This window comes from Podarcis liolepis (assembly GCF_965112155.1).
Source record: "Podarcis liolepis genome assembly, chromosome: 7".
Classification (NCBI taxonomy): Eukaryota; Metazoa; Chordata; class Lepidosauria; order Squamata; family Lacertidae; genus Podarcis; species Podarcis liolepis.
The window spans coordinates 59786939-59927157 of NC_139561.1; the positions used below are offsets into that span (position 1 = coordinate 59786939).

General features: G+C 46.5%; 7 protein-coding genes and 2 long non-coding RNA genes across 20 annotated transcripts in view; 5 read left to right on the forward strand and 4 right to left on the reverse strand.

The window, feature by feature from the left end:
- The first annotated feature begins 8447 nt into the window (after positions 1-8447).
- Positions 8448-36954, forward strand: HPCA (hippocalcin). The gene is made up of 5 exons (XM_083511317.1): positions 8448-8961; positions 13388-13423; positions 24674-25072; positions 32101-32206; positions 33071-36954. Exons 3-5 carry the CDS (start codon positions 24695-24697, stop codon positions 33166-33168), a joined length of 582 nt encoding a protein of 193 aa, XP_083367443.1. The 5' UTR covers positions 8448-8961; positions 13388-13423; positions 24674-24694; the 3' UTR covers positions 33169-36954.
- On the reverse strand, positions 34615-48495 carry TMEM54 (transmembrane protein 54). 2 transcript variants are annotated; one of them, XM_083511315.1, is made up of 6 exons: positions 48191-48495; positions 41641-41834; positions 41018-41077; positions 40003-40191; positions 39440-39574; positions 34615-37384 (listed from the first exon to the last, which is right to left on the reverse strand). In XM_083511315.1, the coding sequence occupies exons 1-6, from the start codon at positions 48201-48203 to the stop codon at positions 37292-37294; spliced, it is 684 nt and encodes a 227-aa protein (XP_083367441.1). In that variant the 5' UTR covers positions 48204-48495; the 3' UTR covers positions 34615-37291. The 2 variants fall into 2 exon arrangements, with proteins under 2 accessions (XP_083367441.1, XP_083367442.1); XM_083511316.1 differs by having other exon boundaries at positions 37214-37384; positions 39406-39574; positions 48191-48354.
- Positions 48496-52860: 4365 nt separating this feature from the next.
- RNF19B (ring finger protein 19B) lies at positions 52861-75840 on the reverse strand. 2 transcript variants are annotated; one of them, XM_083512532.1, is made up of 9 exons: positions 74762-75840; positions 61808-62013; positions 60531-60675; positions 59018-59180; positions 58233-58347; positions 56165-56305; positions 55600-55807; positions 54867-54998; positions 52861-53641 (listed from the first exon to the last, which is right to left on the reverse strand). In XM_083512532.1, the coding sequence occupies exons 1-9, from the start codon at positions 75580-75582 to the stop codon at positions 53185-53187; spliced, it is 2388 nt and encodes a 795-aa protein (XP_083368658.1). In that variant the 5' UTR covers positions 75583-75840; the 3' UTR covers positions 52861-53184. The 2 variants fall into 2 exon arrangements, with proteins under 2 accessions (XP_083368658.1, XP_083368659.1); XM_083512533.1 differs by having other exon boundaries at positions 60531-60672; positions 74762-75710.
- A 629-nt stretch (positions 75841-76469) lies between these two features.
- LOC310711076 lies at positions 76470-86105 on the forward strand. Of its 2 annotated transcripts, none has more exons than XR_014528365.1 (3): positions 76470-76590; positions 78487-78640; positions 85384-86105. It is a non-coding gene; the product is annotated as an uncharacterized lncRNA (long non-coding RNA). The 2 variants fall into 2 exon arrangements; XR_014528366.1 differs by lacking the exon at positions 85384-86105 and adding an exon at positions 80828-80960.
- AK2 (adenylate kinase 2) lies at positions 78633-90651 on the reverse strand. 2 transcript variants are annotated; one of them, XM_083512537.1, is made up of 7 exons: positions 90473-90651; positions 88075-88200; positions 86112-86222; positions 84673-84767; positions 83479-83551; positions 82330-82525; positions 78633-79409 (listed from the first exon to the last, which is right to left on the reverse strand). In XM_083512537.1, exons 1-7 carry the CDS (start codon positions 90578-90580, stop codon positions 79402-79404), a joined length of 717 nt encoding a protein of 238 aa, XP_083368663.1. In that variant the 5' UTR covers positions 90581-90651; the 3' UTR covers positions 78633-79401. The 2 variants fall into 2 exon arrangements, with proteins under 2 accessions (XP_083368663.1, XP_083368662.1); XM_083512536.1 differs by lacking the exon at positions 78633-79409 and having other exon boundaries at positions 80797-82525.
- Positions 90652-95167: 4516 nt separating this feature from the next.
- Positions 95168-106634, forward strand: AZIN2 (antizyme inhibitor 2). 2 transcript variants are annotated; one of them, XM_083512535.1, is made up of 12 exons: positions 95195-95350; positions 95549-95667; positions 97572-97652; positions 97881-98053; positions 98941-99114; positions 99966-100138; positions 101234-101368; positions 102416-102581; positions 103508-103670; positions 104615-104727; positions 105381-105595; positions 106293-106634. In XM_083512535.1, exons 4-12 carry the CDS (start codon positions 97955-97957, stop codon positions 106435-106437), a joined length of 1383 nt encoding a protein of 460 aa, XP_083368661.1. In that variant the 5' UTR covers positions 95195-95350; positions 95549-95667; positions 97572-97652; positions 97881-97954; the 3' UTR covers positions 106438-106634. The 2 variants fall into 2 exon arrangements, with proteins under 2 accessions (XP_083368660.1, XP_083368661.1); XM_083512534.1 differs by lacking the exon at positions 97572-97652 and having other exon boundaries at positions 95168-95350.
- On the reverse strand, positions 102590-112370 carry LOC310711073. 6 transcript variants are annotated; one of them, XR_014528357.1, is made up of 6 exons: positions 112250-112370; positions 111819-111913; positions 109309-109434; positions 107382-107489; positions 103612-103698; positions 102590-102736 (listed from the first exon to the last, which is right to left on the reverse strand). It is a non-coding gene; the product is annotated as an uncharacterized lncRNA (long non-coding RNA). The 6 variants fall into 6 exon arrangements; XR_014528356.1 differs by lacking the exon at positions 109309-109434; XR_014528359.1 differs by lacking the exon at positions 109309-109434 and having other exon boundaries at positions 112237-112323.
- Positions 112371-112434: 64 nt separating this feature from the next.
- On the forward strand, positions 112435-117443 carry NDUFS5 (NADH:ubiquinone oxidoreductase subunit S5). 2 transcript variants are annotated; one of them, XM_083512539.1, is made up of 3 exons: positions 112435-112571; positions 115382-115599; positions 117107-117443. In XM_083512539.1, exons 2-3 carry the CDS (start codon positions 115384-115386, stop codon positions 117209-117211), a joined length of 321 nt encoding a protein of 106 aa, XP_083368665.1. In that variant the 5' UTR covers positions 112435-112571; positions 115382-115383; the 3' UTR covers positions 117212-117443. The 2 variants fall into 2 exon arrangements, with proteins under 2 accessions (XP_083368665.1, XP_083368666.1); XM_083512540.1 differs by having other exon boundaries at positions 112438-112575.
- Positions 117444-131912: 14469 nt separating this feature from the next.
- Positions 131913-140219, forward strand: part of MACF1 (microtubule actin crosslinking factor 1) — a 298900-nt gene continuing 290593 nt past the window's right edge. Inside the window, exons 1-2 of the mRNA XM_083512609.1 lie at positions 131913-132026; positions 137762-138038. Coding sequence (XP_083368735.1) covers positions 137819-138038 — 220 coding nt within the window. The 5' untranslated portion in view covers positions 131913-132026; positions 137762-137818. The remainder of the gene's footprint in view (positions 132027-137761; positions 138039-140219) is intronic.

A 140219-nucleotide genomic window follows, 5' to 3' on the forward strand; every position in this document is an offset into this window, starting at 1 on the left:
TCTCAGTGGTACTTTGTGTGCCTCACCCGCTTGGATAGCCTTTGTAGGCTGCTAACTCTGCCAGGTCATTATGCTGCAAGCTTGCCAGTTCTGTGCTACTTTTGTAATCATTTATCAGATCTGAATACATCTGCACACTGGCAAAATCTCGGTTGAGCCAGTACGGTGAATAGACTAGTTATTCTCCCCCACCTAACCCTTGCAGGGTTGTTGTGAAGATAAAATGACGTGGAGAGCTGTGTACACAGCCTGGAACTCCTTGGAGAAAAGGCAGGGTAAGAATGAAATAAATAAATGTCAAAATATGGAAGCAAGCGTGAGATAACAATTTCATAAACGGCCGTGACAGTTAGGGCATTGCCGTGAGAACACTCAATCACCAAAATAGCCTGTGAATAAGCCGCCATGGTCCCTGAATTCTCCATGCCACCAATTAAAATTGGCTGCACTGATTAATCAATTAAGGCTGCTTCCAGATGGACTGCTGCTAGTGCTAATCAATCATTGCTCTTCCTCTGGAAGCTACAAGCAAAATTGCAGTTGGCTTCAGACACTGTTGGGGTTGTTTCACCCCTTCCCTCTATACTTATCCCTCTGTGCTTTGCCCACACCACTGGAGGTGACACTGCTGCTGTGGGGAGGGGGTGGCAGCTAATTTCACCCGAGCAGTCATTGTGGGTGTGTACAATACGAGCAATCCTTTGAAATAACAGTGTGTATTGAGTGCTGTGTGTGCTTCTTCACTTAACAGTGATTGCCGATCAATGCCCATTAAATCACTGTGAACTGTAGAGCTGAAAGGGACCCCCAAGTTCATCTGTTCCAACCCATGGCTTAAGGCAGGGGGCCCATTGTTACATCCCAGTCTCTGCTTAAAATCCTTAAAAAACTACTGCCTTCTCACGCAAATCTGTTCCAAGGTCAAACAGCACATACTGTTGGGACATTCTTCCTAATGTTTAATCTAAATGTGTTTTCTTGTCCAGGTCCTACCCTCTGGAGCAATGGCTGATGGGAGATGTAGTCCAGAGGGCACCAGGGTGGCGGAGGCTGCTCTAGAGCAATACAGATGGAGCATTTGCTCCACCATCTGCCCTTCAAGATATCTGAAGGTGGCTTCCATACAACCTGTTAAATGTCACTTTTATCACCTCCTTCAACCTTTTCCCCAGACCCCCATCATCATTGCAAGGGAGGCACTTCTTGCATTCTCAGTTGTGCAGGATATTGTACACCAGTAGTAATGCCTTGGATTGGTCCCATTGGTTAACTAGCAGCCAGCGCAGTGTTCTCAAGATCTTTGCAATCTGATCTCTCTTCCCTGCCCAGGCAACATCCTGCTACAGCCTTCAGGCAGCCCCATACCCAGTGCATTGCAGCAGTCCAGATTGGAGAAGGGTCATTAGAGTTTGGGTTACTGATGCCAGGCTATGTAGGAATAGCAGTTCTCCAGCTTGCTGGGGCTACGAAAGCTGCTTACTTTCACTCAGGTTCTTCCTGTATTTATTTCTGCTAAAGCAAATGTTTCCCAATTGCCCTGTGCTCTTTCCATCAAAAAATAAGGCAAATGGAGAACTTGCTAGGCTCTTCTGTCTAAGAAGGGGTTTTCCAGCAGCAAACACTGCTCAAGGTTGGCACTCTTGGAAATTCTCCTTGCCGTGCAAAATCTGTGACTCGCGTGCAAAATCTGTGGCAAGGTCGGCACTCTTGAGTCGGAGAAATTCTTCTCCAGCTGCCATGGCAACTTGAGGGAATACCTGCAGATTTCCCTCCAGAAAGGGGGGGAGAGAGGGAGGGAGGGAGGGAGGGAGGAAAGGCTGCCACAGCATCTGCCAGCAGGGTCCTGGGAGGGTTCTTGTCTGCCACTGGGAATCTTTGAGCACAAGAAACCGGGAGGAGACTCTTATTCCCTTGAGAGGCAGACAGGAAGAAAACTGCAGAGCAGGCAGAATTCTGGCAGCAACTGCACAGAAGGACAAATGGGGACTGGGGAGGACCCACGAACCCCACAGATCAAAGCACAGCTAGAAAGGCCCGTTAATAAGTTGGCAACCATACCGAGTCAGGCCATTGGTCCATCTAGTTCAGTATTGACTACAATGAGTGGCAGAGGGTCTCCAGGGTTTCAGGCTGGGGTCTTTCTTTCCCAGCTCCACTTGGAGATGCAGTCAGGGATTGGACATGGGACTTTCTGTTGTGTGGAAAGGAGATGCTCTGTCACTGAGACTGTGGCTTAGTGTGGGGAGCTAGGAGGGGAAGGCCCATAGCTCTGTGGCAGGGCATCGGCCTTGCAAGCAGAAGGTTCCTGGTTTGGTCCCCAGCATCTCCACATAGGGTTGGGAGGGACTTTGACCTGTATCCCTGGAGACCCGCTGCCAGTCAGCATTGGCAATGCTGGATGGACTAATGATCTGACTCCATATGTTATGAGTTTGGGGAGGAGGAAGTAGGCTGCATGTGAGATCCTTCTAACCCCCTGGATCCAGCAAGTGCTAAAATATAAGCCAGGCTAGCTTCCTGTGTTGAGGCGATCACCTGGGTGATGGGTCATTCAGGTAAACAAGGGAAAGGGGCTCTGTGTGAGACGGCAAATGGGTGGGAGCTTCCAGTTACCGTATTTTTTGCTCTATAAGACTCACTTTTTCCCTCCTAAAAAGTAAGGGGAAATGTGTGTGCGTCTTATGGAGAGAATGCAGGCTGTGCAGCTATCCTAGAAGCCAGAACAGCAAGAGGGATTCCTGCTTTCACTGTGCAGCGACCCCTTTTGCTGTTCTGGCTTCTGGGATTCAAAATATTTTTTTTCTTGTTTTCCTCCTCCAAAAACTAGGTGTGTCTTATGGTCTGGTGCGTCTTATAGAGCAAAAAATACGGTAGTTAGAAGGACAAAGCCAGAGTTTAGAGCTGATTTGCAGTCAGGTGGGCCAGAATCAAAGCAGCAAGCAGGGAAGCAATAGAAACAAGGCAATAGTTGATTTCTGTTTGAATCAAAGGCTGTACTTACGGGAGAAACAAGACTTGTTTGAGCTGTTAATGCTGTGAGCTCCTCCATCGTAGGCTCAGGCTATATGTGTGTGTAAAAACAAACCATATACAGTGGTACCTTGGGTTACATATGCTTCAGGTTACATACGCTTCAGGTTACAGACTCTGCTAACCCAGAAATAGTACCTCGGGTTAAGAACTTTGCTTCAGGATGAGAACAGAAATCGTGCTCCGGCGGCGCGGCGGCAGCAGGAGGCCCCATTTGCTAAAGTGGTGCTTCAAGGTTAAGAAAAGTTTCAGGTTAAGAACGGACCTCTGGAATGAATTAAGTATTTAACCCGAGGTACTACTGTATCATAAAGACACCACAGTCTCTGCTGTGCCTCATTTCCAAAAGGAACCACAAAGTGTTTGGACCCCTGGAATCTCATACCACTTGGAGATTGGGGTGGCATGCAACAAATCCAAGGCAACTTCCCGTGTTCCTGTGTTCCTTCCAGTTGCAAAGAGTAGGTGCTCCTGTGCTTTTTATCACTGTACAGAAGAGGAGTTTTTGTCCAGTGCAACTAATTGGGCAAGATTGAGAAAAGTGAATGTGGTTCTAACCTCTTTTAATTAAACTAACCCCTTTTTTAAAATGACAGGTTAGTGGTCATTGCAACATCCTGTAACAAGGAGTCCCATGTATTAATTGGTGTGCTGCATGAAGAGGCCCTTCCTTGCTTTTGAGCATCCTAAACTTGTTGGCCACCCATTTGTTTGGATGAGTTCTGGAGCTGAGAGAGAGAGCGAGAGCAGGCATTTCTGCTTTTGTTTGAATGACTAAAATAGACTAGACATCAGAATTCTGATCACCGATCTGCATTCACTGTCTCCAGCATCTCATCTTAGTCTGCTCCTAAAATCCACTGCCTTCATGAATGTAATTGGCCACTATGGTGCACCCATCCACATTCATCATCCTTTTCCTAAATGAAAAGGTTTTTCTTCGTAAGGAAGATGCTACAAATGTGCTTTCTGGATCATTAATCTAACAATGTTTGTCAGACAAGATTAACATCCAGTCCAGTTTGCCCAAGCCTTCTACTTACAACAGACAGTTGCTCATGAGCAAAGCAAGAAGCTGGTGGCTGGTGCCCATTGGGACTGGAAGGGTGGGAAGCAGGGATCCCAACAGTAGGTGGTGCTTAGACCCAATGAAAGGCAGAGCCAACTCATTTTGGCTTGGTCCCCATCCTCCTCCCTGCTGAGTTCTGCAAGAAGCAGCCCTGAGACAAAGGAAGAGGAAGGTATTTGCTTGCACCCCATGGACTGGTTGTAAGTAACAAGGTGGCGGGGGGAGGCTGCCGAAGGGCAAACCATGCTTGGTACATTCACCCTAATGGGAAAGCCTCCACTGAAGCTGATGGCCTTCCATCCAACATCTTGAAGGTATTTTTGTACCTTCTCTAAGGCTGCAATCCTGGGCACACTTACTAGGGCAGGTATGGTGAACATGTCCTCCCTGCCACAACATTCTAAGACTATAGCTCCCATCATTGCTGGCTATTGACCATGCTGGCTATGGCTGATGGATGCTGGACTCCAACCACACCTGAAGTGTCACAGGTTTCCTATCACTGTGCAATTGAAATCTATGGGATTTGTTTCTGATTAAGCACACAGAGGATCTGGCCACACCTTCTCCTTTTCTGCTATATTGCCCTCCTTGGACAAGGTTCTGTCTCCATGGGTTTTAGTGCCTAGACTGCCTTCCAAAACCAAATGGGTTCACATAATTGCTTTCCAGGGATAATGAAGTGTGATGCCTTTCTCTTCTTCTCCAGGGCTATGTGGTCTGCACCATGTGCCCTGTTTTCTAAACTGCTGGCAGCAGGCCCCATCTCCCTCCTGAAATCCATGCCAACCCAAGGGATTAGCATGGTTTTAGGGAACGGTTTTTCGAATCGGAAATGGGATGCTTTCAAATCGCTCTGCGTCAATCATTTTGCTGTCACTCATGCAGCAGAGGATTAAAATAGCTATGAAGATGATTATCGGGGGGGGGAGGGTGATCACCTGCTTTGGAAGTAGGGGAGCCACACAGACCCCCACAAACCAGGGAATCTTTTTCTTTGATCTGCATAGAAGCAGTCTATCAAAACAATAAGGCACCTTCAATATCATAAATGTTACTCCATTTTGTTCATGTTCAGGTGATTCACCATGAAGATAATGTTAATCTTTTTTCTGTCCCTAACGGTTCCTTAATAGAACTGTTTTGAACCTTTTTGCAAAAAAAATAAAATAAAATGCGTCCTTCTTAGAATGCACATTATTTTGTGTGTGGTTTTTTCCCCATTTGCCACCATTGTGTCTATTTGTATTTGCAGGTCCTTAATGCAGGGGATCAGAGGTTGCACTGAGGATTTGCTGGTTGGTCAGGCTTGTTGGAAAAGACAACCACTGTGGTTAGAAAATAGTATCCACCAGCAGGACCAGCAGCAGTTTATTAGGGCACAGACTAGGATGAACAAGACACCCCATCTCTTGGAAGCAATTGTGTATCTATGCAACTGCAGTGTATGTATTGTTGTGGATTAATTCCCGAAGCAGGTGACACCTATTGATGAGAGCAATTTAGGTTGATTAAGCAGGTTGATGTCATCAAACCTTTCTGAACCTCTTGTGTTCACAAGCTAGGAATTTAAATAGAAGCCAGGGTTTCAAAACACAGCAGTCCTTGATCATGGTCTGGCTGGCTTAGATGCTTGACAGAAGCAAGGTGGTTCTCTGCTTGGAGCCTGTTGCATCCTGGGTCCCTGATATTAACATGGGGATTTACTCTGCCCTTGCTGCTTGAGCTCAAGGCTGGCCTGAGTCATTTTATTTCTGCCCCACATTCCAAATACAAATACCAACTTCAGGGGGGAGACTTTTCTCATGATCACAGCAGGGGAAGGAAGGAGTAAAATGTCCTGCTCCTGCCAGCTGCAATTCCAATACTGAATAACATCACCCCCATCCAGGTGATGCAATTTCCTTTTTTAAAAAATCTGCATATTAGTTTGGCCCAGACTAGGAAGTCCTTGCTTCAAGTCCTTCTTCCAGCATTAATTCACCAAGCTACTAACTCTCAGACTCTGTTCCTCCATTATGAATATGGGGGTAATAACCTACCTTGGCTCACCTTAAGGGTTGTTGTTCTAAGGATTGCTGAAAAAACACAGGAAATGTGCTTTGAGCTCTTTAAGGCTATGTACACACTATATCTTTAAAGCACATTAGAAACACATTTCCCCCCTCAAATAGTTCTGGTCCCTGTGATCCCTAAGGGTTGCTGGGAATCATAACTCTGCAAGGGGTAAAGGATGCACCCAAGCTAAAGCTTTCTCTGCTTTGCTAAGCAGCGGCATTGCTGTCACGCAAATTCCAGAGGGGCTGCCCTTTGAGTCTGTAGCACCTTAAAGACTAACATTTATTGTGGATTAAGCTTTCATGGATTAGAGTCCACTTAATCAGATGCAAATGCAGCCTAGTCCCCCACTGCTCCTGGCCAGGATGCCCGTGTGACAAAACACACCATGTACGACAAACAGTGTGTTGTTTTTTCTTTGTTGCTTAGTGTTCTCTGGGAATCTTGTTAGAGAGATGACTCCCCAGCCCTGCCCAGCAACATCTTCCTAAAGGTTTTATGGTTCCACCCAGAACTGGAAATGGGGCTGTAATTTTAATCACTCTATCAATGTTTATTTGTGTAATTTAGAGCAAGGATGCCTCTTCCTCCCATCTGTCCAGGCCATCTGCTCCTTTCGTCACTCCCAAACAGCCCTGCCTGGCCTTTGATTGAGATGGTGCAGGAGTTTAGGGAAACGGGGGGGGGGGGTGATTTACCTGATTCAGAAAGTGCCTGGCACACACAGTGGCTCCAAGTGAGCAAACCCCTGCTGGGACCCCCAAATGCTACATGATGAGAGAGTGGGCAGAATAGGTGGATGCAACCTGGCCAAAAGTCTGCAAATGCCACTGGTCCACACCATGTTTTGCTTGCCTGCCACTATGAAGCATTTGTGGCACGTTGGTAGCCTGAAAGTTGGAGGTGGGGAAAAGAAAGCTCAGGGAACTTGCCATAGGCACCCATTAGCTCGTATCATCAAAAGTGCAATACTCTTCAGCTTCATCTCAGACAGCTTCTTTTTTGTGTCCCCCCATTAGATGCTCCCCATTTGGGGGGGGGGTGTTCAAAGGCTGCTAGATGCAAGTGGTTTTGGTGAGCCTTGGAACTAACAAATCCATAGATTATCAAAACCACTTCTTCAGGAATTAATGCATTAAAGTTTCTCTGTTTTTTTAAATATGCACATAGAAATGAAAGTGGTCACCTGACATGAGTGGCCCTTTGCTGGTCTCAGGGTCCCAACCAATGCTCAGCCCTGCTACTCTCTGGAGGTGGTCCTGGAAAAGGGGTAATGCAGAGGGTTGTACAAGCGTCATTGGAGCTTTAGGAACACAGGAAGCTGCCTTATTCAGGATGAGACCACTGGTCCAGTATTGTCAACACTGACTGGCAGCAGTTTCCCAGGGTTTCAGACAAGGTCTCTCCCAGACCTACATGGAGACACTGGGGGTTGAACCTGGGACTTTTTGCATACAAAACAGAAGCTTGGTGTGTCTGATGAGTGTCCCCTTTTTGCTCAGTAGCAGCTGTGGCTGGCAGGGCCCAAAAGTCTAGGATCCAACACAAGTCCATTCAATGCCCTTCAACCTCCCACTGCCCCCCCCCCACCACTTCCTTTGATGGATATTTATGGTGCCTTTGTTTGGTTTTCTATCCACATGTGCAGAGCAAGGAGTTACATCAGCTAAAGTGAAGCAGCAGCCAACACAGGAAATTTGAAGCAGAGAAGTGATAGCCAGTGCAGGCACTTTGAAGCCCCCCAACAGGTCTAGTGCAGACCCCTGATTTCAACAAGCTGCAGAGCACAGGAGACTGCTTCTCACTCACGTTTTTAAGCTCCTGCTCTCCAACACACAGAGGGCTATTTTCTCTAGGGCTGCCCTAACACTACCCTTGCCTCATGGTCTGCAAGAAGGCAGGGAAGCTGCGTCTCCCAAGCCTCCCCTGTTGCCCTCTGGCCAGGTCGCTGCTCTTCAAGGAAGTCACAGAGGCTCCCAAAGGCACTTGCCCCATCATGGCGTGGCGTGGGTGGGGACATTTGGACTTTCTGTCCAGACTTCAGCATATCTCTTCGGTGGGGCCAGCTACTTCCAAGGAAGGGTCCCTGGGGTGGCGATCTGAAACCGATCTAAAACAGATGTGCGTTTGCTGCCAGGGATGTTGCAATGGATGCTCTCTCCCCCCCCCCCATCTCTCCCTCTTCGTTCCCCCATTTTCTCTCCTTTGCAAATGAGGAAATCGAAACATGCAAATCGCTCCCCACGTCAATCAACCCCCCATATGAATCAAAGCTCCCCTCTCCGCTGCGGGGGGTGGGGTGGTGGTAATTCTCTGCAGAGTCCTGTAGGCTGGGCGCCTCTTGCGCCCAGTCGGACTGTACCACCCTGGCCCCGAGAAAGGGGAGGGAGGAGGGTTGCTCCGGGGGTGGGCGCCGCGGGGGCCGGCTGCATTTGAAGCCGGGCGGGGGGTGGGCGAGAGGAGGGGGCCAAGCAGCGCGTGGCTCGGCAGGCAGAGCTCTGCGGGTGTGGGGCCCGGGGGGAGCCCGACGGGTGGAGCCTGAGGGGCCTCCCCTTTCTCTTTTCCCACGTTTGCATTTGCTAGAGCCCCGAGGACCCCCCCCCCGCCCCGCTAAGCCCCGGCAGCGGGCGGGCAGCGCCTCCTCGTCGCCAGCGCCGCGGCTGCTCTGGATGGAGCAGCTGGGAGGAGGAGGAGGAGGAGGAAGCCTGGCGCTGCTGCTGCTGCTGTTACCGCCGCTCGCTTAGGAGCCGCCTCAGCCGGAGCCAGCCAGCCAGGGAGCCGCCAGTGCCCGCTTCGTCGCCCAGGTAGGTCGCTCGGGGAGGCGGGCGAAGTTGCAGCCAAACGAGCCCGGGAAGGAAGTTGCCATTCCGCCCCCGCCGGGGGCAGAGAGCGGCCGTCTAGGAGAGACTGCACCGGGCGGCGGATTGCATTGCGTTGCGTTGCACGTGGGGGCGAAAGGAGCCGGGCGCGTCGGGTCCCCTCCCTCCGATGCAGGCTCCTTGCAGCGAACGAGGGAAGCCCTTTGGCGGGGAGATTCTCCCCGTCTAGGATCGTAACGCTCTTCGTGGGAGAAGGGAGAAGGAGCTCTGTCCTGACACGCCTTTCTTCCCAACACGGATCAGCGGTCTTCGTAGCAGTTGCTTGCAACTGCGGCCGGGGGCGGGGCGGGGGGCTGCTTCCTGCACAGGAGGGGAACTGCGCTGGGAGAAGGGCGTCCCCCATCCCGTAGGAAGCGCAAGAGGGGGGCCCCCACTCCCCCGAGCGGAGAAGAGCTAGGCTCTCCCACGGTGGAACTCATATGTTGCTCCTCAGTGGCAATTCATGGGAGGTGGGTTTTTCATTATTTTATTTTTTTGCGAGGGGGTGTTGAAGAGGAGAAGGGCTGGGTAGAATGCATATGGAAAACGGGGAGGAATTCATTGTTCCCTCCCCAGGTTGATTAGAGGCACGCGTTGAGTATTTCCCCATGCAAATATGGGGCGGGGGAGCAGGAATGGGGCAGAGTGAAGGCATCCCATTTGGAGTGCCCCACAGCCCCCTGGGAAGGGGGAGGGCATGGATTTCTCCATCCAGATGTGTTACGCAGCAGGCACCCAGCACCAGACGTTGCTCTTCCAGCCTCTCCATCCAGTGGGCTATACATACCTTTATCTCTCATCTCCCTTTATTTCTTCATTGAATTGTAGATTTGGAAGGGACCCCTAGGGTCATCTAGTCCAGCCCCCAGGAGCACCAACTCTCCTTTCCTGAATCCAAGTGCGACCTTGATATATTGCAGTGTAGCAATGTCTTGAGCATCGCCCAAACTGGAAGGAGTTAGTTCAGTTTCTAACCTAAGCCCCCTTGCTTACAGTGTTCAGTTTCTAACCTAAGCCTTACCAATTGCTTACAGTGTATGATTAACTGATAGCTTTCACTGGCACAAGATGATGTGTTGACGGCTTCTAACTCCGATGGCCTTTTAAAACAAACTCCCCCAAGCCTTTCTATCCCACCTTTCTTCCACAATGGACCTCAAAATGGCATGTGCAAGATTTCCAAGGGGTCCCTCCAGGCACTAAACAGACCCACACCTGTTTGGCTTCAGCAGCTTCCTGTATCACATGCCTCCAGACCCATGTTGCTCACTCTTAGCCACAGATTGAAATGCGCCCCCCCCCCCACATCCAGAGGCAGTCTACCTGTGATGATCTGGTGCCAGGAACAAAGAGTAGGGAAACAATCAATCACTTTTATGCCCTAGAGCCAGGTGTTGACTGTGAAAAAGGCAAATTCCATGCTACATGTGATTAGGGAAGAGATCGAAAAATAAAAGTACAATATCATAAGGAGCTTTTGCAAATCTATGGTGCAGCCACAGTTACAATACTGTGAGCAGTTTTGGTTATCAAATCTCAAAGGGGATATTGGAGAGCCGGAAAGGGACCGCGATCAAGGCAAGAACTACTTCCCAGCAAGGAAAGGTTACAACGTTTGGGGATTTTCAGTTAGGAAAAAAGTGAATGAGGGTGTGTGTGATAGAGCCACCTTCCTGAATTTGCTGCCCAGGATAGCAGTTGTAGTCCAGAGCATCTGGAGGGTATCAGGTTGGAGAGAGCTGTTGTAGAGGAATATAAGATGGTGCATAATGTGGAGAAAACGGGGGCAAGGAGGAGGATTTCTTCGCCTTTATCGCAATTCTAGAACTCAGGATCATTCGGTGAAACTGAGTGGAGAGGAAATGAAGTACAGTACTCCTTTGTTCAGGAAATAGTTGAACTACGGAACTCACTGCCACAGGATGTCATGATGTCTACCAACTTAGATGGCTTTAAAAGGAAATCAGATAAGGAGGAGGATAATGCTATTGGTGGCTACTAGTCCCAATGGCTGTTCCCTGGAATCACAAGTAGAGAGAGTTCCTATTGTGCTCAGGCCCTGCTCGTGGGCTTCCCAGAAGAGGCATCTGGTTGGCTACTGGTAGAACAGAATGCTGTACTGGGTGAGATATTGATCTGATGTAGCAAAGCAGTTGTTGATGTGCTCGTGTTTTATAAGCTGCTGGTGCAAATTCTCTCTAAAACTGAAGCAACATCAAAGCTCCCCTCACAAGTGTTTAGGATTCTGTGCAGAATGGTGGTGGATGGGGAAAGGCTCCCAGAAGTCTCTCTCTCTCTCATCCCAATATCTATGGGTATATGTTTTATGAGGGAGAAGTAGTCGTGTGTGTTCCATTTTTCTAGATGTTTTGGTTTTTCGCAGTAGCTGGCTGCGGGTGGGGGACATTTTTCTGGATGGATGTAGAGATGGAGATGCTTAAGGATTGAAAGGCCCCTCTCCACCTATGCATGGATACTGTTAGCTGCTCTTCTTGGTAATCTGCAGCCCTCTCTTGGGAAATGCTCTTTTTGTGGAATTTTTCATTGTAGATGGCAGTGATTGTTTGGTGCAGGGATCTAGCTGGGGTTTTTTTGTACTTAAGCTTAAGGGTGCTTATGCTAGCAATGCACAATTGCAGTTTTTATTAAATCAAGGAGAAAGTAAGGTGACTGTAATGACTTTAAATGCCCTGGATGAAGGCTGAAAGAATCGCAGGTGCTCAATTAGCCTGGCACCTAAAAAACTGGCGCTAACACTTAGGCATCAGAAGAAGGAGATCCGCCACCCCCCCGCCCACCTGCTCTGGATGGTTTGAGCAAAGCAGAAACCACTGAAAATACCTGCCCATGTTGATAACTGCAACTTGATTTACACATCAAGCAGAGGGAAGTGGTTCATTTCAGTGCTAGAATTCTGAAATGTGCTACCAGGCTGCTTGGGAGATGACCCTTTTTTAATAAAAAAAGTGTGTTTTTAAATGCTCCATGCTAAAAAACTAAACTAAAACACCTCCCTGCCTGGAGAAAAGCAGCACATCAAAGAGATGGGTATGCTAACCCTTTCTGCTTGATGAGCTTGCTTTCTACACCAATAGCTTACCAAAATTCTGTCACCTCATTCTGTGTAATGTGTTGAACAACTCTGGATTGTGGACCCAAAGGGCTGGTGTCAAAATAACATTTGGTAGCGAAGGGAAGAATTTGAAGAATATCCATGCAGTTGGTGGGAGGAGTGGGTCTCCAGAAGTGAAGTCATCTGTGTGCGTGCGTGTGCGTGTGTACAGTATATGCGCAGTGCTTTTTTCTAAAAAAAATGTTTAGGGGTACTCTCATTTTGAGTCAAGAAAATCACCATTTTATAGTTCAAGTTGGGAAAAATAAATACAGTAAATGGACAAAAGTACAAAGATTCACAAAATGTTTAGGGGTATGCGTACCCCTGCGTCCCCCCAGAAAAAAAGCTTTCTCTCTCTCTCTCTCTTTCTATATATATATATACACATATGTACACACACACACACACATGAGGTGATGAGATGGGTTATTTATGCAATTTCCCCCATAATTTTCCTGGAATCCTACTGGATCCTGCTTGTCGGTTTAACCATTGGAGGAAAGTTAAGAGGATGTGAATAAGCAATTTGGATGACATTTTCCTTTGTGGATGTGCTCAAGGGATTGCGTCAGGAACTCCTCCTGCGAACGCCAAATGTTGCATTGAAACAGACCCAGGACAGTTTTGGGCTTTGGGGAGAGTGTTTCCCTAGATCCTGCAGGAGAGGGCTGTAGCCTCCATGCTCTGATCTGGGTGCATAGACATCTGTCTGATCTTGCAACAAAACACTAGATTAGCTAGACCGTGGCTCCGCTCCAACCAGTCTTTCCTTATGTGTTGGGGTTTTTTGAGGTGTGTGTGTCCATTTTGAGCAAAGGGAATGGGAGTGGTGGTGAACCACATTGCACATTTCCTCTGCTCACCTCTCTTGCTCATTTCTTTTCTCCACTTCCCCTCGCAACCCTTCTACAGGGTCCTCAAATGGGTTGTGGGGATTGTGGGACTATGACTGCTCGCAGTAAAGATGACCAAATGATCAAGGACTGCCAGTTCATTGACTCTCCTCTAGCGAGCAGCCAAGCACACACCCCGTATAGACCTGAACGAGTATCCCAAAAGGAATTGTCTAGAATCTTTTCTTTTTCCTACCGGCTCCTCTCTGGGGCCTGTACTGGGCATATTCACATGACCAGTGGAAAGTGTTTAGTATCTGAGATGATGGGGAATGTATGGCTCACGATCTGGAGTCTTGGACTGAGTGGGCAGTTTGCTGCCAATTGCTGTTAAACTCTCTTGATTGAATTATTTCTTTTTCAGTGCCTCAACCTCCTTCCTGTATCTCATCTTCTTTGGGTGAGTATTGGATTGTCATTAAATGTGGTGTGTACTGTAGAGCTGAGGGAAGCAGATCCTTGACAGTTACCAAATGGAACATCACCCAAAATTCTTAATGGGGTGTTATCAAGGATAAAGGTGGAGAAATGTAATGTAATGTGTTGGGTTCCCGGGGTCTCAGAAATATGACCAGTCATTCAACTTGTATTTATTAACGCTGCCTATTGCAACTTTCGCTGTGTGACCAAGAGATCTAGAAACTTTTAACAAAAATGAAAGCTGAGATTCTCAGGATTTGTTGTGCCTCATTCAAATATGGAAGTGTGAGGGAAGTTGTAGAAAGAAGACCTTGCAGAGAGGAAGGAAGGAAATTCCTTCCTCTCCGAGAGCCAGTGTGGTGTAGTGGTTAAGAGTGATAGACTCGTAATCTGGGGAACTGGGTTTGCATCCCCGCTCCTCCACATGCAGCTGCTGGGTGACCTTGGGCCAGTCACACTTCTTTGAAGTCTCTCAGCCCCACTCACTTCACAGAGTGTTTGTTGTGGGGGAGGAAGGGAGAAGAGAATGTTAGCCACTTTGAGACTCCTTCGGGTAGTGATAAAGCGGGATATCAAATCCAAACTCCTCTTCTTCTTCCTGTTCAATACCAATCCCAACTGACAGGTTTCCAGCACAGCTTACTGAGAGAAGATTACAAATCACAATTGTACAATAAAGCTTGGGGGTGGTTTGCCTATGGAACAAGGCAGCTGAGGAGCAGATAAAATTGCAGCACTTAGAGAGGTAAAAAACTGATCAACCTAAGCTGAATAAACTAAAGGTTTATGAAATAAAGGTGTCTTTCCCCGGGGAGAACATTCCAGAGTCAGGAGACCACACCTGAAAAGGCCCTACTGGTAAGATAGGTTTTCTTCATCTAGCACCAATCAACTGGCTGGGGATGATGGGATTTGTAGTCCTAAACGTCTAGAAGGTGTCAGATTGAGGAAGAGTAATTTAAAATAATGGCAGCTCAGTTTCATTATGATCCCCAGAAAGTCTTAGAATAGTGCGGTGATGGCTTCTGGAACCTGGTAGCCTCCTGATAAGTGCAATTTACATAATGCCTGAGTTGTCAGCACATAGAAAATGGAACGAGTGTTGTCCATCATTAGGCGGGCATTTCCATGAAAGTGGATTCAATTCTTTATGAAGCAGCAGAGGTGTTGTGTTCTGAGTTGTCTGCCCACTAGGTGGTGCCATGCATCCAGCACTGGGTTCTAGAGCAGAAAGGCCAAAATTCCTTAAGATTAGCCGGAAAGAGCTGAGAGTGGCATCATTACAGACAGAAAACAACAACAACAACAACAGTAGTGGTGGTGATGGTGGTGGTTGTTGTAATAGTAGCAGTAGTAGTAGTAGTAGTTTGGATTCTTGCTACGTTAGGAATTCATTGCTCCATCCATTCAGAATCACGAACGTCTTCCTTGATTATCCTTTTTAAAGTCCAGATTATTGAGACTATAATTCCAGGGATAGTCTGCTGGAAGGGGTTAGTAAAATATGAATGAACCATCTCTCTCTCCCCTTCTGTCTCTCCATGATATTCTCTTTTGCTTTGCTGAAAATAAATTTCTGCTCAAAAGGGAGCTGACCCACTTCTGCTAAAGCTTCCAACACAAACATTGCTCAAGCCGCGTTCTTCCAGGGTGGGGCTCCGGGTGTGGGGGAGCCTTGTCTAAAGGATGGCCCCCTCCACATGTGATGAAAGAAACCCTCCTCCCCTGGCAAAACCCTGAGGGAGGCCAGGTATAAAGGAGGAGCAGGCTTCGCTGCTCCTTCCAACAGTTACAAGGAGAAGGCGGGATCTTGGCAGGTCCTGTCTTCCACACCCTAATCCTGAAAGGCTGCCCCTGCAAATAATAATAATAATAATAAAAATTCCCTAGCCCCACACACCCCTGTGAAAGATCCAGGAGTCCTTCACTGATCATGTTCTCCAGAAAGACTTTGGCTTCATAAATCAGATCCCTGTTTTATGCAAGCAAAGCCCCACACATCCCTGCTCCTGGATATGCTCAGCATTTCCAAGTCTGTATTTCTGCTTTGAATATATATTTTTAAGCTTGGGGTGTGAATGGGAGAGAGGATGTGAGCTTTCTCCTGCAGGCAAAGCATGCACACACCCAAAGACAAACTTCTGGATATTGTTTTGCATGTAAATGACCCCTCCAGTGCACAGAGTACCTCATTGTTTTGGAGCGTGAGCAACCAGGAATGAAAAATGCAGGCCAACCCGTGTGCAAGGCCAGGGAAAGGAAAAGCATTTCAGGTTGTTGAGTCTTGTAAGAACAACGGAAAAACCCTGCTGGATCAGACCAAGGCCCACCTAGCCCAAGCTCCTATCTCCATCAGTGGCCAGTTGAATGTCTCCAGGAGCACACTAACAGAGTGTGAAGGCGGCAGCCACCCACTCTTGCCTCTCCCATCATTTCACATTCAGAAATAGAGCACCTCTGAACACAGAAGTTCCATTTAGCTGTCAAGGCTCATAGTTGCTGCTCTGTGGACCCATTCCATGTATGCATTTGTCCAAGGAGAGCCACGCCTTTGCTCAGTGGGTTCGCGTCCCCGCTCCTCCACATGCAGCTGCTGGGTGACCTTGGGCCAGTCACACTTCTTTGAAGTCTCTCAGCCCCACTCACCTCACAGAGTGTTTGTTGTGGGGGAGGAAGGGAAAGGAGAATGTTAGCCGCTTTGAGACTCCTTAGGGTAGTGATAAAGCGGGATATCAAATCCATACTCTTCTTCTTCTGCTGCTGCTCATGCACGAGTAGCGAAACCCGGAAGTAACCCTTTCCGTTACTTCTGGGTTGCCATGGGATGCAACCTGAAAATACGTAACATGAAGCAAACGTAACATGAGGTATGACTGTAATGGAGCATCAGGCTGCCTATGGCTACTAGTTGTGATGGTTGTGTACCACATCCAGGATCAGAGACAGTGTGCCTCTGAAGACTAGTTGCTGGGAGGATGTTGCAGTTGCGCTCACGCCTTGCTTATGGTAGGCTTCCCAGAGGCATCTAGCTGGCCACTAGGATGCTGCACTGAATGGGCCTTTAATCTGATCCAGCAGGGGCTCTCTTCAACAGAACAGAGGGGAAGAATGTGCCTCTATATCCACTGCATGCATTTAGTTATAACGGTTGGTTGGTTAGTTAGTTATCCTTCCCTTTTTCCAAGTGTGCTGAGGGCAGGGTGCACAGATCCCTCCCGCCCCAAAATGTTTGTTCTTGCACAAGAACCCTGGGAGCTTGGTCAGGCTAAGTCACATGGTGGGGATTTGAACATGGACCCTCCCCAGTGTTTGTCTGACACCAGCCAGTTCACCACACTGGTCGCTTGGCAATGGAAGGAAGCAAAGGCAGCCCCTTCTTCCTCCGACTCCATTCACTTGTGATGACAGTTGGGGAGACCGACAAAGAAGGAACAGAGGCAGCAGGGTAGAGCCAGTGTGGTCTAGTGGTTAGAGTGTCGGACTAGGACCTGGGAGACTAGGGTTCAAATCCCTGCTCAGCCAGAAAGCTCGCTGGGTGACCTTGGGCCAGTCACTGCCTCTTAGCCTACCTCACAGAGTTGTTGTGGGGATTGTAGCAGGAACCCCCCCACCCCAATCATTCTGTTTGTACAAACTTCACACACACTCACACTCACACTACATACGCCACATTTCTGTTATAAATTCATAGAAAAATCAACCATACATCGGATTTGCACTGTTCCATTTTTATTTTACTCCATATGACAAGGACTATCAAAGGGAGGGTGGCTTGGTTCTGGTCAGCCATAATCCCTTCACCTTCCCAGCACATCCACAGGAGCCCTGCCCAGTTGCTATGTCAACCCTGATGATCCCAGACAGAAGACAATCAAGATCACAAAGAACTTGCATATGGGAGTGGATTCAGCATGGACTGAAACAAAGGACAATGATCAGATCTTCCCTCTGGGGGCAGGAAACTGCAAACTCCCCTTTGTCTCCTGGAAGTGACTCATGGGGAGGGGGAAAGGGGGAAGCAGCCAGGTGACAGGACACTCAGGTTACCACCACAACTCCTCCCTCAACCCCTCCTTTCTGTAATGTATGCATGATGTCAACCCCTTCTGTAATGTATGCATGATGTTTCTGGGGGTGGGCTTGAGCTAGAGGATGGGAATTTCAAAAGTTTTTATAAGGTCTGGCACACCATCTTTCTGGGTCTTTCCTCTCTCCTGCAAGTGAGGGGAACACCCTGTTGCAACAGTTCAATAAAGGCCAAGCCTACAGGCTGCTGTTTTGCTCCAAGTTATCCTGGTTGGTGTCTTTGTTTTTGTCCAAGGGAGCCCTCGGATTTTTCCGGTAACAGGATTAAATGGGGAGGCGGGGAACCATATACACCACCTGGAGCTCCTTGGAGGAAAATAAATGCAGTAAAATAAGTAAGGTATGAACAGGGTCCCTTCCAAGCAAAGCCAACTGTCTGCCTTGTTATGAGTGCCTCTTCTGTTCTGGCCCCTCTGCTTGAGAATCAAGTGGATTCCACTCCCGGTTAGATAAGGGATTCTGGTTTCTCACCCTGCCCACAAACAAACACAGCTTTCCACTTCAAGGTCCCCTTAAGTGAAACCTTTCCATCTGAAGGGAAGTGTCACTGCCATTAAGAGCAGTTTAAAAATGCATCAAGTCAGCCACAGCCATATGACAAGAAAATTAAAAGAGGGGGGGAAAAACCACAAGGAAATGTCCACCCACACACAGAAGCCAGGGTGGGGCATGCTATAATTTTTTCCTGCCTATGGAAACCAGTGGAAGAAAAAGGAGAAGCCCAAAGTGGTGGTCGGCTTAAAAATGAAGAGAGAAAAAATGTAACTCCTGCATCTAAGCTCAGTCATACATTCTATCTCATCCATTCCAATGGGATTTGAATGTTTCTAAGGCCTTTCAGAGCTTCTGGTGTATTCTTAGGAATGTTAGAAGGTTGAAACTGTCAGACTGAGAAGAAATAAAGACTCTGTGCGAAATCCTCCCTTTTTCTCCCCTGCCCACCATGTGAATACAAAGGAGTGTCAAAGGCGTAGGGTCCTGTGTTTACAAAAGGTTCGCTCTTAGCATGGATGAGGAGGAGCAGCCTTTGGCCAGAAATTTCATGGTGGTGGTGCAGAATCGCTGGGAACTATAGACAGATAGCCTGATTCATTGACATGAAATTTTATAAAGAATTTGGAAGGAGTGCCCTCTGCTTTGCGCTCGTTGACTAGAATACTGGAAAATGGATTTCTTAACCATAGAACTGTGCGGATTAGAACATGGCCTCTGCTGTTTCCTTATATTCCCGCAAGTAAATGGGCTAGAGACTTGACTTTTGTTTTTTAAGTATTCAGGGAATTGATTTATCTATTAAAAAGAATAATATACCGCCTTATCTCATATATATATATATATATATATATATATATATATATATATATATACATATATATATATATATATATGTAGCAGCGGTTTACAGCAATATAAAAATATGGAACCATACAGTTCCAAGAACAAACGGAGTTAAAAGAAGTTAAAACCAAAAGAATTTAAAGCAAACATCAGTAGAAGAGGCCTAGAAATATTTCTGTGAGGCAGGCCACTGAGGCAAGTCCCTCTTGGGGTGTCCCCTCTGCTACGGAGGGGAGTTTGAAGTTGCTTCTGGTAGGCAGTAGCAGCACGAGGCAGCTGGGTCCAAGCGCCCTTTATATTTCCCATAATGCCCTAGGGCAACATTCTAGGGCCATCTTGGGACATCTAATGGGGCCTAGGTTGTTTGGAGTTCTGGGCTGGAAAAATTATCTGAAGGTGGGAGAGAACAAGGGCAGGCATACAGAGCAAGCCAAGGTGGCTGCTGGCTCTGGGTTTTCCAGTAACCATAGGGAGCCCAATGATGAAGGCAGCTCTAGCAGTTGCTCGAGGGCATCCTTCACCAACCTGGTGCCCTGCAGATGTTTTGAACTATGGCAGCCTTGCTGAGTGGGGCTAACAGGAGTTGTAGTCCAACACAGATGGAGCGTGTGGGGTTGGCGAACACTCTTCTGGCATAACCTCCCTCATAGGATAGTTGTGAGGACAAATTGGGCAGGGGGAGTTATTTGGAGAAAGTTAATTTAGCTGGGTTTTCAGCCTTGCCCTAACAAATAAATGAATCAACCCCATTCTCCACGGTGAGTTTGCAGGCTCCCTGCAGCTGTTGTAACATCCCATCCATTATCAAAATGGGGCTTTCTCCATCCTGGAGTGCTTCTTAGTTTGGAAACCGTTTGGAAACTGTCCTGGAGGTGTCCCCTCCTCTCTGGTCTAAATATATTTTTGCTTTTAGAAGGAAGCTGCTGGGCAATGTGCTGGGCCCTGACCATCCAAATGTCGCCCTTTTCCTTCTGGGCCGGAACACAGACCCAGCCTAATTGCATCTGTGCTGTCATTCTCCTTGTGCAGCTGAGCTTGTATGAAAAATTGTGCAGCTGCGGCTGCTGTAAGAAATAGATGGAGGGGAAATGAATCCAGTCTTGAGAGCTTTCTTTTTCCCTTCCCCAAAAGGCAGGCTCATCTGATAGCTTCAAATCAGAGATCCGGTTTGAGCAGGGGTGGAAATAAAATGTGCTCTTGTATAGCTTTTTCTTTCTTTCTTATCACCCTCGGCTGATAAGCCAGTAGGTGAGAGAACAGGCTATGTTTTTGCAGAGAGCCAGTTGCTGCTTATTTGTACTGAGTTGCAGCCCCTTTTGTTCCAAGCAGTGTACAAATGTAATGAAAGAGCAAGGTTTAATTTCTGCAAAGAAAGACACCAGGGGATCAGTGCTGTGTGGAAGCTTCTTGCAAAGCTGACCTCTAAGCCGTGTGTGTGTGTTGCATCTTTTAGATTAAGCTGTGTATGCACTTTGCACATGATCAGAGATGTGGTCTTCATTATTTCTTCTTCACATTTATTCTAAGGTTGAGCTGTGGCTCAAATTAAGCTCAGTGACACAGACTGCAAGCTTTTGGGGTGGAAAGACAAAATTAAAGGCAAGGTGAGGGGGGAGGCTGGGAGAAGGAACAGCATTGAAATGGGAGGTCCAGAGACATGGATCAGGAATGTGGAGGCCTTTTAATTCGGGATTGCTGCTTTGGTAATGGGATTCATGGTGCCCTCTTTGAATAGCGTCCAGATATGTAGCAAGCCAGAATCTATTAATTTGTGAGTAATTACTAGATCAGTCTTCGTCAACCTGGTGCCTTCTAGATATTGCGGACTACAGGCTGGGGCTGATGGGAGTTGTAGTCTGGGATATCTGGAGGGCACCTGGTTGAGGAAGACTGGGATATCTTGATGAAGACTGTTCTAGAGGCACAGTTGGAAAACCCTTTCCCCTTCACACACTTCCCTGCCCCCTCTTCCTGCTAGTAATATGCAGACCTTTCATGAGGTCTCTATGGGCCTTTCCACACAATGGCTGTGTTCAAAAACCTTGGTGGACCACAGTTTGTGGAAACCAAGCCTTATGAGGAACGGTGGATGGAGCTGGGTATATTTAGCCTGGAAAAGAGGAGACTGAGAGGAGCAATGATAGCCATTATATAGCTACCAAATATCTAAAGGGCTGTCACATGGAAGACGGAGCAGGTCTGTTTTCTCCTGCTCCAGAGGGTAGGACGCGAACCAATGGATTCAAGTTACAAGAAAGGAGATTCTGACTAAACATTAGGAGGAACTTTCCGACAGTAAGAGCCATTTGACAGTGGAACAGACTCCCACAGAAGGTTATGCACTCTCCTTCATTGGAGTTTTTAAAGCAGAGGTTGTACGGCCATCTGTCATGGATGCTTTAGTTGAGATACCTGCTTTGCAGGGGGTTGGACTAGATGACCTCGGGGTACCTTCGAAATCTACAATTCTATGATTCCCATGAACACAGAGGTTGCTCCTGTGTCACTCCTGGCATGAGCAGCAAACCACAGATCCCTCTCGTAATGTTGCATCCAAACAGCAAATTAGCTCAAACAAACCACCTCTGGGAACAAGCCTTGTGGGTTTGTGTCATGGCTTGTTAGGAGCAAAACAAACTGCAGTCCCCCATTTCAGACAGAATGGTGGAAAGTGTGGGATGGTGACTTGTTGCTCTCACTGGCTGGTGGGGAAGGGCATAACCGGAGCAGTGTTTGTGTGCGCAGGAAACCATTAACTTTAGCAATCAACTGTGAAACACCACAGGGATACTGTATACAAGAATAAAAACAAGATGAGTAAAACCAGATAAACTTCCATGGACCATGAGTTTCATCCGGCAGGTAGGTACCTGGTCTGAGCCACTGTGCAATAGACCTCTGGCACATGTGGCACCACAAAGGGGTTCTCCCTGGATGATTACTGGGAATGGGCAAGTAGGGAGGAAGCAAGGTGGTCCTGCAGAGAGCCTGGTCCCAAGTTGTTTAGGAATTTATAACCTTAAATTTGACCCAGGAGCGTTCCTGCAACACTGGTGTTAGATGTGGTATCCCTTCATGTGGGAATGCAACCAGCGAGGCAAAATGTGATCTAGCAACCATTTTGTGGCTGTTGCAAGATCCTTGTTGATGACATCTGTGGAGTACTTTGTGTACACGTCGGGGTCAGAAGGAGGTTTTAGTATTTGCAAGACGATGATTTATGTATGTATTGAATTTATACCCCACCTTTCCTCCAAGAAGCTCAAGGTGGCATAATACATGGTCCCCCCCCCTCCCAATTTCATCCTCACTACAACCCCATGAGGTAGGTGAGGCTGAAAAGACTGCAAATGAGCCACAAAGACTGGATTAGAAGGCATAAACTTTACTGAGCCACGTGTTGCTTCCCAACAGTACACAAAATGGAAACTAGTCAAATCTTAACTTCCTTTCCCTGCTGGTGCCACCCAGAACTGATTCCCCCCATACCGACATTTTTAAATCACTTCAGTTCCTGTTCACGTTACAGAGGTAGCCTTGTAGTGTGTGTCTGTGAATGGAGGAGGGAGCAGGCACAGTGCTATTTGTCCCAGAGCAGATTCCCAAAACGGTGAGCCACTCACCTTTGCTGCTGCTTATAACTTAGGAGGGGGCATGTATCTTGATAGGCAAGGCCTCCCTTGACAGTAGCACCTGGCATTGCTACATCCACAGCTTGGAACTTAGTTGACTGGTGTCTGTTGTTGTTTAGTCATTTAGTCGTGTCCGACTCTTTCTGACCCCATGGACCAGAGCACGCCAGGCACTCCTGTCGTGCTTCGAGAACACTATCCAACCATCTCGTCCTCTGTCGTCCCCTTCTCCTTGTGCCCTCAATCTTTCCCAACATCAGGGTCTTTTCCAGGGAGTCCTCTTCTCATGAGGTGTCCGAAGTATTGGAGCCTCAGCTTCATGATCTGTCCTTCCAGTGAGCACTCAGGGCTAATTTCCTTCAGAATGGATAGGTTTGATCTTCTTGCAGTCCATGGGACTCTCAAGAGTCTCCTCCAGCACCATAAAAGCATCAATTCTTCTACGATCAGCCGTCTTTATGGTCCAGCTCTCACTTCCATATACCACTACTGGGAAAACCATAGCTTTAACTATACGGACCTTTGTTGGCAAGGTGATGTCTCTGATTTTTAAGATGCTGTCTAGGTTCGTCATTGCTTTTCTCCCAAGAAGCAGGCGTCTTTTAATTTTGTGGCTGCTGTCACCATCTGCAGTGATCACTGCCTTGCCGTGGTGAAGGGGCTTGAGTAACTCAGAGAAGCTATGAACTATGCCGAGCAGGGCACCCAAGACTGGTGTCTAAGTGGCAGCAAAGCCCCTTTCCCCAAATTTGGTTGGTGCAGCTGCCTCGCCCCTCTATGGAGAAGCATGACACACCAGTTATCCCTGCTTTGGTCACCTCTAGATTGTAGTTCTGTAATCTGTCATAGGTGGGGCTGCTTTTTAAAAATAAGAAGAAGAAGAAAAAGAAAGCTCTGCTGACCTAGAATATTTATTCATTTATTTTGTAGCATTGTTAGGTCACCCACCCCTCAAGTCCTCTGGGCAGGTTATTGACTTCAACAGATGCAGAGAAAGTCAAAAACAATATCAATGCATTATTAATACCATGTTTAATAATACGCCTCTTGGCAATTAATTCTTTCAGCTTTCAGAGTTGCTTGTGTTCTGTGTAAGCTGGATTTATCAGAAAATCTGATAAATGAGCACAGAATGTGGATTCCTGAATATCTGAGCTTTCATTTAAAAAAATAAAAAATAAAATAATCAGATGTTAGTTTGTGTATGGAAGTCCAAATAAAAATTAAAACTATTGTGTACTTTCCTGAGGAATTGACAAAAGGTAGAAATGGGAGAGAAAGTTGATTCAGTTCACAATTAAAATAGAATGCACCTAATTTGCTCTTTCTAAAACATGTGAACTGAGACAGCTTTCCTTCAAAATTCACAGGTCTGTCTCTGAATTTTGCAGTGCAGATCTCAAACCATCCAAACCTGCATTCCTGTACCCGTGAAAATCTACGAAAGCAAATATATATATATAGTGTGCATAAACTGCACATATAAAATGCATTGTGTTAAGGAGAATTGCTTAGCAAAAAATTTGTAGGTTCGGCAAAATGGCATACAAATATGTGTATATATTACGAGAAATTTGTGCTAAAATGCTGGTTAATTTTGATGGGACTTTAAAGAATAAAAAAAAAGTCACAAGTTGATGTGGAAATGAAAAACTGAAAGAAACTAAAATTGATGCATTTGCCCAGCCCTAGGTGCAAACTGTCTGCTCATGCAGGGCTCTTTTTTGAGCAAGCCCTAAAAGGTAAAGGGTAAAGGGTCCCCTGACCATTAGGTCCAGTCGTGATTGACTCTGGGGTTGCGGCACTCATCTCGCTTTATTGGCTGAGGGAGCCGGCGTACAGCTTCCGGGTCATGTGGCCAGCATGAATAAGCCGCTTCTGGTGAACCAGAGCAGCGCACGGAAACGCCGTTTACCTTCCTGCCAGAGCGGTACCTATTTATCTACTTGCACTTTGACGTGCTTTCGAACTGCTAGGTTGACAGGAGCAGGGACCGAGCGACGGGAGCTCACTCTGTCGCGGGGATTCTAACCGCCGACCTTCTGATCGGCAAGTCCCAGGCTCTGTGGTTTAACCCACAGCGCCACCCGCGTCCCTGGCAGGGTATAAATGAATGTTGGTATACCATGGGCAGTCGTTCCATTCCAAACTCCCTCTTGCTTCCTGCATTTCAGTTTTAAACCTCCAGTCCAACCATGGGGAAGCAGAACAGCAAGCTGCGCCCAGAGATGCTCCAAGACCTCCGGGAAAACACGGAGTTCTCTGACCTGGAGCTCCAGGAGTGGTACAAAGGCTTCCTCAAGGACTGTCCCACCGGCATCCTCAATGTGGAGGAGTTCAAGAAGATCTATGCTAACTTCTTCCCTTACGGTGATGCCTCCAAGTTCGCTGAGCACGTCTTCCGCACCTTCGACACCAACGGTGATGGCACCATTGACTTCCGAGAGTTCATCATCGCCCTGAGTGTCACTTCGCGGGGGAAACTGGAGCAGAAGCTGATGTGGGCTTTTAGCATGTACGACCTGGATGGGAATGGCTACATCAGCCGGGAGGAGATGCTGGAGATTGTGCAGGTAACCTTTGGCCCTCCTCCTCCTCCTCCTCCTTCTCCTCCTCCTCCTCCTCCTCCTTCTCCACACAGGCTCTCCAGCTCCCCCAAAACTTTCCCAGCCATGTCCATGAAAAATACCCTGATCTCCCTCCATTGTTTCCTGCTTCCTTCAGTTCTGGGCAAGGTTTTTGTATTTCTGTCTTGAAGGTTATCGCTTAAGAAAAACCTATCCGATATCAACATTGATCTCTTTACCTCTGACAGCTTTTGAAGTTGTTATTTATGCAGCTTACTGCAGTATTTGTAGAACTTACGGTGCTTGGTAATGTTGTCCTAGGAGCATTGTCACGCTTTGCTGGTTTTTAATCTATAAAAAAGGACATGAAGGTCGAAAGATTGAGGAAATGTTGCCTAATAGAAAGTGGATTAGTTGGGTGTCATTCTAGAGTGAATATTTTGAATAATTTCTTTTATGTGACTGACAGGCGGAAAACCGGAAGTTGTTTTTATTTCTATTCTATTCTATTTTTTCCCCTCTAGTGTTTTCTTTTCTCTTTCTCTCTTTGTTTTTATTTAGATTAGATTAGATTATTTAAAAAAATCTTATTGAAATTGGAAGTTGAGAAAGAAATTGTAACACGAACAGATTCATGTTGTACTTAGACACCCCACAGAACTTTGGGGGAAAGTGAAAAGTGCTTATGAGCTCATTGCAGACCAAGCTTATCACTGAGGGCAAGTGCTCCAGCTCATCCACCTCTAAAGCCATCCCTGGGTGTATCAGAGCATCTGACAACACTTTTGGACCACAGTTTCCTGCTGTCTGGGGCTGCAGGGAGTTCCTAGAATCATAGAATCTTAGAGTTGGAAGGGACCCTGAGGTCATCTAGTCAGAGCAGAAACCCAGTCAGAGCAGGCTGTCCATGGGTGGTCCATGCAGAGGTGTCAAAGGCAATTCTGGTGTCTCGACACCAGGAATGAGTGAATGATCCAGATGCACCCAGTGCAGACCCTCAGTCTTAAATCAGGCTTCTGGGAAGGAGGTGAGACCAAAGCAGCAAATCATGCAGAGAAATGACAGGGAGACTCCTCCATGGTGGGAACTCTGGCTCATGGGAGCTCTTTCAGTGATGAATTTTGTCTGGGAATTGTTGTCTCAGGGTCTCAGATAGGCAATGGAAGTCCTAATTGCTTATAGTATACTAGAGGCAGAAATAAGGGCTTGAAGATGCATGTCATGAGGTGGAGGAAAGAAAAAAAACTTTCCCCTGCACTACATTGGGAGGTGTCAAGTGAGAAGAAAGGAAAACAGATGCATTCTCCCCACTCTCCAGAAACATTATCTCCCCCAATATATAGCAACGAAATGCTCATTTTTAGGGTTGGCTGGAGGATTGAACAGGAGCTGAGAATTCACTGCAGCATTTGATGTAGTTCTCATTTTGGTTGGGTTTATTTCAAGCCGCCTTTCTCTTCCCACCTACCACTCACTGCTTGAAGGGAAGTGTTGACATTGCCTTTTTCAACCCCTAAGATATGTAACGCAGGAGGACCAAAATAGTTCTGGATAACTGGACCCTAAAACTCAGCAGTTTCAGAATTTCCCCCTGATTAAAACTGGCCCTCACTACTTGATCAACCAAAGCCATAGTTGGTTAATGTGCTGATTAAGTTGATCAAAGCTTGCAGTCCTAATTGAAGGAATGGGCAAATCCAGTCTTAAGGGGTAATTAATCTTGAGTGTGTGCCGTTAGTAGTGATGATTTAATCTATGCTTCAGTTGATTAACACACAAAGCTTTAAGATATGTACTTAGGCTGTGTTTATCAACAGTATTTGCAGTGGCCCAGAGTAATTCCTTGGAGGTGTGGGTGGGTGGATGACCTGTCAGTGAAGCCCAGGGGTTTTCTCCGGTTTTGTAGACAGGCCTTTCCTTCATGTCTGTCTGCTTCCCTTCTTCTGTTCCACACTCTCTCTCTGTGCCTTATTCTCTTTCTCTCCCCCTCTCTCTGTCACTCTCTAAGCGCTGCTGCAGATTTAAAGGAGGATACGCCCGACAGAGGAGATGGGAGAGCTGCTTTTCATGGAAATTTAATCGGCAAAGGGAGCAGATTAGCTGGGTGAAGGGTGCGACTGGCTTGCCCCTCATGGATCCCTCTGTGCCAGGGCACTCTGGCAACTCCTCACCCCACCCTTCACTGCCCACTAGACGGGAGGAGGGCAGGAGGGGTGGAACAGCTGTTCCATTTCTGTGCCACAACAAGATGAAATGAGACATGGAGGCTTTAATCCCGACCAGTGTCAGCAAGTCAAAGGAAGCCGCCCCCCCCCCCCCATCAGTGATTTGGATGGGAAATTAGGTCCATATTGCAAGATGCAAAGCTACAGACCTCTCAAAGGAGCCCCAGGGCACAGCTGTAGAAAAGTCCATCCCTAATAATTTTGGTAGCACTCTTTAAGCAATTTTTCAGAGGGCTTTGCGGGATTTGTCTTACAGGTCTTCACAGCTCCTCCCCAAGAGATGTCAGAGCATCACCTTCATCATCACTATTCCTATTATTCCTCTTCCCATTTTTCAGGAGATGGAGCTGAGACTGAGGAAACTAGGACTTGCCAGTGGGCACAGGCGTGAGGCTTGGATCCTGTCCCGCTTTTGCCCCATTCCCCTCGGTGCCTTTTGGCTTTATCTTGGCTTTTACCTCATCATAGATAAGAACTAGATGTTATTCGGTAAACGGGATGCGTTTGCAGAGAAGGAGCAGAGAGGGATCAGAAGTGCTGAAGCATCACATTTCTCCATCCCTTGGTGGTTAAAATTTGGAGGCCTCTTGGGACCCTATGAAGCTACCTCTGACATCTCAGGAATACCCTAAATGGAACTCAGCTGGAAAGGTCTTCAGTAGGAAAGAGGCTGAATTTCACAACACCTTCACCAAGGCTGTTGCAGTGGAGGCTTTTTGTGTGTTTAGGACAGCTACATTCTGGGAGCAGAGACACCCCGAACCCCTGACAGATGAGGCAGGTTGGAGCAGGGAAATAGTGGAACAGAAAAGTGCCGTTCACCCCCCACATTTCTCCACTTTGTCTCCTCCCTTTTCTCTTCTTCTTCTTCTTCCTTTTTTAAAGTAAACTGCATCAGGGACATTAGTATACACATGTGATACATTAGTGCAAACCAAGGGCTATGTACACACGACCATTTACTCTGGCTCCAGTGCGCTCCCACCACAGGGGTTAGAAGCAGAGCATGTGTGACGTTAGCCACAATCCTGTAGTCTTTTGAGAAATATCCCTGTTCGATATGTTTTTCCTCAAGCCAGCTTTCATCTGATTTGAAAACACAAACCATGGTTTATGGTGAGGTGTGCATTGTTCAGACAGTTGTTGTGCATGTGCAGACAGCAGCTTTGTCAGAAAGGAGTTCAGGTGGGATTGCAGGTTTGGGGAAACAAATTGGGTCATGTGCATCAAGCAAATATGCTCCTGTCCCTTCTCTGGTGTGTACAGCAATGTGCAAATGCGGCTTGTATGCATTGGGGGGGAAGCAACCTCACTCCATTTTAAGCCATGAATGTGTTCATAGCCTAGATCTCTCTCCATAGAGCAGCCCTGGTCTTCAGCAGCTTCCTGGGCTGTGCCCTGGTAAAAACAGGCGGTGGAGCCTGCAGGTTTGGTGGGTCCAACTCTAGTGTGCTTCACAAACTGATGCCTCCCAGATGTTTTGGGCTGCAACTCACTGGCTGATGGGAGCTGTGGTTCAAAACATCTGGGCACCACGTTGAGGAATGCTGTCTTACACCCAGAAGAGAACCAGGTTTGATTTCAGCCTGCTGCAGCTGTTGTTCTGGTTCTGTGTCTTTTCAAACCACAATTGACTCTGAACATTCCTCTGCGCAGCCAGAGTGGGGGAGGGAGCAGAAACCCTTTGTAAATGAACTTGCCTTTGGGGATCCCTTTTTATGCCACGCTGACATGCATTATGGTTGTTTTTGATCCCATCCGGGTTAAAGCACCTGCTTTTTGGGAGAGAACAGGTGGGTTCCCCACAGAAAGCAAGAACTAGTCCAGATTGCTTGGAGGCAGCCGTGAATCTTTTAACTGGGTCTTGGATATTTATAAATTGGAGCTCTAAAGTGTCCTTGGCAGAGAGAAATTGGAGCACCTGGGAGGGTGGCCTCTTTTTTGCGCAGGTGAATTAAAGCTGGGTGTGTTCCAAGATCAGTCGAGGGTCCCATCTACCCATTCCTCTTGAGAGGTAGAAAGAATAACAACATCCCCTTTCAGGTTGAAAATCCAGATCTGTGAAGGATCCAACCGTCCGGGGCTGGTAGGAGTTGCAGTCCAGAGCAGTTGGGGAGGCTGACCTTGTAGCAAATGGCAGCCATGAACTCAGAGGCATCAGTGAGGGAGTTGGTTCAGCCAGGTGTTGGAATCCTGGATTTCAAACCTTTATCCAAGATGTGAGAATTCACTGGAAGCAGCGGCGTAGCGTGAGTTGTCAGCACCCGGGGCAACGCAAGTAATTTGCGCCCCCCCAACCCCTAACCTGCGAGTTGCCGCTGGCGCTGCCGCCCAAACGACGCCGCTTGCCTGGAGGAGGAGGGGGGCAGAGAGGCGAGGAAAATGCAACGGCCCAGCAGCTGCAGCAGCGGAGGCGGGGCTGTGAGGAGGGGCTGCCTGGTGCGTCCTCCGCGGCGAGCGCTGAGAGCCGCTGCCTACCGGGCGCCTTCAGCCCGGACGCGCGCACAGCTCGTCGGTTCCGCGAAACATGCGGCTCCGCTACAGCCTGCACCCGAGGCTCTTCAGCGACTCCGGAGGCAGCGAGCGCGCCCCCCCCCAGATGTTGCGCCCGGTGCGGCCGGCACCCCTGGCACCCCCCACGCTACGCCACTGACTGGAAGGGTCATCCTATGTTCCCTATCTGTAAAATGGGAATGACAAGGGCTTGCAATGATGATGATGATGAGTGCCACAAAATAATCAGTGATCAGAAATCCACACTTATTTTGGTTTGGTTTGAAGTATCATGGCCATTTCATGGTTGGCCCTGGACCCTGATCTGTCTATCCGGAGGGGCTTTTGTGGAATTTGCTAGGTACTCACACAGGGCAATGAAACATGGTGAGGAGGAGGGCTTGTGCCCTACTTTTCCTGAGGTTGCTTCCTTAGACAAAAGAACTCAGCGGGGGCTTCCCAGGAAGCATCTTACGAGGTTATGGAAATGCAACACAGACCAGTCACCTTGATTTCAGTGGCAGCTGGCCTGGGGAGTCTGCCTCCCTCCAGATGTTTCTGCACTCCAGCTCCCAACATCCCTGGGCGTTGACCTCGCTGTCTGGGGCTGATGGGAACTGGAAATCCCACACAACACCCAGAGGGTGCCAGGATGGGAACATTTCCTCCCCACCTCCTCATACTAGAATTCAGGGTCACTGAGCTCCAAAAGCAAGTCACTTGACTTCACACAACACACAGCCAGCTTATGGAACTCACAGCCACAAGGTAGTGGTGTTTGGTCAGTCGCTTAGACTGACTAAGGGTTTGGCAAATTCACAGAGGATAGCCTTTCTGTTAACCGCTGTCTGCAGAGGTAGTATAGGAGACAGCAGGGGAAAGTGGACGTTGCCTCCAGGTTCTCCTTGGAAGCTCCAGGACGCATCTGTCTCCAGCTGCTGCAGGATGCTGGTGCAATGCCTGTGTTCTTACTGAATTTCCTGCCTAGCTTTATATTGCCCTCTCCTGGTAGCAGGAGAGTATTGCATGTCTGCATTAAGGGTTGCTGCTGCTGCTGTTAGCCTGGGTTTGCCCTCCTGGACTCTGATCTTGCCCCATGCAGGGCAACCATGCAGAAGCGGTGGGGTGGGAAGACTGACAGAGAGACAGAGACACTTCCCCATCTGTCCTTACAGTTTGTTTTGCTCCCCACTGAATCCTGTCCTCAATGTTTAGAATATTAATTACCAGTTTCTCCAACCACGCAATGCACACAGCCTCCTGGGAAACAGCAGGCCTGGGTAGAAAAGAAAAGAAAAGAAAAGAAAACATTATTTTGTAAATGCTGCTTTTTTATTTAATCATGTCTGCTCTCCTTTCTTCCTTTTGGCCTCCGAGCGCTTGGAGAGTGCACAAACATAGTGGCATTTCTCGTTGACTCTTACCCAGGGAGCCTCCACCACTCCTTAGAGAAGCCTGCCCTGCCCTTGGTCTGGCTGGGGCTGATGGGAGTTGTTAAGCATCTGGCGGGCACAAGGTTGGGGAAAGCTGGCTTAGGGCAAGAGATACTAGGGTGGGGAGAGGATTAGACATGCATTAGATGTGGGAAGCTCCGGAGCAAAACCAGGAAACCCAGAGCTGAGCAGATGGTGCTGGCAGCTCTTGAGTTACCAGCATCACCCAGCTTGCCCAGACAATGCTGGGGAGGTCACGGGCTGCTCTGGAGGGCCCCTCCCCATCAACCCCTGCCATCTGCGCTGTGCTGCTAGCCTGGCACGCAAGGAGGCTGCTGCATTTCACACGCTTTCTTCTGACCCGTGGCAGGAATCTTTACACAACCTGAAGATCTGAGATGGGCCTGCCTGTGTGTGTTAGTGTTGCATTGGGAAGGTTGGGAATGTTTTTGTAGAGTTTCTGGCAGACCTTATCATAGGGGCAGCCAATGTGACGCCCTGCAGAAATTTTGGACTACAGCTCTTGTCATCCCCAGCTAGCAAGTCCAATGGTCGGAGATGATGGGCGTTGGAGAGAACAAAGTTGGCCTGCCCTGTCTTAAAATATGAATTCAGAGGTGTTGGGAATGCTCAGCAGTCTTTTCCCCTGGAAATATCTCTCCCCACCCCCGGCAACAATTTCAGAGGCTTGGGGGCTGGTTGTGACTATGCACTTTTAAGAGGAGCCGCTTTCTCCATTCTGCATGGCATCCTCCTCTTTATTGATCTGCCTGAAAGGCAAAATAGAGCTCAAGAGGAAGAACTCCTTGCTTAAGCTGACCGTCCCCGCAGGGCTGCAGCTCGGAATTTGTATCTCAACTGGTTCCCCGCTCCTTCTCCACAGGCCATCTACAAAATGGTCTCGTCTGTGATGAAGATGCCTGAAGATGAGTCAACTCCTGAGAAGCGGACGGAGAAAATCTTCCGACAGATGGATACCAATAATGATGGTAAATGAAAGGAGAGAAAGATTAAGAGGCAACCATCATCCTTAAATCCAGAGCTCTTAGATGGAAAGGCAGGCATGCTGATTAAATATATCAGTTGGGGCGGGGAGAGTGACAGGAGGATGACCCACACAGTGATTTGGCAAAGCTGGAGGTCAAAGGTGGTGGGAGGCAGGGAAGGAAAGCCAAGACGCCTTCCTGCTGCAAGGACAGGTTTTAGCATCTGCTTTGCATGCAGAAGGTCCTAGGTTCAATCCCCAAACGCATCTCTGGGTAGGACTGGGGAATGCCCCCTGGCCTGAAGCCCTGGAGAAGGAAGATCTCTTCCTGTTAACTCACCTGCAAGGTGGTTGCCACTTGGGAACAACCAATCTAGATGGTTTGGACAACAACTCCCATCAACCGATGCGAGTGCAGCTGTGAGATGGATGGATGGATGGATAGCTCTGGACCCTACATATACATATAATGCAGCAGCCTAAGGGAAGCTAAGCAGGTGCTCAGGTGTGGTCACTGGCTGACCTGGAGTCTTGCCATGGGGAAGAGGTAGGGTAATAAACAGTAAAACAAGGGGAGAGGTGACAGGAAACCTCCACGTGCTCCTTGTGATGCTGAAAGATGAAAGGGCAGCCTGAAGAGAAAGGTTGTTAACTACGCACTGGGTTGGACAAATTGGACATGGCAAATCTCTGGTCTCAGGGAATCCCATAAAAGGTGGGGCTTCTGGGAGTCCCATGCCACGCACAGGTGTGTGTCAGGTATGGGCCCTGATCCCTGGTCTGCCGCAACCAGTCCTGAGCCTGTGACGTTCTAGGCTCCCTTCTGGACAGCGTGTTCATTTTGCTCTCCCCTGTCGTTCCTCCCCAGGCAAACTGTCCCTGGAAGAGTTCATCAAGGGCGCGAAGAGTGATCCTTCCATTGTGAGGCTGCTGCAGTGTGACCCCAGCAGCGCCTCCCAGTTCTGAGCGCTCCCCGCCCTGTCTTCCCTGTGCAGCGGTGGCGGCGGCGGTAGGACAAGGCGGCTTTTGGAAGCGGAGGCGGCACCACCACCACCACCTCACTTGGCTCACGGTCTCTCCCCTCCCCCAAGGAGGTGACCAGCTTCCCAGTTCTCCCCTTGGGGTAACGGACATGTCCCCAAGGAGGCAAACGGCACTGCCGACATATTTCTGTCTTCTGACTCACAGGTTTCCTCTCTCCCCCTCCCCTGAACACTGTAGTTGTGTGTGAATGTGACACTGATGTGGGGGTGGGGGCTCCTGCGTGGTCAGGACAGTGGCAGCAAGGAGGTGGAGCACACAGGCCAGCTCATTTCCTGAGGTGTTGGCATTTGGGTTTTGCAAACTGTTTTCCACACCTGACTGCTGCTTGTGATGCACTATAACTGTGACTGCATGTGTGTGTGTGTGTTTGTACGTCTTTAATTACAGGAGCAGAATATGCTGCCTGGGGTCCAGTTCAGCCTCCTGAGAACCTTGCACTGTCTCTTTCTGTAAAGCAAGCCCTCTAGGATTTGGGGCTGCCAAGGGAGACTCTTGGGAAACTGAATGAAATCTCAGAAGGAAGGAGGAGATGGCGGAGGGGGGGGAATGTTAAAAGATACGATTGGACAATGAGCAGGACTAGCAGTGGTCATTTGCTCAGTACTCTGTGTAGCTGTCGGCTTCTCGACCCTGGCTAGGAGAATATATTACATATAGAACAGCCGTTGCCCACCTGGTTCCCACCAGATGTATTGGACTACAATTCCCATCAGCCCCAGCCAGCACCTGTTGGCTGGAGCTGTTGGGCGTTGTCACCCAATACATCCGGCAGGCACCAGGTTGGCACAGGCCAATGTAATATAAGCACAAATATACACGTTCGCATCATTTAGGAGCATCTCTTTCCAGTATAGAGCTAGTATTTTTCGCCTACACTACATGCAAACCCTGGTTGTTGTCTGATTCACATGGAGCAGTCTCACACTTTTCAAGGGTGCTTGAACGCAAACAATCCTGTCTCACTGAAAGGTGCTGGGCCTCGATGGCCTTCAGGGGCCCGCAGATCAACATAGAAAGAACCTGAGAAGGAATCACACATTGTCAGCATGTAGGGCAATTTATTTAGGTGGTTCATTCGTAACTCACTCCTTCCTTGCGTGTTTGTTTCAGGAAGGACAGAGCGTCATCCTTGACCTCTGTTTCAAGCACCACTGAAAGGAATAGCCCAAGCCCCCTTCCTTAAGCCTTCCCGCATTTGTTGTCTCAGGGGGCACACCTTAGAGCACCTGGTGCAGTCGGGGAGAGCCCCTCCATCGGACCCTGAAAATCTGCAAGGGACTCCTCGGGTCTCAAGGCTGTCCATAGAGGAACAGCTACAGAAGCCAACCCCTCAACAGCCAAGGTTAAGCATTCACATCCCTTCAGCACTTTCACATGTCTGTAGTTTATTTATCAGTTTTATTTATATCCCATCTCCCTCTCTGAAAGATGTCCAAGGCAGTCAGTTATCAACATAAAAACACAACAATATCCAGTGTACAAAAATAATAATAATAAACCCCAGTCATACAGCTCCAGTGCCTACCCCCATCCAATGGCCTGGGCAGATAAAAACGTCTTCAATTTCCTCTTGAGCACAACCAGTTAATCCTTCACCACCACCCTTGTAAGGGAGGACAATCTGTATTACAGATTGAAGGCTGTGAGAGAGCAATGACTCAGCTAAGACCAACGAATGGGTGTGAGATTTGACCCAGGGTATCCATATGCTCAGTTGGTTAAGAGCCTGGTCTGATAATGCCAAGGTTGCAGGTTCAATCCCTGTTTGGGACAGCTGCATATTCCTGCGTTGCAGGGGGTTGGACTAGATGGACCTCAAGATTCCCTTCCAACTATACAATTTGATACACATGGATGGCTCAGATTCAGCTAGCACTAATAAGAGAGTACTGAGGCTTCAATAAACAGACACGTTGTCCATGTTGCATGTTTCACCATGTGGGGACGCCAGGCCCCACCCTGAGCTTCAGCCAGGCAGTCCCTGTTGCTGCATTGTGGGTGAGAGATCAGAAGCAGGCAGCTGGGCTACTACCTGTGCAGGCTGGCCAGATCTGGCTGCCTCCCTTCCCGGCCAAGAACCACATAGGGCTTAGCCACACAACCCATGGGTGTGTGCTTTGCAAATAAATAAATGGGAAACCTGGAACCAGGCAATCAAAATCTGTTCCTTTGCATACATGTGCCTAGTGAACACCCACCCACATTTCTGCTTCTATGGAGTTGGGCTTTTATTTCTGCTCTTGGGGAGGGCAAGCAGGGAGCAACAATTACCAAGAGCTGAAAGTCCACTTTAAATGAAGGCTGGGGTTCTCAGGGTGTGGCTGCAGGAGACACCATGGGGAGAGGCAGCAGGTATGGTTTGCCCAGATGAATCCCAGCCCACCCAGGAGAACTGTTGCACTAATGAATCAGTCTGTTCCACCCAGACCACTCAACCCAATGGTCTTCCGGCTCTGGAATGCCTCTTTGTTAACCCACCCATCTCTAGAAGCATAGAGCATGCCCAGACAACAGCTTTAGACTCCACCCGCCACATGTGCACTGAAGTCCATTCTTCCCTGCCCTGCTATTTCAGTGAGTATTTGCAATTGGTGGGGAGGGGGCTCGGTGGACATGGGCTTAGAACTTTAGCAGTAAGTTGGAGAGTCTGTGCTCCTGCATGCGTGGCAAGCAGGATTAACTGGGTGAGGAAATGTGAAGGCACCCCAGTCAAATACAGTGAATGGTACAGCCCACACAACTGTTTCTGAAATGGAGGGCATCATCACAAGCTTGCTGTCCCGCTCTACTATCCAAGATGTGATGGAATGTTTTATGCTGTTCTGCGTGGATGAATAGTAGGAAGCTAAAATTGGGGGTTGGCATTCAGAGGGGCCCTGAGAGATGGTGCCCTTTTCAATTGACCCCCAAGGCTGGAGAAGAAGCAGAAGGCGCTGTGAGGCAAGAGGAAATGGCCAGTGGGGCAGAAGGTGGTGAGGTTTGGCACCGTTTGCCATGGCCTCTGCCAACCTGGCGCACTCCAGATGTTTTGGACTACAACTCCCATCAGCCCCAGCCTCATGCAACCATATGATGCTGAGGCTGATGGAAGTTACAATCCAAAACATAGAGGGCACAAGGTTGGCAGAGACCGATGTACAACTTGTTTAGCCGATTAATTAGCTGCCTCTTAACCCGTCAATGGTTAAATTAATGCATTAAATTTAAATTTCCCAAATCTTCAATGCAGGTGGCCCTTCTAACATACTGAAGGCAGTGTCAGTTTAATTTACAATTTCACAAACAAATGCTACCACGCCTTCTTAGAAGGAAAAGGCCGTCTTCCATAGATCCGTTTCCACTGCCTTCTAAATTAATGCAAAATAGCTTCCAAGAATTGCAGTCCCTCCAGTCAAAATTTGTCCCCCTTGATTAGTCCAAGGAAGTATTCGTTGATCAATGCCATGCCACCCACCACCCTCCTTCTTCAAAGCGGGCTGTTTGCTCACGACAGAGCTCCAGTCCCCCTTTCTACCTCAGAAATGGCTGAGAGTATTGCCACCCCTCCGCTCTGGAGAAGAACCCAGCTCCACCCCATTGCAGAAGTGGAAGCATCCATCCTTCATCCATCCATCACAGGAGTGCATGCAGGAAGCGGGAGGGGGAAGGGAACCACAGGCTTTGTTTGTTTTTAATAGCTTCAAAAATAAAAGGGTTTTTTTTGTCTCAGTGCAATGGCCCGCAGAGTCATTTCAGATGCTCACGGGAGCCACGTGGGCCCGGCAGCTCCCTTCCTTCTGGAGGAGAGGAGCGCTTGGGGTCGATTTCTCAGCACAAAGCACCAGAGTGCTAATCAGAGCAGTAAAAGGTTTGGGCCTCGAGGGAGGCCACTGTTCTCCCGCTTCTGGATCCCAGTTGCTAAGCTTTGGGCACCGCCCACTGCGGAGAGGAAGCACGAGGGGCCACGTCCATGCAGACTGGAGCGAGGCTGGACCACGAAGCAGAGGAAGCCACCAGATGACACTGCAAGAGCAGCCGCAATCTGGGCGGCGGCAACAACTGGCCTCTAGAGCCGCGCCGTCTCCATGCGGTCCAACCTCAGGAGATTGTGGCCCTCGCAGCTTTCTCTGGTCTCAGGCATGACAATCTGCAGGGAGACCTATAAATCAAAAAGGCCGGAATTAACAATAGTCCAAATGCAGCGAAGCCACTTCAAGGTCATTTCTGTTTCTCAGAATGAATGTGTTGCTGTTTTTTAACCACACAAGGGAAATCTCACAGAAAACAATTGCTCACCGAGGGGGTAAATACTCAAGCTTGTCACATGAGGGAACAAGTCATCACATGGCAAACTGGGCAAGGGGGCAGGAGGAGTTCATCAGATCAGGAAGCTCACTTGTCTTGACAGTTAACCAGTTGTTCATGGGTCGGGAGGGGGGCAGTTTGTAGATAACAGACATCTAGATGATTGGACCACATTCCTTTGTTTCCTGCTTGTCAGGGGGTTGGACTCGATGGCCCTTGTGGTCTCTTCCAACTCTATGATTCTATGATTCTTTGATTAAAACTTTAATGAGCGTTTGGAACAGATCCCATTGGCATTCATGAGAGTAAATATGGCAGCTAGGTCACCACAGATGTCTGTGATTTGCCACTGTCTCATATTCAAACAGCTCTTCTGGGGTCAGTTGAAGGTGCTTCTTTTTCTGCCACAGTTTCCCCATGCAAAAAGAGCTTTTAAGCCCTTTGCCTTGATTGCAGGGAAGACTCACTCAGGACACCAGCTCCAGAATGATAGGGATACTTCTGCAAGATCTTGCAGGAACTTGGGACAGCACTGCAAGAGCGTCCCCAAAAAGGCCCACCAAGAGGGCCTTGTGCCGCCCCCGCCCCCTGGCAGCAAGACGGAAAGCTTAAAAACACTGCCATTCCTGCATTTCACTTGTGGGACTTCAGCCAGCCGACCTTCAACCATGTGTGCTTGAAATAATGCAATTTAAATGTGCATAAGATGCAGTTGTGCTATATCAGTTGCTGGGAATCACAGCAGTCAGGCGCTGCTTTGTGGGCTCCCCAGAAGAGGCAGGGTGGGCCCTCTTTGGCCAGATCCAGCAGCCAGGCTCTTCTTATGTGCCAAATCAGGTCACAGTGTCACTGTCCGGGTGGTGTATATGGAGCTGGCACACAGACACACTGATGCACAAATGATAGAAAGGTTCTGTTATTGGCAGGTATATTGCAAATTAGGTACAGCCAGAATTAACAAGATGCAAATTTACCCAATGAGTTGCAAATTGCTAATTATTTGACACTGGCCAAATTATTCAGAGGTGGTTCAAAGGCCCCAGAGGGCTTGAATTTGAATATTTGACAAGATTCTGACAGGCGTAATTGGATCCAGAAGTTTCAGGGTCCCAGCGGCATCAGAGGAGAAAGCCAGCATTAAGAGCCTCGGCTGCCCTGTGGAATTGCTTTCAGTTTGCAGAGTAAAGGCTCTGCAGACCATTTGCCTACCATCTGAAGCTGCCACCGTTAACTCGGCGCCCTCTAGATGTTCTGGATCTCAGCTTATCAGCTTTAGGCAGCACAGCCACCATCACTGGGGCTGATGGGGAGCTGTAGTCCAAAACATCTGGAAGGCTTCCAAGCTGGCAAAGGCCAATGTGAAGAATGGAAGCAGGCAACTGACATAACCAGAGGGGCCGGTAGACTCCCAGCAGCCAACGAGGCCAGTGGGTTAGGGTTAGAATTGGTGGGACCCAGCAAACCCTGGAGGGCCACAGATGTTCCCTGCATTGTGGCATTTATTTGCTTATTCATTGCATTTATTATACTGCCTTTCTGCCAAGGCACCCTGTGAGGTTAAAAGGGTTAAAACAAATGATATTACATGTAAAGTTGGGTGGGGAAGGGGACAGTCCGGCTAGAGCAGTCCCCAACATGATATTCACCTGCCTCCCTCAGTCTCAGATCTTAGATCCTGCCTCTAATTTATTTTATTACACAGGTGGGGCACCTCTGGCCCTCCAGATGCTACTGGACTGTCATCAGCCCACCTTAGCCAACAATCCAGCAACATCTGGAGGTGCAAGGAGCTATCAGAATTTGGGAGTGGTGGTAGAGTGGGGGAATCGCACAGCAAACCCTTCTGCAAAGTACATGATCAAAGGAGACAAGAACCTGAATCAGGAGGGTGGTGCAAGGAGATTTGTACCTTCTTCTTGCGTGTCCGCCTGTGACACAGCCTCAGATTCAGGAGCGCAAGGGTGATCAGGAAGCATCGGATGCTGAAGATGATCTCTATGGCATCCAGGAGGAAGGAGATGCTCCAAAGGACCAAAGCAGAGCTCTGTGGGGAGGGAGGAAAGAGGGCATGGGGGGGGGGATTCACATTTTTGGAGTCAAAAGCCAATGCCTCATAGAACCATGAAGGCACGACCTCTGGATCACCTAATGCAGCATTTGCAATCAACCCATGCAATCCAGGGCCAGAGTATATCACAATCCCACAAGGAAACGCAAGAGATGACCCAGCTAAGGTCTTGCATTAGCTGAATGAGTGTGCATGGACTCTAGAGACTGCTGCAAACTGCAGAGGATCCTCAGCAGGAAAAAGGAACAGCATTAAAGGGTCCCCAGAGGTTAAGAACTAAACCATGCTAGAACCCTAACGTTACACTAGAAGCCTTTTATAATCCCGCCCCCTCCATCTTAGCACCTCTCCTATTGCTCCTTCCAAGAGCTCCTTCATGGCAGGAGCCCACTTGGCAGACTTACATAGACCCGAGTGGGGTCAAAAGGGCACTCGTGTGCAATCTGGATGATATCCACGTTGGCAAAGGTGCAACGAGCCAGGAGGGATCGCCCGTTGTTGATGAATGTGTAAACGATGGCGACGGCCAGCCCCACTGAGCAGAACAGCGAGAGGAGGGCACTGCTGATGCTGAGGGAGAAAACGGACCATCTCTGCAATGGAGAGAACACAGTGGTGGGTCTGCTGGTCAAATAGGCCAGGCACACATGCCTTGCTGCAGCAGGGAGCAAGGGGTCCAAATCCCACCCAAAGTGACCATGGGAAAGGACGGTCTAAGGTCGGGGTGCATCATCTGGGAGCTGAGCATAGAGCTCAGGTTTCTTGGACACCCACAAACTCCCAGGAACATGCAAAGTGTTTCTTTCACTGTTGTGTTTGGGCTCTGGTATCCCTTCATTCATTTATATATTTCTAAAGATTTGTGGACAGCTTAATCACCACTCTCTCAAAGCCAAATTGAAATGCCAGGCATTAAACGTGGCACACCTCAAAACCTGCAGCCTGGCTTCTATGCCCATTCCCTCCCCAAGCCAAGCATCCCCACACCGAAATTGGCACAGCCACCATCCCAGAAAGCGGGTCCCATCCCCCGTCCCCCCGCTCCTGGAGCAGCCCAAGAAGAAGTCAAATAGATTGCAAGGTAGCAATGTGGAAACCAATCGTTCTTGGGTGGGGCTGTTTACTCCCCCGATTCTTGAGCTGCAGCCAGTGAGGATATTTTACAACTTCTGAAGCTATCAAACTTTCCATGCCATCATCTCATATCCTGGGTGGGGCAGGCAGCTGAGCTGACAGTAACTTAAGATAGGAGAGTACTTAGCTGGGGGTGGGTCTCATGAAAAAGGGGGTCTCCTGCCTGAAGGTCAAGGCTTCGATCAACAGCTGGGTGTAACTAAGAGCCTTGAAGGGCTCCTCCACTCGGAAACATGACCCGCCTCTTAAGGGAGATGCCTCTGCTCCAAGAGAGGGGTTTCTTACCAGTGATTTCCGGGATACATATCTGGAGAGCACAATTGCTGCTATTCCGCAGGAGATTGTCTGCAAAGGGGTGACAGATGACAGGAAATAACACACCGCAAAGAGTTTTACAAGGTTACAAGCTGGGCTGTATGTGTGGGAAGCCAAATCCCCAAAATCCAAATGGTGCATTCAAGGGGCCATATGTGTGAATAAAGCACATTTGAGAACTTTGCACCATCTATTTGCATGTGGGGGACTAAAGAAGAGGGCAAAAAGGAGTGCTCCCCCAATTTTGGCTCTAGCCATTCCCACAGTAGACCAGAAGCCCCCAACCTCAAACAGAACACAGGTTCCCTACCTTAAAAGCACATCATTTCCCCCACCATAAGAGTGAATAGCAACCATTTATTTGTATGGAAGCAAGAAAAGGGGTTGACTCAGCTACACCATTGGCGGACTACACTGCAAGATACTACTACTACAACTTTTAATTGCTCTCTGCCAACCATACCCCAAACTGGAGCACATTTAGCTCATTTCCTAGAACTTCAAGGGCACCCTCTCTGCCTTTGCAGAGCTGGCCCTGAGAAGGCACGTCAGTCTTCCCTCCTCCAGCCAAGACCCTGCAAGGAAAGGCGTACCAAGATGGCAGAGATCACAGTCACAATGTTGGAGATGGCATACTGCAGGGAAATGGTGTCATGCGGGTTGGCAATGTGCCGCAGCACCGTCCCATGGACCAGAGCGCTGGTGATGAAGTTTAGGTGGCCAATGACTATCAGGATGAGTCCTGTTTTCATCAAGAGCTTCTGGGCGCTGCTGGAGTCAAGGTGACCTGAAAGAGAGGAAGGCGAGGTCTTTCTTCCAGGACTGAGTCTGGCTCACAAGCCACTGTCTCACCTAGACCCAGAGCATGGAATGTTGCAAAGTAAAACAAAGCCAGAGGAAAATTATTATTTATTTCATCCTTATTGCCCTGCCCTTCCTCCCATTGGGAGCACAATAAAAACAAGCTGGTTAGAAATTTTAAAAACCTCCCCCTTTCCATGCCAGGCATCATGTCTCCCTCCCCACGCCAGTACTTACCCTTTCTCCAAACCAGGGGTCAGCAAACTTTTTATGCAGGGGGCCGGTCCACTGTCCCTCAGAGCTTGTGGAGGGCTGGATTATCTATCTATCTATCTATCTATCTATCTATCTATCTATCTATCTATCTATCTATCATCTATCTATCTATTAAAAAACCAAATTGCTATGCATACTGAGAGGGGGACAAGTAGTCCTCCTCCTCCTCCACCACACACACACACACACACACACACACACACACAACCCAGCCACCTTCTTGGTTTGCCGCCTGCCTCATTCGCTGAAGGGCTGGCAGCGGTGGCACGAAATGGGCTTCCTCCCCGCCTAGAGAAAGCATGCGGCCCCCAGGCCTTAGTTTGCCAACCCCTGCTCTAAACTTTAGTTTAGAAAGTTCAGGTCCCAAACATCATAATCTTCCCACATAGGGAGGGAAATTTATTTCAGCTGCTTGATAGCTGCCTTTGTTGTCCTTTTCTGCCCCTTCCCCAATTCTACAGTATCCCTTTTGAAAGGTCACAGAAGACGCCAAGTGTGGCTTTGCCACAGATTTGTATAAAAACATCACGTGAGTTGATGTAACGTGGCAGTTTTATGTTGATCCTTTCCTAAGAATCCCTAGAATGGAATTTCCCTTCCACACCCCCCACCCCCAGGCTTCCATGTGCTACAACATTTTCACCAAGTTTTCCTGAAGTGATCCCAAGAGCTTGTTCCTGCTCGGTCACTGCCAGCTTAAACCTCCAAATAAGGTGAAATATATGTGAAACTGGATGTCGCTAAAGCCCACTGCTTTCTTCCTCTCCTTTCTCTGCAATGTTGTCATCTGCCAGAGGGCCAGAGCAATTGACAGTTTCTCCTTGCTCTGGCAAGCAGATAATGAGGCTTTCAAGATTTATTATCAACTTATTTTATTAAACCCTGTCCTTCCAAAGGAGCTCAGGGTGGCAAACACTTCAGTAATAAAAAAATACTTTTAAAAATAAACAAAAACATTTAATTGAAGCTGAATGTTGGAAGATTCAGGACAGATAAAAGACAGCTGTACTTCATGCAGCTCATAATTAAACCATGGAACTTGCTCCCACAGGAGGCAGGGATGGCCACAAACTTGGGTGGCTTTAAAAGATTAGTTAATTCATGGAGGAGAGGGGTCTCCATGGCTGTGCTCTGCCTCTTCAGTCAGCAGCGTTATGCCTCTGAATATCAGCTGCTGGAAACCACAGGAGAGGAGTGTTGCTGTTGCTCTCAGGTTCTGCTTGTGGACTTCCTATTGAGGACCTGGTCGGCCCCTGTGAGAACAGGATGCTGGACTAGAGGGGCCATTGGCCATTGTGCTTTTTAAGCACAAACTGCTTAAAACATCTAAAACAATACTAAAAAAAATCTAAAAATTTAAGAACAGATGTGACAAAATCATGTGGTCTGGATATGTCCTCTGAAACAGGAGTTTTCAGCAGGCATCTAGAGGAGCACAGGAACAGCACTTCCCTAATGTCAATATTTGATTTGTTAGTCACCTAAAACAGGGTAGTTCTCTAGGCAACCTACAATCAAGTTTTAAAATTACAAAATTGTTTTAAAATGGCCATGATTTTTTTTAAAAAACAAATCAACATATTAAACATAGAAACATCACCAACCTTCACAAGAAAACAAAGAGGTTTGTGAGAGCTTAGCATAGTGGAAGTCAAGAGAATGAGGAAACTAACCAAGTAGAGGCTGGGTACTGCTTCCCTTTTCTTTGACGGGGTTACAACTTCATGCCCAGCATGAATTGTTTGCATTTCCAGTTAAATGCTAAATGCTCCATTTAAGCCGCTGAAGGTCTTTTGCTAAAGTTCAAGGTGTTTTACAAGTTGAGCCTACCAGTCAGAAGCTAGCACCCCTGAGCTTAAGGGAGTTCACTCCCAGGAAACCATACACAGCATTGCAGACTTGCTATAGAGCATAAAATAGCTAAATCCATGGATCAGCACAGCTGCTGCCTGCACTCCTTGGTGTGTGTGTGTGTGTGTGTGTGTGTGTGTGTGTGTGTGTGTGTGACTGCAGGAGGTGTCACGATGAGCTCCTGCTCTTGTACAAGAGTGGTACAGCCCAGCAACCCAGTGCCATGGACTGGTGGGCAATAGTGAGTCACCCTAATCCAGATTCTGATCTGCCTTTGGTGGGAACTAGATGTGTAGGCAAGCAGATTTTTCTTAACGGGGACGAGGCAAGCCACACACCACAAGTTCAATGCACAGGGCTCAGGATTCCTCAAACTGTGGGCCCTGGGCCACTTTCAGGTGGACTGCAGCACCCCAGCCTGGGCAGGACCTCCTCGCTTGCTCTGCCAGAGCCTTTGAGCTGGACCAAAGCCAGCCTCTCCTGCTGTGTAAAGGCGGTCCCTGGGAGACAGAGAAGTTCAAAGGGGAAGAAGAAAGGAAGGTCTCCTTCCTTGGAAAGGGTCAGAGGTGCTGAAGGAAACTAGAAAGCGAGAGAAAAGCCTAAGATTGAAAATGCTATTCTCATACAAATTTTCAGAGCACTTCACAGCTTAAAGCCAAACAAAGTGGGGTCCAGGACAAAAGCAGAATAAAACACAAGCTTTGGAAACAATAAAATCAATTCAACAACTTCCAAAACCAGCAAAAAAAAAAAAATTATCCAATATAAAAATGATAATCCATAAATGGTTGGGGGAAAGCCTTCCTAAATAACAAGATATTTAAGTAGGTGCCTAAACATCAACACTCCAGGTGCCTGCCGGATTTCAGCTGGTCGTTTATTCCAGAGAGCTGGAACTCAGACACTAAAAGGCCTGTTTCTAGTACAGGCTAAATGCAACTCTGGGGCAAATGGCACTCTCAGTGGTGCCTCATCTGAGAAACACAGTTGCTGGGCAGCAATATAGTGGCGAGGAGGAAATAGAAATAGAGAGAGTGGAAATAGAAAGAAAAGAGGTAAGAGGGGAAAGCTGTTATCGGAGGAAGAAACACATATAGAAGATCAAGGGAAGAAAGGCACTGGCAGAGAGGGGTTTTTTGGGGGGTAGGGATAAGGCACATGCTGAGTGTGGTAGGAAAATGAGTAAAAAATACTTTTACTAGTGTGGCAGACACAAGGGCTATAGGGCTTTCCTGGTGGTGGCCCCATGCTTGTGGCCCCACCTTCCTACAGAAACTACGAAAGGCCCTTTCAACACTCACATTCAAAACAAGCTATGAGGGCCATTTTGTTCCCTTTTGCCTTTGTTTGACAACATTTTAATGCCAGTGATTCTGATTCTTATGTTTCTAACCCCTCTGCAAAGTATTTTAATTGTATCTCCTTTGATTGAACATCACCTTGGGAGGTCAAAGCCCTAAGTGATGGAATATAAATAAATACTTTAAATAAAGAGCTAAAACATTGCAGATTTGGTAGGCTCCTGATTTACAATGCCTATGCTTTGTTTCAGCTGGAGTTACCACAGACATATACAGTATCTCCTGAAGATTAAGATGAAAACAATTGGAGGGTAAACCATCTCCTTTTAAAGTATTCCAGGGAAGGAGGATCTTGCTTGCTCTGACCAACAGTCCCAACGGCTGCTGCCAGTCAATGCAGACAGTACTGAGAAAGATGGACCAAGAGCCTGAGTCAGTACTAGACAGATTCCTGTGTTATGTTCTTATAGCTCAGTTAGTAAAGCCTTAAACTCTTAATCTCAGGGTTGTGGGTTCAAGCCCAATATTGGGCAAAACATTCCTGCATTGCATGGGGTTGAACTAGATGAGTCTCAAAATCCCTTCCAATTCTATAAATCTATTATTCCTGTTGGAGAGCCTGGGGTCCTGCAGATAATATTAGACTCCAACTCCTATCAGCATGGCCAGGGATGATGGGAGTTGTAGTCCAACAACTTATGTAGGGCTGCAGATTCCCTAGCCCTGGGTTACATGGACCAAAGGTCTGATGCAGGAGGCTATTGAATGGCTACATCTTGGACCGACTCTACCGTGACACCATGCTAACTCCCAGAAGCCTCAGCCAGGCAGATGGAAGCTTCTGGCAAAACAGTTTTTAAAAAATTCCTGTAAGGCCATAGAACAGGTTTTAGGGGACCCACTTTTTGCTGATTTATCACACTATTTGCTTTCTTATGGTGACTTTGTACTTTCATTATATGTTTGGAGAAGGACAGGACAGAAATGAGACTATAAATCAAGATACACAATGTACTACCATATGCAAAGATATACAAATTGTACCGAAAAATTACACCTTTTCTATTTCCAGCCCCACTGCATCTTTGCCCATTAACATTAATCTTGCCAGATTGCTGGTGTAGTGCCCAATATACAGAATGATATACATTTCATTTACTGAAAAATGCTGGATATGGGGAGGGAAGGAGCAACACAATAGGTTAACAGTTACAAGAGTCAATAGTTAGGAAGTCAAGTTGACCTAACTCAGATGCAGGAACAAGTTTGGAATCATTCTCAATATTCCCCTGTGGTGCTTATCTGCACCTGTACAGTATTTGCACTGTGTGCATACTTTATTGCTCTTTGGACTAGGGCACAGGGAAGGTCTCTCAGAGGCGTAACTGTAAGCTAGGCCAATGTTGTTCAATCTTGGGTGCCAAGACACTGTTGGACTCCCATCAGCCCCAGCCCCCAAAGCCAATGGGATGATATGAGTTGGCATTGAACAATATCTGGGAATCTAAGGTTGAAAAACCACTGGGTCGGGCTGTCAGGAGGCAGCTGGGAGTCCCCAGCCACAGCCTGACAAAAGGCACAACTTTCAGACCTCCAGACTTGTCAGGCGTTCCAGGCCTGAGGATCAACACTTCCCTTCTAGAAAGGAAGTGAAGGAACCTCAGTGGCTGTTCGTGGGGCAAGATCCTCTTTACCACAACTGTGTTGCAGAACAGAAAGATGCAGAGCCACCTTCCACAGATCAAGGCAGAGAGACAGAGACAGAGACAGAGAGAGGAAGTGGGGAGACAGACACCTTTTCAGAGGGAAAATTTCAAACCATTGGATCAAGGGTTTATGGAGAACATTCAGGCATGTTGACTAAGGCTCCATAAGGAAGTCCCAGCAAGGTGGCATTTCCTTTGGAAAACAAGTCTGTGTCTTTAAAGATTAACCACTCGTTAAACAGTAAACAGCAATCAAGGTCATCTTCCTGCTAGAACATCCCAAAGTCTACAGGCTGCAAGTAGGGTTTTTGGGTGGGGGGAGGAAGGAGAAGGTAAAATTTTAAAGGACATTCAGCATGCTAGTGGTTTAGACTCCCGTTTTTGTTCTTGCAGGTCAATGTGGTAACCGGTGTGGGCAGGTACTTCTCAAGAATCTGTTCTGGAAATCATCTTTGTAGACAGGTGATTTCCCAGGGCGCACAGTCTTCCTCCCTGTTTTCTTCACTTGTCAACATTTCACTTAAGCACCTTAGGCACAGGTGCCTGCCTTTTGGGCAGGGGGGGAATTATGAAAATTTGTAAAGTCCCATGTGTGTTGATGGTTCTAACTAAAACTGTTTTTAAAGAACAAAAACCACCAAGAGCTTAAGAAGAAAATAGGAGTTCCATTTTTATTCTACTAGCCAGCCTTAGGCAAATCACTTTCTCAAACACTGTGCCTTGACCTCATATACTACTGAAACCCAGGATCCTTTTGGATGCCACAGAACAGCCTTCACCAACTTTGTGCCCTCCAGATGTTTTGGGCTGCAACTCCCATCAGTCCCAGGACCAGCACAGCCTTGCTGACTGACACTAATAGGAGCTGTAATCCACTAGCCAGAGGGTGACCAGGTTGGCTGCCATTGAAGATGCTGAGCCAAACCTCTTAAGCTGTATCTGAAGAAGTGTGCATGCACACGAAAGCTCATACCAAGAACTAACTTAGTTGGTCTTTAAGGTGCTGCTGGAAGGAATTTTTTTATTTTGACAATGGCAGACCAACACGGCTACCTATCTGTAACTCTTAAGCTGTGTTTGGTTGCATCGTGGGGCACTTGGCACTGTTGCAAGGAAGCCTGAAGGTACTGACACCTTTCTAGGGAAGGGAAGTACCAAGGGTCTGCCCTGCCCCGCTTGCCTTTGACTTTGGAGAGGAGCCAACTCACCCAGCCGACACATCTTTGCAGTTTGGGATCAGGCCATCAAAATACATGAGTTAAAGTCCTCTGTTCTCGTTGTCTCTGCAGAGCACCTGGGAGCTGGCCTTGTTGCAGCTGCAGCTGCCTTGGCACTTCTTGACCATCCACCTATTTCGCGCTTCTTCTAGTGCCGCCTGGCTCTCAGCATCAACCCTCCTCCTCCTCCTCCAGCCCTACAACTGCAATTTGAAATCAGCTCTTCCTGTTTGACCAGCTCTCCAGGCTCTAGAACAAAGGGCCAAACTCCACCTTCTCCTTCCCGCAGGAAATGTGATTCACCTCCCAAACCCCACCCACTCTGGAGTTCCTTGCTCCAGCCTTCCTGACTTGCTCCCCAGGTATGTCAGCTTGACTTAACATGCTCAGACTCCAGTGGCTTGACTGATCTAAACTTCCCACCCTGCCCCCTCTGCATGCTTTTCACTGCAAGAGTTTTGGTATTTCTCTTCCTCTCAGCTGCAAAACATTTGAGACAGAAAATGTGGCTCATGTGCATTCCAAAATAGAATCAGGAGTGTCATTCCAGAGCAGTAACTTGAATATCTTTTGATCAGCCCTGCATTTCAAGGTGCCCAAACTTGCAATTCCGGATGTCACAAATTCGAAGGCAGCCGAGTCAGGTGCACAACAATCTTTCTGCATGTCTATTCTTAGGGCCGTTGGCTTCTTGGATTCACTTTGCTGTAGTGCCACCACCATTTGCCAGACAAAAATACACACACAGCAATTTGTAGTTCTTATGGTAGACTACGCAGCCAGCACTGCTCTCACAGAAGCCACTTGGTCCCATTCCTCACACGCTCTGGAAAGCCAGACCATAGTGCCCACTTTCCAACCTCCAGAAGTGCTTTAGAGTCAGAATTTCTTTGAGAGGATTCATGCAATTGAGTTATTGTAGCACCTTGCGCATTTCGTTTTCTGCATGTTCTGATTGCCCCCCCCCCCCCCGATTTCACATACTGTATATATGCAACTGTGCCCAGAGGAAACTGCATATTTACTGCTCTTTCCCTTTGTTTGTTGTAAAACATTTGAAAACAATATCTTTTAAAAGTTAATATGTTTACCAAGAGATACAGGAAGGGCAAGGAGCAAGCAGGCGCACAAACATCTGGTGCTCCTCTAAGGCAACGTGAGCCATACCACCAACAGCAAGTGTGCTCTGGTAATTTCCTAAAGCTGGCTGACTGGCTATCTATCTAATTTTATATCACCCTCCATCTGGAGATCTCAGGGCACTTCACAGCATAAAAATACAAGATAAAAACACAAAATACATAATAAAAACAAAAACAACCCAATACCTCCCCCCCCCAAATCCCCACATTTAAATGGATAAAGTATGTTTATCAGCCAAAGGCTTGGTTGAAGACTTCTCTTTGTCAGCCAATTGGCCCCCAGTACGTTTCCGAGCACAATTCAAAGTGTTTGTTCTGACCTTTAAAGCCCTAAACGGCCTCAGCCCAGTATACCAGGCAGAGGGCCTTCTTGGTAGTGACGCTCTCCCTGTGGAACGCCTTCCCATCAGATGTCAAGGAAATAAACAACTATCTGACTTTTAGAAGACATCTGAAGGCAGCTCTGTGTAGGGAAGATTTTAATGTTTGATGTTTTGTTGTGTTTTTAATATTCTGTTTGGAGCAGCCAAGAGTGGCTGGGGAAACCCAGCCAGGTGGGTGGGGCATAAATAATAAATGTTGTTGTTGTTGTTGTTGTTGTTGTTAGAACCTGAACCCGTCCACCCAGTCTGTATGTCTCTTTTACCCAATTTCAAACTGAGGTGAGTGAAGAGAGAGCAAACCACTTAGGCCCAGCTAATTCAGCGTTGTCAGCAGTGACCGGCTCTCCAGGTTTCAAACAAGGGACATTTCCCTACACCACCTGAAAATGCAATGGGTTGAACCTGGGATCTTCTGCATGCAAGCAGGTGCTCTGCTACTGAACTATGCCCCTTGCTTTCTTCCTTTGCTGCATGGCTTTTAGCTTTTCCATCTCATTCACCAATAGGAGAGTTTGGCTTGCACTGCAGATTCTGGGATAATCAGCTATACTGTCAACGCCCACCAGCTAAGTGCCTTCAGCTATTAAGCTGTAACAGAAACCTCAAGAGGTTGCCAATTTTTCACATCACACAACAGAAAGAGACAGAACCGACTCATAGAGCTGGGAAGGACCAAAATGCCTAGTTCCAAGTGTCATCCATTCCCCAAGGCCTCCCTCAGATCTCCAGGCAATCCAAATCACAAGCAGAGAAATTTCAGGTACTCACAGAGGCCTAGTTTCAGAGGACAGCAATTGAAGCTGCATTGCAAGGAAAATGAAAGCACGCCATCACCACATGCACATCCCGGTATCATAACCAGTCTGAGCTAGAGGGTGATTCCTTCTTAAACACAAGGTAATCAGAATGCTTCAATAGGATTTTTTGGTGGGAGCTGCTGAAGGTCAAGGGTATTTTGACATGACACTCAGGGAGTCTCCAAATTTCCCACATCCATAGTTATAATGTTAATACCATGTTCAGAGGCTACTCACTAACCAGCACATACAGTCATTCAGCAGCAGGGAAGGGGGGGGGGGAGATAGGATTGCAGGGCCTCTCTGTCCACACTGCTTGAAGATTAGCTCCGTCAGGCTCCTCCTTCAGCTGTTATCAACAGCAACCATTCCACTAGGCTGTAGAAGTGAGATGGGACTGTGGAGCCTCTCAACCAGCATTACTGGAAGACAAGCAACTTTTGGCTCCTCTTCTCTTGAAATATTTTCATTTTAGCTGATCAGTTAAGGAATAAATAGCACCTGAGTTTACTTTTTTCCATCCTCCTGCCCAGTCTGTTTTCCTTTTGAGTCATGTATTGAGATTGCAAGCCTGGGGGGAGGAACTAGCATTTGTTAAGTGATCTGGGAGCCTTTTTGGGGTGAAGAGCAAGGTAAAAATGCATTAACGTAGAATCATTCTCTGTCATGCCCTGCTTGTGAACTTCCTAGAAAGATTTGGTCACCACTGTGGGAGATAGATAGGGACTGGTCTAGCAGTACAGATCCTGTGCCTTATTCTCTCACCACGCATAGGGCTGCTATCAATATTCCAGCTGTGTGTGGGTTTTTTTGAGAACTTTCATTGTAACTTCTGTATTATCTTCTACATGCCACCATCACTGGTATGTCAGGGACACACAGAGTCAATTATTCACATCACCAGTATCGTGACAGTCATTCATTATTAGGTTCAACTCAGATAGCACCCCATCCATTTCTGCACAGGACTACCAAACTGGTGCTGCTCTGTACTGCTGCTCCTTCTCTAATTTTAGAATGGAGCAGTAATGACAGCTATTTCCTCTCCTTGATTGCACTTGTTTTAACTGCTCTGCTCCAGAGCTCATTAAGGAGGAAAAATGCTGAAATATTTAGAAATTCAAACAGCAGTTTAACAGTTGGGCATCTTGCATAAGGCTACAAGAATAGAAGTGTAGGAAAATTTGGCTGTAAAGTGCTTCAGTCATGAATTTTGTATTGTGGAGGCAGCATTCACAACTAGCCCTTGAAGTGTAGTGCAAGGGGGATGCAGGCTTCAGGCCGGATGCAGGTGTCTTGTCCTGGTACACAACACTTTGTATACCAGATACCAGAAACTGCTCAGGCAAAGAGAATGGGAAACTCGGTTTTGGTTACTGAACAGTGAACTACTGAACAGTTAAGTCAGAGCAAGTACATGGTACTGGATCCTCAGCACCTATACCACTTCAGAACGAAAGTAGTTGTCACATTTTTAATACATATAACCTCCCTCCCAAACATGAAAAGCTAGTGTTATCAGGAGAAAGTTTCCATTTTCTACATGCAGGAAATGTTTGACACTGGGGAGCTTTCAAATATGCAAAACAAACCCACAAAGGCTTGAGGGGACTGTACCACATAGTATTCCTACATATTTGGATCTCCACTTTGCCCTCTGAGAGGCATTCACTCTAAACACCTCTGCATGAAGGGTTAAGGGTGTGTGGGTGGATGCGCATGCGCACACAGAAAAGCAAAGCTGCTTATACAAGGACCAACAGGATGTGGAAGAGTCAAATAAATAAATAAATAAATTTTCCTGAAGAGCCTCTTTATACTTCTGCTATCTTTCGCTGCCTTTTACACTTATTCCTGTTATACAATGTAGGGGTACCCAATGGGGCTATTGCTACATGACATACATTTGTTCCACTTCATCCCTCGTCACTTGCCACACTCCAGTTGCAAGCTGCATCAAGCTTTCCTCTGGACTCATTTCCATCAGGCTATGCCTCCTAAATGAAGTGTATTGTTGTCAAGTGTACTTATCACTTCAATAGCCTCAGAGCATTCAACACCACAGTATCACTGAGTGCTCTGTCATGATGCAAAGCAAACTTGCAACTGCAGGGACCTAAGCAGCCTCTGGAGGGCAGCAAATCCAAACTTTCACCTTACTCTTCTTGGAAGTATGTGTGCCACACCCAGGCTTCTACACAACAGCACTAATCAGACTGAGTTAGAGGTACATCACTTATATTTTAGGGCAAGGAACAAGCTTCACCAAGGCAGGAGCGCAACAAGGAAAATTCAGAACAACTTACTAGTCCTATGAAAAGGGAGGACAGGATCCACTATGAATGGCAACAGGAATCTTTATTAAAGGCGTTCTTTAGGCGTATGTTTGGCAGACATACGATGTACACGCACACTTTTATGTACACTCTTACACAACTCACAGAGCATCACCAAGCGCTTGAACCAATAAATTAAAAAAAAGAGAGAGATCAAGGGTTTATTATCGTGTAAGAAATGCCATTTCCCCAGAGTCAGGTTAGGGCAGCAGTCTGGGGAATCAGAAACAAAAGCCAACAATGACATAATCACCCCCACTCCTGGGTGGCCCTCACCATAGTAGAGGCAGTAACAATCAGTGTGCTTCTTCTCAGGAGAGAGCGGCCTCATACTCGGGCCTCAATGCACTCCAACGTAGAGACTCTCTCATCTGGCCTGTGCCCTTCTGCTTGGGCACACTGGCCAATATGGGCACTTGGGCTCTCAGCACCTCTGGCGTTTGGGGAATGCAGGCAGGCAGCAGTCTGGGGATAGGGGGAATCACATTCATCAGAGGTAATGTCAGGCACATCGTCCGACTGACTGTCTGAGCTCTCCAAGTCACTTCGGATGCTTTCAGGCTGTGCTAGAGTGATGTCCCAGGTTTTGCTAGCAATGCAGTCTTTTTGCTCACAGCTTTGGTGGTTGCACATCTGCTCCTGCTCTTCTTCTGCTTCCTCCTCCTCATTCTCTGCCATCTGAGTGTGAACATGGAGAGAATCCTCTGTGCTGCTCCCACTAACAAGCTGGTAATGGCTCGGCTTGGTCTCTATGTCCACCTGGATCTCCATATTATTACACTCTCTGTGGAAGGAGGAGCCCATGTGAGTTCTAGGAGACAACTTTTATTTTAGAAATATTTATTGCAATTCTGGAGTTCTGGCTAGCTAACATTTCTAATATAGTTTTTAAAAACCTACTACAAAATAAGCAGTATAATACATGAACAAGGCCCCACAACGTATTGCTATGTATCCCTGATATGTGTGCGCTACCTGAGCCTGTGGCTAGAAAACCCCCAAAATGTTAGCATCATTAAGTCACTGCTCCAATGTGGGTCCATCTGTGTGCACAAAAACATACACTTAGACACATAGACAGACAGATGTTTTTTAAACACTGACAAAGAATAAACCCTGCTGGATCAAGCCAAAGGCTCATCTAGTCCTGCTCTGAACCTCACTCTTGCAGCCTGCAACAGCGGTACAACCAATTCAAAATAATGAGATGGCTAACTCCTGCAAGTGATTTGAACTGTCATCCTGAGTTTCAGCAGCCTTCCCTGATTCTAGGTCACACACAGAACTAAAAAATCCTGAAAATATTCCACATAACTTGATGCAAAAGTTGTTGCTTCCCACTAGGTGCTGCAAGCCTATAAGAGCAGGCAGCAGTTAAAGTACACTGAGAGCCCATAGAAATATGTTAGCTGAAACAAAGTGGTACAGTGGACCCTCGGATTACATTACCTTCGGGCAACGTAACGTTCGGGTTGCGAACATGGCAAACCTGGAAGTATATACTTCCAGGTTTCGCCGTGTGCGCATGCACAGAAGCGCTCTATCGCGCTGCGTGTGTGTGCAGAAGTGGCGCCTCATGTTGCAGACTTTTCGGGGTACATACGGACCCCCGGAATGAATTAAGTACATATCCTGAGGGTCCACTGTATCTGAAAATTTACTCTTTAAGTTAGTCGTAGAATAATGAAGTATCCAGTATGTGTATTCTTTATGTCTTAGCTTCCGGTTAATTTTTCACTACACATTAATCAGCCCCTGCAGCTAAATACTTCTGAATGATCTGCAGAGAATGATAGTCAACAAAGTCCACACCACGCCACATTCATCCAACTTTCCATCCAAATCTGCCATACAAGAAAAGGCTCTTCTCACTAAATGAGGTTTTCCATAGAAAACAAGTTATGGTGACTTCCTGCCAACATCTTTTAACAAGATCAGAACAAAAATGATGGGCTTTCTTCAGAGACCGCTGACCCCATTACAAACACAAACTAACTGCATTAACATACCTGTCTTGGGGGTTGTAAGAACTAATGATGGAGCCTGCCATAGCTCGCGTGCTGGCATTGTCACTGATGGCTCCAAGGCTGACCGAGTCCTTCGGGAAAATCTCTTTCTGGACATCAGCCTGCACTTCCAGCCTGGGCAAGGGACAGGAATTTATTAGGCTCTTTATACTAATGTAGCTCTCCCACCTCACTTGATGTTTGACTACACAAAGGAGTTATTTAATTCACAAGAATTAAGCATAAAGTGACTCAGTTTTAAGCAACAACTTATTTTGCTGAATTTTGCTTTGCCTGTTTTTCTCTAGAACAGGATTAGGTCATGTCTGTGGTCATGACTAACAGTTCCTGTGTAGCACGTTCCCATACATTCTACAGTCAAATTCTGGGCTGTACATTTGGTGCTGGATAGAGATTTGATTACACAGCTGCCTATTTCAGACACTGGATCAGAGGAACAGACCTTATAACCTTATGATTCAGGAGGCAAGCTTTCTTGTAATTGTGCCAATGGGATGTTAAAGTATGCAAGACAATACATGACAAAAGGACATAAAAGAGTTAACCCAATTCATTTTTATTTCCAATCTAATAGAACCATGAAGAACAGGGGACATTCTTGCATGGGAACACCTAGCATGGGGTTGTGCAATACAAGCAAACTAGGTTTACTTATGACTGAGTCTCAAATCCATATCACACACAGGTGCTGTAGCCTAAATGAACTTTTAATTACCTGCTGTACTTTCCTTTCCCACCCAAGAGGACTCCACCACTCAGGGTGCCCCCCGAGAGCGCAGCAAAGCTGGCTGTCTCACTGTAGTTGCCCTGCATGACGCTGAGCCCATCAGTAGGGCTCCCACTGGTGCTCAGCACACTGGTAAGGCCTTCAATGCTGCTTTCCCCAATGCTGGGATTCTTCAGAGCCCTCCAAGCATCCGCCACTAGAGACAATGAAAAATATAAGAAGGAACATAACACAAAAGGTGACTTGACAGCAGCATTCCTACATTAGTCAGTTGTTCTATGTAAACTAGCATACCTGGAAGCAAAACAATGAAGCTGAATGAATTTGGTAGTTTTAAATATTTTCGTCCCTATCAGTTTGGAGCAGCAAGTGAAGAATATGTACAAAGTAATGTGTTTGTAATGTTAGCAAGAAAGAGAAAGAAAATCAAACTGACCTTACAAGTTCACCCCATCAATTATCTAACCCTTCCACTTGCTGCTGGATACAGCTGTTAAGCACAGTCCTAGTTGTTTTTCCCCATCAAGATGTAAAAACACAGTTACTTCTTTACCTGTAATTGGCCCATCATCTTCATCAAACTCGATTTTGACTCCTTTCCCATTGGCTGTGCTAACTCCACAGCCACCACCACGACACAAAGAAATTGGCACAACGCCATAGACATATGCCAACATAATAGGGACTCCAATACCTGGAAAAAAGAATAAAAGTTAGTAGGAAACCAGAATCCTGCAAATACAGGTACATGTCCTCTCTGCACATTCTTCAAGGACAGGATGAGTGACATCTCGCTCAGTTATCTTCTTACCACCATGAAAGTGCTTAGTCAGAGACTAAGAACACTATCAACTGGAGAGAAGAGTAGTTTGCATAGATTACACAGATGGCTACTAGAAGAACATCAGTAACATGTAAGTAGCTTGCCTTTCTTTCTTGCAGTTTGTGCGCTGTTCCATAACTGAGTGATTGAAAACCTCAGGAGAATGTCTCTTTCAACTGCAGTACCAGCACAAACTTTCACATCAAGGATTAAGCAAGCATAGTGGGAGCTTTGTAGTATAATAGACACACCCAGGATATCCTGAGAAAGTAGCCATTTCTCAATTGATATTTGTGATTATAGGCTGTTTAGCCAACTAGCAAAGCATGAAAGTTGAAACAACCAAACAAGAGAGCTTTGAAACCAGTTTGCCTTTGACTAAGTCACAACAAACATTTTATTCTAGCAAAAATCCTTGGTTCTATGAAGATAGAAGACAATTATGAAACTGACACCCAGTGTGTGCAAAGCGAACTTCCTGTCATTGTGGGGGAGGTGGGGAGATGAATGACTTTATATCTCAACTAAGGTGAAAACAGGAAATAGATTTCGATTAAAGGTGAGGTCTGGTTGACAAATCACCTTGTCCTCGTGAAAGGCAAAGCTTAGGAAGAGAACAGGGATAAATAAAATTCTTCTAAAAACATAATTGTTAAAGAGTGAGAAAATGCTGATCTATGGCAGGACTGAGGTGGAGGAACATGGGTCCAGAGGGAAAATATCAAACATTAAACATGACACAGGGTCTAAACTTTAAGAAGTAGTAAATATACAAAAGTATATCCATTTTGCATAAGAAGACCTCCAAGTGGAAGGGTTTTGTTCATTCAAAAATATCAAGTTTAGTTCCTTGGAGGTTATTTGGTTGGGATGTATCTACTAAACTGTGAGATCAAGGGACCGTGAAGTATGGTGAAGAGTTCTGATATTCTTCTCACCCTATGTCAGATTAGAAATGGAAGCATCTGTACTTATTGTTCTGGGCACAGTGAAAAGACTCTTAGCGCTATAGAGATAGCACATAATACCAGCAGCAGGTATTGCGAATCACAACAAGAGATCTATAGAGCTGCAGTTGATATTAATGTAAAAGCAAACATCCTCTAGATCTATGCATGGAAACCATATCAAGGGTATTAGCAAAAGAAACCATATAAATCTACAGGGCATGGATAAAGGAAGCAGAGCTGCTTCTTTTTGAAAGCATGCTCTGTTGCTTGGACACAGCTGCCTATTTAAGTAATGTTAGGGAAGGTATTGACCAAGGCTCATTTTCAAGGAAAGACACACAACTTTTTATTGAGTTATTATTTCAAGCAAAGAAGGGAGTGACAATGTTCAACCTCATTCAGCATGGCTTATTGTAAAAGATGCTGTGGTACTACAAGAGCTGGAGGGCACCATGTTGACTGCCCCTGCTATAGAAAACAGAGGTGGTGCATGGCAACATAAATATAAATGATAGAAAACTCCATAACTATATAGGGACAGGAAGGAGAAAGATAGTTTTGTTTTCCTGAGCTCTCTCAAATGAAGTCCTTGGCTGTACCACTTCCACACTACCAGAAGATTATTGAACAGAAAGGAATTCACCACCACTCTGCAAAGCATGAACATTGACCACCACCACCCATCCCAAGTTCTGCAGATGCTCTGCAAAGGCACTGCATTGCATCCTGAACTGAAATATATGTGTTCCATGTAATTAAATTATAACCCATCTAAGGAGTGTTGGGGTTTGGAAATTCTTAACGCCACTGTCAGACTGTGCTTTCTAACACAGAACTCATCTACTTACCTACACTGACAGCAGCAATGACAGGCGATGCAATCACAGATAAGGTTACTCCACCAGTGATGGCCAGGTTCCTCTTGTGCTTAGAGGTTTTTTTCCCCTCATACCTGCTATGAATCTGATATAAGAAGAATCAAGGATAAAACAGGCAATGCAACACAAAGAAGAATGGTATTCTAGGAAGATGTTACCTATTGCAGCTCTTAATAGTTTATAGCAGAGACTGATTCTCCAGAAAAAAGAAAAGAGGCTGAAGGGCTCTCTAGAGGTGGAAGTCTCACTCTGTTCATAACTGGACAGGCTGGCAGAAATCAGAGCAGGGACCATCAACAAGAATCAATGCCACAAAATCAGCAGCAACTTCAATGAAACTTACTAGGCATGCAAAGTCGCAGGTAATATGCAGTTGGGCTGACCACACACATGCTCTAAGGAATATTACCCACCCCAGGTCCCACAACGCAAACTTCAATTATCACTGAAATCTCTCCACCTCCAACCTAAGAGTAGCCTCCTGGATCTGACTATAGGCCCTTCTAGTCCAGCATCTTGTTTCTCAGTAGCCAACCAGATGCCAATGGGAAGTCTACAAACAGCTATGTGTACAAAAGCCCTCCTCCACTGTCATTACCAATGATTAATATTCAAAGGCATGGTGTAATATATTGTATGGTCCCTCTTAACTATCAGGGGAACCACCACCACTTCTGCACCTCCCCTCTCCCATGCAAAAAAACCATCAGCCTTGTAGTTGGATTTAATTCAGCATATACAGTTATTATTCTTACCTTTCTTCCAACATAAACCGGGATTCCAATGACCATGGCTGGAATGGCAATGCCAGCAATGAGGGAAATACCCACTGGGGCACCAATCAATGTTCCAAGCTGCCAGAGAATCTTCTTTTTACGACTCCATGGCTTCTTGCCCCAGAATGTGCAACCAGAAGGGCTGCAAGAGATTTTATATTTGGTCTTCAGAGGAACAAGATTCAAAAATGGTGGGAAGGCAGACACCTGCCCACAAAGGTTCTACCAAACCTCTCCCCTCCTCTTCCTGTCCAAGTAGCTAAAGGTGTGTCTACAGCACAGATGGGGAACTGTTTGGACTCTGCGGCAGCGTTAGAAACTGAGATATGAAAGCTAGGAGCTAAATGGCACCTTAAATCTAGGTTATGCACACAACAACAGAATATCTAGGTGCGCTTTTTTAATAACAAGAATACAAAAATGAAAATGAATGAACTGCAGCTAAAGTCTTATGTTCATTTTTCACATGGTCTAGTCCTCATCTGAAGACTGCAAAAAACAAAGCCATTCTTCCCCTGCCCACCCCCCTAATATTCTTAAGAGGGTTTATTTTCCAGTCTTCAGAGAGTGGCTGGAAATGGGGAGGCAGAAAAAAGTCCTCCTTTCCTCCCTCTGTGCAGTTTTAATCTGAAATCTTAGGATCAGAAACTGTTCTCACTAATGAAATTCCCTGTCGCAAAACGTGCCTAGAACAATGGGAGTTTCGAATGCTGCTCTGAGGCATGCATTCCCTCGCTGCCAACCCTTCAAGGGCCACATGCCAGCAGTGGGGGGGGGGGCACACTTTCTCACAGACACATAATACGCACACACATGTATGTGCACAGTACACAGCCCCCACCCCTGCAGCTGATCCATGTATAGTCAAGGGTAAAAGAAAGTGCACCTCCTTTGAATTCTGTGGTTTTACATATCACGACATAATAGCAATCATTTGTTCCTTAACAGGTCTTAAAATTAGGTAAAAACAACCTCAGATAAACAACAATACATGACATATTACACCATGTCATGATTTGTTTAACAGAAATAAAGCCAAGATGGAGAAATCATGTGTGAAAAACTAATTGCACCCTTACTGTTTCCATAGGAATTAAGAGGATAAATAGCAGACAGGGGCTGCTAATCAAATGCTCTTGCTTAATTGATCATCAGCAAGTGTACCCACCTCTATAAAAGCCAAATATTTTAGCAGTTTGCTGGCCTGGAGCATTCAGGTGTGTTTTAACATAATGCCAAGGAGCAAAGATGACAGAATGCTCTTAGAGAAGCAAGTGCTGCTGCCCATGAAATTGAGAAGGGTTCTAAGGCCATCTCCAACCAATTTTAAGTCCATCATTCTACATTTCTAAGTATGAGAACACAAATCAATATTTTATCTGTTTTGATACTCCCACAGCACAGTATCCTTTGAGTAGTAAAGGTTTTGGACCACAGCAACATAGCTCTAGCAAGGTAGAGCAGTTTGAGGGCATTTTACCCTCCAACTTACCTGAGGTAATGCAAATCAGAGATTTCCTTCATACAAAGCCAGCAGAATTCACAGCCACATACAGCACAAGTCATGTGATTACAGCTGCCATCATTCATCTTGATGATGTAGGCACTGCAACGTGGGCATGGCTTGATGTCATCTGCTATGGAATTGAAAAGGAGAATCCAGTCAAATTTTGTGCACCTAAATAAATCCCAAGAAGGAATTGAAAATCTTTGAGATCTTCCATTGTAAGAAAGAAGGTAAAAGAACCACCAGTCTTACTCTTCCAGCCCATCCTCCTTTGAATGAAAAAAGTGTTTAAATCACGTGGCAGGTCAAGATTCAAATACCTCATTGTTTCTAATTCAATTGACTGTGCTTAGGACCATGGCCTGACTTACTTATTTACCAAATTTAAATCTCACCTTTCCTTCATGGAGTTCAAGGGAGAATATGCTCCTCCCTCCCACCCCCATTTTATCCTTACCACAATCCTGTCATATAGGCAGGGGGGCGGACTGAGAATGAATGTCTGAAAGTCACTTGGTAAGGTTATTGCCTGAGAAACTCATTCTTAGTCTAAAAGGGTAAGAGTATTCTGGGCCTGACAAGTAATTCATCCCTGATATTTTTAACAAAGCTGCATAGGATTATAGCTCATTATTACTGCAAGTCCTTTAAATTCAGGAGGTCCCAAATTCAGTCCCCGGCATCTCTAGTTATATCAAGTGATGGGGAAAGACCTCTGCCTGAGATCTTAGAGAGCCACTGCCAGTCAGATTAAACAACACTGGACTAGATGGAGAAACAGTTTGACCTAGCAGAAAGTAGCTTTCTATGTTCCCAACTCCACCAAAACACACTGCTGTTGCCAGCATGCAGTTTGAAGAATGGCATTTGATTTGAACTAGTTATGTTCAATAGTTATGTTATGTCTGAGGTAAAAGTTTTATATCTCATTTGAAGCAAGTGGGTACTTTAAAACAGAGGTGTGGAATCTTAGACCTCGGTGCTAAAAGCATCCCTCAAGGCCTCTCTATCCAACCTTGAGATTCTTCTCAGGCCACATCCCTTATTCTCCTCAAGTAGTTTTGCCTGTCCAGAATGTGTCCTTGAACTGTATTAATGCTTTCTGCTTGCCTAGAGGAGTGTATGTGTATAAACCTTTGCCTTTTACATTGCTGAAATTTAGCTACCATACAAAGGTAAAAGTCACATTTAATCAAGTCAATCTCTTTCCGAGATCTTCACACACAACTGCAGTAACTGGCAAGTAGCTCACTGGTACATACCTGGTCCAGATTCTTGTCCATAACTGAGGCCTGAGGTGTGCTTTGTCCGTACCCGCAGAGTTTGTGCTCTTTGTTGGCGGGCCATGTCGCAAGTTTGGTTTGGGTGCCATATCTGCTTGCAGTGATAGCAAAATTCAGTCTGGCAGCCTTCTCTCTCACACGTCAGTTTGGGGCAGCTTGCACATCCATAGGCAATAACAGCATAACTAAGCAAAAAAGGAAATGGGAGGACAGTGTTTTGTTTGGGACTTGTATTGACAAAACTGGACTATGTGAAGTAAAGCCACAAAGACAACTGTCTCTGTACAAATCTACTCAGCCACAATTAGCCTAGCTTTCTCAGATTTACTACCTATATCTCAGCAAAAATTAAGGTACTTTATTCGATGTACTGTAGTTAACATCTACAATCTAACATGTTGTTCTCTTCCTTGGTGAGAACAAGACATTTACTGACTTGCTTGTGTAACATTCTAAGAGCTCTAACCATGAGAAGCCTGTCATTATAAAGTTAGTTTTCTCCCCATCTCCCTTAATGGGCTTATAAGTTAGTACTTTGGAAACAGAAGCACCAATTGGCAAACAATTTCTACCTGAGCACAAAAAAGAAGTCAGAGGAGAGGTAAAAAACAACTCCTTGTCCCAGAAGCTACCCACCATGCACAAAAAAATGACACAAGGAGGTTGTCTAACACTGTAGTCTGCATATTTTGTAAGGGTCAGAAATATCACCCTTGTTACTCTTCTGGCTTTTAATTCCCAAATAATTCAGGTTGCATGACTATTTCTCAGATCTTGCAGCATGAGAAATCTGGAATAGTCCACATGATTCACAACCTCTGGGAGCTGGAGAAACCATTTTACCCAAGTGTAGCACAGTTAGAAAAGGTGACCATCATAAACCTACATGCCAATATGCAGATTCAAAAGGCAGAAAAGGAGGTCCATGTATGTCTGTAGGACTGCTCTATATTTCTAGTATACAAAAATGCCCAGTACCAACAGAGAGGCAGATTTAAATATATTAACTAGCACCACCTGTTATCAAATGGATTACCTTCAATTCATGCAAGTCCTCAACAAAAACAATTACGTTTCATCAGGAGATACAGAAATATGCATGACTACAGAGCATTCTTCCCTTCATTCTGCACTGTCAAAATTCAGGTAATTTCAACTTCCCCAGCTCAATCAAATTCTGCAGAACATGCAACCAGAATAAAACATGTCTAGGGTTTTTTTTTTGCAATGTACTTAACTTGCACAAGTTATTCTAAATGTAACATTCATTTTTTTTAGTGGATGTGATTCCAGAAAGCTATAGTTCTTACATGGAGGACAGGGCTGCTTCTGGGGGGAGGCCCTGCGCTGTACAATTTGTATGCAGCTGCTAGGGAATCTATACTTCCTTTTTGTCAGTTTGATAATTTCCTAGCAGGTGGGAAAAGAGGCTTTGACTATCCCAGCTCTTCTAAACTGAGTCCCCACTGGGGAATTAAGCCCCCTCTAGCCATTCCACCCCATCATTATCAGGAAGACAACTGCTGTCCTACAAGAATCATCTTTCACAAGGAGAGCAAGAGGACAGCTGATAACATCAAGTTCAATGACATAGTGTTAATGACAAACCTTTCAGTCTTGAAGGTACAGAAGCCAATAATTAATTCTCAAGACTCCTTTAATCCATTCATGTTTTGCCTCTTAACTACCCGCATTTCCACAGCCAAAACTACATTGAGAACAGAATCTACAAGTGGGACCTGCAACAAAACACTGAAGTGCTTTTATTTAAGGTTCCAGGCAGCAAGCCAGGCCCTTTTCCAATACACTGCATTCCAATTCACATGCCTACACCCACCCTGTTTTCTGGGTATCTCCCCTCACTCCATCAGTTTTCAGCACCTACTGAGCAGTCTCAGTCTTCATATAACCATTTGGTTTTAGTGGGTCTAGGCAGGAGGAGAGTCACTGTGGTTCATAAGCTATCACTGCATTCACCAGAGAACTTCTCCCCATTGGAGCAGGCTTAGATGGCCTGCACCTGTTGTTGGGCCAGATAGATTGGGGTTGTTATCAGATGTTCTACCCACCCTGCTGCTAAACAAACAGCTTCTCTGACCCAGCTGAAGGAGGTGTCCTTGACTGTGGTGTTAGTGAACCCCAGGACTGTTCTGGAGAATTCAAAGTTCATGCCTAATCTGCCTCTACTGGACCAGCCTCCACTGCATCCGTGAAGCTGTCTCAGCATATTTTTGCACGGCCTGACATACAAGATGTATAACTTTGATTTCAGTCTTTGCCACAGGGTGTGAGAGAGATTGTCTGGAGATGTGAAGGTATTGTTATAGCGCTGCTGTTAGATCATTTCTTGATGAGATTTGGTGTCATTTCTTATGCAGAAAGAAACTCGATTTATTTTTCTACTTGATTCTTTGCATCCCTCAGGTTTGAATACTGAAATTGATTATAGTTGCTTTCTATAAGTCATTACTAATGCTTGTATATATAACACCTGTTTATGGATAAAGTTTGCTTTACATTTGTTGTTTTAAAGGGGTAACTTTAAGAAGAAAACCTCACAGCTGCAGATTTCTGTCACCTGTAACTAAAATCAATGCTGCGCCTGTCTATATAATCTTACATTGTAACAGTTGTTGTTCACTGCAGAAACCACTATGTTAGAAGTTCTATTATCTTGATACTTCATATATGGTATGTACTTCTATAGCACAATTGTTTATATAATTTTAATTTGCTAAAATATGTTGAATTACGATATTATATTCATTTATATTACTTAGAATATGTACAACGGATGAAGCCCAGGAGGGCGAGTTCCATGACTTTGATATACTACATATGAACATGTACCACTGATGAAGCCCATGAGAGTGAAACAAGGCATTATTCCGGAAATCCTTGTCAACACTGTGGAACTGTAGTAGGCTCCAATTTGGACTTTATGAACATATGTGGAACAGAAACTAGAAGACATTTGGTCTTTACGAATGAACTGATTTATTGGGACTTCCATCTATATTATTGCACTTTGTGTGCTGTTTATGTGCAAGATAAACATTTGATATTGTGATAAGAATATATAGGAGTATTGTTTATGCGAATGCACAGCCGGTTACGTCTTGTGTGTTTGTCAAATGTATTTCATGTAACGCAAGCCTTGATGTTGTTTTGCGAGATTTGGTGTCATGACAAAAATCCCTCCCTGCAAGCGTAAAGGGTCTATCAGAATGGTCTGCCATTGAAGACTTATGGAATCCAACTGATTCTTGAATGCTCTGGAGATGTTTCCTGTCTTGATGTGGAACGGTGAGATGAAGCAGGCTATCAACAAAATTGCCCTCAAGCCCTCTGTCTGACACTGTGGAGCCTGAGTAACACTGTGGTTCTCTCCAGAATTTCAGACAATGACATAGAACAGATGATAGGTAAAGCACATTTGGCCTAAGATGTGATGTGAGAGTGACTGAACATAATTGTGCCTATTGTGTGGTGGTGAAGGCACCAAAGGCTTAACTCGCTGCCACCACTGTGTCCTCAAGTAGCTGTCCAGCGGATCTTTTCAAAGTGGCATGTGCTTTACTTATACCTGCTCCAGCAAAAAGTAGGCTGGGACCCTCTGAGGCCTGCTGTAATAATTTTGCTAGGCACCAAGTAAAGGTAAAAGCATTCATCTCCACAGTGATCTGAACACCAAAGTTAGAAAGGATATTGGTGAGGTTTCCAACTCATCATCTGGTTTAGTCCTGTAGGATCAGTTTCAGCTAAAGAGGACTGAGGATGTAGAAAAGATATTTGTCCTACCATATCCTTGCCCATCAAGGCTAATTCAAGCTAGCAGGAATGGGCTGGCAAGGAAAGTCCAGGGGCTGGTGAATGTGTCATTATGCAATGGAGTAGTGCCAGACAACCTTAAAGATGTGGTTGTGTGACCACTCCTCAATAAGCCCTACCTGCAAACCAAGGTTTATGATTAACTACCTCCTGAACACAGGTTCTCCCTTTTTAGCCAAATCAAGAATGGTGGAAGTCCTAACACAGGCTTATTGGAGGATACTGATTATCTTGAGCCATTCCAGACTGGCTTCAGGTCATAGTATCCTCCTGATCAGCTTTGTAAGATACAAGTTGAGGGCACGATATTGCAGTGGTTCTGGTCCTATCTATGGGGTTGGTTCCACAGCTTCCTTGCAGTTATGCTATGGGGTGCTGCAGGGCACTATTCTATTGCCAGTGCTATTTAACATCTACACATAGCCATAGGAGTGGTCATTTGAAGTTTGGAGGCAAGTTCTATTTCTCTACTACATTTGAGTTGTGAGTGTCATTCATGACATTCAGAAACTGAATTTGAATCTATCCCGGCACTTGCTGCTAGCCTCTTGTTTCTGCCAAAGTTTTTAAAGTGTAAAGCAGATTTTTATATAAGCAAGGCCCTGGTTACAGGGTATAGAAGGTACAAGAAAGGTTTAGATGCATGGCTAGGCACAAGTGAACACATTGAACTAACAAACAGCATGCCCCATCAGACCATTCTGTTTATCATGACATTTTCCAACAGCCAAATTTAAGATATTTTTGGGTTCTAGCTGCTGAAAAGATATGACTATCTAGTATTTTAACTGTTAATTGTATTTATTTATTTTATTTATTTGCATATTTTGAACTGCTTTGAGGTGCACAAATTTATAAATAAAAAGCTTTATGTATACAAATATAACATAGTATAGTATAATATAATATAATAAATATAATATATAATACAATACAAGTCAATAAAAATAGATTTAGAATCCTGCTTCTACCTTGACCTCAAGTACCAATCTGCCTACCACCTTTCACTTCCACTGACTGAATGAGAGCTAAATACATGCCCCACCCTATTCATGCTCTGCTCTACTCATTTACTGGTAATTCTGCCAACACAATGAATTTATTTTAATGCCCTGAAATTTCCCCCTCAACCTCAGGGAAAAATACAAAGCAACGAATGTCAGACAGCAGCACGAGCTGACTACAATGAAAAAGGTAGTTCCAGATTTGTATGCAGATCTAACTGTGCACTAGAAGACCAACATTACCATGGAAACACACCCTTGTGTTATGTCTGCAGTTTACCTCCCTAGGCAGAATAGCTAAGCTTGCCAATTTATGAAGATGCTTGAAGCATGGGTGGGATGCAGAAACCATGAGGATTTTGCATGCTATTTTTCTCAGAACATGCTTTTACTGCAGTCTCACAGAGAAACTGAACTATGAAACCTATGTGACAAAGATTTTCTACAAAACGTGTGAGAAGCAGGGAGAAAGAAATCATATGCATCGTTCTGAACCCACACAGATTACTGACAGCTCTTAGGTACTACTTCAGGCAGCACATATGCTATCTTGGCACCATGTACACTTGACTTTTGTGTAAATGTGACAGCTATTCATCAGAGCACATGCCCTATCCCACTGTCTCTTCCAAATGTTTTTTACACATAAAATCCCCCACCTGATAGCTGAAAAATTGATAGCTGCTGTTCAAGCAAGTGATATGCAAAACTGCAGCTGGATTTTGTGCAACCATTTTTTTTGATACTGTATTCTAACGGTATTACTAGCACTAGCAGCTGCACTGCCTGCTTGTGCTGCTCACCAACCCACCTAACTGCCCCCCACATTAACCCCCTAGAGCAGGGGTCAGCAAACTTTTTCAGCAGGGGGCTGGTCCACTGTCCCTCAGACCTTGTGGGGGGCCGGACTATACTGGGGGGGGGTTAACGAATTCGTATGCCTCACAAATAACCCAGAGATGCATTTTAAATAAAAATTACACATTCCACTCATGTAACAACACGCTGATTCCCGGACCGTCCATGGGCTGAATTTAGAAGGCATTTGGGCCGGATCTGGCCCCCTGGCCTTAGTTTGCCTACCCATGGGTAGATCTGTGCTCTTTCTCTATCTCTCCCTGCCTCCCGAAAATTCTATGAAGATTCAACAATTGCAAAGGGGGAAGGAAAAGCAACGGTTAGGGCATGGGTAGGCAAACTAAGGCCCGGAGGCTGGATCCGGCCCAATTGCCTTCTAAATCCAGCCTGCAGATGGTCAGGGAATCAGCGTGTTTTTACATGAGTAGAATGTGTCCTTTTATTTAAAATGCATCTCTGGGTTATTTGTGGGGCACAGGAATTTGTTCTCTTCCCCCCCCCCCATATAGTCCAGCCCCCAAGGTCTGAGGGACAGTGGACCAGTCCACAGCTGAAAAGGTTTGCTGGCCTGTGCCCTAGAGATTCCCCTTCCCACCCCATGCAATTCCAAAGCTTACTTTTCACCTCTCAAACCCCATTTCTGATGCCAGTTCTCTCTATTCTATAGACTCACTTTGCACTCATTTCATCTTCACCCCCTTGTCTGTGCCTCGTCCTCTTTTTGTGCAACACCCTTACATACAAACCAACCGCATAGTAATCTCGGGTACCTTCCTCCTCCAACACAGAGCAACTAAGCACCTTTTTCACCTTCCACTCAAATATGAAGCTATATACCCTCTTATTCTGCAGACCCTTTCATGACTCTGCTTTAGTCTTCAACCCCATTCCCATGCCTCTTACTACCTCTTTTTTGCAACCCCTTTTACACTCCTATTTTTACCATCATCCCCTTTTTTATTCCACCCTTGTCCTCACTTGCACACAGATCACCACTTGCATGCTTTCTCAACTCTCCCTTGCACACAGATCACCACTTGCATGCTTTCTCAACTCCCCTATTCTGCAGTCCCCTTTGTGGACACACACCATGATGATATACATTACTGTAACTTTAAAAATGAGTAGAATCTTAAAACCAAGACTGTCAGTTGGGCTGTTCAGTTTTAAAGGATATTGTACATCTATAGATGTTTGATTGTTAACAAACTAACTCTTCTAAATTACTACACTGAATCGGGAACTTCATGTTGAAGACAACACATGGTATCAGGAGTGACATACATTCTGTGAAGCTACTGTGGGATATTTGAGGGCTCAGCATCCTTTATTTCTCTGAGGAATGGAAGAGAGAGAAGTTTGAGTTCAGCAACAAGGAAAAAATACTGAAAGAGTAAAAGAGGTGGTTTTAAACTGGCAAAAGTTTGAAAAAAGCTGTGGTGGAGTAACCCTGGAGGGGGGGGGATTGCGATTTTAAACAGCAGAGGTTTCAGCAAAGCAAGAATGGAAGACCACTGAGGATTTTTGCTTGTTTTAAATCAAATCGGTTTTAAGAAAGAGAACAAGCAGAGATGCATACAACACAGAAGCTAACAGCACAAAGCTAAAGCAAAGCCTTTCAAAACTCCCTTCTCAGTGTACTCAAACCCTGTTTTAAACTGTCACTTTGCCCCACTCAGTGTCATCCCTGCTACTCTACTCAAACTTCTGCCATTGTTTAAAACCACTTTCCCCCTCATAATGCCTCTCTTCTTCTTTTTTTGCTACCATGCCATGGCAACCTTCTGCGCAACCTGCCTGTAACTTTGCCCCTTACCCCACCCTGATTTCATGCAAATCCAGGATTGTGATGAGGCACCACAAATGGGGGCTACATTCTTACATTGTTATTATATACAGAGAAATGTAAAACATAACACTTTAATATGGAAACGGTCTGGTTCATTATCTCTTGCCTGTTTCCAGACTTTTGGCAGGAGTGATATTTCATTTTTAAATGAACTTCTGCAAATTTAAGAACAGTGTATTTTTTAACAAAACAAAATCTAGATTCCAACAATGAACATCATGAAACCCACCAGTGTCTCAAGTTTGTTACAAATGATACAGTGCTGAAGCTTCTTTCAGAATGTTTCTGGGTAGTCTTCAGGGTCTCTATGTACAAACTATTAGCTTAGAATACAAGGCAACCAGATAGGATATATTTCATGTCAGTGTTAAATAGCACACTAACCTTCAGAACCCTGCCACAGAAGTAGCACTATCTCAAATAAAGCAAGTTGGCGGCATCTATCCAAGAGCAGGGTGTTCCATCAGCTTGTTTTATGTTTCCTACCAAATCTGATAAATTTTGCATCAGTTGAATAGAGGAAACAGTTAAGTGATAACCAGATTCTTGCTAATTAAGCAAAGCAGAAAAACTGCCCAACAGTATTTAGTGGAGCTACCATGTGGGTGGTATGCTTGCCCACCTTCTATTGATCTCTAATTCCTATAATTATGCAGTACAGCATAATTTGGGACTGCCCAGCAACAACATATGCATGCCAGAAATCAACAGAATCAGAAGCAATTACAACAATTCCAAGAATATTCTGCAGTGCCCAGTACATTACAACTTCCCTTACCCCATGTTTTAAGATGAATGTTCTAAAGGACAACTTAAAGAATCATTGCTTGTACTTTCCATGCTGTGTTAAGAGAAACTTTGGGAGGCTGATTTAAAAGAAAACAGAAGTGAAAGTAAAACAAGACTTACTCAAATCTCATTCTGACTAACTGCCAAAGGCTAGGCCAATTCCCAGTTACCCAACTGGATGTTGAATCACAATGATTCAACATTTCACCACCTGCATCCCCATACATAAAATGCTTTCTTACCAGAATGTGCAAGTTTCTGTTCTTACCGAAAGTCATTGTTTACAGTTTCCTCCACTATTGTGAAAGGATAGCTTAAGGCTGCTGAACTTCTCAGCATACAGAGGAGCTGGGAAAGACCCACAATTCCCTGGCATTTTAGAAACAGGAACTTTTCAGTAAAAAAAAATTCCACCACAAACCTGAAATACATGCAACACTTGTGATCAGAAAATTTCAAATCAAACTCCCCTTGCCCCTACTTCCAAGGATCACCCACTCCTCCTCATCTGTAACATCAACCCCACATCAATAAATATTCATTAATACAGTGGTGCCTCGCAAGACGAAAAGAATCCGTTCTGTGATTCTCTTCGTCTAGTGGTTTTTTCGTCTTGCGAAGCAAGCCCATTGACGGATTAGCGGATTAGCGCTATTAGCGTCTTATCGGATCAGCTGATAAGCGGCTTAGCGGCTTAGAAAAAGGGGGGCGGGGAAAAACCCACAGGAACTCGCAAGACATTTTTGTCTTGCAAAGCAAGCCCATAGGAAATTCGTTTTGCGAAGCACCTCCAAAACGGAAAACTCTTTCGTCTAGCGAGTTTTCCGTCTTGCGAGGCATTCGTCCTGCGGGGCACCACTGTACTTAAACCAGATTCTCAGGAAAATAAATTTTACTAACAAAACGATTCTGAGCAAAGTCTACCTGCAACTAAGTAGACAGGAATGACACAAAGTACAGTTCATACCTCACTGCAGGACCTAGTTAATTAACTACCATCAGCAGTGCCAACCAGTCCTTGCCAAGGATTCAAGCCACAGAATGATTTGGGAGTATCTAGATCACCATAAACTGGGACTTTCCACAGCTGTCTGACACATTATCTTCCCTCTTGATGGGCCACCCCTCCTCTGTTACTGAGACCAACAAGTCATAGTCTATAAGGTAACAATAAACCACAGCTTAAGATTTGTTAAGGTATTTTGAAGAAGGGCAGTTTATTACTAACCACCACCACTCATGGTTTCTTAGGTTTGTTTATGCTCCTTGTACTGGGGAGGAGAAATGTGGGATCAATCAAGCAGCAGGTACTACTCGTTCATGCTAAACCACAATAACCCAGAGATCCCAGCTTATCTTTACATGCCAACACAACGTATTTGAGATAGCATTTCCATTTCATATAAGTATTCCTCTTGAGGATTTGATAGCCACAGCATAGAGTGAACTGTTTCATTATAGTCTGCCCTTTAATAAATTTCTAGAGGCACAAATCCTTGTAAATGCAGTTAGTTTTGTTTACACATACATGTGCTTCTCTCCATTACTTATGTGTTGCCCTCCATTTACAGAGGGAAAGACAGTCCTTAATAAACACCTCAAACTTTAAAGGATATACTGATCTTGTAAAGTTTGTGTCTTCCACGTGTTTTCAGTCTGCACCAAGATAACTGATCTTACACATACCGTATTTTTCGCTCTATAACACGCACCTGACCATAACACGCACATCGTTTTTAGAGGAGGAAAACAAGGGAAAAAATATTCTGAATGAAACAGTGGACGTATCATTTTTGTGATTCATGCTGTGGCCACAGACATGTGATCTGATGGTGAATTTGGGGTGACCCAATGCAAAAATCCTGAGAATCCCTGTGGATCCATGCTTTGTAACCACGTTTTTGCACCATTGCAGCCCCAGGCAACAGTGGGTGCGTGATTTTGGGGGGGGGCAGGCTGTAGCCATGGACATGCTATGTGCTCTGATGGTGAATTTGGGGTGACCCAATGCAAAAATCCTGAGAATCCCTGTGGATCCATGCTTTGTAACCACGTTTTTGCACCATTGCAGCCCCAGACAACAGTGGGTGCGTGATTTTTTTGGGGGGGGACAGGCTGTAGCCATGGACATGCTATGTGCTCTGATGGTGAATTTTGGCTGACCCAATGCAAAGATCCTGAGGATCCCTGTGGATCCATGCTTTGTAACCACGTTTTTGCACCATTGCAGCCCCAGGCAACAATGGGTGTGTGATTTTTTTTGGGGGGGACAGGCTGTAGCCATGGACATGCTGTGTGCTCTGATGGTGAATTTGGGGTGACCCAATGCAAAGATCCTGAGGATCCATGTGGATCCATGCTTTGTAACCACATTTTAAGTGGGGAGGGAAGGAAAAACACAGAAGGCTAAGAATGCAGGAGAGGGCTATAACGTGAGGAAAGGAAGGCAAAAGTTTTCCCCCACCCACCCACACAAGCCAGCCACTGTTTAAGGATTTCATCCTTTTAAATGGAAGAAAGCATATTTGAATGCTGTGTGTCTCCAAAAACAAAAAGCAGGAAGTCAAATCAGAATTTTAAGCCGAACCTGTAATCTCTCTTCCCTTCACAAACATTGTTCCCTCCGGAGCAGGGACAGGATAGAGCGACGCTCTGCTTTCCTCTCTACTTGCCTGGAGGGGAGGGGCTTTCCCTGCTCTTTGTTCCGTTTGAGCAAACACAGCAACGAAACAGAGCAGGGTGGGCAGTAAGACCCTGAGGCAGAATGCAGGGAAGCTGCCACTTCCTCTCTTCAGGCTTCCCTTCTCCCTGAAGCGCGGTTTGATTTTTGCCTTATTTTTCGGCTACAGGGACCACACATTCGCTGCATAACACGCACAGACATTTCCCCTTCCTTTTTAGGAGAAAAAATCTGCGTGTTATAGAGCGAAAAATACGGTACATCCTATTTCCCTTCCAACACTATGACCGTGTTCAGTATTACCCAATCCCTGTAAAGAAAGTGTTCACTGAAGAGATGCAGCTCCCTGGGTCCTCTAAAGGTTTAGACTACAATCCTATGAGGAATGTATATGCTGATTTGCTGATTTTTAAATACTTAACCAGGTTCTAGCACATCTTTGGCACTTCCAAATTATCTGATAATGAAAGTTTTGTTTTCATTTTCACTTTCACTCACACCTATTCCTTTGCAAAATTATAACCATTAGGCAGCAAAAGTAGCTGCCTTAATGAGATTGGAGAAACTCCTTTATTAAGGGGCTGCAAATGATTGGAAGAAACTAAGTGCATTCAAATTGACACTTCATTGCTGGACATAGTCCTGCTGGTGCACTGCATGCACTTCATCAGCAATGCTTTAGTCTTAAAAAATTCTGCTGTTTGCCACCATTTCCCCTAGAATATTGAAAGAGACAGTGTGAGCAGTTTGGGAACAGGGCACTTACTTGTCTCCCTCTGGACAGAAAAAGTCAGATGAGGCACCATTGTTGAAGCAACGTTGCCCATACTACACTTAATTTCTATAGGAACATGGAGCAGTCAGGGCTGCTTTCAAAGGAAGGGCAGGATAGAAACTTAATAAAATAAAATAAGCGAACAGTAATTAAAAATACAATACTTATTACTGCATACAATGTTCTTAGTGTTCAAGTGTTTTTCAAACACTCCTACAAGTCGGAAGAAATATAAAATAATGATATTAACTTTATTGCAGATAAGGGGCTAAAGCTAAATGGCTTGCTATGACTGTTCATGGCAGGTGGGATATGAACTATAGACACAATTATACACTATTTCCCAAATGAAGCAGCAGTGTGTGAACTAAACAAGAATATAAAATCTGCAAAAACCACCTCTCCCACAAAGCCTCTGGGCTTAATTCCCAAAGCCCTTATCCCCAACAGAAAAAAGCCAGAGCATGCTCTTCACGCCCCTTTTTCTTATATTTTCATCACTTTGTCATTTTCTCTCTAAACTATCCACTTTTAAACTGTAAACTGTTGATGGCAGAGTGACATACCATTTTTGCTCAATTCACTCTAATGGACCATGTATTCAGCTGGTACAGAACATTGGCTTGGCTACAAAGACAATATTTAGTCAATGCAAAGGCACCTCCCCTGCACCTTTAAACTTTAAACTGCAGCTAGGGCTCAGTGACATGACCTTTAAAAAGAGTTCTCTCCCTAGTAGTGCATGCCCGTCTGTGAACCTTGAAACGTGGTACACACCCTGCCAATCATGGCTGGCCCCAATCGGAGTACTGACTTGCTTTCGCTCTGAATTGGTGCAGGACTAAGCAGCTTGGAATCATGCTGTTCTTAGGTTTAATGTCCCCCACTGGCAAGAGCCCGCTAGGTGGTGCTGTCTGGACCTCACCCATCCCTATCTGTAACATGGGGGGCAAGATCCAAACCGGCCAACCTTTCCAGGGTTGTTGTAAAGATCACAGCAGGCTAATGCAGATAAAGCAATTTACTTCCCATAACGGCCACCAAAGTAGCAGCTGCTGTTTTTACTTATTTTATTATTATTATTATTATTATTATTATTATTATTAAGCGTGTCCTTCCTCCTGCCCCTGCCTTTGCTCTCTCTCACCCGCAGTCCGGGGCCGGGCACCACCTGCAGTCCGGGTCGGCGGCCAGGCAGCGGCGGAGCATGAACTCCTCATACTTGGCGACGAGGTGGGGCGAGTCGCGCAGGAGGAGGCGGATGTCGGCCGGGTTGAGGCGCTCGCTGCACTCGGGGCAGCTGATGTTGACGCGCGACTCGGTGATCTCGATGCGCAGGTACTGGCGGAGGCACGAGCGGCACGAGCGGTGCGGGCACGAGAGGAGGCGCGGCGCGTTGCCCGCCGGCTGCCGCACCAGGCACAGCGGGCACTCCAGCTCCGACGGGGAGGACTCCTCGCCGCCCTCCTCGCACTCCGCACCAGAAGACGACGACGAAGACGAGGTGGCGGCAGCGGCGGCGGCATCGCCCTCCCCGGTAACCGCCGCCGAAGGAGCAGGAGGAGGCTTTGGCGGCGGCGGCGGCGATGAGGGCGGCGGCGGAGTGGCCTGGGTTGATGCTGCGGTGGGGCTTGCGATCGCCGCCGCCACCGCCTCCACCACCGGGGCGGGCTTGGCTTGAGGCGGCTCTGGCTTGGCCTTGGCCTTCCGCCGGCGGCGGACTCCGGCCCCGGAGGCTGAGGACGAGGCGGCCGAGGCGGCGGCCGAGAAGACGCTTTGGAAGCTGAGGAGGCGGCGTCGGCCCCGGCTGGTGCCGCTGTTACTGCCGCTGTTGCCGTCACCTCCTCCGCCGCCGGTGCCTCTGCCGCCTCCTGCTTGTCCTGAGCCGCTCTTGGGGCATTTGGCCGGCGGGGCAGCCGCGTGGATCGAGGTAGAGCGCGGCGACTCCGAGTCCTTCTCTGAGCCCATCGCGAAGGAGAGGCGGACGGCCGGCCGGAGAAAGCGGCAGCAGCGTCGCCCGCTCGGCTCTGCGCCTCCTCTGAGGTGAAACGAGAGAGAAAGGGGAGTGAGGCGGAGGGAGGAGAGAGCGCATGCGCGGCCGATTGCCCGACCAACCGACCCACTGACTGACTGCTGAGGTAACCCAACCGCCGCCAACGGCGTTCCAGCTCCGGCTGCGCAGGCGCAGGCGCGTCAACTCCGCACAACTCCCTTTCCTTACCCAAGCTGTCTGCTCCTTTCGCAATGCGCATGCGTCCCAAGCGGGGGAAGGCGACTTAAGAACCAACGTATTTTATGTAATTACATGTAATGCAGGCGTTGTGCTTTGAGCCTACGAGCTGCTTATAAAGAGTGAAGGTCCAAAAGGAAGGCTCGTGAGGCGCTCTCCGTCTCAGAGGATGGGCAGGCAAAGCCTTGTTTCTCTGTGTGTGCAGAGTTCATGTGAGCCTCTGCTATTTTTGCCTTTGCCTCCCCCCACAAAAAAGACAGTGTTATAAAATAAACAGTCTTATAAAATAAATACTGGGCCGGAAGATGTTCAGGTTGAGGAATAGCATCAAACAACTCTAGCTGGCTCCAACGCCCTTTTTTGCTTGTTTGTTTTGCCTAAAGTAGGTTTTCTAAATGCCACACGTTCCAGCTGTCACCCCAAGCCCCTAATTTTGCCCCTCTAGTTGACAAAGGGTGTGGGGCACAATCCTCAGCATATGGGCAATAGCAAAGCACATGCTTGGCATGTAGAAGGCCCAGGTTCTAGCCCTGGCATCTCCCAGCCCCCTGTTCCCCTCAAAGAGCTACAGTTTCCAGTGATTTAACAAACCCAGAGAACTCAGAGAGTTGTAATTCTGGGAGCGAAATAGGGGACCTCGACAACTCTCAGAATCCTTTAAAAACTGCAACTCCGAGGATCACCATCCTTAGCTCTTGATAAGCCTGTAGTCGTGACAAGAGCCAAAAAGTCTCAAGCTGCTCCAGGTAAGCCTCATCTTGCATGATGAAATCCCAAACGACCAAGATCCTTCAGTTTCTTTAAGTTACTTTGTTTCAGCTTCCTCCATTTCTGGCTGCTTGATTTGTATTTACAGTATAGCCAGACACAACATATTATGTACTCTGTGTGTGTAATTATACATGCATGACAAATGCCCTTTAGACACTTGTCATCTAGTGTCAGTTTTTCTATGCACAGTGAAAACCAGAAGCCTAGATCATCTGCTCCCATAGGTTCCAAAGCTTGTAAATCCTATTGGAAGCACTTGCTCTGCACAGGAAACACCAGCAGGAACCAAGGAACTGGGGACCTATTGTTCTTGAGATGCCATGACAGACAGTGCATTTCTCTCTGTCTCTGGGAACTACAAGGTGAACCCTAGAGTTTGCATCTCCTTTCCTGGGTGAGGGTCTGGACCAGCAGCTCCCTGTTCATCTGTTCAAACATCACTTGTTTTTTCACTTCAACTCGTAAGATCTGGACACCTAATAGATACATGGAATCAAATTTGCATAAAGGTCTTCAAGTGTGTTCTACCATTCAGCTTCAGTCTTGCAGCCCTCAGCCCAGTGGGGGACTTTCTGTAATAATGAATAAACCACGAGTTCCAGAGGAAATTGCATGGAAGCAACCTTGTGCCTGGGAGAGATACATATACAAGGGGATATTTGGGCAAATATTGCTTCTTGCACTACCAAACTCAACCCTTTGGGTTCTGAGCAGGCAGCAAAAAGCCAGAGATAAGTTTTCACCTATTTCAGTAAGAAAATTCCCACCCTTTTCCAGTGTAAGCTGAGCCCTGAAGGTCTACTCTAATATGGAAGTCTTGCAATACTTCTGGAAGGTGTTTAGTGCAGTTGTTCCCAAACCTTTTCCCCACAGACCACCTGAACATCGCTGAGGGTCTTGGCAGATTGTTTTAGCAAGTGGAATATGCTGCGCTAAATGCCATATGGGTTTTAATTGTATTTGTATTGCTTCCTTTATTTCTTATATATTGCATTTTATAAGAGAGATACAGGCAGCAATACAAATAAAAATCAATATGGATGTTTAATGCAATGCATATGCCATTTCTCTTCTTCAGCCACAAATCCAGACACTCCATGGGCCAACCTGAACGGAGCTTTTCCTTGTATGGGGATGGATGTGTTGGGGAAAGCTTTACTTGCTTAAAGTTTTGTCCTGATGGCTTCCTACTAAAAGTATAGGAGGGGGAGATGCATCATGGTAAGAAATGTAATCTAACAAAAAAAAATATTAATACGAAATCTTGGTTGCTTGAACATCCTTCAGTATCTCAAAAAGAGATCTAAATTTATGTATTGATAATCCATTTATTTAAATTAATGGGCAGTTGATTATTCAACCAAAAATCTCCATTTGTAAATTTTTAGCACCCTACTCCAGTAGAATGAACATAGATGAGGTTGAGCTTAGGGAGACTTTATAAAAAGTATAAATAAAATCCCACTGATCAAGCTGTCAGGTGGGGAAGAGCCCAATTCCTAGCCTCAATGGGCTGAGGTTTTCCTTTCTGCAAGTGTGCTGCAAGTGTCCAGCATTCTTTTCTCACAGTGGCCAACCAGATGCCTTTGGGAAGCCCACAAGTAGGACCTGTGTGCAACAGCACTCTCCCCGGCTGGCGTTCCACAGCCACCGCTATTCAGAACATCAATACCTCCACCACTGAAAGCGAAACAGACAAACATGTGGACACTTGACAAGTCCTGTCCTGTCCACAGCTAAGATCACAGAACTTGCTATCTGCAAGCCCCAAGTTAAATTTTCTCTTTGAAGTATCATTACTTCCTTTCCTGCCCCGCACCCCACTTAGAACACAGCTGGCTGTGGTTTATCCTTCTGGTTTCTCTCTTCAGGGTTCAGGTTGCTATCGGGGTTTAAATCTTCCCTGAAGCCTGTGCAGGACCTGAGACTTTGCAAGAGAAACACGTCACAAAGAACTTGAGCCTATTGCTGCAACCAGCCTCCCACAGTTCCCCACACCCAAAATCAAGGGACAAAATTGTTCAGGTACAAAAGTGACAGCCATTTTATTGAAGTAGCAGGTGGGCCCTAAAAGGATGGCAAGTAAAAGAACCGGAAACTGCAGTTGTTTGAGGGCAGGGGGAGTGTTCTTGGTTCTGATCTTTCAATATTTAAGTGAATACTACTCTGAACAGTAAAGCAGGCAGCACTGCCCCATCCAGAAGGTGATGACTTCAGATGCCAATTGCTGATGCAGGAATTCTGCAGCATCTCTGCAGCGGGAGTGATTGAAAGAGCAGTTATACCTGAGGCCAAAATTGTCCACCCCAAGTGGAGGCTACATGGAGAAAAGGCACAGCAGAAACAAGGACTTGTGAACAGCTGGAACTCCTGGGCTTAGAGAAGCCTTTGAGCAGATTTCTTGCAGTGCACAGTCTGCTAATTTCTGCGCTGTGCCTCCAATGAACCTCCTAAATCACTGGGACCATCCAGGGAAAAACAACTGGGTCCAAGATAGCTTCCCCTCCCTGCCAAGTTAAATTTTTACAATGCAACTGTCTAGAGTCAGAGCTATGGTGATATCCAGCCTTTACAAGCCCATTTCAACACAATACAGTACACATTTTCCTCCCTAAATTCTGGTTTGACTTTCTTAAAACAAAATTCCTGTCAAGTTACCCCTTGTGCTTCCTGCCCCTTTCCTTGCCCTCCCTTCCTTTGCCCCCTTGGCTTGAAGGCAAAAGGGTGAGGGTGATGAACATGCAGCATTCGATGGTGTTCTGTCCTGTCTCGTCCACCTCCTGGATTCATGCGGCTGAAATGAAGACAAAATATAAAAAAAGAGAAATGGTCCTTAAGAACTCAAAAGGAATACTTCTTTATGGCAGACAGAGAGGGGATAAGAAATCAAGGAGGGCGGAGGTTTGGGATATTTAACAAACTTGTGTATTGCCCTTCATAATATTTATCCCAGGGTAGCTTGCAATGCAAATTAAAACAAAAGAGCAATAAAGACGATGGTGGGTGGCGAACGGACTGGCAGTTGCAATGGAGCTAAATGGACTGGCCTGTCGTTGTTGGGAAGTTCTTGTTCTTAGGCTCTCTTAATAAAACCTCCATCCCCTACAGGAAAACTAGCTCTCCCTTCACTATTAGATTATAACGGCCTTCCTTTAGAAGGCCTCAAAGGATTCCCAGTGTACAGACCAAAGCTGCTTACGCTCAAGGGATTGTTCATAATCTTAAACTAACAAGGCACCATCAGTGTCTCAGAGACGGCAACAAAAGCAAGCCTCGGACCAGGTGATTTGCAAGCTTGATTCAGTTGCATCCGTCTCCAAGCAAAGCCATGCAATCTGTGCCCCCAGAAACCTAAGCAACTGAGTTCTCTGTTTGGATAAGAGATTAAGGCAAGAGCAGCCATAGGTTGGGCACAAATGGGAAAGGGCTGCAACCCCATGGGATGAATGGGTCTTTTTAAAACCACAAATTCTGTGAAATGGGCCTCCTCTTGGAAAGAGATTCTCTTTTTTATAAATCACCATTTTGAGAAGGTGTAATCATGTCCCATTCTTTTGAATCCCATGACAAAATATCATCAAACATCAGTTCTGAGAAAAACTTTACAAAAACAAAACAAAACATTTTGAGGGGTGAGAATGATATGCCTCCCCAGTGCCTTCAGATAATACAGTGAGACAGGCAATTTAGATTTCAGGACTGTTATCAGGCCATCAAACAGGCAAATATTTTCGACTAAACTACATAATTTCCATTGTGAATTTTCTTTTTTCAAAGCTGCAAAATGCCTCTCAATATACTCTGCAGTTCAATGGGTTAAAGTGTTCTTCTCACTGCTGCGTTTCTTGTGCAGCGAAATACTATTTCAGCCTATTTAATCAAAAGAGGAGCACAGGTCTTTCAGAAGAGTCATTTGGGAGCAAAAATGCATTTAAGAACAATGTAAGAACAATTAAAGGAAGGATAAAAAGAGAGAAGTGGAAAAAGACAAGGACACAGGTCAGTGGACAGGCACAATGACTTCCCTCCCCCCACACCCACCCGCCAAGGGCACTCTATACTTTACAGTCCCTGATCTATCAAGTCAGCTACACATACACAAGGACAAGAGAGCTGGAAGGTTGTGAGGCTAACTGGCAGAAATAAATGTGATCCCAGAGGTAGGCAGCAACATCCACGCATGCTAGAATTTGCACCTTTATTGAGTTGCAGCAAAACACAGGAAAAGACCCTGGCAGCCACAAGAGCCAGGTGAAGGCGAGCAATGTAGCTGTAAGCTGGCATGATGAGCCCCGCAGATGGAAGCACATTATGAAATCAGAGTTTCCTCCCCCACCCTCCGCACGCCAGCAACATTGCCACTCGTCTCAAGAAAACTCAAGTGCATCTCAAGGATATCACAAAGGCAGGTCAAGTTTGAATGAGAACAACAAGGCTGCTTCAAAGCAAGATTGCAAAGGGGAGAGCAGGGGCTCCATTTCCATATCACTTCACTGAAAGGCAAGAACAGGGTCATTCCCAGCCAGCCTTCCCCAGCCTGGTGCCCCCTGCCTCCGTGTTATTTTGGAGTACAACTCTCATCAGTGCCAGCCATGCTGAGAGTTGCAGTCCATACCATCTGGAGGGCACCAGGTTGAAAAAGGCTGCCTTGGCGGGATACAAAGTCAATTCTCATGAATAAATTAAGTGTGCCAGGAATACAGGGCAACAGCATCCAGGCTCTGCCAGACCATTGTTAAGTGGGTTTTCAGTTTCTTCACCACGAATACAATCTGGCCCACATTCTGGCGCCACCGCTAACCTGCCAGAGGAAGGTAAATGGGAGGGAGTGTTGATTGTCTTGCACCTTTGCCCCACGGTGGCACAATTCAGCACAAAGCCTAGGAACCCTCCGTCTGCATTCTCACCTTGTCAAACCAGTCCTCATTTTGCCATCTTATGCAAGTTATGGCTTGTACATTAATATACTAAGCCACAAGCACACACACAAAACTTATGAAGAAGTTATGCAGAGTAGATGCTTCCACATATGGGCTTCCTATTTCAGGCTTTCATCATGAAGTTGTAGAAGTATTGGATATGCACTGCACTTCCAGTGATGTGCTGGTTGTAGAGTTTCCACTTGGCCCATGGAAGAACAGGATGTGCCCGTGTCTCTTCACACAGGTGCACACATCTGTGTTGCTTTTGCACACCCCTTCTTTAAGCTGACATGGCATTTAATTTCCTGCAGTTTTAGAGCCAAGGACTTAGGACAAGGCCAGCCAGCAACTTTGCTTCCCGCCCACAGCTGCTAGTTTGTGACCTTCAGAACTCCTACAACATCGCACCAGGCCACCCGACATGTAGGTGGAACAGGAGAAGCGGCAGCAATTTTCCAGTTTAACCCTGTCGCCAAGATGAATAGCAGAGCGCTTTCACTTTTGACTGAACAGGCGCAGCAGCCTAGTTCCCAGGTTCCAGAAAGCGGAGCGTGAAGCCACTGCGCCCCCTGCAGGCCACCTGCACACAGCCCAGAAGCTCTTCAAAAAATATATGCATACAAATCGGAGAAAGCGCGGCATTTCCGTTTAATGGACAGTATATAAACAGCCTTCCTCCCTTGCAACTTGGCACCTCTCCTACAGAGCTTGCTCGTGCAGACCCCAGAAGACAGGAAAGGAGAAGGAAGCATCAGACAGGAGAGCCCTAAACAAACATAACCAGGTCTTTACATGTTGCTTTTGAGAAAGCTGCCAGGATGCTGGCAAAAACCACATCAGGGGACTGGGAAGCATCCACAGCCGTATGGATCCCACGCCTGCTATAGTAGTTAACCAGCGGCGACGTCTGGGTGTGGTAAGCCTGCAGACGAGTCTTCAAAGCTCCTTCGTTGTCATCTGACCGGCGTATCAAGGGCTCCCCAGTGACCTAACCAAGAGCAAGACATAAAAGCAGGGATAGCTAGTGATTTGGACAGCAACACCCGTGTCACCTCTGAACACTGACCATGCTCATCATAGCAGGCCAAAAGGACCAAAACTTCAGGATACTGCAAGACGCGAGAGCCTTAGCAAGCTTAAAACCTGATGCTACTAGCTTGATGACTCCCAGGAAATCTCAGGTGCTATTCCAGTTTTCATCAGAGCTGGCCCAAGATATCTGGTGTTCCAAGCACCTAAACTGTCCAGCTTAGGAGGTGCCCCCCATTATTCCTTGTACTGTTGCAGAGAATGCTGGGATGCAAACTCTGCCTAGGGCGCTTTGCATTAAAAGGGGGGCAGCAGAATTCTGTACTCTCATTTTGCAGAATTTGTTTTGAGGTATTTTGTTTAATTTATTTTGTTGCTGCTAACCATTGGAAGGGACCAGAAGCTATTCCACTCCCTCAACCAGTGGAAATATTATTTCAGTCTTCCCTTTGGATACTGAGGTGTTGCCTACACAGTTTCAAGCAGTCTTTCACAGCCAGGAATGCAGGAGTCAAATACGTGCCCCCACCGCTGCAAGACACTGGTCAGGCTCTGGTGAATGAAACAGTCCCACAGGTTCTGCTTTGGATAACCCCTCCCACTCAGCCCAACAATTCTGCAGAAGCTAGAGATATGTTCGGATCTGCACTTCTGATTCGATTAAACTGCAAAATTATCAGAGGATTCCAAGTCTAAATGCAATATCCACCATCAATTGGGAATTCAGTTTTGGTTCTGAATGAATGACCCAGTCAAGGCTGAAGCCATAGCAAGACCTTTTTTAAAAATTACAGTATTAAATTAAAATAAACTAAATAAGTCTTATCCAGCCTCCTGAAGGCATCACAGAGCAATCAAAGGCATATTGAATAGAGCCCCAAAAGGGAAAATCAAAATGGGAAGGTTACATACATCATCCTTCATGTGGACCTTAGGAGGATTGAATTCCTCATGGTATGAGCGGCCACTTGCTGGGTGGATGAGCCTGAAAGAGACCACACAAGTCAGTCAAGTGCATTTCAGAGCAGGTCAAGGGGAGGAGTTATGGAGGAGCATTTTCTTCAGAACTAGGACTACAAGCATTTGGATCAGGCATTAGAGCTGATGCTGCAGCATCAGTGAATCTAAACAGGTGGTCAGTCCTTGGATGGAGACCACTGGTTTTTTTAAATTAAAAAACACCTGTATTTATATCCCACCTTTCTACCATCAGAGACACAAGATGACAACACAGGATTCCTCCATCCAGACTAACCATATTTAAAACCCTCTTAGGTTCAATGTATAGCTATGAAATAAGTTTTAAATGGGGTGGGGAGGGGAGACACCATAACAGAGGTAGGGAACCTGTGGCACTCCAGGTGTTGGTGGGAATCCTGCTCTCATCAGCTTCAGAAAACAACATTGCAGAATGCATCATGTGCCCTCAGACAGTGCCCTGGGACCTGTTCTCCAGAACAGGAGTTGCCAGTGCGGTGCCCATGGGTGCAAAGGTGTCACTGCCTCTTCCGTTATGAGATGGAAAGCAGGGCTAGTGGGGGTTGTACATGGAGCGGAAGGAGGAAGCTGGAGGATCGACACTCTCTCCAACTTCCTCCTTCAGCTTTATGTGTTTTTCAACGCTCAGGTTAATTCTGCTGGATCCAACTTTTAACCAGCTCCCTTGGAAAAGCACACTTTCTCTCTTTCTGTCTCTTGTGGTGTGTGTGTGTGTGTGTGTGTGTGTGTGTGTGTGTGTTAGATTTGCAGGAGGGGAGAGATAATTGCCCAGAAGAGATTGTACCCATGGCACTCACTCAAAAACACCAATGTTCCCACAGGCTTAAAAAGGTAGGTGACCCCTGCTGTAGAATATACAGAGCAAAAACATAAACTTTAATGGGGGGAGTGAACAGAACACATGTACTTTTTCAACAAAGGGTTTCCTTGTAATTCTCATTAGCACTGCAAGCAAGAGCTATCTGCTCCCCACACATTGCACAACACTGCACTCCTAGTTTTTTTATAAAGGTTGTAACATGCAGCACCTAGCTTTTCTGAGTGGCTCAGCATATGGAAACTCCCTCCCCCCCAGCCCCAGTTTCCCCCAAAGGAAGTGACAGTTACCGTCCAGTGATTCTCCGGATGAGTAAGGAGTCAGCAACACTGAATTCAATGACAGAATCTAGTTTCTCTTTTCTCTTTTCCATGAGCTCATCCAGCTGCAGCATTTTAAGAGAATGGAAAGAAGAACTACTTTTAAATGCACAGAATGTGTGGATTCAGGCCTTAAAAAATCTCCTCTGAAACAATAAAAAATGAAGGCAGCTGGACCCTCAGCAGGCCTGGAGCTCAGCAATGGAGCCCAAACTGAGCCATTCCAAGATAATAATCTCCATCTACACGCCCACCTCCTTCCACTTTACTGTGGGGCGTTACAAAATAGCTCCCTTCTGTAGTTTGCAATCCACTTCATCAGATGCAGAAGCACTGGCCTTAGTTGTAACTCATGGCTGCTGGGGAAGGGAGTGTGGTCTTTGCCAGTTGTGAGGTCAAAATGAAGTGAAAGGGATAAGTATGTCATTAACAATGACCATTCAGAAAATTAAGTTGTTGCTGATAACACAGACATCCAAGGCATTGACAAGCCAATTAACACATACACTGTGATAAATATTATTTGTACAATAGTGTTGCAAACTATTGGTGGTGGCAAACCCAGATGCAAACTATTGGTGGTGGCAAACCCAGATGCCAGCTCTGTCCTTGTTTCTACTCTAGCAACACAGTCACAGTAACTTCCAATGTCAAAGGTTCATTCACTTGTTCATCTTCCAGTTTGCTACATGTCGTCCTCTGGCAGCAATGCTCTTCTGCATTCTACACAGCCTAGCTCAACAGAAAAGAAGAAACGGTTGCAAACCTGACATCAAGAAATGGAAATATACAAAAACCAGCAAGGGAACATTTCAACTTCCCAGTACACTCTGTGTTCCATCTAATATTTGTCCTACTCAGGCTAGGCCCATTGAAATTAATTGACATGACCAGCTTAAGTAAGTTCTATGAGTAGAAATTACTTAGCTACCATCTAATATAACTGACCTTAAGGCAGCTATGGAGGAGCAAAGAAATTTCAAAAGGGGACTGCACTGTGAAACAATTCATCAAGAGGTTTGATGCCATTGGTCACGGGCTACACCAGGACAAAGGATTTTAAAATCACACTACATGTGTTAACCAAGAGCAGGATGTCTGCAGCATCAGCAAGTGTTTTGTTTTGTTTTGTTGGTTGGTTAATGGCCAATATTAATAACATATGTACTTTTCTGCTTTTCGTTTCATTTTATCCTCAAGTGTTTACAGTTACGCACACACACACCTGAACTCTGGATAACACTTCATCTGATGAAGTGGGCTGTAGCCCATGCAACCTTCTGCCACGATAAATCTTTAAAGTGCCACAATGCTCTTGGTTGGTTCTGCTGCCACAGACTAATGAAATGGAACTGCTGGAAACTCTTATCCCCAATCTTAGAAGATCCAAGGTATCAGGAATCACGTACCATCTCTGCTTGTCGCACTGTGCGAGGAAACCCATCCAAAAGGAAACCATTCTTGCAGGAGGGCGTCTCCAGATTTTTGTCAATCAGCTCCACCACCATTTCATCACTCACCTTACAATTTGGAGTGGGATGGGGGGTTGTGGAGGGGGAGAGAAAGAGAGAGAGAGGGAGGGAGACGAAAATGAAGTCTTGCTACAGTGTCACCAGGATGTCAAACATGCTTGCCCTACACACAATATTTTTTTCTTCCAAGATGTGCTTGCGGCTATAAAGTAAGTTTGAAACTAGAAGTCCAAACACACTAAAGGATCAGAAAACAAGAAGGCAGAAAGGATAGCTTTAAGACCTTGTGTTGCACTCAGGATATTGCAGTTTATGCAACGGCTAGTGCAATATTGCACCTTTGATTTCAAAAGAGGAGCCACAGAACAAAAGCAACATCCCCACAATTGCAAGCCCTCTCTATTCAAAGTGCACCACAGCACAGAAATTGTGCAGCCTGAATGTGGCTGGGGGTGGAATAGGACTGTCAGTGTCAAGGGTCAGTGCTCTGGTGTTCCTACTTCCAGCTAAAGATTGAGCTAAGTGATCTTACGATCCCTCCCACCTATAACTTTCATGAAAACTTCAGATTTTAAATTTCAGTTTATTCCTATGCACCAGAAATACATTTATAAGTTTCTGATGTAGTTCTCAGTACTAAAAAAGCTACTGTTATCTCCCATCTCAAGACCTGGGTGTGGTATGCAGTCAACGCAGCTTACTGGCTCCAGGTAAAAAAACACATTATCTAGAATATCCAGCCATGCCCACAGTGCTCTTGGATGTCTTAGGCCAGTGATAATCACAGTGGTGGCCTGAACGGAACAGATAAGCATTATCCATCACAGTCATGCTCTAAAACTGTAACTATGAACAAAGTCTTGTTTGGAAGGCCACCAGCTATGACACAACAAAATGCAGGCAAACAGAAGAAGCCATCCACATGCAACCCTAACCATGTCAACAAAGAAGTAAATCCTATTCGATTCAATAGGGCTCACAGTCCTAAGTAAGGTTAGGACTGTGGTTCTAGACACCAAGTCTTGGTCTAAAGATGTCTACAAAGCAAACAGAGAGGGCAAAAAGGCATCTTTTATCAGTTCAGCTGCTGACATAAAACTGGAATATGTACACTTTGATCCAAAGTATTATTTGTAAAAGGTCAAACAGCAGATAAATGAGCTAAATGAAATTTACAGAGGTGCATTTGCCAACCTGGAACCCTTCTGATGTTTCGACTCGGGCTGACAGGTGTAGAGGTCCAAAACATCTGGAGGGCACCAGCCTAGCAAAGGCTAGACTAGACTATTGCTAGTTCAAATATTTTTTGTTGCTTCAAATAATGTCATTTCATTAAGGTTTTAGACATGAAACATTTCACACATTGACCAGGAAAGGATGGAGATGGATGGAAAGGAAGACAGAAAACATTTGTTTCCCACCAATTCTTCCTAGTTTGTAAGCTAGACTGCTTTTATCACAGCAATCAGGAAATCTAAACTGTACGATGAAAAATTTAGAGGGTAGAGAGGCACTCAAATTTATTTAGCCAGGAATGCCAGGAAAACTACTTGAACAAAAAAGAAAAGAAGGCAATGCAATTGCCTCACTTCCTGCAACCAGTTCATAAATAAAAATCCATGCCCAGGGCGATGTGTGACACGACTCCACAGGGCGGTGTGCTGAACGTGTCCACAGAGGTTCTGTGCTCAACTCCAAAACTCCGTGGACACGTTCAGCACACCACCGTTTCCAAATCGTTTCCAATTCTCCGTCACATAAATCAGAGGCCAAAGAACATCATTACAGCATCAGCTGGTGCCAATACTCAATTTACAGAACAGTTTCCAAAACCACAGAAGCTATTTAAAGGATATGGCCAAAGGGAATGGCTCAGTGGCAACGACCCCTCTGTACCTACCAGCTTTCCAGCATCCATCGTCTGCTTCAGCTTTTTGCCCAGCGGCGAGCCAGAAGCCACCATAGCTCTCAACATGTCGCCTGTCGCCAAGTGACACACACAATAGGCCTCAGCTAGCCGAGGGGCCTGCACGGGAAAGAACAAAGGAAACTTTAGGGGGAAGTTCACAGAGCAGCAACTGTAGGAAATAATTTTGGTGCATATAATTGAATTACATAGAAAATATGTTCACATGACCACTGCAATATGGTAGAAGCTTTACTGTGCCAGGTGTATGAATGTACTTTTTGCACTAAAGCCTGCAGCGAAAGTTGGACCACTGAGTCCATCTAGCTTCGTTCTCTCCCAGCCCTACATGGAGACGCTGGAGAATGAACCTGGGACCTCCTGCATGCACAGATGCTCTACTATGGCCCTTCCCCTATTGGAAGAAGGAAGCCTGGATTATAAGAATTGCTTTGGGGAATAAACTGAATGACTCAGTGGTGTCAGAGATTGCTAGTGAGAAAGGGATGCAGGATGAGTGTGTGAGGGAAGAAAGGGAAACTCCAGTAAGAGCCAAGAAGCAAGTAAGGGAAGGCAAAGATGGCCCTAGAACAGCTCTGGATAATTTATACTGGATTTTAGGATTAATTGACGCATAGAAGCAGTAGAGACCTAGGAGGTCACCTAGTCCAATGCTTTTCAGCTGTCTCCGTATGTTGCTGGACTACAAACTCCCACCACCTCTGACCACCGACTACTAAACTATCTGGAGATGATGGGAGCTGTGGTCCAACAACCTCTGAAGGTCAATCTAGTCCAACCGCTTTTCAATGCAGGATGCAACTACTTCATTTGTGACTGGCAGATGTACAGTACCTGCTTACATACCTCCAATCAAGGAGAGACTGCCGCCTCCCAAAGCATTCCTCTTAGGAAGTCTCTCCAAAAGTGTAGTTAAAATCTTTCCCCCTGAAATTTCCACCCCTTGGTTTTAGTCCTGCCCTCTGGAATAATGGAGAACAAGTTTGCTCCTCCAAACTTTGAACTTCCATCCCCTCAAATGCATCAGAGTGAAAGTCCTTCTCCTGCTCTGATCAGATATACTAACATGTTTCCTAAATTGTTGATAACTGAAGCACACTCCCTCCTGTATTAAAACTGGGAAGCCCACTTCACTCATACAGGGAAGGAGGCAAGTCCAGACCACTGACTCATGCAGAGACACAAGGATCAGTCGACTGACAGCAAAGAATTCTGCTATCAGGTGCAATCAAGTGGCATCCAATGCAGATATGAGGGAGCCTGACAGGGAGGAAGCAAAGTCAAAGCAGTGAGTGCATACACAGACACTGAGGACAACCTCCTCCGATGAGCACTCTAGCCTCATAAGAGGCTTTAGTAATTTGTTCACTTCTTGCAGCAGGGCAGCCGTTCCTTCAGGGCATGCTACTTTGCCCAGGCCCACAATTTTTATACACTAAAGAATGCTGATGGTTTTTAGACAGGCAAGCAGCTGAAAGCCAGTTTTGCAAGAAATTATTTCAGACATGTGATAGTGCCCCACCCAGCACTGTACAAAGGGCAAGCTGCTTGCCTTGCAACAGAGCAGAACGTAGATTAGTTGGGGCAAAGGAGAGAGATGGTTTATTCACACAGCAAATAAAGTCCTACTCCAAACAACTTTCTGTTTTTGACACCCCAGCTTTAAATGCAGCGGCTTACATATGCTGCAACATCTGAAGCTGCACATCTTCCACAGGAAGTAAACCTCCCTCCACAACATGGGATAGAAAAAAGTCCCCACAGCTTCACACACACTTTTCTTTCAGAGTATGGGCATGTGTTGTGTAGTGGTTAGTTTCAGACTAGGCCTTGGGAGCCAGGCTTCAAATCCCTGCTCAGCCATGAAGCTCACTGGATGACCTTGAGCCGGCCATTGCCTCGCAGTCTAGCCTACCCACCTCATAGGGTTGTTGTGGGGATTTAATGAGGAGAGGGAGAAGCACTAAATAAATAAATCTCACCCTACGCAACAGCTACTCCTGGCTATGGCAGTTTTACTCAAAACTAAACAAAAAACTCGGCAGTTACGTTTAAAGTAGTACTAAAGCCCTACAAAGCAGGAACTTGCGGCAAAGTCCTATTCATTCGGGGGCGGGGGACTTGCTGGAATAAAAATGTTTCCGTGAAACGTCCTGCTCTGGAAAGGGGGTCCCTGCACAGCCTGGGAATCCCGGACTCCTGGGTTCCTTAGAGGAAGCGAGGAAGGGGCAAAGAGGGTCGACTGGGGACCACGCAGCGCGGCTGCTGGACCCTCCACAGCCAAACGGGAGAAAGAAAAGGCAGGAGCGGGGGAACTGGGGAAGTTCCCTCGGGGAGGGGCTGGGAATCCCGGACGCCTGGGTCCCCTCACCTGGGTCCCCTTCCCCGCCCCAGGCGGCCCGAGCAGCACAGCCCGGATGCCTTTGCGGACCCCGCGGCCGAGGGTTCCTTCCGTCCCGCATTCCTTGCTCGGAGCCATCGCCGCGATCCTCCTTTGCCGCCTGACCCCGGAGAAGGCGTGCAGAGAGGGCCCGCCCCCTGCCGGGCCTCCCATTGGCCCGCGCTCCCGGTCCCGTCCCTGCATGGCGTCCCTGTGGCCCAATAGACTCGGAACAGCGACGGGAGTACTTGCTGCTGATTGGGGGATTCGAGGGTTGAAAGGGGAACGCGAAGCGGCTTAGCTGCGCTTGCGCGCTCTCAGCTGAGCGGCCACGTGTGAGGCTGCCTTTGGAAGGGCGGTTTGGGCAGAGATAGTCATTCGACCGAGCCTCCTCCTCTTCCCTGCAAATCTCAAGAATTAGCTCTTGGAATCATAGAATTGTAAAGATGGAAGGGATCCCAAGGGTCATTTAGTCCAACCCCCTGCAAGGCAGGAACCTCAGCTAAAAAGCGTCCATGACAGATGGGCATCTTGTGGCTGACGCGGGTGGCACTGTGGTCTAACCACTGAGCCTCGGGCTTGCCGATCAGAAGGTCGGCAATTCAAATCCGCGTGCGACAGGGTGAGCGTGTTGCTTTGTTTTAGCTTCTGCCAACCTAGCAGTTCCAAAGCATGCCAGTGCAATAGATAAATAGGTACTTCTGCGGAGGGAAGGTAGACAACGTTTCTGTGTGCTATGGTTTCCATCACTGTGTGATGGAAGCAGTTTAGTCATGCCCCGGAAAGCTGTCTGGACAAATGCTGACTCCTGGCTCCTTCGCCGCATCCCATAGAGTCTCCTTTAACTGGACTTTAATCATCCAGGGGTCCTTTACCTTTTATCTTTACCTTATTGCTATTATTACTATTATCACTAGCACTGCTTTCACTGATGTTTTCTAATATGCAAGTAGGTTTGTGGGGGTTTTTTAAGTATATGAAAGCTTGTTAGCTAAATAAACAATGCCACTATATAAATGCTACTATAGCACCATCAAACTGCATGGAGCTTTAGATAAGGGGTGGATAGACTGGGATCTACTAGATGGTCAATTTGTAGTAGATTGGTAAGAGAGGGTGTTTCTCATATTTATTTATTTTTGCATAACATGCACAATATGTATGTAAAGGGCACCAGAACAAATATACACCTTGTTGAAAAAGGAGGAACATAAAATTATCAAAAAGCAAAACTATTATAAGGCTACCAACAACTAATACTGAAGAAAAGGGTAAAAGGACATAGGGCCAAATAAAGTCAATATTGTTGGAATCTGTCTGTCTCGGAAGACAATGGAGATGTGCGCCTTTGGAGGGAACTCAGACTGCTGGAAGCCAAACTTGGCAAGAATGAGGTGATGGATAGCCTCAATGGGAAAGAGTTTTAACAAAAATATTTAAATATTTATTCCACCTATATATAAGGCTGCTGAAATGAAGAAACCTGTGCAGCACTGGAGTTCTGTGTGAAACTGTGGTGAGGTCAGTTCAGTTCTGGTAGTGAAACCAAATTTATTGGCTTAGAATATGCTCAGAAGCACCCTGCCCTTTAATTCTAACTGCATGTCTTTTGCATCTGGCTCTGGTTGGTAGATCTTGGGATTCTAGTGGGGAAAAGCAGATTCTGTAAGCCTGAAATCTGCTCACCCACTTAAGTTGCATAATGTAAGAAGTCAGGTCTCTGTGTGAGATGTTTACAATCTAATAATTTGTGGGCTTGATATGGAGAGGGGAGGAGAATCAGAACATAGTTTCTTATGCAAAAGGACCCAGGTTCAACACCTGGCATTTCTAGGTAGGACTAAGAAAGACTCCTTCCTAAAACCCTGTAGAGCCATCGTCAGCTGTTCTGGCCCTCTAGCTGTTTTGGGACTACAATTCCCATCATCCCTGATCACTGCTCCTGTTAGCTAGGGATGGTGGGAGTTGTAGTCCAAAAACAGCTGGAGGACCAAGTTTGGCCATGCCTGGTGTAGACCAAATTTCCATTGGCTCCAGCTGGATGTGCCTGATGGGAGAGGTAGTTCCTGGCAGAGGATCTCTGCCGCCAGCACTCCAACCTTGGTGACCTTTGTGCCTTGAAGAAGATGCAGTTAGCAACCAAGTGAGCATGGAGTCCATAGGTCTCCTCTTGTCCCATTTGTATTAGAATAAAAGTTTAAACCAGCCTACCCCTACTTTTATCAGCCTTACCTGAGCTGCCTATGCATTTGTAGAAGCTTTGATGAATGCTTATAAATCAGGGATGCTCCCCGGGATAAGCATGGCAGGAGGGTCAAGCACCCCTTTTGGATCTGTTTGGTTTTTGCCTTTGTTCATCTGAATGCAACCTTTCTTCAGTGGTATGTGGAGCCTTTATAAGAAGTCACTGTGTGGTAAGCTCACCCTCTAATCCAGCCCTTAAGAGATTCAAACACTTGCCAATCAATTCTTCAAAAATATGACTATTTGAACTATTTTCCATTCGAAATGTGCAGACAAATTAGAGAGCATGGCATGTATAAAAACAAATTCAGGAACCTCCAGAACCACTGAGTCAAGGCTAGGATGGCTGCATTGTTGGTTATTTTTGCTTGTTTCTCCAGCTGTATCTTAAGGTCAAGAACTTGCCTTGAGATGAAAAGCAGAATAACCCTGTTATTGCTGGGGGAGAGATTCATTTCTCCTTTCTGGCAAAAATTCAAGGATGCTTTGTTAGTGCTGACAGTGGAATAGATAAACCCCTCAAAAGACATGGCTCAAAAATTAATACAAAAGTTAAGCATTGAAGACCACATCAGTTCTGACAGGCATAAACTGTAAATGGTTAGCGTGTTTGGCTATGACCTGGGAGACTAGAGTTCAAATCCCCACTTAGTCATGAAGTTGACCTTGGACCAGTGACCATCTCTTAGCCTAACCAACCTGTTGTGAGGATGAAATGGGGAGGAGGAGAACCACCCTAAGCTCCTTGGAAGATAGAAGTGGCATATAAATGTAATAAATAAATATTGTTTGTACACTTCATTGGGCTGTCACCAGTCTTTAAAATGTCTTAGAATTATAGAGTTGGAATGCATCCCTAGGGTCATTCTGGCAATGCAGAAATCCTGCCCACAACTATCCCTGGGGGGACTTGAACCACCAACTTTCTAGTTAACAGTCAGATGCATTGACCCCTTTCACCAAACGATCAATTGCAAGCATTTTCATTAATGCTTCATCAACTGCATCTGTTTGCATTGAAGCAAAGCAGTAGGTCTGAAGAAGAAAAAATATATACTTTGCTTTTAGATGATGCTCACTTGAGTGACCCTCACAGAAGATGAATTTCCTTATGCACGTGTGAGGAAAAAAGCACCCTCAATTTCTGTGAGTATAAGTATTGGCAACAGGTTTTTTTAAAAAGAGAAAAACATTAACTCTTAGAAAACACCATGACTTTCTCTTCTCCCCCCAACCTCCAGCTGTTACACCAGGAGGATTACAGTAATTAAGCCGGGCTGTCAGCAGCACAGCACACAAATCCAGGCCAGGAAAAGCTTCACTCTGGTTGCAGCCTCAAAACTACAGAATAATGAGGGATTCCCTCCAGAGGTAATTTCGCAGCCACAGAAGGATTTTCTAGACCGCGGCAGAGAAGCAGTGAACTACACCCATCCAGTGCTGTGCACTGCAGTCCTGATTCAGATAGGGTGGGCAGAGAGACAGCAGCATTGCAGCAGTTGCTGTTGAAAACCATACTAAAATACACTGGGTGTAAAGTGTTAGTTGGCCCAACTGACACAAGGGAGGGCCAGTCAGGGGAGGCTGGCCATGATCCAGCAGATGGCCACATGCCCTCTTGGAGAAAGGCAAAAGGGAAGAATAATATTGCCCTTCAACTACTGTGTTAGGAAATGCATGTGATTCTGCCCATCACTAAAAGCTGGAGCCGGTAGGTTTTGGGTTGTGGGTGTGGCATATCAATCTCAGCGTGGTTTTAAACTGTTTTGAGGTTTTTGTTTTACAATCAGGTGGTACATAAATTTTATAAAATAAGTCACCCAAACATCGCACCCTGGATTTGTGACCTGTGGCAGAGCTTTATTCAGCCTGGTCAGGAAGCCCACTTGAAAGCAAATGCCTTCTTTGCAAGAGGAGAGGTGCTGGGGACCCAAAAGCCACATCCCTTGAGTTTGGGGAGCAAGAGAAAGGAACTTGCTGCCTCTTTCACAAGCCTAAGCAACTCATGCAGGTCAGACACAAGTCGAGCTTGACCCAAGCTAAGCGGCTGCCCCAGGGGCGGCACCAGAACCTCAGGCTCCCCTGTCACGTTGCAGGGCTGAAATTACTGGGTGGCATCGTGCAGCCATTTGGAGGGACACACAAATGTTTTGGACACCAGCTCTGATCTATTTCAGTTCTGCTGGTTGGGAAAGCCATTCCACTACCAGCAGCAATAACACACATCCCCACCATACCCACATTAGCCTGTGAAAGTGACAGCTTCCCCCCTTCCCCAAACTCTGGGATTGTCCTCCCTGCCTTGCCTGTAGCTGCACCTGTGTGCAGCTGAAGCTGGAAGGAGAGAGAAAGAGAAAAAGGAGGATGGAGTGTCTGTGCTTTGTTTTCTCTCCTTTAGCCAATCGGATTGCTGTGCTTGGTTGCCAAGGCTACCCTTGTGAGCAGAGATGGAGGGGGCAGCTGCCTATATAAAGGACCAGCATTCCTCCTGTGTCTAAGATTAGCTGGTGCTGCTTTGCATGGTGTAGGCTTTGGAGTGGGGGGAGGAGGAGGAGCAGCCACTGCCGAAGCCTATATTTACTCTTGGGAGACCCATGGGCAAAATCCGTTTAAATGCTTTTTAAGGTGGGTGGAGGGGTATTCTGGGTACCAGGGTGGGTGGGGAGGGGATGGAGGCTCAAGGGAGAGAAGAGGGATGGTAGTGTATCAGAGGGAGGGGGCAGGGAAGGGAACGAGTTTCTTGCATGGTTGACTGAGCTGTTCTGGTAACCAGGTGGATTTCCTGCCCCACATCCTCCATATCCCCACCCCCACCCCTTACAGAGATCTCGGATCCCCAGCAGCAACTGCGCCTCGGGGTGTTGCAAAAGCTCAGAGTTCACCGGAGAACCCCCCTGGCATTACACCTAGCCACCCAGGAAGGAGGAAGGCTTCGGGACTTGGTGAGGCCTTGGGAGGAAAAGATGGAGGTGGGGTGGGGTGGAGTGGAGGGTGGGGTGGGGTGGGGTGGGGAAGGGCGCTTCCCAGGGAGAGGAGGGAGAAAGGGAGAGGGACAAACATTGCAGGCACACCTTCACCTGAAATGGGCACCTTTCCCCCTCCCCAAACCCCAGGTCTGCACTTCACTATTATTAATGTGGGTTAAAGACACAATTCCCGTTTTGTTTTTGTGTTTTGTGGCAGGGGGAGGAGACAGAGAGAGAAAGACCTTGACGTATATATGCTGTTGTTGGCAGGTTCAGGACAAATAAAAATAAAGTCCTCCTTTATGCAGCTCATATTTAAAACCATGGCATTTGCATGGCCACCAACTTGGATGACTTTGAGAGAGAACTGGGCAAATTCACGAATATTACTGTTGTTGTTATTATATTATTTGTTATTATTAATCACCTATCCACTGTAAGGTCCTCAGAGCAGGTCACAGTGTTAAAACACAATACTGTATGAATAACAATTTAAAACAACTCGCAACCATAAAAATAAGGCAGTTCATAAAATCATACACTTCAAATGTCGAAAGCCAGGGTAAAGAGGTGTGTCTTCAGCATTCTCCAAAAGCTGTATAATGAAAGTGGCAGATGCACTTCTGTGGAGAAGGTGATGCACACTTTAGGGGCTGCCACTGAGAAGGCCGTTACCCCCTAAGCCTTTGAGGGTAGAGGAACAACCAGGAGGGTCCCCTCCACTGACCTCAGCACCCAAGAGGTTCTGAAGGGAAGCAGATGGTCGTTCAGATATTAGGGGCCTGTGTTATTTGGGGCTTTAAACACCAACACGAGAAGCTTGAATTGTGTTCAGAAATGACCTGGCAACCAGTGCAGCTGCTTTAAAACAGGATTATATGAGATTTACGTGGAACCCCAGCCAGTAATCTGGCTGATACATTTTGGACCAATTGAAGTTTCCGAATTGTCTTCAAGGGGCTTTGCAATAATCTAGAGTGCATTGCAATAATCTAGTCTGGAAGTTACCAGAGCATAAGAGTACAGTGGCCAAGTCATCTCTGTCCAAAAGGGGCAAAAAAGCTACAACACCTTTTGTTAACAGCCACACATAGAAGCTTTTCCTATGCATCCCAGATGCCAGCTATATCCCTTAATTCCAAAAAGCTCAAATCAGTGGTTCTGACTTATCGATTGCAGGGCTGTTCCATTGGCTCAGCTGAGGCAACAGCAACTTTAGTCTCTCCATCAATGATTTCCATTCTAGTCAGTTCAAGAAATGCTACGTGTCTGAGTTTTCTGTTTTCCTCTTCCCTCCCAATCACTTTTCCTTTTGTGTCACATCTTTTAGATTAGAGGGCAGGGAGTGTCTTATTACTGTAAGCTGCTCTCAGAACCTTTTTTGGCTGCAGAGCAGGGTAAAAATGGCTTGGGTCCAAAGTGCTACTCAGGATCATGCAAGGTATTTCTGTTATCTAGTGGAATTCGCTTTTTTAAAATATGAAGAAGTGTTTTTGAAATGTTCCTCATTGCTGTGTGACATGAAAAGACTGTGATTCAGCCTAAAGTTGGTTTATAAATTCAAGTTTAGTTGTTTATTCCCAGGTAAATGGGAACAGGATTGTGGCCTTAGCTGATGCTTTGGTTAGGTTAATCATTTTTAAAAACTCTTTAATCAGCTAAAAAGGGGGCTCACAATCAGGCCACATATTTGAAAAACATAAATTATATTTAATAAAAGTGTCTGTGAAAAAAACAAAAACCCCTGCAACCAGCTAACAGTATATTAAGAGAAACATTTCTCCCTTGCACGGAAGGAATGTCTCTTCAAAGATGATGCCTGCTATGGTACACGTGTGCATTTGCGATGCTCTAATCTCTTGCCCCTGAACTCTGTGCAGTGCCCCAAAGAAGATAAAGGACAAACTCTGCAAGATCCACTTGTCCCAACATGAGAAGAGAATGGAACAGATGCAACAGAGGTCAACTGAGGCTTGGTGAACTCCTGAAAGGCTGTGCCTTCAGCTAGGGAAAATCTCTTTCTAGACTTCCATGTTTCTAGTCCTCATGACTGGTCATTAGGAATAACTTGGGTCGTGCCCATGGAGGCAATGGAAGGCATGGCTGCTGAGCACCTTTCCTTGGCCTGAATGGGAGAGGAGGAGGAGGAGCCTGCCTTAACTGTTCTTCTCCTTCCTTTTCCTTCGCAGTGTGTTGCATACTTAAAAACTATACCCCCTACTGACGGAGGCTTTAGAAGCAATATCCTCCTTCGACAGTAACGATGACCAGGTACTTGGATGAATCGGACATCATGATGGTGGAGGAGGGCTTCACCACCAGGGACTTGCTAGAGAATCTCCTCCTGGAGGTTTCCCAGGCGGTAAGAGGCAGGGGCAGTTGACTTACTGGGTGGGTGGATTGAAGCCCTTCTGGTGTCTCTGCATCCCATTATGCTCTGTCCATACCAGAAAGTATGATACTATCATGTGCATAGGGGAGGGAACAGTTTACCTGAGACTGCCATTTCCCCCCTCTTATTTTAAAAAAAGTTTTTAAAAATTGCCCTAACATGCTTCTTAAATATCAGCGCTATTTCATGATGATTAAAAAGGAGAAGGGAAATTGTAATGAAATGACGTGACAGGAAAGACAAGTGCAGGACTCCAGGTTTTACAAGGGTTGGGAGCAAGTTTCTTGACCTTTCGGTTTGAAATATATGCTTGAAAGTCAATGTGCTGTTCCTGGCGAAACCTTGGGAGCCATAGGAATAGTAACTGAGCAGGATTCCCTGGGATCAGGGCAAGGAGGCTGCTTCAGGGCCCTTCCTAACACTTTGCGTCTCCCCCTTTCGCTTGCAGAAGCAGAATAAATCACACAAAATAAGAGTAGCCAGCTTTGTGCAGGTGTAACTTATCTACAGGTCTCAAAATTCACCTTTTCATATGGAATAGTTGGAGTGCAGAGATTTGAATTTATATCCCATTTGTAGCCCACCCTTCCTCCCAGAAACGTACGCTGGGTGATATGAGAGCTTCCAGTTTTATCCTCAGAAGAACCCTGTGAAGGGAGGCAAGACTGAGAAATGGTGATGGCCCCAGAAGGCTCTGTGGCCAAGTGTGGGTCCCCTGAACCAAGTGGGTGCACAGAGCCCAAGAAAAAGGCAACCGCTTTAAGTGAAAGCTGTCCAAAAGGCGAACAGCATGTTAAAAACAATTGGGTGTGTTTCCCCAGGGACAGGCTCTCTTGACTGTCTTTCCTCTTTTCCAGGGAAGACAAGAAGCCTTTTTTGTGGCAGATCTCGAGGATGTGGTGAAGAAACATTTGCACCTCCTCAAGGCCTTGCCCCGCATCAAGCCTTTCTATGCTCTGAAGTGCAACCGCAGCAAAGGAGTGGTTCAGATGCTGGCAGGGCTGGGAGCCGGATTTGGCTGTGCCAGCAAGGTAGGAACGTGGTGGGAACAGGGAAACTGGGCTCCCTTGGAGAAGCAGTTGGATGCATGCATTTTTGTTTGGCGTGCATTGCAGCATATGCCTTCCTTACTATTACTACTACATTTATATCGCACCTTTCCTCCAAGAAGCTCAAGGTGGTGTATACATAGTTCTCTCCCCTCCAATTTATTCTCACAAGACTAGGGAATGGAGAGACTAAGGGCAGCACCAGCATCCATCTTGAGAAAATGTTACTCTCCTGCAAATGGCTGGGAGGAAGCCTGGCTCACAGTGCCTTCCCCAGCTTGGTGCCCTCCAGATGTGGCTGCTGGACTACAACTCCCATCAAGCTTCATTCAGCATGCTTCACTTGGCTGGGCTGATGGGAGTTGTAGTTCATAACATCTGAAGGGGCAGCAAGTTGGGGGAGTCTGATGCAGGTGAAGAGCCTATTGCATCTTCTTTTTTGAATATTCTACCTCTTTCTTCACCCTTTCTGCTGCAAGAGTTGAGTCCCAGCAGCTAACTGGGCAGGATGCAGTCCGGACAGAAAGCCAGAGATAAGGATATTGTTGCTAAGGTTGCTGTGCCCAGCTGGGTGCAACAGGGCTAGACAGGCTAGAGGAATGGCTGGGAGAAGGTTGCAAAGGAAACAGCTGGCAGGCAACAGAGCCTGGATCAGAAAGATTCAAATCCTTGACTTAAAATGCCTGCAGTTCCCTCTTTCCAACAGCCCTCCTGGTGCTGCAAGAAAGAGGGAGTCAGTATGTATTCCTCTACAGTTCCCAGCCACCCACACTACTTACAATGCGCAGTCAAAAGAGTCCTTCCTTCCAACATCCTTTGTTTTGAACTTTCAGGCAGAAATGGCCCTGGTGAAGAGTATTGGAGTCCCGCCAGACAGAATCATCTGCACCAGCCCTTGCAAGCAGATCTCCCTGATCAGATATGCAGCTAGCCAAGGGGTGCAGCTGATGACTTTTGACAATGAAGTGGAGCTCAGCAAGGTAGCACGGAGCCACCCGTCTGCCAGGTAAGGCAGACAGCACCTGTGGGCATAAATATATATACAGTATATGCAGGAGGGAACAGTTGCAATGGGCAGAAGAGTCTAGCGCAACAAGCAGAAGTAGTGAATCTTAAAAGGCGTTGATTGCAAAGGATATGAGGCCTTTGCTGGAACCCCCAAAGGTTTCACTTTGCAGTTAGAGAAAAAGGGCCAGGTGTGTGAAGTTGCAGGTCAGACTGGAGCAAACTCCCTGTGGAGTAAGATTCAGGTTTCAACCAGATTCTGGGGTTGCCTGCAGACTGTTTTTATTTTGCGAGAGGGATTCAAGCACATCCTGGAAACTTGGGTTCACACAAAGTCGATTAATGGACTCTATCACTCCACAGCAACAAATCCACTTAAAAAGAAAATTAAACTTTTGCGGTTAGGAAAGTGACAGGGAAATGCATTGAAAAATGTGGGATGAATAAATGAATAATGGGAAGATGTATAAACACCACACAAGCAAATCAGTTGTGGACCTTCCCCTTAGAGATGTTTCTGGCACCTTCATTATACAGTTTTTGGTGAATGCTGAGGACAATTTTCTTTGCCCTGACTTTTTAGGTGCAGATTTTTAGGACCCATCTTATTTCTCTAATTGTAAGATGTTATAAAATGTTTTTTAAAAAATGTGTTGTAAAGTTGAGTTTCAATGTTGTAACCTGCCCTGGGACCTGAGGGTGAAGTACAGGTAATATATATATTTTTAATGTGGGACTGAGGATAGAAACTTGCAGTCTGAACTCAGATTTGCTGTGTGACTCTGCAAGTCTTTGTCCCAAAATTCAAATACACTGAATATCTGGATTTTGAAAAAAGGCGGAGAAGAGAGAGAAACAATCAGCAAAAGAGGAGATATAAAAAAAAATGGGATATTTTAAAAATAATTTGCCTTGGTGCAGAATTGGAGGGGAGGCAGGTGCTGGGGTATCACAAGCATCTCCTGGAAAGGGACTTTGCAAAAGATGCAAAAGAGGAGTCTGTACTGTGCCTGGCATGCTGTTGGCTCAGAATAAGCAATATACCACAATTGTCACAGTCGTTGTCTGAGTTTGCTCTCCCCACCTTGTTCCACAGAATGATTCTGTGCTTGGCTACCGACGACTCCAGGTCCTCCACCTGCATGAGCATGAAATACGGCGCCACACTTAAAGTCTGCCGTCACCTGCTTGAGACTGCAAAGGAGATGAATGTCGAGGTGGTTGGCATCAGGTAGGCTGCAGGTTTCCTTGTGCTCACTGAGGAGAAGGGAAGAAAAGGGCACTCTGTCAAGGCTCACTCCTAGGCAGCTGGCCTCAGGCCTCTTCAGCTGGCCCCCTACCTGGACCTCTGGGTCTTGCTCTGTAGCTGCCATTGGCATCGCCCCTGCATCTTCCCCACCCAGCGTTTTCGGCCCATGCCAACAGCTGAGTCTTGGACACACCCTGTTTGCTTAGGACGCAGGGCAGAGAGCAAACCACTTGGGCAGAGCCACCTGCATTGTTGGGGGCTTCCATGAGCAGCTGGGTGGGTGGGAAGAAGTCAGAGCCCCCACCCACATCAGGGCAGTAGCTTGAGGTGCAGTTATAATAAATTAGTCAGAGAGAGATTTTCATCATATTTTGTGGCAATGTCCAAAAGCAAAAAAAATAAAATAATAAACAGCCTCTTTAGACCCTCATATTTTATTTATGTTATTTGGACATGTAAAGAGCGAGTGGCAGGCATGATCAGGGCTGCCAGAGTTCATTATGCACATAGGAGAAAAAAGAAAAAATAAGTATTGGCTGGACAAATTAGACCAATACATGTTCTTATGGGCAAAATGAATGCATTGTTTTAGTTAGTCACTTCCCTTGAGGCACCCCAAAGTGATTTGGCAAACCGTGCTCTTATCAGAACAAGAGAATAAACACTGAAATGGGATAAGTTTAATGAAATCTGGGCTTGCTCCACTAAGTATTGCAGAAGCAAAGCACTCTACCCAAACAGGCAGCATTGTTTTTTGCATCCATCTAAATGTTGGTCTGGAAATGAAGGATGTGACCTGTGTTCTGTTACTTTTAAGAGTTAATTTGTTTTTTCCTGTGCATCAGTTGTTTGTAAACTGTGGACGTTTTGCACATGCATCTCCAACAGATCTTGGGGGATGTGCGTATCTTGACTGGATTTTGTACATGCGTGTGTGTGTGTGTGTGTCTGTATATATGTACACACACACACGAAATGGTTTAACAGTTTTGAAAAGCTACTCACCAGCCCACTTGCCTTCCTTTCCAGCTTCCACATTGGAAGCAGCTGTGCCGACCCCCAGCTCTTCACTCAGTCCATAGCAGACGCTCGCCTGGTCTTTGAAATGGGTGCAGAACTAGGCTACAAGATGCACCTCCTGGACATTGGAGGGGGCTTTCCTGGTGCTGAAGAGTCCAGAGGGCGCTTCGAAGAGGTACGAGTCTTGGTTCTCTCTTCAGCAGATGGCAAACAGGCCAGTTTGGGGGAGTGCTGGCTCTGGGTGCGCAAGACCTGGGTTCAAATTCCTGTTGAGCCGAGAAGCTTGTTGGGTGGCCTTGGGCAAATCACGATTGTCTCAGCCTAGACTACCTAGTGTGAGGATAAATGCAAGATGCTGAAAAAGCCAGAGGGAAGTGGCAGTGGAGGGCGGGTGTCTATGAAGGCAAGTGGGGCACTCCCCCCACCCATCACAGTCTGCCCCCGGCTAGGTGCCACCTAGTTGCCTTCTTAGTAATAAGCAGTCCAGGGGGGATGGTTTTGCCTGTCATTGGCTCTGACTATGCCAGACTTTGCTCTGATCTTCAAGGCCTGCTAGAAAGGAAATATGAGCATGTCTCTGCTTGGAACGCCAAGAGGCACATTGGAGGCTCCCCTGCACCACCATTTCACCCATAATAATGAGACGTATTTTGCTAGTGAAAACAACAAACATCTACAGCTAAGGAGACCTAGTTTCTGAATGGACACAAGACCTTGAACACTGTCATATTTGGGTTGCCATTTACCCCAGTGAAACACATCATTACAGACGGTGTGAACATTTAAAAAGAGGTCATGTATTTGACCAATTTTAAGGGAGGCCAAAGCAAAGCGTGTGAATGGCATCACATCTTGTTTGACACCATACACAGAGACACCCCATTGCATATATTCCCAGGGAGCCTGTAAAGTTCTGCCTAAGACTGATTCCTGCTCCCCCATTGCCATCAGCACTCAGAATGCATTGCAGTGATTCCTGCATTGCAGGGGGTTGGACTAGAATAGATCACCCGTGGGGTCCCTTCCAATTCTACAATTCTATGACTTGAGTCCCACATGCTTATAACAGCTGGATGTGGACTCTTCTCTCCCCCCCTTCAGACAGCAGCTGTGGTCAGCTCCGCCTTGGACCTATATTTCCCAGAAGGCTGTGGGGTGGAGGTCATTGCTGAACTGGGGCGCTACTATGTGGATTCAGCCTTTACCTTAGCGGTCAACATTGTTGCCAAGAAGGAGGTTCCCCTGGACCAGCCGGGCTCTGATGGTAGGTTTGGTCAGCTTCCATCCGGATTCTGCAATAAGTGTGAGAGATTATTGCCAGACACCCTATAGGGAAAAGAAAAAGGCCTTTGCCACCACCACCCCATTACCTGAGACAGAGAATGCCAAACCCAGGGGCCAAGTGTGGCCCTCCAGACCTCTCTGTCTAGCCCTTGAGACTGTCCCTAGCACAGGCCTCCTTTCTAGGCCACACTCCTCAGTGAACGTGGGTGGTGTCTTTCAGCTGTACAGTTTTCTATATCTGAAGATCCTTGAGGAGGCCCTTCTTCCTGTCTCAGCAACGCAGGGCTGGCCTGTCTATGAGGCTCAGTGAGGCAGTCGCCTCCTGTGCTTGTTGCCCCTGCCTCCTCCTCGGCTGCTGCCATCTCCTTTACAGACTCCTTTTTTTCCTCCCTGCCACATTCAGCAAGCCAGAGTTTCTCCAGGCTGCCTCCAGTTGCTTCAGGCAGTACAGGTGGGGATTTTCTGTTTTGCCTCAAGCAGCAAAATGTCCTGGGCCACCCCTGCCACCAACATTTGAAGCACATCTGACAGGAACAGGGCCTTCTCAGTGGCTGCTCCCAGAGGCTCTGGGGCTTCTTGCCAAGGGAGACTCACCAGCCCAGTCACTGGTTACCTCCCACCATCAGGCAAAGGCACTTCTGTTTGGCTGGGCCTTTGATGCATATGCTGGCATATAAATACGTTGCAATTAGGGTTTTTTTTAACTGTTCTTTCTTTCAATTGACTCAATGGATGTTTCACTTGCTTTGTGTTTATGTTTATTATTTTTTTACTTTGTATTTTCTTGCTATTTCATTGTATTTGTATTATTGCTGTTAGCCGCCTTGAGCACTGCTTGGTGGAAATGCAGGATAGAAATTTAACAAACAAACAAATAAGGCACCCCTGACTTGGCCTCTGCTGCATTTCCTCTGGCTGTCCCAGATGAAGACCCCGGTGGCAGGAAGAGCTTCGTCTACCATCTCAACGATGGCGTTTATGGCTCCTTCAGCTCAGTCATCTTCAACAACGTCTGCCCAATCCCCATCCTGCACAAGGTACAGAGGGTTTTGTAACTGGCTTCCTTAAGCAGAGCCACAGAAGGAGAATGTGGCTCTCACCTGGCACCAAAAACCATTTGCAGGTTTGCAGCAGGGGTGGTCAAACTGGAAAGCCCAGCGAAGCAGCACCCTTGGGTGCCAGAGTTGCACAAGCCCCTCCCTCAGCAGTGCCACCATCTTGGGGCACTTCTCAATGGTTGCTGCTTTAGGGTGGGATTCAATAGTAAATAGCTGATGTTTGCGGGTGGGCAAGCTTCCCTTTGCACAGATGGGGCACAGTCTCATAAAAGTGAATTGTGACAAATTTGGGAAGAAAGCAAATGAATAGGCCTTTTTCGTGGCAGTAACTTAAGTCCAATTGGTTTCAGTGTAACTTGGTTGCAAATACCTTTTTTTGGATTGTGTCCATAAACTGCTTGTTGATTTCCAGTGATGATGTTTTTTAAACATTGTGGGAAGTGCCTGTATTAATTTCAGACTTTACTCCCTTCCTCCTGACTCAGAATTCTGGTTAGTTTTGGGGACAGAGATTCAGTAAGCTGGAGAATTTCCGCTTTCTTTTTTAAAATACATGTTTCTTGTCCTCATAGAAATTCATGCAAGGTCTGGCTAGCCAGTCATAGCTGTTTCCTCCACTTCTCTCGATGCAGAAACCCTCTCCAGATCTTCCCCTGCACAGCAGCAGTTTCTGGGGACCGACTGGGGATGGGCTGGACTGCATTGCGGATGGCATGGAGCTCCCAGAACTGCACCCCGGGGACTGGCTGATCTTTGAGAACATGGGGGCTCACACCATGCCAGCTCCCTCAGCTCTCAGTGGGGCCCAGCAAGCACAGATCTACTACACCATGTCGAGAATGGCCTGGTGAGATAATTTCCCAGAACCCCTTGCGAGGGGGAAGCAGGAGATGGTATCAGATCTAAAAGTGGAGAAAGCTGTGGCCCTCCAAATGTCGCTGGGCTGCAGCCATTGGCCCTAATGGCCAGGGCTGATGGACAGTGGCGAAGGAACCCTCTCCAGCACCCGGGGCGGGACGCCCCACCTGGTGGCACACGCGCGGCAACCTGCCGCACATGTGCAGTTGGTACGGGATGCCGCTCAAGCGGCGCCCATACTTACTGTGCGTGCCCTCGGCTGCTCTACAGCTGGGGGCAGGCAGGGACCATCTTGTTACACACACACCTCCAGAGTGGCACCCGGGGCGGCTCACCCCCTCCACCCCTCACTTCGTACGCCCCTGCTGATGGGCACTGTAGTCCAGTGGCAACTGGATGGCTGCTAGTTCCCCAGGATGGGAGGGCTTGGATCTGAAACACTTTTAGAATTCTTAAAATGCCACAGAAGCTCTGTTATTAAACTTTTATAAAGGTAAAGGAGTGCCATTTCCACCTGTGCTTGTGGGCAGGTGGCAAATCACACTGGATTTCTTTAAGAGCACAGGGTTGAATGAGAGCAAACTGGGAATTGTCTGCTGGCAGGAGAGGGGCACCAGTTTGGAAAACTGAGCCAAGAGAGCAACTGAGTCCTTTCTCTTTTGTCTTGGGCTTGCTGCGGCCCACAGGGAAGCCGTCCAGCTCCTTCAGGGGAAACTGCTGCACCCGGAGGAAGAGGACCGGGAGAGTACATGCACCCCCCTGTCCTGTGGCTGGGAGATCACGGACACCCTGTGCGTTGCCCCCGTCTTCACTCCAGCAAGCATCATGTAAGCCGTGCCAAACATTCACCACGGGGGCCAGACCCTCCTCCCAACAGAGTCCTGCCACACCTTCTCCCTCTCTCTCTTTCTCTCTCTCTGGCCTGCCTGCCTCCCACATTTTCTGCCCTTGAGTAGGAGCTGTTTTTATCCCCACCCCCCAATGCTGTGTGGTTTTTAAGTATGCAACATAAATCCTGTTCCTCCTGATCTGGGCGTCTCTTGTGTTCTATGCATGAGTGTGCAGAAGTGAGTCGGCAAATGATCATAGAATCATAGAGTTAAAAGGGACCCCAGGGGTCATCTAGTCCAACCCCCTGCAATGCAGGAATCTCAGCTAATGCATCCGTGACAGATGGCCATCCAACCTCTGTTTAAAAACCTTCCAAGGAAGGAGAGTCCACCACCTCTCATGAGAGTCTGTTCCACTGCTTAACAGCTCTTACTGTCAGAAAGTTTTTCCAAATGTTTAGTTGGTATCTCCTTTCTTGTAACCTGAAGCCATTGATTCGAGTCCTACCCTCCAGAGCAGGAGAAAACAACCATGCTCCATCCTTCATTTGATAGCCCTTAAGATATTTGAAGATGGCTATCATGTTGACTCATGCTTAGCTTGTGGTCCACCAAGACCCTTCGATCCTTTTCAATGTACTGCTAGTAAGCCAGCCCCCCCCCCCCAATCCTATATTTGTGCATCTGGTTCTTCCTGCCTAAGTGCAGAACTGTATATTTGTCCCTATTGAAATTCATTTTGTTAGCTTGTGCCATGTTCTCCAATTTTGTTAAGGTCATTTTGAATTCTGATTCTGTCTTCTGTGGCATTAGCTACCCCTCCCAGTTTGGTGTCATCTGCAAGATCTAGTTTAAAGCTCTCCTGATCAGATTCTCAAGACTCTTGGCAAGCACATTCTTGCCAACTGCTGTGAGGTGCAGCCCATCACTCGCCAGAAGTCCTACCTGAAGGAAGCGGAGACCATGATCCAAGAAGCCAAATCCTTCCTGACGACACCGCCTGCGCAGCCAGTGGTTGACCTCAAGCATTTTCCTCTCTTCTTGGGCCACGACCTTCAACAGGAAGGAGTGATGAAAAGGCTACCTGTGCCCCAAGTCTCTTCAGCTCCCTGCCCAGTGTCTCATAGTCCTTTGCTATGTGTTGCAGGCTATGTGTGGCAGTATTATTTGTACCCACATGAATCAGAAAAAAGGGGTAGTGGTCAGTGGGCTTTATAAGACTTGGCAGCTTCTCCGTCACACTGTGAATCTTTGCACACAGAACACCCCCCATGATACCCTGTTTCCTCCACACATGACTGCCTCTTTTCCCCTAAGTAGGGAGTCACCTATCACCACCACTCGTCTCCTCCTCCTCCGCCTCTGGGGAGTAGCAGGAATCATTCTATGGGCTGTGCCTTCCAAAGGGCTGCTTGGAGTGTTCTGAGGTCTGATTCTGTTGTTCTTGAGTCTTCCCCTCTTGTTTATTGGAGCTTATTTTGATATTGTTGGGATAAGTTACAAAGGCCGGGAACTTATTGTTCCTACTCCTTCCTCCCAGCTTGTCAACGTAGCAAATACGTTATCAGCACACTCATCCACAGTCAGTACTTGGATCTGATGGGGTTAGATCAAGAATGGAAAAAGACTCCTCCAAATCCATCTCTTCCTGTCTTTTTCTCGGGTGGGGGGGAATAATCGTTCTGTGCTCTGCACCTTTCACAGCCACCTTCGTGTCTTCTGAGGCTGCCCTAGCTCCTCTGGCCCAGAATCAGTGTCTAAGGTGAGAGCATGGTAGCGATTCTGCAACTCTAATGACATAGTGTGGTTTGAGACTGCCCTATTTCTGTGCATCACATTCCTCCAGGGGATACTAGCGAGGGGAGGAGGCGCATTGTGCGCCTCAACACTCCCCACTGTGGCGGGCGCTGTACTGGCTGTGATGTCGCATGGGGGCGGTGCGTGCATTAGTCATGCACCGTCCCCGTCCCAACGTCACCTTCCCGCCCGCCCACCCGCTACATTGTAAGTGGCATGTACGCTGGTCACTGCATTGAAAGGGGGCATGTACGCTGGTCACTGTTTTGAAGGGGAGTGAAGAATACACACACAAAAAAGGTAACTTGTTAATTTAACGTTTTTTTCTATGAGGAGGAGTAATTCTGAGGGATCAAACAAAGAAATAATAAAAAAGTGAGAAAAAATTTATTTTTATAATGACGAGTTTTGCGGCTCCCAGTTGTTTTTTCCTTCGGAAACGGGTCCAAGTGGCTCTTTTTGTCTTAAAGGTTGCAGACCCCTGGGTTAGACTCTTGCAATGGGCAATCTTCCTCCACCCTGGGGGCACCCCATCTATCTTGATGCTCAATCTCAGTCAACTCAGCTTTATCAAGTAACTGTGCATGTTGTCCTGTTGCTTGAGGTGTGGCTAGGTGGGCCTCAGGTGTTAGTATTTCATGCTTCCGATGCTGCAGGTGAGATTGGTGCAAATCACATGCCTGTCTGGGAAGAATGTGGGAACGGAAGATGGCCCTGTTTGCGAGCTCAGGTTGTAAGCTCCCAGGATCTGCACTGAGCTAAGTTTGACTGCTGCTGGTTGCTAAGTCCTCCCTCAGCCTGGCTTCCTCTCAGCTGTAGCTCCTCCCCCTCAGATCCTGTGTTCCCACAGAGCTCCTCCCCCTCAGATCCTGTGTTCCCACAGAGCTCCTCCCCCTCAGATCCTGTGTTCCCACAGAGCAATCAGCCACACACACACACCCTCTGGCTCGCAATGAAAGAAAAGCAATCAGGAAAAGTAATCAGGCCTCTAGCAGAGCACTCAGCCACTCCCTGAGGCCTGCTATCAATCTATCAAACTTCTAAACAGCTCAGAAAAGCAAGCAAGCAGCCTTACTCCAAATGACACAAGCTCACTCTCTTCAGTCTCCTCCAGCAATCCTTGTCCCTGTTTGTGAGGTCTGGTGGCAAGCTCCCAGGACCAGTGGGTGCAGCTGGGGCATAGATTCAAAGGAGGGTTCGCCTGCAGAATGGGCATTTCTCTGGTTTACAATAATAAACTCAGTGGTAGCGCTCCAAACCAGACCAACTTCCCCTGTGTGGTTCTGCCTACCCACAAAATGGATTTTTCAAGATCATTCTTAAGCTATAATAATAATAATAATTTATTATTTATACCCTGCCCACCTGGCTGGGTTTCCCCAGCCACTCTGGGCAGCTTCCAACAAAATATTAAAATACAATAGTCTATTAAACATTAAAAGCTTCCCTAAACATGACAGTGGTCCTATGCATACCTAGCTATGAGTAAGCGCCACTGAATGCAGTGCAACTTACTTCTGCTGCAAGGCAATTCTGTGCATGTTACTCGGAAGTCAAGTCCCATTGTGTTCCATGGAGCTTGCAGTTAGGCAAGTGTGCATGAGGGGGGTAGATTTTCAGGAGTTTTAAAGGGGGAGGAACTGGGAGCATGACAGAGTGCCTAGCAGGGATGATATAAACTAGCTTAAGGCCCTGATTTTTTAGTTCCAAAGCTTTGACCCACTTACAGCAAATAACACAATTCTTACTCAGTTTATATATTTCTTATGCAATCAATTCACATGCATTAAAATACACCTGGGCTTAACAACAGGGGCATGAGTCCAAAATTTGTGCCTGCTTCCTGTTAAGGCGCAAAAGTCTTAAAATCAGCCCACCCCAACCTTGTGTCCTTCACCTGTGTTGGACGACAGCTGTCATCAGCCCCAAACAATACAGCCATGATCCCATTAGCCCTGGCATCACATGGCTGTGCAGGCTGGTAGTTGTGGTCAAAAACATCTGAAAAGTACCAGTTGTGAGGGTGGGGTGCTTAAAAGTTTCCCTTAAACCCTGTGCTGTTCCGCCTCTTGCCAACAGGGCACTGAGGGGAAAGGGCATGATAAAATATGAATACAGTAAAGGAAGTAATGGTAGAGCAGAGGCAGAGGAAGGCTCTGCCAGCACCTGCTGGTGGCCTTGTGGCTGTCTTGCCATCTCTTGTCTATGATGCTGGCTGTTCTTTCCCATTAATTTGTGAAATCTCTGTTTTCTCTCTAGATATAGAAGAATTAGAGTGATACATAGGATAAACCTTTATTTGGTTTTGATTTTAAGCACTTGCTTCCTAGCAGTTAACTCAGTTGAAGACATTGGGACTTACTTCTAAGTAAACACAGACCACAAGGTTTTTTACATGCAGTTAAGCCCTGGATTTGGGCTGGGAGAGGGTGGTGCCCAGATGTCACCTTTAGAGTAGCTGCTTAGGCCTTGCAAAAATAAAGTGACCACAGAGTTGCATATATATTGCATGTATTGATTTAAAGAGAGATGCACATCTTAAAATAATTACTATTATTTAAGTAGAAATACATCTCAGCTTAGTGGGAAAGACCAGGTGGCCTGCTTTGTGCCTGCTCAGCCTGCTGTTCAGGTGTCATTGAAAGGCTCCTACTCTTCCTCCTTAGGTTTCTTTAAACTGAATTTGGACCAGGCAACCTTCAGGTATTTTTTTGAAAGCATTTGTACCCTGCTCCTCAGCCAAAAAGGCTCCCAGAGTGGCTTACAAACAATCAGCGAAGGCTGTGTTCAGACTCCCATTGCCTGTGGTTTATTATTGCATTTATATCCCACCTTTTCCTCAAAGGGGCATACATGATTCCCCTCCCCCACTTCACTTAATCCCCACAGCAACTCTGTGAGGTCGGTTAGGCTGAGAAGCAGTGACTGATTTGAACCCTGATCTCCCAGGTCTTAGTCCAACAATCTAACCCCTACATCACACTGGCTCACTGTCCAGTGCTGGGTTTTTAAATCCATGTTCACGCGAAGGCTATCCAAAATGCGTATGTCTCCTTTACTTCACTGTAAAAGACTAGTGTTTGATGGTTATGTTTCTCAAACCTTAAGCTATAACTAATTCATCTCTAGTCAAGGTCTGAACACCTTTGCACAGGCTGAAGACATTCCTGCCCAATCAATGTGCACTGACTGGTGTGTACACAAACAGAAACAAATCTGATATGAATGGAGCGGTGCTGATGTGAACAGCAAGGAGGAAAGAGCTGCAAAACACATCAGGGCAAGGGGGACTTCACTGGCCAAAGGGAAATGAGATGGGAAGGGAAATGGGGAGCATACTTTGGGTACCAATTCTTACAAAGTTATTTGGTAGCTGAAATGGAAACACTCCAGAGCTAGGAAGAATCTGGTGCATAGCTGTCAACTTTCCCCTTTTCTTGCAAGGAATCCTATTCAGAATAAGGGAATTTCTGTTAAAAAAAGGGAAACGTTGACAGCTATGATCTGGTGGAGCTGGTCTTATAACAGAGCTGTGGCAATGTGAGAGCGGAGGTCTGTCCTCTGAGAAGTAGGGCATCTGCCTACCTCAATTACAACCCGAGGGATCCTCCTCTTTTCCTCTTCTGGCATAAGGATTGGGCTGGCTGGATATCCAAACTGGCCTCAGCCCCATCTTTGACCTGCAGCGTTAACATCGGAGTACAATGCAGACAGATTACGTTGTCTTCAGCAACACCTGCCCACCCTCATAGATCACAGTTGCAACTGGGTGCGAGTTGGCAGGACTAGTGTTTAAATTCTTTAAAAACCAACTTACTGAACAAAATTAAACTAGAAACCTGAATAATAATAATTCATTACGTTTATATCCCACCTATTTTCCTTTCTAAGGAGATTCCCTTCCTCATTTAATCCGTACAACGACCCTGCGAGGTAGGTTAGACAGGGGAGCTGTATGGGGATTTGAACCCTGGTCACCCAGGTCTTAATCCGAAACGCTCACCACTGCACCTTACCGTCCAACACGCCTGCTGCCCGTTCACGTTCTGGCTTTCTCAGCCCGTCCCTGGAGGCCGCTCTCACTTCCCTCCCACCGGCAGAGGGCGAGGAGATTCGTTCTTAAAAAATGGTTTATCCAATGTAAGCCCGGAAGTTAACTCCCGAGACGGCGAGTCACTCTTCATTTTTCTGTTCTCTGTGTCTCACGTACACGTAATCTGAGCGGAATCCTCCGCGAGCTCCGGAGGGAGCTGTGGCTGCTTTACGTCCAGCCGCGACTGTCGTGAAAGCGAGGGGCACGCCTGACGGCAGCACTGTCGCGAACGCTCGCAAGGACAGGTAGGTAAGGAAGGCCGGGGGGGGGGGTTGTTACTCAGGTGTAAGGGGCAGGTGGGAGGGGTTGTGTGGGAAGGGTATCCATTTCGCTCCCCCACCCCGTCTGCCTGCGGCGGGGAGGGACAAGCTGTGTAGCAAAGTTCCCTGCAAGATAAAAATCCAGAGCCATTACTTGAAGCAGGTTCTGGGGTCTGTTACCTATGCCTTTGGCGGAAGGGTGGGCGGTAGTCTGAGGGAGGGTCGCCCCCAGAAGAGTTTGCTGCTCCTTGAAGCTCCCTTCAGTCCCTGGTGCATGATAGCGCCCAGGCTGGTCGAGGTAGCTTAGAAAGCCCCTTCCTCTCTCCGTCCTCCTGGCAACAAAAATGCCATAAGAATAGTTTAGAGCAGTGGTTCCCAAATCTTTTTTGGGATCGTTCCCTCACCATACCCCATAAAAAGCATTATTCAGAACAGCGGTTTGTACGGCCCACTAAGGAAGATAGCGCAATAAAATTCAAAACAGTAACAATTAATTGCATACTTATTCAAAATTCAATTAAAGATATTTAGTTTAATTCATTCGACAGAAGTGATGAACTTGATTCAGTGAAACCAACTTTTCAAAGTCAGATACTAATTTACACCTCCAGCACCCCTTTCTGCCCACTTTCCTCCTCTCCCAAGGTAACCCACCTTGGTAACCACTGGGTTGGTTAGATGCACTAACCATGTGCTGCCTGTTTCAACAGAGGCTAAACCATCTCCTTTGAGTTTGCCCAATGGTAGGGCTGGCCCTGCTCCCAGATTTGCTAAACTTCTGGAAACTTTGAAGCTGGGTGTGCGGATGTGAAGCGGGATGTAGTCTGGGAATATTTTGAAGTCTGGGGGGGGGGGATTTTGGAGGGAAATGAATTGTTTTGAAACATCTTCTCATTGGATTTAAGCTTGCTTTAAATATGTAAATGTTTTAGGTGTATTTGGCAAGCTCACAGATTTTACAGTCATAACGGTTTAAGACTCATTTACTTAAGGGATCATCTTACCTGCATGCGAATTTGATCTGCAAAACTTTAACTTCTACAAATGTCACACAGTGTTGGATCCAAGTTTATGAGTACAGTGGTACCTTGGGTTACATACGCTTCAGGTTATATACGCTTCAGGTTACAGGCTCCGCTTACCCAGAAATAGTACCCCGGGTTAAGAACTTTGCTTCAGGATGAGAACAGAAATCTTGTGGTGGCGGTGCAGCAGCAGCAGGAGGCCCCATTAGCTGAAGTGGTGCTTCAGGTTAAGAACAGTTTCAGGTTAAGAATAGACCTCCAGAACGAATTAAGTTCGTAACCAGAGGTACCACTGTAGTTCCTTTAGAGTGGCAACACTCTACCTTTAGCTGTGGAACTCCCTTCCTATTGACATGAGGCAGCAACATTCACTATATTGTTTTAGGTGCACCCTGAAAACTTTATGCTTCAGTGGGCCCATTCAGGCACATGACTTGGAAACATGTGTTTTAAAATTTGAATATGTTTTCATTTTATTTTTAATCATATTTCCTAGTGTTTGTCATATTGGGCTCCTTTGAGAAGAGTGTGGGAAATAAATGAAATAGTGTATCAGTTTACAGGGAGTTTAGAAATATGATTGCATTGATTTTATCCAGATGGTAATTGCAGCTTATTCAGCATTAGAGCGGGAGTAGTACGGTGCTATAACCATTAAGTCCTTAAATGTATCTTGGATTTCTACCAGTTATGGAATTATTATTTTGAAACCATCACTATTATGGGGGGCAGGGTGGGGGGAGAATTATCTAGACTTGGAAACCTCTCCTTATTGTCAGCATTAACCAGACATAAAAAACCTACAATGAATGTTCACAACAGAAGCAATTTTTCTTCTTCAAACTGTTTCCAAATTTCTGAGAAATAAAAAAAATATGCACACACATGTATGTTTGTGGGGCACACTTTTGCCCATTCCTAGCTGTGTTAAAATCTTTGATTTCTCCATTGATTTCTATGGTCAGCTCTCGCTTCTCTCCCTAGGGACATTTAAAAATAGTTTCTCAATGTGAACTTGGGGAATGACCTAATCAAACAGTGGAGTAGTTCTGTCTATGTGTCTCTTCCTTTGTACTACTTCTCTAGCCACTCAGTTCCATTCCCAGCCACCCAGTTTTCATTTCTCCAGCCTCTTATTCAGTGTTCCTTGCCATTGAGTAACCTAGGGACTGTGAAGGTTTTTCCCCATTAAAGATTGATTGTATCATTGCAAATCTCGTAATTACCCTGAGTCTGCTGGTGTCACCCCTGTTTTGGTTCGAGTGTGGGGGGGGACTGTAGTGCAGAGCTAGCACACAGCCCTGGGTGGGCTTTCACCCCCAGAAAGGTGTGGGCAGGTGCTGTGGCTGTAGCCCTACTTCCTGCTCCTCATTACTTGGTGCAGTGGTACAGTAAGTGATGCTAGCTGACCTCACCTCTGGTAGCTCCTAGACGTTGCCAAGTGTGTTATCCATATCCTCCACTTGAAGATGTGTTAGGCGGTGTTTTTTAAAAAAGGAGAAAAGAGATCATATTAAACTGGAATATTTTATTTATCCACCACTGCCACTTCAAAGATGAAAGCAGTCAACCATCAGATTAATTTGTTCCTGCTTGAACATGCTCACCTTAAAGCCTTTCTTCCCAGAACTTCCTGCTTCTCTCTCCCCTGGTCTAATGTTCCCCCTAAGGAGGATTTCTTCCTGAGTCACCTGGCTACTCTTCAGCTACACACCTAGCTACGCACATTTAGGATCATTTCTTTATTGGTGTTTTTTCTCCCCCTCTCAGCCATGCCACTTCTCGATCTCCAGAACCAGCTGGGCATTGATGTTGACAGGTGGTTGCTCATTGGGAGTTCCAAGCAGCCCCACAAGCAGGCCAGTTTCTGCTTTGCCTTTCAGAAGGAGTGGCTGGAGTGTTCTGATGGCATTGGATCTGTAAGGGCAAAGAAGGAGTGCCAGCAGGAGATGGAGGATCTTGCTGAATGTCTAAGCAAGAAAAAAATGGTGAGTGGGAGACCTGAAGCAGGGACTCAGGGTCAGCAAGTGTGCATCTGTGTGCAAGGAAGTATTTGTCTGTTTGCTTTTCTTACTGCTGGAGTATCTGCAGAAGTTGACTGCCTCTTCCTATGTGCTGCTTGAAAGAGATGGTATGGACAGTTTTGGGGAGAATAGAAATGTAGTAAGTTTGCTTTCCCTGGGCAGAAGTTATTGGTAGGCAGCTCATTTCAAAGGCAGAATTCTCTTGTATTCCCATCCATCCTTGATGCCATGCAGAGCTACCATTTGTCTTCCCAACATGAGGGGCAAAGGAAAGAGAAGCAGCTGTGCTTCCTTCTCACTGCAGTGAGAACATTAGAGAGGTAGAGTAATTCACAACCGTAGTTAGTGTGGGTGTAATAAACTGATATGTAATTGAGGTCCAAAGCAAGTGGTTGACTTGGGGTAAGGGAATAGCCCTTACTCTATATACTGCTAACTGCAAGCAGGCTCTGCTTTTTGTGCGCTAGTGTCGGGGATCCATTGGTTGACCCCCCAAGGGCAGGGCTGATGTGTGATGCTGCCTTGCAGTGTAGTCAGACCAAATGGCCTGGTAAATTCTGACTCATGAATTTTGCCAATATATGGGACACCTTTTGAGATGCTCTCAGGGTGGGGGAAGCAGGGGGAATTCCAAAGTGTAAACTCCTGTTGGGTTTGTGGATGTAAGCTGGGAGAAAAGTTAAAATATTTTCCAAGCCGCAGCTTCTTGCCATCTTTCAATGTAACTGGCCCACCCCTTTGAATGTTTTCATCATGCAACGGGAGCAAGGCATTGCTGCTTCATAGCCTCTCTCCTCTCCTCACCTCCCCCAGCCCCATCTGTTGTTAACAAAATTGCCCATCCCTAACTGGGCTTCCCACATCTCCATAGCTGACAGTCCAGCTTGAACATCTTGGTCAGCTGTGCAGGCACCTCAGGAGTCTGGCAGACCAAGATCATTTTGTGGCAAGTAGAGAATAGCAGGCCATCTGGAGGGCAGCCATGTGTGGGAGCCCATCAAAGCCTTTTGCTAGTAAGGTACCTCCTGGCTCTCACTCTGCGCCTTGATGCTGAAAGATTATGAGACTTTGATCTAAAGAACAGAACTGCAAGACTGAAAGTAGCAGAGTTGTCCGTCTATTTGAACTCAAGATTGGCTTATAACCCACTCTAAAAAAAATCTTGTGTATGTCCGTTTCCCCCCTTCTCTCCCCACCCTGATCTGAGTTGGGCAGGTGCAACTTCTCACAAAGGAGTGGCAAAGCAGTCTCCTCTTTTGCACAATTTTTAAAGGGAAAGGGTTTCCACGTTTTCCCTTGCATCTGGTCACCCTCCAGTGAGTTAGAGCATATTAAAGGGAGTGCTAAATCTGAGACCTTCAGCAATGGGAACATGCTCCTTTACAAATCCCTACGTGCTCTGACCTGCTGGAGAGGGCAAGATTTAACTCAGAAGGTGACATCCCAACTCTCTCTTCTGTTCCTTTGGCAGGTGAAGCGAATGATGGCGATTCAGGCACAGAGGGAGAAGCTGATAAAAGAGGGAAAATACACCCCTCCTGACAACCATTCTGGCAAATTTGACTCCACACCTTGAACTTTTGCTACTTACCCTGGAGGAAGCAGAGCAGGAGTCACTTCCCAGTCTCTCTTCCCTTTTTTTTTTAAGAGTTCTATCACTAATGTATCAACAACTTCTGGTTAGTGTGGAGACAATTGACTTTAGTAATTTTCCTTTAGCTGCCAACTGCTCCTCTCTTGTGTGTCTAGTGAAGTGGCAGACTGTTCCTGGCTTGAATAAAACTGCCTCTTTGGGTCTTGAACATTAAGCTTGAAGTCGTTTTCTTTCCCCCCATCTTTGTTATTACAGAGCTGCAAGTGGCCATTTGCTTGGAATCTGTGAAAGTGTGGAATGCACAACATGGAAGGCAACCACCTCAGTCAGAGAACATGGCTGGGGAATCTGTCATTCCTGATGTTGCTGGGATCCCAACTCTCAGCAGCCCACACAGCCTAGTGGTCAGGGTTTATGGGAGTTGTAGTCTAGCACCACCAAGAGAGAGGTTCTGCATCCCGATCTAGGTGCTGAAAATGTTAGCTTCCTTCCACCACTTGTTCCTGCTGTCTCAGACAAGCCTGTCTGTTACTACATTTACATCTACCTGTCTTCTCTCAAGCAGCTTAAGGTACACAGTGCCCTCCCCTTTCTATCTTCAGAAAAAATGTGTGGAAGAGGTTAGGTTGAGAGAGGGTGACTGGCCCCAAAAGTCACATAATAAGCTTCATGGCTGAGTGAGGTTTTTAACCTTGCCCAGTTCTAGTTTGGTGCTGTGGTTCTGTCAGATCCTTTGCTTCCCACCCACGCACCTCCATCTCTATGTTTTGTGCTACTTCTTGGGTCTAGAGCAGTCTTCCCATCTCTGTGCATCAACCCAGCTCCCCCATGTTCCTCTTGGTTAAGTTTGCCATGAAGAAGACATATTTTGGGGTGCCAATAATGAGTGCAGTATAAGAAAACAAATGGATCTGGACTGATGGTCAGTGGGCTTCTACAGTCTGTTGGACAGTCCTCTTGCACCATGGGTGGGAGTTGTGGCCCATGTCAAGTTAACAGGAGGGTGTGTGAGTCATTTGGACTCTTGCCCTTTGAGTAGCCCTGTGTTAACCTCTCCTTTTGGCTTGTTCACTTCCATCTGTTCAGACTCTTCCTTGATCCTTCCTCTTTTGCATTACAAATTCACATCTTTTCTAGCAGAGGGCCATTGGACAGAGGGTGTTGCCCCCACAGCCTCTATGGTGCCTAGCACACGCTCATGGCCCTGCATAAATAAATAGCAACCATTTTCCTTCTTACAGACCTCTTTAAGTGGAGATCCTCTGTTGAGTAATTGAATTCTCAGAGAGTGATGTCCCACTCTCTAACATAAAGAGTGTGCAATAGTTATTTGTGGCAAAAAGGCTACCAAATTGCCCAGAGTTTCTTGTTTTGTTGCCAGTCAGTAACTTGGGAAGTTTTATTACTGGAGGAGGCCAAAGGCTTCTGGGATTTCATTCAGGGAAACAGGAGGCCTCTGTGGATTTGGGTCTCTACCAATCTTCTGCTTTCATGCTTGGTGGAATTCTCAGAACCCCCTTTTCTCTTCCTCAAATCCCTTGTCTCAGTCTCTAGCTAGCCAGCTATATCATTTTAGGAGCTGTCATGTAGTTCTGCAAGTCTGAGGTATGCAGGGACCAGCTGTTTGGTTGCCTGATCTTCTGTAATACCTGTATTGAGATTTGCAGGTTACTGCAAAGGATTTGGGCCAGTTTTAGCTGGATCAACTCATGTTTATTTACAGGTAGAGAGCTCCAGGCTGGGATTCTGTTCCCTTCTGCCATACCTACCAGCCTAGAACTGTCATCTGTCATCTGCTGGGAAGCTAGGAAATGTTGCTTTTAAACCTTACCTGCCACTTCAATAAAGTCACACAGTTCCCTGGTTGCTCCCTGTTTGCCTTTCTGACAGGCGCTCTCCCCCCCGCCCCAGCCTGCCTGCCTGTCTCTGTAGATACATAAAGATTAATAATAAGGGCTGTGTCCCTGCTCACACTGCTACCCAACCCCCTGCCATTCCCCCCTCATATTAACCCATAGAGCAGGCATCCCCAAACTTGGCTCTCCAGCTGTTTTGGGACTACAATTCCCATCATCCCTGACCACTGGTCCTATTAGCTAGGGATGATGGGACTTGTAGTCCCAAATAGCTGGAAGGCCAAGTTTGGGGGTGCCTGCCATAGAGCTTCCCCTTATCACCCCATGCAACTTCTAAGCTTGCTTTTCACTTTCCCCAACTCCATTTCTGAAACTACTATTGTGCAGCCCCACCTTGCATCCATTTTCAGCTTCACCCCTAAGTTTGTGCCACCTCCTTTTCTGCCCCATTTTTCCCCTCTCTGCTCTACACACTTTTCTCAACTCTCCCTTGCACACAGATCCCCCCCCAATTTCCATGCATTCCTCCTCTACCATGCAGGCCCTTTGCAGACACCCCCTGTAACCTTAAGATGAATAGAACCTTAAAAGCAAGCCTGTCAGTTACCTTGTTCAGTTTAAAAGGGTAAGTTCAGCTGATGGAGGTTGCACATATATGGATGTTTGCTTGTTCACAAAATACCTTTTCTAATTTACTATATTTAATATAGAACTTCCTGTTGAAGACAATACATGGTATCAGGAGTGCAATACATGATTGTGGGAAGGTAATTACCAGCTGGTGAGCTTGATGTCGATACCAGCGAAGATCCTCGAACAGATAATTAAACAGTCAGCCTGTGATCACCTCGAAAAGGATGCTGTGATTACTAAGACCCAGCATGGGTTTCTCAAAAACAAGTCACGCCAGGCAAATCTCATTTCTTTTTCTGATAGAGTTACAAGCTTGGCGGATCATGAGAATGCGGTAGACAAAATGTTATCTTGATTTCAGTAAGGCTTTTGATGAAGTTACTGTTAGGTGGATTTGTAGCTCATTGACTGACCATACCCAAAGCGTGCCACAGAAGACAGAACCAGCATTAAAGATTGACTTAACAGATTAGAGAACTAGGCCAAAACTAACAAAATGAATTTCATTAGGAACAAAATGTCAAGTTCTACACTTAGGCAGGAAGAACCAGCTACACAAATATAAGATGAGGGACATCTGACTTGCAAGTAGTATATGTGAAAAGGATCTAGGTACAGGCTTAACCTGAGTCAACAGTGATGCAACAGCAAAAAAAGCTAATGCTATTTTAGGCTGCCTCCAAAGTAGTCTAGTGTAAGGATCAAGGGAAATAATAGTACTGAAGGCAGCCCTGTATCAGGAAGTTTTTAATGCTAGATATTTTACAATGTTTTTATATATGTTTTTTAGAGTTGCTGGAAAACCAGCCAGATGGGCAGAGTATCAGTAATAATAATAATAATAATACCACTCTATTCTGCCTTGATCAGACCACTCCTGGAGTACTGTGTCCAATTTTGAGAATCACAATTTAAGGATGTTGACAAGCTGGAACATGTGCTGAAGAGGGAGACCAATATGATCAGGGGTCTGGAAACCAAGCCTTATGAGAAATGGTTGAAGGAGCTGGGTATGTTTAGCCTGGAAAAGAGGAGAGACTGGGAGGAGATACGATAGCCATCTTTAAATATCTGAAGGGCTACCACATGGAAGATGGAGCAAGCTTGTTTTCTCCTGCTCTGGAGGGTAGAACTCAAACCAATTGCTTTAAATTACAAGAAAGTAGATTCCGGCTAAATATCAGAAAGAATTTTCTGACAGTAAGTGCTGTCTGACAGTGGAATGGACTCCTTCAGAAGGTGGTAGACTCTCCCTTCATTGGAGTTTGTTAAGCGAATAGTCGTCTGTCATGGATGCCTTAACTGAAATTCCTGCATTGCAGGGAGATGGGCTAGATGACCCTTGTGGTCCTTTCCAACTCTACAATTTTATGATTTGAAACTAACACAACAATGCCTTTCCCAGCTCCATTCTCATGGCACTCAAACCTTGTTTTAAACTGTCACTCTTTCCCTCGGTGTTATCCCATCATCATTTACTCTGCAATTTTTAAAAAAACACTATTTCTGTTTCCTTTACTCAACTCTCCGCTGTTATTTAAAACCATCATTTTAAAACTTTCCTTCTCTTGTCCATGCAAATCCAAGACTGATGCAGTACTGCAAATCCTCCAAGTGTGTGTGTGTGTTACCTCCCACATTACAACTGCCATATACTAATATTCAAGCGATATTCAAGGGAGCAGGTGGCATTGTGGTCTAAACCACTGAGCCTCTTGGGCTTGCTGACTGGAAGGTCAGTGGTTCAAATCCACATGATGGGGTGAGCTCCTGTTGCTCTGTCCCAACTTTTGCCAACCTAGCAGAAAGTACACCAGTACCACTGCGGCAGGAAGGTAAGTGGCATTTCTGTGCGCTCTGGCTTCCGTCACAGTGTTCTGTTGTGCCTGAAGCGGTTTAGTCCTGCTGGCCACATGACCGGAAAGCTGTTTGTGGTCAAACACCGGCTCCCTCAGCCTGAAAGCGAGATGAGCACCGCACCCCATAGTCACCTTTGACTGGACTTAACTGTCCAGGGGTCCTTTACTAATATCCAATCAGTGGACCCAAATATGGACCCTTATCTAGCCAAAATGGCCCCCATTCTCTCTCAAGAAGGAAGTCTCAGCATGTTTGGGGGAAATCCAAAGATTGCAGCAATAGAATACAGTAAATGTTTAGGGAAGAAAGCCAATGAGGACTGAACATGCTCAGTGTGTGCACAATGCTGGCTAGCAGGGGTGGTGGAATAAAGTATGCTGGCTGGGGCTGATTGGAGTTGTAGTCCACCAACAACTGGAGGGCGCCAGGTTGGTAGAGGCTGAAATAAGTATCCTAGAAGAGGGCATGTTTGGCTAGGACCATGAACAGACTCACTCTTGCCTGCAACATTTTATTACAGCTTCCACTGGGTCAGGATTAATTTTTTATTCAAAGTGCCCTGTAGCACAGAGTCCCTCCAGAAAAACTGGGCTCCCTGTGATGATATATTATCACTACTGTAAGGTGGAAAGTTCCCGAAACAAATTGGGAGTACAAATCATTCAGCCTTAGAAATGCCCCCTGCCTGCCACCCCCAGCTCCAGAGAGGATGAGAGGAGGGAAAATGGATAAGGCAGAGGCCAAGCAGGACCTTGTGCGTTTGATCTTTTTTAATTGCTAAATCTTTACCCTTGTGTGACTTGTTTCATTCATTAAGAATGAATTTCATAGGGTGTGTGTGTGTGTGACACGTTTAAGAAATACAACAGGAAAAAAATTCAAATACCTGTACATTTTCTCCTGTGTGTGTCATACATGAGATGTTATAGCATTACCTAAGGTATGTATGTTAGTGTGTGGCTGGTGGTTGTTAGAGACCCAACACCCTTTCCCCCCCCAAAAAAAATTTTGCATTTAAAACCCAGAATTCTGAAGGTGGCAAACAGAAAAAGCAGAAGGACTGGATTTAACTGAGTGTGCGAAAAAGAGAAGTGTCCTCCCACTGGTTAGCAGGATCCATGAATATAAAGCAAAGAGTGTGTGTGTTCTCTCTCTCTCTCTCTCTCTCTCTCTCTGCAAACACAGTCATGAGCATAATGCTCCCGTCCTCACACTGTGTGTAGTCAGCGATAAATCCTCACTTGGCTGAGTGTGTTAATTCCCCCTGCTGCCCGCAGAGGAAAGCAAGCAGCTAATTATGCCAGGCTGCCTTTCCACAGCTGCGCTCTGGCCTTGCAATGAGGCTGCAAGATCAAAAAACCAGAGGCCTATTGGAAAATGGGACAGGACAAGGCAGATCAGGTGCTTCATGCCCTGACCACTTCCCTTTCTGTTCCACCTGCTTTCCAGGCGTGGAGCAGCAATGCTTTGAGGGGTGCTTGTGAAAAGGCATGCAATAGTCTACCTGTTTTATAAGAGGAGCAGATCCGCAGCAGGAAGTTTTGATGGAAGTGCTGACTGTGAAAATTGTTTTCTCCATTCTATTTCGCTTAATGTTTTAGACTACAACCCCCACCAATCCCAGCCAGCACAGATGTGCTAGGTGGAGTGATGGGGGTTCAGCATTAAAACTGCCAATATCATAACGCCACTCCACTAATCTGTGGTGCAACTGCACTTTGAATATCATTCTGGTCGCTGCACCTCAAATAGGACATGTCAGAACCTGCATTGCAGGGGGCTGAACTAGATGACCCTTGGTATCCCTTCCAACTCTACAATTCTATGAGAACGCAAAAGGGGTCAGGAAAGGGCACCCAAGGTTATTCAAGTTCCTGAAAGACCTACATTGGCTCCCAGTACAATTCCGAGCACAATTCAAAGTGTTGGTGCTGACTTTCAAAGCCCTAAACGGCCTCAACCCAGTATACCTGAAGGAGCGTCTCCACCCCCATCGCTCAGCCCAGACACTGAGGTCCAGCTCCGAGGGCCTTCTGGTGGTTCCCTCACTGCAAGAAGTGAGGTTACAGGGAACCAGGCAGAGGGCCTTCTCGGTAGTGGCACCCGCCCTGTGGAACGCCTTCCCATCAGATGTCAAGGAAATAAGCAAACTTTAGAAGACATCTGAAGGCAGCCCTGTTTAGGGAAGTTTTTAATGTTTGATGTTTATCATGTTTTTAATATTTTGTTGGGAGCCGCCCAGGGTGGCTGGGTATAAATAATAAATTATCATATTATTATTATTACAAGGAGCTGGAGTGGTTCCATTATGCAGAAAGGGATTCCTCTTTCTTTCCATTTGTGAAGTGGAAGTGCAGCTAAGATGTTGTTGTGAAGGACCACCCCTACAAGTTGCATCTTCTTTCCAAAAGACCAGCTGGTGGCTCCTCTTCTTCTTCAACTCGTCCCTCGGAAATTGCTCCCCTTTGGAAGGTGCAGGTCACTCCCTCCTTGCTCAGGTCCCAGATGGATTAATTACTGTAACACAGATGGGTCCTGCAGCAAGGAAGCTGCTTGGTGTGCCCCTGTCAAAGTTTCATTGGTGGGAGACACAGATGCTCCATTTCCCCTGTTAGTGACAGACCAAAGGAGCTAGAAGGGAGCAAGGGAAGACCAGCTCCCAGGGTGCACCAATTGCAGCATCTAACAGAACTTTAGCTCTGGCTGTGAACTTGTTCTGCAGGTTTCTGCGGTTCCCCTCCACTGCAACAGGACTTGTACAGCAGACCCTTCCAACAGGCTTGGGGGGACTGCTTTAATGAAAGGTATGGTGCTGTGCTGTTTTTATTGGTATGGTTTTAATAGATTTTATATATGTATCTCGTCTTAATTCTATCAATGTTTAATTTTTTAAATGATTTTTTTTCTGTTTTTAGTGGTTCTTATTTTTAATAAGACCTCACTGAGTCCTGTCGGGAGGAAAGGCAGGGTATAAATAAATATATAAGAATAAGAACGGTGGCCATGGGATAGCCCGTATGAAAAGGTAATTCTGCATCCAAATTCTGCAGCTTATATGCATTAGGCAAATAAGGCACATTTTCCATTTTAAACTTTGACAAACAGGGAAGTGCTCTTAGGGTGCCTCCAGACTGCAAGTATTTCGCAGGAGGGATTCAAGTGCCTAGAGAGAAGAGTACGCAGGTATGTATATGGGAACTTGAGGTTTGCGGAGTTAAAGTGGATTGAAGCACTCTCTTGTCATAGCACAACAAATCTGAGAGAGAGAGAGGAGAGAGAGAGAGACCCAAATCATAGACTTTTTACAGTTTGGAAAGTGACGGGAAATGCTTTGAAAAGTGTATAAATGAATGAAAAATTAATGGGAAGACATATAAACACCACAGAAGCAAATCAGAATGAATGCTCATTGTCATATAACCTGGTTGCTGTTGTTTTTTAAAAAAATCAGAACGAATGCTCAGTAAAGGCCGGACATAGTCTAACCTATCCAACTTTATTAATAAAACAGTAGAAATGGGTTTTTAAAGAGTGAAATGGAGTTTGCTCTATTATACAAACTTACATGCTTGCTGTTTTGCATATATAATGCTGGCTTTGCCAGTCATTGAGTTGTGCCCTACAACCAAGAATCTGATTGCTCTGGCCCTCAGATTTCAGCAGATATCACCCATATGCTTTGATACATATATTTGCCTTAATGAGGGACAGAAACTTGATCCTTTAAGCAAAATCACTGAACTGTGCCCACCGATGGCACATTCCTAACTTTTCCTTAGGCCAGCCCCTCTCCTGCTCTGCCCTAAGGCTGCCCAGCAAGCTCCCTTCCTCCTCCTCCTCTTCTTCTTCTTCTTCTTCTTCTTCTTCTTCTTCTTCTTCTTCTTCTTCTTCTCTTTACAAACACAGTCAGGGGGATTAGGAAGATGCCATAACAGAAAAGAGTTTGAAGAGGAGGACCAAAAGCAGCTCTGGAGGAAAAAATAATAAAAACAGACATCAAAGAGTCCTGCCATGAGAAGGGAAACAGGGGATGTACTGAATGTTGGTGCAGGCTGTGAATGATATAAATAACCATTGACCCAAATCTGTTTAGTACTCCCTTTGAAAACTCATCCCTGGTCTGGCTGTATGCAAACTCTAGAATAGTGCTCTATACCCTCCAACATTTCTCCGATGAAAATAGGGACGTCCCATTCCATAATGATTATTTTACTATTTATACCCTACACACCTTACTGGGTTGTCCCAGCCACTCTGGGCAGCTTCCAACATATATAAAAACATAATAAAACATTAAACATTAAAAAAAACTTCCCTATACAGGATTGTCTTCAGATGGCTCAGGGGTTGGATAACTCCATACCCTCCAACATTTCTCCAGTGAAAATAGGGACATCCAAAGAAAAGTGGGACATTCTGGGATCAAATCAGAAACTGGGACGGCTTCTCTAAATCAGGGATGTCCCTGAAAAATAGGGACACTTGGAGGGTCTGGTGCTCCGAGCTCAGAACCACTAAAGAAAAATAGGGGAGACCCAGGAAATGCAGGGGGTGGCTTTTGACCCAGAGGACTCAGTCCTGGAACATGTCAGGATGAATAAAGGAGGGTGTGCCTTGGAGCATGCAGCGAGCCCATATCCCCACCCTGGCCTTGCTGCTGAACAACCTCAGTCCAACCTAAATTACCAAGGGTCAAGTAGGACTTCCAGAGCAAAGAGCAAAATGTCCAGCTTTGCTCGAGAGCCAGGTGATGACTGGCCATTTTGCCTTTGTGCAAAGTCATTTGCCACAACGATGCTGAAATAAATTGTGAACCAGTAAGTGAAAAAATACAGTGGGGAACAGAGCTGCAGTGTGATGCCACTTCCAGAGGCTGACACACACTGTCGTGATAATTGCTAGTTTGCCACAAAGAATGTGAGGGGAAAACTGCACTTAAAATAAGACAAAGGAAGAGAAGACTAAGCTCTTTTAAAAAGAGAGAAAATCATCATATCTTGCAGCATTTGCTAGCATCCATTCCGGTTTGAGTCATCCAATCAAGCACAATCCAAGTACTGGAGGAAATATTTAAATATCTTGAAAGGCTTTTGCATCCCAAGAGACTCTTACAGATCAATTCAAAATGTAAACGGCCATTAGGCTTGGCAGATTGGGGGCGATGTGGAAATCCACAGCAGGGTGGGCCAATTGAGGGGGGGGGAGCGATGTTGCTGCTGGAGTTCAATTCCAGTTGTTGGATTAAGCTAAGAGCTAATGAGAAAAAAGAAAGGAAAATATAGATTGAGAAAGGGACAGAAGAGTGACACCTAACAGTTCATGGAAGGGTGAGGAAAAAAACCATACAGTTCTTGCTGAGCAAAATGAAACAGCTGTGGATGTTGATCTGGTATTTGAAGGTATTTTTAAAAACAATCACCAATTTTAAGTGTTCCAAAATCACCTTATTAGAGCAATTTTAAGACAAAATAACACAAAATAGTGTGTAAGTTTCTGAGTTCTCCTGAAGTCTTCATCAGGCTGGAAAGTACACAAATGGAGGTGATAATATTATAATAATAATTTATTATTTATACCCCGCCCATCTGGCTGGGTTTCCCAGGTGAGGGGAAGAGAGGCTGGCTGTCAGTAATTAAAGTATGTTTCCTCTGAAATGGTATTTCAGAAAGCAGCCTGGCCAAAGTCCGAACTTCCTGGGAAAAAGTTCTTAACAAAGTAAGCGGATCTTGTAAGGTCCTGTGTTACGTGAATTAGCATAAATGTTTGGTCTGTACTGTTTTTAATTAATCCCACACTTCTCTCTTGGCGTGTTAGAGGATTTGCCTTAATGCTAAAGGCCTTGGACTGGATCCAGGAGGAAGGAAAGTGTGGTAGTGGCAGCAGCTTCACCATGTGCTTCCTCAGAAAACCTTCTTGGGTGTTTTTAATACATATAGACATGGCTATGCCCATGCCTGACTCTGTCATCCTTTCAGGGGGTTTGGTCCTTGAATGGGTCTCTATGCAACTACTCCCTGCACTGCTGGTCTGAGAAAGGAAACATCTCTGTGGATGCAAAGAACAGAGCGAAAGCCAATGAAGAGTCGGCCTGTAGGGGGTTAGCCGTCATGGGAGAGAGAGGGCATAACACCACCTAATCCCACAGAACAAGCTTGTTTTAGGAAAACAAACGCTGGGTCAGCACTCTGCCGCCAAACAGCAAGAACCACTCTCTGTTGTTTGTTCACAGCAGTTGGCTTTTAGAGGTTTACTGACTCTGAACACAGAAGGTCAACAGGAAATCCTATGCCTGTCCTAAAGAAGCTGTCATTTTAAAGTTCTCCAAGAGGTGTACATATTTTCCCCCATCCCACCACCGGCTCACCTCAGAAAGACGAGAAGCTGTGCAAGAGCATGGGAGCCTCTGTTCATTTCTGTGGGATGTTGCACAAAATAATTCATTGGAAGGGACTCCAAGGGTCATCTAGTCCAACCTCTTGAAAACAGAGGAATCACAACTGAAGAATCCCTGGCAGATGACCATCCCAACTCTGCTTTAAAACCTCCAATGAAGGAGAGCCCACCATCTTCTGTCCCACTGTCAAATGGGAAGCTGCCTCATCCTGACGGCTGGTCCATCGATGGCAGCATTGTTTACTCTGATTGGCAGTAGCTCCTTGGGGTCTTGGGCACAGAGGGGGGGGTCTTTTCCGTCCCATCTCTGTTCATTCTTATCTACATTTTCATAATTTGATTATGCTTACTTGCTTTTCCAAGTCTGCCGATTTTATTGGTATTTTCTTTATGAATATTTTATATTTTTTTATGTGAACCACTTAGAGGTTTGTTTGCTTTTACTAAGTGACACATTTCGTTAAATGAAAATAAATAAAACTACCTGTTACCTGACTCTCTTAATTGGAAATGCCAGGGATCAACCCTGAGACCTTCTGCATGCCACACCTTTGCAATATGGGCTCCCCACCCCCAGCTAAATGGTGCTTTTTGAGGAAGCTGCTGTGGTCCCACAGCTTGATTGGGATTCCTTTCATCATGCAGGTGGATCAGTGTTTATAAACATAAGAACCTAAGAAGAACCCTCTGGATCAGGCCAATGGCCCATCTAGTCCAGCATCCTGTCCTCACATCGGCCAGCCAGATGCTTCTGGGAGCCCCCAAACAGAGTGCAAGAGAACTCTCCCCTTCTTTGGTTCCCAGCAAGTGGTATTCAGAGGCATGATGCCTCTGGCAGTTGAGGTCAACACGGCCATCCTGGCTAGTAGCCATTGATAGCCATCTCCTCCATGAGTTTGTCTAACTATAGCCATCCAAGTTGCTGGTCATCACTGCCTTCCGTGGCAGTGAGTTCCACAGTCTGCCTGAAAAAGTATCTGTCCTGAATCTTCCAACATTCAGCTTCATTGCATATTCATGAGTTCTAGTGTTATGAGTCAAGGGGAAAACATGTTCTGCCATGCACTCCTGAATGGCACATACTTTTTTGGACACAGGCTGATTTTTTGAAAGCAGCAGCACTGCTCTGCTACTTGCAGGGAAGGCGACATCTTCCACAGAGAGGCAGCAGTCTGATTTTCTTTCCCAGAAAACTAGGTTGCTGCCCCTTAAGTTTAATTTGAGGCAGGGCTCATAGGCAGCGCCTGTTTTTCAGAGCAGGACTCTGGAATTTGTGATTGTTGTAAGACGGCCACCTGTAAATAGCCACTCCTTTGGTTCACCTTTGGTGAATCAGACTCCCTTCCAGGTGAGCAGGTGGAAGAAAACATTTGCACTTTGGGAAAGAGCTGATTCTTTCCCCATTTATTCAAGTGCCACAAATGACTCTGTAGGCAGATGGACTAACAAACAACGGTCTGCTATTTTTTGCGGACTTCCTTGCAAGGCTTGTTGTAATAATAAAAGAAGAGACGGTAATTGAGTCACCTGTAGAGTGCCCTTTCCGTTCTGTTAAGTAAGGTGATCATCTTGCAGTTCAGTGTTGCAGGAAAAGAGATAAAGCTTCCATGTTTAAAGGGAGTATACCTGGGGGTGGGACAAGCAATAGGAGAAGGCTGTTGTCTGTTAGAATAGGCGGGGGTTGGCCACAGCATGATCATTAAGCAGATCATTAAGCAAACAGTCTGTGCGCACCTAGAAAGGAATGCTGTGATCACCAATAGTCAGCATGGATTTCTGAAAAATAAGTCATGTCAGACTAACCTGATCTCGTTTTTTGACAGAATTACAAGCCTGGTAGATGAAGGGAACGCAGTGGATGTAGCCTACCTTGATTTCAGCAAGGCATTTGACAGGGTGCCCCATGATATTCTTGTAAAGAAGCTGGTAAAATGCGGTCTTGACTATGCTACCACTCAGTGGATTTGTAACTGGCTGACTGACCGAACCCAAAGGGTGCTCATCAATGGTTCCTCTTCATCCTGGAGAAGAGTGACTAGTGGGGTGCCACAGGGTTCTGTCTTGGGCCCGGTCTTATTCAACATCTTTATCAACGACTTGGATGATGGACTCAAGGGCATCCTGATCAAATTTGCAGATGACACCAAACTGGGAGGGGTGGCTAACACCCCAGAGGACAGGATCACACTTCAAAACGACCTTGACAGATTAGAGAACTGGGCAAAAGCAAACAAGATGAATTTTAACAGGGAGAAATGTAAAGTATTGCACTTGGGCAAAAAAAATGAGAGGCACAAATACAAGATGGGTGACACCTGGCTTGAGAGCAGTACATGTGAAAAGGATCTAGGAGTCTTGGTTGACCACAAACTTGACATGAGCCAACAGTGTGACGCGGCAGCTAAAAAAGCCAATGCAATTCTGGGCTGCATCAATAGGAGTATAGCATCTAGATCAAGGGAAGTAATAGTGCCACTGTATTCTGCTCTGGTCAGACCACATCTGGAGTACTGTGTCCAGTTCTGGGCACCACAATTCAAGAAGGACACTGACAAACTGGAACGTGTCCAGAGGAGGGCAACCAAAATGGTCAAAGGCCTGGAAACGATGCCTTATGAGGAACGGCTAAGGGAGCTGGGCATGTTTAGCCTGGAGAAGAGGAGGTTAAGGGGTGATATGATAGCCATGTTCAAATATATAAAAGGATGTCACATAGAGGAGGGAGAAAGGTTGTTTTCTGCTGCTCCAGAGAAGCGGACACGGAGCAATGGATCCAAACTACAAGAAAGAAGATTCCACCTAAACATTGGGAAGAACTTCCTGACAGTAAGAGCTGTTCGACAGTGGAATTTGCTGCCAAGGAGTGTGGTGGAGTCTCCTACTTTGGAGGTCTTTAAGCAGAGGCTTGACAACCATATGTCAGGAGTGCTCTGATGGTGTTTCCTGCTTGGCAGGGGGTTGGACTTGATGGCCCTTGTGGTCTCTTCCAACTCTATGATTCTATGATTCTATGATTCTAATGGGGAAGCTGCACCAAAGGCTGGACTGATTTGGGAGCAGACAAGCTCTTCTGATGCTCCGATGGAGGTGTGTGGGATGGGTGTGATTTGTGTCAGGCTGGTGTGACTTTGAAAAGCTCCAGAATAGTGCCAGCTTCTATAGGAAGGTGTGCTATCTATGGCAAATGATGGCTGCTGCATGAACCTTATCTGATGCCAAGCTGTGCGTAGAATTTTTGAGGTTCAGCAGATAACAGGCCTGACACCCGTTCCACAGAGGCTCCTGTATGCACATGGAGTCAGTGGTGTGGCCAGGCTCTGAGATAACTACATGGACGGAAGGCATTACCTATCCCTCCGAAAATGTGCATGGATCATCGTTTGCCAACCTGGCGCCCAACTTCCATTAGCCTTAGCCAGGCACTGTCTGTATCCCAGAACCTCTGGAGGGCACCAGGTTGGCCAAGGCAGTGTGTGTGTGTGGGGGGGGGTTCCATGATAAGTGCTAGGCTGCAGGCAGGGAGCAGCTTGGATGGGGGGGGGGAGCGGAAAGAGAGAGAGTTTGTGATTTGTAAGAGGATGCCAACTACGAGGCTCAGGCGTGGGCATTTCTCCGGGGGGCGGTGGATACCTCTGGCCGCTCTGCTGGCCTGGGTGTGGGATGGGTGTGGGCCTTCTCTAGGGAGCCTCCGCCAGCATCTAGGGGGAGTACCCATGCCAGGGGGCTAATTGTGGGCCCTCTACCCCCATGATCCCCTTCCCCGTCGTGGCCACCTGTGCGTGTGGACGGGGAGAGGGTCGTGCCACCCCTCCGTCCGCGTGGGCGCGCCTGGCCGCGGGGCGGTCCCGATCCAGGCTGGGCGAGGGGCGGCGTCTGCGCGCTGCTGTCGGCGGAGAGAGGGAAAGAGAGGGAGGGACTGGCGGTCGGTGGTTGCTCGCTCGCTCGGCTCGGGCTCCTGCTCCCGCCTTCCTTCCTCTGCTGGCTGCCTGGGCAGTTCGGCCATTGTGCACGCGCGAAGGTCGGATCTGTGCGCTCCGACCCACTCAGGCCGCCTGGTAAGGTTAGACCGGGGGGAGGGGGCAGGCGGTGTATGGAGGGGATGTAGGGAGGGAGGGCGGAGGCGGCCGGGGCATTTTCTCTCCCCACATCTCCTCCGCGCCATGGCACTCTGGCAGCATCTGGGGGAGGGGAAGGGAAGGGAAGGGAAGGGAAGGGGGCACCCTGTAGCCTGGGGGTGGGAGAAGGGAATGACCTGGCGGCGGGAGAGGGAGGGAGCAATTAAATGGTGCCAAAGCAACAGCCCCCCCCCCCGCCGCCGCTTCCAGGCAAGGATGCTCCCTCCTCCAGCGGCATCTTTGCACCTGCTGCTGCTCCAGCTGCAGCCCCCAGACCCAAAAGGCTGGACGGGGCGGGGCAGGCACCGATCGGAAGGCAGAAGGCAAACCTTTAAAATAAGGGGGGGTTCTGTGCTGGATTTGTACCCACGAGCCCACGGGTCGGTTTCCTTTGCGCGCCCCGCCCCCGGCCCCCACCGAAGCACCGAGGGTCGCGTTTGTGCCTCTGTTGCACGGAGCCTCGGCATGCCGCCGTCTACTCCCACCGGAGGTTTCTGGGGTGGGTGTGTTCCCCAGGAACCAGGCACCCCAAAAAGGCACCCAGCCTTTTCATTTATCCCCACCCGGGGTTGCCCTGGCAAGGCGTAGTAGTCGCCCGATGGGCTTGTGGGTTTGCCTGTCAGATGGATGCCCATTGAAACGGGCGCGCAGGTATCCCCACTCCCAGCAATGGAGGGGGAAGGGTGCTTTACTGGGGCGCGGGGGGAGAACAGTGAATGGAGGCTTACAAATGCTCTTTGTTCTCGACTATTATTTTCATTGATTACAAATAGGATTCCAGCCTCTTGTTCCCAATTCCTTGTTTTGAATTACCCTCCCCTTCAGAAATCATAACGGTAATAGCATCAAAATGGAAACGAGGGTATTTATAAATGGTGCTAGCAGATAATGAGGTCTGAGGATCGGGATGTTGTTGTTATTGCTCCATCACACTAAATGCACAATTTCGCTTTTTAATGGCCCTGCAGGTTTAGAAACGGGTATTATTTAGAACTGTGGTTCATCATCTCTTTGATTGCGTGTGGATTTAAAAACATTTATCCTCCACCACTCAGTCTAGGGATGGAATTATATTTTGCATCTGATGGCTCGTGATCAAGTAGATTTTTCTTTTCTTTTTTTTTTTTAAAAAAACTGTTTCCAAAGGAAGGGGATCCAACCGGATTCCAGCAGTTGTGGCTTTTTTGTTTTTGGCATATTGTTGAATAGAATCACTGTATTTAAAAAATATATCTAAAGAGAGGGATGCTTTGAATGGAGGCAAAGGCATTCAGTTTATTAGTACAGTAGCCTTCTTGCATTTCTCGTGCCCAAGATGGGGGATTCTCTCCCTCTCTGTCTCCCTCTCTCCTTTCTCTCCCTCTCCCTCTCCCTCTCTCCCTCCCCACATTTCCAACCCCCTGCTTTTAGCACCTTAAACTAGAGCATTGTAAGGCTGATAGTAAGGATGCATCCTTCTGGCATTGGTGCTCAAGAGTCCAGGGTTTGCAAAGGAGGAAGGCGTTCTGCATTTATGAGAAAGGAGGACCACTTGGCTGTCAAGGAGGCTCACCACGACACAGCAGTGGTACTCCAGGAAGCTGACGATTCCTACAAGGGAAAAGCCACACAGCAAAGGGTCTAGGAAGGGAAGCATGCTTCCTTCGAGGGACCCTGCTCTCATTTACTACAATTGTAAAAAAACTGTAAAAATCCTTAGCACCAGTGTGGACAATGCCCACTTTGTTCTCCATGTTAGCCGAGTTGGCCAGACCTGAAAGAGTCACACAGGGCTTAATTGGGATTTCCCTGGACTCAGATCTGTCTTCAGTGCCAAGTCTCAGCCTTGGAGCATATGAAATGCTATTGGTGTGAGCCTTTGAGCATATGCAGAGTGCCTTCTGATCCCTACTGGCTGGAACCATGTGGAGCAGGGACTTCCTGATCAAGGAATGTGGCTTCCAGCAGGGGTGAAATACACAGCCATCCCCAACTGCCACAAATATACGTGTCCTAGTTGACAGTTGCAATGTAAAGCGCTGAATCTCTGCAAATGGGGACAGGCATATTCTCTGTGGTACCTCCTCCCCTGCATCAGCCTGTGCAGGGGTAACTCCAAGGCACCTTCAGCATAATTGGGGTTTCTTAGATGCATTAACATCTCCACACCTCACATACCCCACACAAACACACAGAAGCCTCACGCCTAACTTCCATAGAAGCTGTATACTTGCCTGTTACAGCCCACAAAAGGAGGGTTACAATTTTCAGTGCAAGAGTTCCATTCTGTGACATGCAGTGTGCATGTGTGAAGTGCCTTTCCCTCACTGTTGAGAAGCTGCAGCCCCCTCCAACACGTTGGGAGTTGCAAGACAGGGCTTCTAAGACAGCATTCCCCACCACTCTATTGGACAGGCGAGGCATGCATATTTTATTTTGAATAAAAAATGGGAGGCATGCCTTTGTTTTTACTTTGAAAAAGAGCCTGCCCCTTACATTTCTCTGTGAGTAGCTGCTGGATGGAGGTGAGCAGGGAATCATGCAGAGAAGTAACAGGCAGCCTCCTCTGAAAGTTTGAACATGGCTATTCTATGGCATAGGGCAGGAGTAGCCAATGGAGTACCCTCTAGATGTTGGACTATAGTTCCATCAATCCTGACCATGGTCATGCTAGCTGGGGCTGATGAGCGTTATCATAGCATTGTAGAGTTGGAAGCGACACTGAGGGCCATCTAGTCCAACCCCCTGCAAAGCAGAAATGTTGGTTGGTCCAACAGCTTTTGTAGGGCATTTGTTATCTATCCCTAGTATAGGATGTGACTCCTAGGTGCCCTGCAGCTCTTTGTAGAAATTAAGTAACAAGACTAGGGCCAGATCACACTGGAGATGGGCCAAGATGAACAGGGAGGCTGCAAGGGTTGGACAGATCCGAACTCTTTTTCTTCTTTCTAAAGTCAAGTTTCTAGACCTCATGGAAGTGAGAGTTGAAACCAATGTCCTGCAAAAGCACTGAAGCTCTAAAAGTTACCACTCACCCCTTTATGACTTCCTGCCATGTTGCCCTCTCTGTGTCTTCTCTTTTTCTTTTAAATATGTTTTTATTATTTTATATAATAAGGACACAGAAAGAAATTTGGCACCCGGTGCAGAAGACTAATTTTCTTGCTTCCTACCATCAACTAACTACAATGCGTATTTTGTATCTTTAAATGGTCTTCTTCATATGTTACCCAAAATGTCCGTCCATGGCTTGCCGTGAGCACTGGAGATTGTGCTTGTCCTTTATTTTAATTTCCACAGAGTACAAAGCAGTCCCATTGTGCAATAAAATCACCCATACGCCTTCGTCCGGTAGTGGTTACAGACCTTTCTTTTCCATACCTCTTTGTTCTTACAGACTTCACCGACCTTCACCAACAAGGCGCCCTCCAGATGTATTGGACTCCTCTCAGTCTCAGCATCATATAACAGTGGTGACTGGGGCTGATGGGAGTTGTAGTCCAAAACATCTGGAGGGCACCAGGTTGGCAAAGGCTGATCCATGCACATTTTCAGAGGGATAGGTAATGCCTTCCGTCCATGTAGCCATTGCAGGGAATATGAATCAAATAACCTAAGAGCTACCCTGCTGGTTCAGGCCAAAGGTCCTTCTCTTCTAGGTTCCTCCTTCCCACTCTGGCTGAACAAATGCCTCTGGGCAGCTCACAAGCAAGGGGTTAAGGCAAGCCCAGCCACCGAGCCAGTAGCCATCCCTGCATTATGTAGCAGCCAATCCTTTAAATTAATTATGTGTCACGTGGATGAGAAGACTTCTTTTGGTCTGTTCTGAATCTCCTGCCAACCCCTTTCCTTGGCTGACCCCTGAGTTCTGGAGCTGTTTCCTTCACGTCATTCCTGGGCAAAACCACCCACACCCCTGATATATTTGGAGGAAAATAGGGGGAAATGAATTTGCTTCGTTCAAAAAGAACATCTGCGGGATGTTTAAAGCACAGGAATCTCAGGGCAAAACATGCAAATGTGCATAATGGCTATTGATTTGCATAAGCTGTTAGGAGCACAGTCTTTAAGATTCTTAGGCAGATGTCAAGGTTTTCAGGCACAGAGAATGTTCTGTTTTTGGAGCAAAGGAGGGAGATCAACTTGCTCTTGGTTCATTAGCACTGTGTAAGGTGCAATGCTTTCCGGGGCGGACTTTGGTAATCTTTTGTACTATGGTGCCCCTGAATGGATCTTTTCCATTATGAGTCTTCTCAATTTTGCACCCTGTTGGCTTGGTGCCCTGTGGGGGGGGGACTGCCCACACCACCCTAAATCCAATGCTTTGGAGTCACCCTCTTGCCAGGAGATATTTGTAACCTGGGGGCTGGACTAGATGGGAAGGGCTGTGCAGGAGAGCATGTTTAGAGCTCCACTCCCTCACCACTGCTTGACTCCACTTGTCTGTAGGGCAGGTCCAGCTCCTTGCAGCTCAGGGGGTTGTGGTAAAATCTGACGGGCAGGTGCTGTTCCTCACACAATCCATAGCCAGGTCCTGTCTCAGACTGTACAACACTAATGAATTTTTGGCCCACAGAGGCACTGTAGCACCAATACCAAACCACCCTTTTTGCTCATTGAAGGGTTCTGATGGGCTGTTTGTGACATTTTGGCTGGTCGTAATAAAGGGACTTTGCTCCCCAACCTCATCCCAGAATAAAAATGGCACGTTAACTCTTAGCTCTGCACGCTGGTGTAACCTACCACTTCCACTACTGAGACTATGGAAATGGGTTTGGCAGGTTTCTCTCTGAGAAAAGCTTATTTGTTTGGCATGCAGTGGGTAAGCCAAAAGTCCCCAAGGAGATTTTCCTGTTGTGAAATAAGTGATAGCACTTTGACCCCACCTGCCCTGCTCTGCTATACCACTAATGCAGCCACACCACACCCAAGAACTGGGCCCCAGCATAGCAAAGGATTCTGGAGCACCCCAGGGGAGACAGTGCAGTGTCTGGAGGGCTTTGGCTGGTCCTGCATGTCTAGGTTTTTGTTACTTCCAGAAAGCTGGGTAGCTGTAATTCTTTGGAAACTATTTGGAGAGTGGCTTCCACAGTGGTAGGGTACAAGCTTGGTTCTCAGAGGCTCCCAGTTTCAATCCCAGAGAGGGATGGAAAACTTGCCACTCAGAGCAGACAATACTATGCAAGTTGGTCTGGCGGTATAAGGCAGCGTCATCTGTTTGAATGCTCACATAACACGAAACTGTGGTGTAACTTGGCAATGGTCCTCGTTTGGATGTGTGAGCCCAGCTCAGCCAACTAACCATGGCAAGAAATCACCATGTGCTAACCTGTTGGTTTATGAACCATGGTTTGTTTTAACTACGATTGGATATTGTGCTTGGACAGAGCAGCCTTGCTTAAGCATGGTTTGCTTGACTACCCCATCCTAGATGCTCATCAGGCTACAAAAAGTGTCAGCTGCTTTTGATTTCCCATTGATTAACAAATCCGTCACCATAAATTCACCCACTCACCCATTGGCTGTTATGTGCCTTCATGTTCCCACTAACCTGAGGTGTGTATGCAGCTCTGATAATACAAATTTCTTTGTTACTTTTACTGTGTGAGTCGCAGCTGAGTGCAAAACTGTGACTATGGAATTAAATTGATCAATTAATTAATCAGTAATTGTAATAATCATGCTGATATTCCTAGGCCGGCTGTTCCTAAGGATCGGCAGCCCCTCTGTGCCTCCTTCCCTCCTTCGGGGCCATGTCGTCCTCCGACGAAGAGACCCTGAGCGAGAGGTCTTACCGGAGTGAGCGTTCGTGCCGAAGTGAGAGGTCCTATCGGAGTGAGAGGTCCGGCAGTCTGTCTCCTTGCCCACCGGGGGACACCTTGCCCTGGAATTTACCTCTCCATGAGCAGAAGAAGAGGAAAAGTCAAGACTCTGTGCTGGATCCGGCAGAAAGAGCCGTCGTCAGAGTAGCCGGTAAGGAAGCTGGTTCAGTACCATTGTTTTAGGGAGGGGAACCTCAGGGCGGGGGGAGGGACAAGTGTGGACCTTGAAGCCTCTCTGTATGGCCCTTCAGAGTGTCTCCAGGCCACTCCCCCTTTTTCCAAGCCACACTCCTCCCTTACCTTGCTTTGTACCCTCCTGGAGTCTTGTTCCCTCTCTGGAATGTGTCCATGAACTTTGCTTGCCTGGATGGAGGCTAGAGAAACTGTGGAGAGATAGATGAGCCTACTATACCAGGGGTCTGCAACCCGCGGCTCCGGAGCCGCATGTGGCTCTTTTACATCTTTGCTGCGGCTCCGGGGCGGATACTAGCGAGGGGAGGAGGCGCATTGTGCGCCCCGACACTCCTCACTGTGGCGGGCGCTGTACTGGCTGTGACGTCGCATGGGGGCGGTACGTGTGTTAGTCACGCACCGTCCTGACGTCACCTTCCCGCCCGCTGTCAGATCGTGGCTCCGGAGATATATTTGTTTTAAATGTCGCAATGGTTTTGCGGCTCCCAGTTGTTGTTTTTTCTTCGGAAACGGGTCCAAGTGGCTCTTTTTGTCTTAAAGGTTGCAGACCCCTGTACTATACAAAAGTAATATTTACAACCCTTGCCCCACCCACTTTTGCCTCTGCCCTTCCTCCCAGTACAGTGGCACCTCGGGTTAAGTACTTAATTCATTCCAGAGGTCCGTTCTTAACCTGAAACTGTTCTTAACCTGAAGCACCACTTTGGCTAATGGGGTCTCCTGCTGCCGCTGCGCTGCCGGAGCACAATTTCTGTTCTCATCCTGAAGCAAAGTTCTTAACCTGAAGCACTATTTCTGGGTTAGCGGAGTCTGTAACCTGAAGCGTATGTAACCTGAAGCGTATGTAACCCCAGGTACCACTGTATATAGCTTTCAGGAGATTGCCCAGAAGGGAATGTCACCCTTGAACTGAATAAGGTTCCCCACCCCTGCCATAATTTAAGGAGGCATTGGTTGATACCTACACAGTTTTCTTTAGAGCAGGGTTTCCGAAACTTGGGTCTCTAGCTGTTTTTGCACTACAACTCCCATCATTCCTAGCTAGCAGGACCAGCGGTCAGGGATGATGGGAACTGTAGTCCAAAAACAGCTGGAGACCCAAGTTTGGGAAACCCTGCTTTAGAGGCATGTCAATTCTTAGAAAGTTGGATAAAAGTGAAGATGACAAGGCCCAGGGTCAGGAATGTGACCTCTGCCTATCAAGAAGTTTCAAAATGCTCATGCATTGGGGTCCATGTTCAAATGCTGGTGGTGAACTTCAGACTCCAGCATGCTGGAGCAGTTGCGCACACAGCCCTACCTGAAAAGCTGTCTGTCTGAGAACCACTTGGGAAAACTGGGCTGAGTCAGGGGGGTGAGCCACACTCTTATTGTCACGTTTTGGGGCTGAGTCACATGAGTAGGACTGAAATAATTTAGCTCAAAGAACTCATGTCTCCCTGCAGAGCTTAGCACTAGATCAGTGTCTCCCTAATGGCACACTCCCCCTTTAATTAAAATTAGAAGCACGTCTCACCCAAGGACCTATTTGTTTTTTGAATGTAAAAGGGGGAGGATTTCCTGCCCTCAGAGAAGCCTACCCAGCCTCCTGTGTTTCTGTGGAAGATGCTGTTCTTAGGCAAACTCAAAGACTGGAGGTGATGGGTAGCAGGGGAAGGAGACCTGAATTGGAGCAAGTGAAACCCAAAGAGAAGGGGGCGTTATCATGATTGGTACCAAAGAACAACTGCTCATTCCCATAAACTTAATTCACTTGTGCGTATGCCAGTTTGAAATTGCCCATTGCATCACATTGAGGCTAGGTTGGTGGCAGGAAAAAGCTACTGGGAGGATGGATGTGGCACAGAGGGCAGTTTTAAAGTAGCCAATTGGCTTCCAGTGGCAACTCCAGAAAGACAAGAAAATGGGTTGGGATGAATGCAGTGGTTGTCTCTCCTCCTTCCCTCTTTCCCCACATCTTCCTGGTACACCCTCCCACCCCCACGTCTCCCCCAGCTGGATGCATCTCATTTCCACATCGCTGCCTCTGTCTTGGGTCTTTCTTTGTCAGTCCTGGGCTGAGCATTTCCACAACCCTGGCCTCCTCTCCAAACAATCCACTCCCTGTGACAGGCTCCTTTGCTCCCTCCTCAGGCATGAC

Coding starts and splice junctions, on each gene's coding strand:
- HPCA (XM_083511317.1), top strand. CDS start 24,695: ATGGGGAAGCAGAACAGCAAGCTGCGCCCAGAGATGCTCCAAGACCTC. Junction 25,073..32,100: donor AGATGCTGGAGATTGTGCAG/GTAACCTTTGGC, acceptor CCTTCTCCACAG/GCCATCTACAAAATGGTCTC. Junction 32,207..33,070: donor GATGGATACCAATAATGATG/GTAAATGAAAGG, acceptor GTTCCTCCCCAG/GCAAACTGTCCCTGGAAGAG.
- TMEM54 (XM_083511315.1), bottom strand. Junction 40,192..41,017: donor ATGTATCCCGGAAATCACTG/GTAAGAAACCCC, acceptor TCTCCATTGCAG/AGATGGTCCGTTTTCTCCCT. Junction 37,385..39,439: donor GGCGGACACGCAAGAAGAAG/GTACAAATCTCC, acceptor TTTGATTTATAG/GTCTCCCTGCAGATTGTCAT.
- RNF19B (XM_083512532.1), bottom strand. CDS start 75,582: ATGGGCTCAGAGAAGGACTCGGAGTCGCCGCGCTCTACCTCGATCCAC. Junction 59,181..60,530: donor TCTGATTTGCATTACCTCAG/GTAAGTTGGAGG, acceptor AATCTCTTGCAG/CCCTTCTGGTTGCACATTCT. Junction 54,999..55,599: donor GGGAAAGGAAAGTACAGCAG/GTAATTAAAAGT, acceptor TCCCTTGCCCAG/GCTGGAAGTGCAGGCTGATG.
- AK2 (XM_083512536.1), bottom strand. CDS start 90,580: ATGGCTCCGAGCAAGGAATGCGGGACGGAAGGAACCCTCGGCCGCGGG. Junction 88,201..90,472: donor GGGCGGGGAAGGGGACCCAG/GTGAGGGGACCC, acceptor TTTCCCGTGCAG/GCCCCTCGGCTAGCTGAGGC. Junction 86,223..88,074: donor CGATGGATGCTGGAAAGCTG/GTAGGTACAGAG, acceptor CCAAATTGTAAG/GTGAGTGATGAAATGGTGGT.
- AZIN2 (XM_083512534.1), top strand. CDS start 97,955: ATGACCAGGTACTTGGATGAATCGGACATCATGATGGTGGAGGAGGGC. Junction 98,054..98,940: donor TCCTGGAGGTTTCCCAGGCG/GTAAGAGGCAGG, acceptor CCTCTTTTCCAG/GGAAGACAAGAAGCCTTTTT. Junction 101,369..102,415: donor GTCGAGGTGGTTGGCATCAG/GTAGGCTGCAGG, acceptor CTTCCTTTCCAG/CTTCCACATTGGAAGCAGCT.
- NDUFS5 (XM_083512539.1), top strand. CDS start 115,384: ATGCCACTTCTCGATCTCCAGAACCAGCTGGGCATTGATGTTGACAGG. Junction 115,600..117,106: donor GTCTAAGCAAGAAAAAAATG/GTGAGTGGGAGA, acceptor TTCCTTTGGCAG/GTGAAGCGAATGATGGCGAT.